This window comes from Microchirus variegatus, assembly GCF_963457635.1.
Source record: "Microchirus variegatus genome assembly, chromosome: 19".
Lineage (NCBI taxonomy): Eukaryota > Metazoa > Chordata > Actinopteri > Pleuronectiformes > Soleidae > Microchirus > Microchirus variegatus.
The window spans coordinates 10653548-10797726 of NC_139820.1; the positions used below are offsets into that span (position 1 = coordinate 10653548).

The 144179-nt window shown below is 40.2% G+C and overlaps 4 protein-coding genes across 4 annotated transcripts; all 4 read left to right on the forward strand.

Moving 5' to 3' along the window:
* Positions 1 to 2911: 2911 nt before the first annotated feature.
* On the forward strand, positions 2912 to 3811 carry LOC310940716 (myeloid-associated differentiation marker homolog; the record flags this gene model as incomplete). The annotated part of the gene is made up of 1 exon (XM_083905707.1): positions 2912 to 3811. The coding sequence occupies one exon, from the start codon at positions 2912 to 2914 to the stop codon at positions 3809 to 3811; it is 900 nt and encodes a 299-aa protein (XP_083761833.1).
* A 3851-nt stretch (positions 3812 to 7662) lies between these two features.
* LOC310940723 (testis-expressed protein 2-like) lies at positions 7663 to 42171 on the forward strand. Its single transcript, XM_083905713.1, has 13 exons — positions 7663 to 7779; positions 9479 to 9567; positions 24111 to 25665; positions 26857 to 27057; positions 27192 to 27522; positions 27835 to 28076; positions 28192 to 28353; positions 28807 to 28906; positions 37269 to 37395; positions 38810 to 38923; positions 39871 to 40080; positions 41302 to 41422; positions 41741 to 42171. The coding sequence occupies exons 3-13, from the start codon at positions 24136 to 24138 to the stop codon at positions 41906 to 41908; spliced, it is 3306 nt and encodes a 1101-aa protein (XP_083761839.1). The 5' UTR covers positions 7663 to 7779; positions 9479 to 9567; positions 24111 to 24135; the 3' UTR covers positions 41909 to 42171.
* A 4193-nt stretch (positions 42172 to 46364) lies between these two features.
* Positions 46365 to 58637, forward strand: ccdc40 (coiled-coil domain 40 molecular ruler complex subunit; the record flags this gene model as incomplete). Its single annotated transcript, XM_083906047.1, has 18 exons — positions 46365 to 46448; positions 46856 to 46949; positions 47476 to 47606; positions 47690 to 47833; positions 48015 to 48234; positions 49341 to 49498; positions 49595 to 49717; positions 50609 to 50730; positions 51869 to 52112; positions 52214 to 52396; positions 53163 to 53408; positions 53511 to 53724; positions 54987 to 55156; positions 55238 to 55329; positions 55608 to 55728; positions 56230 to 56418; positions 56528 to 56686; positions 58386 to 58637. 18 exons carry the CDS (start codon positions 46365 to 46367, stop codon positions 58635 to 58637), a joined length of 2946 nt encoding a protein of 981 aa, XP_083762173.1.
* Positions 58638 to 94281: 35644 nt separating this feature from the next.
* card14 (caspase recruitment domain family, member 14) lies at positions 94282 to 116464 on the forward strand (the record flags this gene model as incomplete). The annotated part of the gene is made up of 20 exons (XM_083906048.1): positions 94282 to 94498; positions 95365 to 95502; positions 95785 to 96110; positions 97140 to 97298; positions 97408 to 97527; positions 98399 to 98524; positions 100668 to 100829; positions 100938 to 101060; positions 103423 to 103526; positions 104031 to 104086; positions 104470 to 104530; positions 105043 to 105259; positions 105341 to 105467; positions 108584 to 108824; positions 109605 to 109668; positions 109757 to 109862; positions 110507 to 110671; positions 111226 to 111344; positions 113346 to 113461; positions 116257 to 116464. 20 exons carry the CDS (start codon positions 94282 to 94284, stop codon positions 116462 to 116464), a joined length of 2955 nt encoding a protein of 984 aa, XP_083762174.1.
* Positions 116465 to 144179: the final 27715 nt, after the last annotated feature.

The window sequence follows — 144179 nt, forward strand, 5'->3', positions numbered from 1 at the left end:
AAAAGCATGCAAATACATTTAGATGTTACAGTTCTTTTAGTTTTACACTTTAATGATAATAACAATTATTTTAAAAACTCAAGTTTACAAAAAGGTTCGACACAAAAGAAATACAGGACACTCACAAAAAGAAAACTGTGCACAAAGAATCCTAAGAATGACTCAACCAAAGATATATATGTATAAAATAGGATTAATGTGTAGCAGTATAATGTCATTTCCTGTTTCCTGTTTACAATGATCTGACACCTATTAATATATCGTATTTTTCTGTGCAGTAAAGATGGAGATGAGTCTTTGGATATGAGCAAACTTCCTGTGTCAAAAACAGCTTTTGTTTTCTTTGCGCTGCAGGTTTGCAGAAGCATCTCACCTTCACGAAACACCACGATTCAATCTCTCTAAGGTGTATTGTCCACAAGAAGAGTTGTTTCTCTTTAAAAAGCACTGATACACACAAACACAAAAAAATATAAGGGAATTTTATTTAAAATACACATTATCTCAACTACACATTAAAACCATGATCATTATCTTATGAATAATTCAATTTCCTGCATTCAGGTGCAAATTAACTCAATTGTTTCTGCTTTAATCCACTTTTTTTTCAAATACAATAAATAGATTAAATGAAATAAATTGCAACACTTCCTGTGACTCCTCCTTTGGATTTAGCTAATTTAATTCATTTGTTTATTTTTGCTTTACCTTTGGCGTTTCCTCATTTGCAAAACGGTGACACACTGCATTTGTTTTGATGCAAATCTCTCTGTTACCTGTAATTTGCAAGAAAAGTGCCATGCAAACAAAGTTGAAATGACAAATGAAACTTTCCCCCGTTTATAATATGAAGATGTTATAGACGCCTTCTGCTGCTGCTTATCCTGTTTTTCCTGTTATTTGTCCTTCTTTCCACAGAGGGGCGCTAGTGTCGTGCAGAAATGTGTGCATGTTGTCAACTGAGCATGAGGTTATTAAGTCAGATTGACACTGTCATGCCATCATCAGGAAATAAGGCCCTAAGAGTGTTGTTTTATTGTACATTTTTGTGTTATTTTTCGTCCGAAAGACTAAATAAAATTGGTCTTGTTTTGTTTCAGTGTGAGAAAACAGAGAAAAGTGAACGTGAAGCGAGCCTCAGTGAATTGACCCTGATACACACTTTGATTCTGCAGCGTCTCGCTCTTCCTCTGTTTATCAGCTTTCATGTGTCTTTGTGGAGCGTGTCTTCCTCCTCCTGTCAAAACACACACGTTTTTTGAACTTGAGCTTTCGCGACGCGAGGGACTTGATGTATCCACCGTCTATTTATAACACAGAGAGCAGGTGTGGTGCTGATGCACAGAAGCAAAGTGATTGGCTGCGATCTTCACAAGATCCTCCATGCTTTTGTCAACAACACACACACACACACACACACACACACACACACACACAAATATACTTGCAACTGCCCTAAAAAATGAATGCACAGACATACATTTTTATAAGTGGAAACTGTGTAGACATATGTACAATTACCTGCCAATTTATTAGGTACGCCTGTTCAACTGCTTGCAAAGGCAAATATCTCGTCAACCAATCACAAGGCGGCAACTCAACTATTACTTTATTGGCCCCAGGTTGAAATTTGTGGTTTCACAAAACATATAAAAACCCATAAAAACAGCATCACATAAAACACGGCAACAATAAAAACCCACACACACAACAACTCCAGTGCAATGACAAGGGATCATATTACAAAGTGCAGTGCAGAATTCGTCAAGAAGAGCAAAACAAGACACTATATCTCCTTACATGTGCCCTGAAACGCCTCAGTGGATTTAAGGCATGCTGAAGTTCAAACTGAGCGTCAGAACGAGGAAGAAATTGACTTGTTTCTTGGTCGAATTATTTTCGGAAACCGCTCATCTGCTGAGATTTTTATGCACCAACGTCTCTAACGTCTTTAGTTTTTACAGAGGATGCCTCGTTGATGTCAGAGGTCAGAGGAGAGTGAGTTCAAATGAATAGACGAGGCGATAGAAACTCACACCGTGTGCCACTCCTGACACTTTATAAGGTGTCCTGTGTACCAAATAAAGTGGATAACGTGTGCATACTTTCAGAAAACGAAACATGGACGTGGACAGAAAAGGGAAACAGATGCTTCCCACAGTTTCTTTATGATATGAGTACAGCCGCCACAAACAAACCCCTGTGATCTAGTAGACAGTCCCATTTGATTGGGACAGATTTATGTGTTTTAAATTACTTAAAGTTGCGATTCTTTTATCAATCATATCTCTTGGAAAAGGCTGGTTTACCTGTTGAAAAATGATATACAATAATATTGTGCTCACTCAACAAAAGAGACAGACATATCCTAACGCAAACGCTTCACAAACACCTTGTTGCTCTGCACCTTTGACCATATTTTATGCCTTTAACTGTCACAAAAAGGCTCCCGCGTCTCTAACCATTAACTTATGTAGCTTATTATCTCAGGGAAAAAAAAAAAAAGGGAACAACATTTCATGAGAATCGAGAGTGTGTGTGTGTGTGGGGGGGGGGGGCATTGCTTTGTTTGCATTCGCTTTTTTATTGTGGCCATTTGCACGTACCTGCAGTGAGGCGGAAAGCACCAAAGCTGCAACCTCACAAAGGAAGTAGGTGTTTTCACTGTTTCAAAATCTACATATTAAGAGTGACTGTTTTGAAGCTGTGCTCTCAACAAAAGGATGAAGCGCTGGTGAAGAGCATAAAGAGGAACGCGCTCTCTCCACTGAGTCTGCTGGACTAAATAAACGTCCGGTGGATATTCTCGGATCGACAGATTCAGATTCAGCACAAGAGGAATTGAGAGTTGGGAATTACTGAAACACCTTCTTACTTCTTGGATACAACACCCCTTTTCAGCTCAGTGACGATGGCTGTGATTGTACTGGTGACCAAGGACTTCACCAGTCCACTATTCTTGGTGCGGACATGCGAGGTGTTGTGCACCTGCACTACCTTCAGTCTCGTATCCTCGCTGAACGCGTCAGAACTGAGCAAGAACCCGTCTCACGTCCAGCACCTGAACACGTTCAGGGTCTTCTGCATGTTCACCTGGTGCTTCTTCTTCACCCTGAGTCTCCTCATCCACGCTCTTAGCATCATCCATTTTCACAACCTCATCCCGGTGTCCTGGAAGAACCTGACCGTGACAGTGGCTGTGTTGGGCAGTCTGATGAACCTAAGCGCCTCTGTCCTCTTCCCATGGCTCATCATGAATCACGATCAGGTCTCGCCGAGCTCGGTGGCAGCGGCGGTGGGTTCCTGTTTCACCTTCATGGCCTACACCTCAGAGTCCTACATTCTTTGCACACAAGCCCAAGAACAACGAGGCTACATGGGCAGCATACCTGGTCTCCTCAAGATTGTCCAGCTGTGGGGAGGCTGTCAGCTGATCCCTCTGCTTGTGGAGGTGGTATCTAATGTAATACACCGGTGGCAGATATGGGTTACCAGCACAGCATACGGCGCCTGCATCCTCATGAGTCTCATCACTCTTGTGATAATATTAGGTGACTTTGCCAGGCGGTGTCTCCTTCCCCTCGACAGACTCATGGCTGGCTTCAGTCTGATCGGGGTGTTGTTGTACATGGTGGCCACGGTGATTTGTTTCACAGAGGTCCTGCAGCTGACAGAACCCAGACAAAGCGTCCCCAACAAAAGCAAAGAGCTGGTGGTCATGGAAGCTATTGTTACCAGTGTCACGCTGTTGGCTTATACTGTGGATCTTGCCTTTTGCATCAAACTTCTGTGTTACAGAAGTCACACATGAAAAATTCACTGCATTGTATTCCGTCGATTTTTTTTTACTGATTTACTGATTTATTGATTGAACACTGTTAGCACTTTTATGGCTTCAGGTTCATTTTAGAATCGATTCTAAGATTTTACTCTTGACAATGAAAACAACAGGGTGTTACAATCATCTGGTCAACAGCTACTGGATGTTCCCAGGTCACGACACAAACAGCAGGGTGACCTTTCCTTTGCTGTCACCGCCCTTAATCTCTGGATTAGGTTACGTTCTGCATTTGCATTCAATTACTGACCTGGGAGTTTTTAAAAATAAACTGAAAACACTTTGATTTAGAACTGCTTTTAATATTCAGTGGCACGATGACACTTTTGTCTAATTTCATTGATTTATTTTATAGTTTTTATTGTATATTCTAGTATGTGTTTGTATTCGTTCTCTTTATGTGAAGCACTTTGAGTACCGTGCAGGTTTTGTAAAAAAAATGAATGCAGAGTAAACAGAGTATAACATAAATACATTACAAATAATATTAAACAAATAAACCTCCTTGATGTATTTTATTATTATTTATTTTTCAAGCTTAAGACACCTAGGTAGCAAACTTAAACCTCTATTATATTCTGTTATTATACTCAGATTTTGAAAAGACATTTATCCACCATAGTGAGGAAAATACAGAAAAAAGTGTCCCAAACTTTGTAAAAATCTGTCCTTTTCCAGTGTGAGGCTTGACAATTTTGTTGTTAATTAAGTTTTTCTAATTAAGCAAGTAACAAATCATCATGCGGAAGTTACATATTATTGCTTTAAAGGTCCACCATGTAACATTTTGATGAAATAGTTTTTCATTTGGCAGAAACTGAAGAAGAAATGTTTAAAGTTTATTATTATCATTATTATTATTATTATTACTGTTGTTATTTTTAAATTAACAACCACCTGATTGTATGATGTGTTGTTTTTCATTACCCTAGAATGAGCCTTTTAATGTATATTTATATCAGGAGGATATTTTGGACCATCCTGTTTTAAAAAAAACATCCTTTTGGGAGGAATATTCAACTGTAACTTAAAACTTTACCAACAAATGTTGCAGAATTTCACACATTATACCTTAAGTAAGTAAAAGTATCCCTTCATTAAATTATATCATTACATAAATCATACTAGGCTTCAGTATTACTTTTATGTTTAAATTGATTTAAAACAAGTTTCTTTTGGAACTAAAAAAAAACTTTACTTTCATGTTAAAAAAAACCCTGTCACATGGCAAAACTGCAAAGCAAAAAAAAAAGCCTGGGAGGGACAAAAAAAAGAAATCTTGTAACAGTAGATGTGAATTTGAAGAAGTAATCCTGGTTTGCTTTGTTTAGTGAATACAATTATATGACTTTTCTAAATTATAATCCCTGACATTTAATACATTACTGATAAACTAATCATAAACATTTATTATACAATATGTGCATGTAAAAAAAACACACATGAAGACGTATGAGATATAGAAACAAGTATGTAAAGTCAAACCTCTCTCTGTTTGACTCAGCCACGCACAAGTAATGAACATGTTACTTTCACATTTGTATGACTGACGATCAGGATCTGACTTTATTGTGGGTTTACTGTCATGGCAAACAACCATATGACTTTTTATAGACCAGTTAACTGTGACACGTACTCAGTAACCATTGATCCTGGTGTGTGGGACAGGTGCACTGACTCATGAGCACGCAGCACAGTATACTGATGTGAAGATGAACAGCAGTCGTCGCTGAAAAAAGACAAATTTACATATTGACGGTGAGCAGAGAAATGAGAATTTATGTTGTAAAAAAATTCAATAAATTGCTCCATATAACAAAGAAATCATTAAAACTGAATCAGTTTGGTTTGTGGACAAAACAAGAAATTTAATAACACTCATTTGCAGGTTTGGGAAACACTGATCTGATATTTTACAGACCAAAGAAGAAATAGATGAATCAAGAAAATAATCGACAGATGATTTTTTTTTTTTTTACAGCCCTACTTGCAGATCTAAATCACGTTAAACTTAACGTTGCTATTCTCTCACATTGAGAACACTCTAGTACATACATTGATTTTGGGACTTTTTTTTAAGACACTGTACACAGTAGGGCAAGTATATGCCCAACATTCAGGCACATACAGTAATAACATTTTGTCCTGTAAGGAGAAAGTACAGTTAAAATCTCTAAAATGTTATCAGAGGTGGTGAGGTACTTGTATTGGTGCATCCCTAAGTAACGTTAGATTCAGGATGATTTAAAAGTAACTGGGAAGTAAGTAAAGGGGAATATAACCATGCCGGGTGCTTTCTCTATAGTTTATTTTACAGAAAAGAAATAATCCATGTCTAATGTCACATTCTGTGATACCACACTTACTTACTACTGCTACATTGTATTTTCTAAACTATTTGACTGTACTTTTATTATACAATGTACTTCTTTACTGTTGTTTCCTGTGTATGTGTATCGTTTTCCGTATCGTGTAACGTATGTCTGCGCGTGTCAGGGACTGCAGATGGAAATTAGCTTATAGAGCTACAATCTAGTAAAAAGCATATTTTCCCTTTGTGGTTAATGTTGCTGCACATGGTCCCTGTTCTATAAACTCAGAAATGAAATTAATTTTATGGATTTATTTTATCTCTTGCACTGTTTATTTATGGTAAACTCTGACTCCTCATTCACAAACTATTAATATGGTGTTTTTTCTGCTGCTGACAAAAGAACCATAACCAGAGGAAATAATAGAATAAATAAGTATTAGTTATGAATCACGTGTAAGTGATGGGTTTGCACTTTAGTGCAGATTAGTCACATGGTGAAGAATAACCTCCCTGACAAACCTTTGGGAGCAAATATTATGGCTCAGTTTTGCAATAAAAAGTTTGCCAATATGGAGAAATGTTTTTTTGTGTGTGTGTGTGTGTCTGAGAATTAAAAAAGTAAATAAAGCCACATTTCATTTCACATCCCCTCCAATCATATTATGTCATTTTTTTAACATTCATTTGAACCCATTTAACAATGTATTATGTCAAATTTGACTATATATTGACTGTGATGCAATGGTAGTTAGTGTTATCTCTCACTGATAGTTTGGTAAATAATTCTGTTCCCTCAGGCCGTGCGGATTTCCCGTCAGTTGAGACCATATTTGTATATTTCTTTACTCATCTTTTATTTTGATAATGAGTCAGTTGGTTATTTGCTGTTGTTTAATTATATTTCTACAAGCTTTTTTTTTTAGGTTGGAGGATTAGAATTGTATTTCCCCCACATTATGAAGAAGCAGTATGCAATATTTATATAATTATATTTATAGAAATTGACTTTAAACGGACCGTGGCTGGATTTGCTATTGCAATTCATGTGTGGCTTCCAGCTCAATTAGTTTATCAATCAATCAATTTTTACTACAATACATATTATTTTAATTTCCACATCTGTCACTTCTTACTTAGATGTATTGTTATTTTATTTAAACAAGGGCTAAACACTTCTGTGCAATCCAAGCCGTTTTAAATCTGTACTTTATTTTATAAAAACCGGAAAATACTGTGCAACGACATTATTCTATAAACTTATTTACATTTACACTGTTTACCTTTTCACATCTGCCTCCATCTGCTCTAGGCATGAAAGCCGCTACGCGGAAAAATCGATCGTCCACGCTCGCCCGCCAAGCCTTGCTGCTTCCTCCCCTCCTGCTCGCTCTCGATTGTTCTGGCCTTGATGGATTCCAGCGTTTTTTCTTTAAGGAACTGGCTTCAGTGAGGCAGTTGTCAACAGGCTGAGCGAGAAAAGGAGCAGCTCAAACTACTTGGTACGTGGAAGTGATAACACTTAAACAATACCCTACGCTCTCACTTGGCCGGGAAAAGCCTCTCGCTCGGTTCCGGATGTTAGGCTTTGTTCGGCGGATCCAGACAAACATGAAGTCCTCCCCGCACGGTAAGCCCTCGTTGCCTGGTGTGCGACTTTGCGAGATGACTTCGTTCGGCAAAGATTTCAAAACAGATATTTGAATCATTGTGTAGCAGGGGAGTTTATTTTTCATGTACGCCTTGTTATTTAAATAATATTGAGTCTTTTTCGAGCTCATAAAGGTGTTTAAACCGTGTCAGTTAACGTTGTTAGCTCGTTACTTCATCTGCATCACAAGACAGGCTGGTTTCACTGGTCTGTGATGCTATTCAACTTGACAAGTCATTATGTTAGCATGAATGTTAGTTTACATGAAACACCCGTATAAACTACTGCAGCAAAAAGTTTTTGTTTTTTCTCAATGTGTAGGCCACAGTCTACAATCAATGTACTCATCATATACCATTAATGTATCTACTTAAAAGTCAAGAAGGAAACATCCCAACCTAGTGTTCCCAGTGATTTCTCAGCTTTATAATAATAAAAATAACACAGTTAGTTCTACCTTTTCAAGAGCAGACGTCCCAATTTAAGTGCTACTCAAAGAAAAGACAGAGACACGGAGCAACAATAGACAATTCAAAACAACACAACAAAACAGGCAAGTCTGAAGAAATGGGTCTTAGCGATGAGCCGATACCATACTCAGTATCGGTATCAGTCCGTCAAAATCACAGGATCGGACATTGAACAGATACAAATGAACAATCCAAAATATACTGTATGTCGCGTGCTCCACTAAGCACAAACTAAAAACGAAAACAAAATCAGCAACAGCATTTTAGCTGAATCATGTTTTTGGCTGTTTGTTTCTTCTTCATGGGAGAAGAATATTTGTAACAGTTTAACAAGGTGCTGTGAACAATCTCATAGTTTCAAAGGTTTAAAAGGACTAGGGCTGAATGATTTTATACAAATCTAATTGTGATTATTTTGACTGAAACTGATTCACCACATGAGAAAAAAAGTCAATTTAATTCATATAATTACTCTAATTTTCATTTGAATAATCTGTTTAGAATGATTACTGTGAGATATTGGTTTCATCTATGTTTCTTACATAAATAGTTGTTCAGGGTCTGCTTCATGATATATATATATATACTGTATGTATGTTTATGTATACGTATATAATGTATATATGTATGCATATGTATACGTATATATATATATGTATACACTCACACACACATTTCTTTACTAACTTATCTGTTACAGTTGCACAGTTTCAGGCACCTTGTAACCGCTAAACTTTAAAATATAGAAAGATACATGAAACAGAAGAATTAAATATATAAATAATATTTAAAAAAAGAGACGATTTTAAACAGTTTTACAATGATAATGTGAATATAGAATAGAAAAAAATCAAAACCACATACTAATAATAATTAGTTAAATATAAGAATGCTCCCAAAATAAACTAGCCGACAATGATGAATATGTACGTAGTGCAGATTGTGTAAATGATGAAAAAAATAAAGGTAAAACAAGTACTACAGTGTAATTGAATAACCTAATCAACAAGATTGATTATGTGCACAAATATGTATGTTTAGATCATGAATCACAGCCGAATTAAACAACTTAAATGAAAGGTTGGAAATAATTCCCAAATAAATCTGAAGACAGACAGCCCCTCTGTGGGTCTCTCAAAATGGCTGGTGCAGCTGACATGTTTGTATATCGACATAATGATTTTGCATTTTTCATGTTTTCTTAGAAGCTGTCTGAACAACATGCACATGTGAAACTTGACTCTTCAGTAAGCAGATGCGAGTCCCAGGCTGGATTGAATGGCACTGAGGATACAAGGTAAGCACTTTGCCAGTAAATTTAAACTCATTATTGATCCGTTTCCTGAGCTACAAACGACCTTAGTGAAGGCAAAGTCCAGATAATCGGAGAGGGATGGAAGAGCAGCCGGGCCGGCAGCACACTGACTGAGTGGAGCTCAGGAGAATGATGATCACAGTGGAAGATGAAAACAAAAACGCTTCCAAGGATCAAAGGAATGCTGTGTATTCTTTTGTTTCATACTGTATGTGGGAAAATGACACATTGATGACATCTTCGACCCTGTTTGCACCTGGTATTAACGTCCATCCTGAGTGATCTTATCACAAGTGGACCGTGCTAAATACACACTTAATACGCCTTGAATGTGTCCTTGGATCTAATCACTAAAACCACATTTTGAGGTTGGTAAGTGACGCATTTGGTCATATTCCAGAGCTGCATGAAGACAATCCATCCTCTGGACGCTTCCACCGGTTCAGTTTGGTATGTTACACAGTTATTTGCATTTGGATTGTCAAAAGTTAGGAAAGGTATCAAAATAAGCCTATTATCCACAAAGTGGAAAAGTGCAGTTCAGCTCGTCACAGTGCGGTTTGGAATGGTACACCCCGATCTGACCTGCATTTCCATTGGGTTTGCATTTATTGTTGGGCTCTGTTGTTTCGAAGTGGTGTGAATGTCACACTATTTATGCAGATGACACAGCTTTTTGCCATCCAGCCTGTATACTCAGTGGTGGAAATGCAACGCACTGTACTGCTTGTTGAAAACACAACTTGACCAATTGCTTATTATAATTATTAGCTGATGCACTCTCACTCGCTGTAGTTTCACAGAAATTAGAAGCTTGATTGCGGTGGCCATCGCTACAATATTAGCACTGATCGACACTTTCGTTCCATGCAGTTATGCAGGTACATAAACCTGACATGGTTATATAGGCAATTAGCTCTGAAGAAACATGGCCTTTGATTTCTGAGCGTCTCTTGAAAGGTCACAGACCAAAAGCAGTATTTTTTCCCAAGAAAATGTAGACAAAGGCAGGGCTCAGGTGTAGTGGTTAGCACTCTTGCATTTGCAGCAAGAAGACTTGGGTTCCTGGGTTCGAGCCCCATGTGGAACAACTTCTGGACGGCCTTTCTGCTAGGAAAGCCTTCTTTCTGCATGTTCTCCCCGTGTGTGTGGGGTTTCTCCGGGTTCTCCGGCTTCCTCCCACAGTCCAAAAAAATGCAGCTTTGGGGATTAGTTGAATTGGTCACTCTAAATTGACCGTAGGTGTGAGAGTGTGAGTGAATGGTTGTTTGTCTCTATATGTGGCCCTGCGATGGACTGGCGAACTGTCCAGGGTGAACCCCGCCTATCGCCCAACGTCAGCTGAGATAGGCACAGTACCCCCCGCGACCCTCTGGTGGAGGATAAAGCGGTAGATAATGGACGGATGGATGGATGTAGACAAAGGTGTCCCATTGAACCAATGTTGAATCTTTGGGGGTAGAAACTGCAGAGACTGCTGCAGGTAGTGCTGTGAGGTATTGCAAACAATGTAATTGGCTGGACAAACTATGTGAGGATTCCATTTTTAAACATCTTTTTCTACTCAATTGATCCCAGAAGGGAATTTTTTTTTAAAAATAGATTAGACGACAAAAAAAAAACTTAAATAAATTGCAAAACTATGAAACGGAAATGCACTTGATAAAAACACAAAATCTCTTGATTGTGACACATACAGTAAATGTTGTTTAACAACTGGGCCTCAACTGCAAGGTGTTCTACAGGTTTCTTTGCACACAGGACCCCAAGGTATATTTTAAATGTTTAGTCACCTTCTTCTGGAAGATTGCTTTGCATAATGTCATCTAACCAGTTTACTGCAGACAGTAGCCTCTATTTATTCTTTTCACTTTTGACATGTAGCTGTTGCTCATCTCATACATGTACCGTTTTCCCTACATCTTCCAAGGAAATTTCACCCCGCAGCCGACCCCCCAGGAATATGTGTACTTTGAAATATTGGCGTCTAAGTCATGTAATGATGATTGATAGAGCACAAAACCTGCTGAAGCCTTCATGTGCACTCCAAGACATTTCATGTCCAAGTCGTACACAGTACACCTGAAAGATTTGTATCCAATATTCACTGTGTTCATTCAAAAGGTGAAGGACCATCACTACATCTTGTCTTAATATGAAAGGTCCTCTGTGTTGGATTTAGTGGCCTGCAGGTGTAGTGATTCATATTGCAACTTACTGAATCCCTTTATAACATGGTAGACTCCAAGGAAGTGAAAGGGAATGAAAATACAACAGCACTTAATTTCCTGGCGATTGAAAGCATAAGCAAAGAAAGCATTCATATACTGTATATATTCTTTTTTTTTAAGATCACCTTAAATTCTTCAATGTAGACATTTACTCAAAACTGAAAGTAAAGGTTAAGATCTTTCCAATATCATATTTAAATTTGTTTTCCCAAAAAAAGTAAATGGAACTATCAAAGACATTTGTACTTCTGAGAACTTTGAGTAGTGTAGTCATGTAGTAGAACATGGCTTTGAACATAGTTACCTTTCTAGTTATTTTTAAATTTGTGCAATATTTGTCTTGAATACATCCCAACTACTAATCTTAAATATTAAAATGAGGTGCATGGATAATATTTGCATATTAAGTAATATCAAGAATAGCATAAATTAATTTAATGCCAATAGGAGTAGTCCGTCTGTACCCAAAGCTTGATGTACATACGAAGTACCTGCAAACACAAGCTCAGACCATAATTATTATGATAAAAAATTATGATAAAATAGAAAGTACTGTCACCTGCCAGTGCACATTTTAAGCTTGTATAAGCTGAATCAGAGGAAGTGAAACAACAAAAAAATAAAATGTTTTGTTTTTGGTCGCAGGATGAATGTCGCTTTTGCCTGACACAGATAAGACACAGCAGTGTTACACCGTGTGGGCTTAGCTGCCTGCCATGTTAGAAAGGATGCATGAGACGGAGTCGTCGTGGTGTTGGAGAAAAAGAAAAGCAAAAAAAACAACAACAACACAGACCTCTTACACCTGTGAGAGACAGAAGGAGGTTTAAGGTTTGAGCAGCAGGTGCGGTTATGGGGGATGTCACACTTCAGTAGCACTGGCAGCGTATCAGAATCATTTGGTGAGGATTCGTCCTCAGTTTCCTGTCAGTGACGGGAGGTTAAAAATAAATGTGCGTGAACTAGTCCTCCACTGCTAAATGTTAACTGTTAAGAATCTACTGTAAATGACTTTCGCCGTTTACTTCAAATGCTTAATCTTTAACTGACTGATCACAAGAGAAATTAATAGTTTGAGTTAAAGATAAAGAGTGTTTGTCATTGTCATTTAGCAATGCAGTAAAAAGGGTAGTGGGAGTTATGTTGATTGTTTCACTCATATAATCATCAAATGTCATACTTATCTTTCACCTCAGGACTGCACACTTGTGTCTCTGCGTAGGAATTTCCTGACTCCCCTGTTGACTGTACACCTGTTCATAGCTCTGACTCATTTCGGGGCCTTCCAGATCTCACCAGGTCTAACCTATTTTTATAAAACCAAAATTTTCTTCCGTCAGTCAAGGCTGAGTAATTGTTGAGACCAAAAAAAACCACACACACCTTTAGCTTGGTTATGCCATTATTTTGATAATCTTATGCAAAGTTGCGCAACATTTATGTCAATCCACAGTTGCATTCATTTTTTGGCCAAGATCTTATTTTTATGATGAGTTTTTTGTTTTTAAGAGTTGGACCACTGAGAAAGTCTTCTCCAGCACAAAAGATGCTCAGGTCTGGACTCTGGTGGCCAGTCCATGTGTGAAAATGAGTCACACTCCCTGAATTATTCTATCACAATACAAGCCCATATGAATTCTGGCATTGTCGTCTTGCAGTAGGCCTGAGAAACTTGGTCATTCACTATATTTAGGTAGTTCACTCACCATGGAACATCGCTGCACGTAGACCTGACCAACTGAAGCAAACCAAGGTTTTAGAAAAGTCACCAAAGGCTTGTTTAGTAGGCACGAGTAAGGCTTTTTTGGTTGGTCAGTGTACTACAATTACCCTGCCAAGTTTCCTCTTTGCTAATTGATGAGAGTAGTGATGCAACAAAATCAAAATGTCATGATATGATAACATCGCGGTAGCAAGTCCATGGTATGATATTTATTGCGATTGTAATGTAGTTCTACGAAGATGGTAAAGTCCATCCATGTTTCACAATTGAGAATGCACTCTGATTGCCTGAGGCTCTGTGTAACTTTTTGTCTATTTGTAGAGCTCATAATAGTGTTTGACTTAAATACTCTATATCCGTGAAGACATTTTATACCTTGAGCTCAAGCTTGTTTACTAAAAACCCTTTGAGTCCTTTGCTCTCAACTATGAAAATGGTCTATTTGGCTACATATTCACATATTTATCTTGTGATCTCTATGGAAGTGAGGTTTTAAAAGTCTACGTTTTGGTGAAGTTTTTTTTTTCCTCATCATTCCAAGTGGGTTCTCAAATAACTAGTTATACCCAATGTGTGAGGCATATGTAATTCTGGGATTATATATGTATTGTACATCCATCCATCCATCCATTTTCCACCGCTTATCCGGGGCCGGGTCGCGGGGGCAGCAGTCTGAGAAGGGACGCCCAGACCTCCCTCTCACAGGACACTTCCATTGTACAATTATACAATAATAATTCTGGAAGCCACTCAAACAGTAGCTGTCTGTTTCTTTCATAATTGTCCAGTGGGTTACTTGACGGGCTTCAAACTTGGCAGTTGACGCACAGTAAGGGCACCAGTGTGTGCAGTGCAGATATAGGTAGGAATGCAACAGGTTTATTGGAGCTGTTTTTTTCTCCCTTAAACTGGCTGTCATAATCTTGTCTTCAAATGTGTGGCACTTGTTATAATGGACAGATGCTGCTGCAGTCTTACTGGTCAAACTGCTGAAATAATGACCATCATAGAGGCATCGGGACAATGTCTTCACCTGCCAACTAGCAGCGATTCCAGGCTGGTTTCAGGTGCTGTCCCCACAGCAGTGAGATGCCATTCATCTCACTGCTGTCACAATAATCACTTATCACCAGAAGATGGAGACAAGGTGGGAGGTGGGAAGATGCGTAAATATAGCCTGTCTATAAATATGACTTCAGAGTTTCTCGCTTGAAACTGCATCATTCACAAAGCTACAGTATAGCAGCTTTCTGTGGGAGAGCAAAAACACTGAACGATGAGATCACAGATGAATTAGCATCAGTGCATTTATTTTCTGTTTGAAATGTGACCCAGGGGAAGAGTGAGGTTGTCTACTATTAGATTAAAGCCACTTCTCAGATTTCAAGCAGCCATTTACCATGTCCTGCTGATTAGTCTGCAAAGCAATAATTTAACACAGACTCTTTCAGTCTGCTATGAACTGCTCTCACACTGAACAATAACATTCGTGTTTGGCTGAGGCTACAGCCATACTACTCCCATTTTTGTTTAAAAAAACGATAAATCTGCCTTGAGACACTACTCTGGCTGAATGGTTCCAATCATTGTCTGAGCTCTGTCATGGATTTGTTGAAGGTATTCTATGTAGTTTGCTGATTTTTAGCATGGACTGGAAACTATTTGGAGAAACAGAATAATCTTTGTTGAAGCAAAGCAGGAAGTTGGTTGCTTGGGTTCAACCAGAACCAACGGGTCGATGGCTGCCCCAAAGGTCTGTGCCATTCATCTAAATACTGTGGCCTGGCTCACTGCTGCCTTCACATTGGTTAAAAGGCTTAGGTTGACTGTGACTGTTGATAAGAAATGCATTAAGCCCCTTTGGTGTGCTAAGTCAGGAGTGAATACAGTTTAGATGCTTAACTGATTATTGTTATCAGTTTTCCTCAGAAATATAAACCATAGCTGAAATGAGAACTACGTCAAGGCCTTTTGATAAAGTTTGTCTGGTTAAATTGTTTGCAAAACATGATTACATGCATGCTAAGGGCGATCTTCACTCTTTTTTTGCCCCTTGTTTTTTATGGACCACAAATGAGACTAGCTGCTACAAGATAACTGAATAGCAACTGAAGGAAGACTATTAGTTATTGTATTTGGTTAGGAGGAGATAATTAGAAGAATGGATGGCGTATATGTGTCTCAAGGCTGAGAGTGTTTGTAGTTGGAGGAGAAAGACAGAACTTGGCTTGAGTCGTGTCACAGTTTTGTCACTACTGTAGCCAAGGAGTTCATCCAAAAATAATGAGGGTTTCTTAATGAGGTTAAGCTAAGTTAAGTGTTCAGTGTATTATTTAACACAAACAACTTTCAAATCAGTAGGCCAAGTGGAATTTCATGGCCAAGCAGAAAGGGAACTTTGCTTTTAACCGGAGGGTTGCCGCTTTGAGTTCCCACCAGGTCGAGGGCTGGGGTAGCCCTGGACAAGTTACCCAATCCCCATTGCTTATTGTCAATTGACCCCAGCTACGGTTGGCCCACATCCAGTGCTGATCCTAAGCCAAGGATAAATGCTAGGTTTGCATCAGTAAGGGCACCTGGTGTGAAATCTCTGCCAGAGCAAATATGTGGCTCATCTGCTGTGGTGACCCTGAGAGCGGGAGAGGCCGAAATAAAGACAAAACTAAACATTCTCAAATCAGTGTCATGACACTGATGTTTGACACTGTCTGAACTTCATATATTGACTAGGGCTGAAACAATTATTGGTATTCTGGTATGGGTTAGGATTAGGGCCAAACGATTACCTCATTAATTTGAGAAAATAATCGACAAATTAATAAATTATGAAAAAATTTATTAGTTGTGTAATGGTGTTGAATGTTGCCAAATGTATGGATTTAACATGCTTCGATATACAGTACATACATTTGCTTGTTGTTATCTACCAGAACAGGTAGTAAAGTTTTGTCCACCTCTCGTCTAATTGGCTTAATAAGGCATTTGAGTTATGTTTATATCGCCACCTGTTGACTTGGCATGCTTTTAACAGCAGTGGGTTTTTGCATTTTCATACAGACGAGGATGGTTTTGAGAACTTGTCATGGAATTATGTTTTAAAACTGTGTAGTTCAAATATACCCAGGCCTTAATCATGTTTTGTCAGTTCAGTTCGGTTATCTCTGTTTAGTGTTAGAAAATGCTGATTGGAAGAGGAAGGCTAGGAAACCGATGATATCCACAATGATCTCACTGCCTAACATTTCAGTCCCTGCCTGTCACACCAGTTTGTCAGCATTTCTGTGAACAGTTCCACTTCTGTTTGGCTGCTGTTGTTTGTCCCTGAACCTGAAATCTGAAAGCATTCTCTGAGATGCATTTATCAGCTTACCACATACCACAGTCCATAGTCTCTCAGACACAGCCACAGGCCTATATCACACACCTTGGCCTATTCACTTGGCCACACCCAGTACCAGACTCTCATGAATATTATGACATTAATGCTGGGGTCAAGCTCAAAGAAACTTGTCAGCTGAGATTGTTTATTCTGTCAGATTATGGATTATTGTCATATATGCTGGCCATGTCATAACAAAGCGACATGCCACATTTTGTTCCTCAACCAATCACAATATTTGCCGTCTTTTATGATGTTTGTGTCACTTTAGGAGACACCTGAAAGGCAGGAACATTATTGTTTCCATAGCTTGATGAACCCTCTTCTGTTACAAAGTTTACACCTTACAAAACCAACAACATTCCAGTTTCTGTGCTGTGTTTGCAGTTCTGCACGGCCTCATCTCTTCTGGCACAACATTGTCAACTGTGCTCCTATTGGTCAATGTTACAAAGATAGTGAAATCTGTAAAACCATGCAAGACTATATCTAAAAAAAATCAGACCTGCATATCTTTGTGATGGGATATCATTAGATGAGCCACAGTAGATGGAATGATTGGTTGTCTGATTTTCCCTGAATCCATTTGAAGCTGCTTGTCAGAGGTCATTAATAGGTGGACCCCAGGTCTTTTTCTATCGCACATCTGTCACACCCATTCACACACTGTTGGCACAGCTACCAGGAATATTTTTGGCGTGAATGTCTTGCCCAGAGACGTGGCTTCCAACCTTCCAGTTGGACAAGGACCTGCTCTACCACTGAAACAAAATGTGTTAAATTATGTGTTGCCCTGAAACTAAATTGTATTAGACAATATGGTGTTGTAGACCCTAGCTTGCAGAAATCTAAGTGTGGATCTTTCTGAATAAATAAATGAATAACCAATGCCCTGTCTTCCCAGTTGGGCTATAGTTGGGCTGATATCATGCACTCTGACCCCAGCATAACAAAGAATTTGAGTTCACACTTTGTTTTCTCTTGAGCATGGAGAATGGTCTAATTGACTGTTCTCTGGAAATGTGTACGTCGATGCTTAGCTCTCATTTCTCCCTGAAGATTTACTATTCAATAAACAATGGTTTATGTTATTTGTGCACAGCTAGTATCTGTAAACTGCCATTGCTTATGGGGCTGTTAACTGTGAACTGTTACTGTAGCTGCAATGTTGGAGGGGCATTAATGTGGGAACTGGGCTGTGAGACACTTTAGCAAATCATTAGGTAACCTGTCAATGTAAGCACAGGAAAAGCCATTACGACTGCAAACAAACAGCGGGGTTTGAAGTGGGACTTCTAATCTCTTACTAGGCAACCTGGTTCAGGGAACGTGGCATGGGATTTCATTATCTTCCAAAGGAGACTGTGAATTAATGTTGGCAAGTATTTTAATGACCAATTTCCCTTGTATCTTAATCCCTTAGCAAGCTTCCTTTTTATGCCTCTGATGTCATTTGAAACATTGGTGTATGATATTTGAGATGCTCTGTAGGGCTTTGGCACGTGGTTGTGTGTTGGCAGAAAACAATGGGCACAATGACTTGCAAAAATACCCTTAACATGCGATCCCTGAGCTGCAAACACCGGAAACTAGTGTGATTTGCTGATATCTTTGACCCACATGCATTTAATGTAGATGGTAGAGACACTACTGTGGGGAGAATGGTTAGTATTTGTTCATGTAAAAGAATTAAAGCAATGAGAAATGATTTCTCATCTAGACTCACTTTTAACATCTGCAAAATAGAACAAAAAATAGATGGTGATTTCCAGGTGCCACCTTTTTTCCTATCTGACAAAAAATTGTCAGATTTGTTTCTATGTCTGAGGACCTTGGATAATTATATAATCAGAATGGCTTTAAGAGGTTTAGAAACAAGTGAGTGATTGTTTCAGTTAAGGGCAAAGTCATGTGATGGAGATTGATGCAACTTCTCACCCTTGTGTACATTTTGACTGATTAAAGCAAAGCAAAAGGGATGCATTCTGTATTAGGGCATGTAAGGACATCTAATGTAGCGCATAGTGAGAGGATTTTGATCGGCGTGAACTGTATAAATGCTTTACTCACACATTAATTTATTTATCTACATAATCAAATGTTATATATGTGAATGTTATGCTCTCCAACAAATTTCCCCATGGGGATAGATAATAGTATGTTATTGTATTGTAGATCAAAACTCGGGCAAACAGCCTTCATTCATATTCATTCATTCATTCATTCATTCATTCATTCATTCATTCATTCATTCATTCATTCATTCATCGTCAGTTTGGTTAGCATGTAACTCTATATTACTACCAGCCATCAGGGGACAACCATGATATTTTGATTTCATTTTAGGTGAGCAGTCATGTCCTCCATCTTATGGCGCGTTTGATGTCCAGTCAGTGGTCTTGCCAAACTACTCACTTCCCTAGTGTGCAATAAGGAAGAGGTGACATGTCTTTATGACTCATTACAAGGAATTAGGGAGTTTTCTTTTTCTGACAGTCACAACCTTTGGTAAAAAAAAATACTCACAAAGTTCAATTTGGAGCATGCAGTAAACAGAAGGCCATCCTACTGTGGAACACACTGGGAACACAAAGTATTTGAACAGCATTGTAAATGTATGAATCCTTCTGTCATATAGCCCACTCTTGGGCACACCTGCAATACTTTTAAGGCCCACCACTCAGCTGGGATCCACACTAGTCTGTATAATGTGTCCAATATGACTTGTTAAACACTTTAAATTCCAGCTTCTTTCTCTTTCTTCTTTCTGCTTTCTTCTTTATTTATTTGGATATATTTAGCAACCTCTGTCACAGTTGTAGACTTTCCAAATTTCTTATGATGACTCATTGGGTTTAGGTAACAGGAGCAAGAGGTCATCCAGTTAAGACAAAAATGACAGCTGCACTACTTACTAATCAGTCAAACATGTATTATTTCTCTCTTTGAGCTTCTCGGAACACTTAATATTTACTGGAAATTATATTTTTCCTCTCTTATTTTTATGCTGGGTGTTTGAGAAGTCATGTTGTTGTCATCTCTTAAGTGTTCCTTGTAAAAACAAAACAACACTGCAGAGATCCTTAGATTAATAAGTAATAGGTTTCTGTTTGCGTTCTGATGCTTGTATGCTTGTTTTGTTGACTGCTAAACGACTCAGAAAACGATAATGAGAGAACAAAGGTCAGCACAGTAGGTCAGTTTGCTTTCAAAGCGACTCATTAGTACAAGGATCGCTGTCGGTAAGCCAAGAGGACCCACTGATTCTGATCCAAAGCTTCAGAGTAAAACATGTAACCCATGCTGTAGTTTTATCAGTCTTTCACTAAAAGAATTGAACTTAATTTATTTTTCTTATTTTGCTTTCACTCATAATTCACTCCATGTATGAAAGCCTACAAATCTCAGTGTGCACGTCAGGACATGGGGAAATTACGATATGACATTGTTCCCGAGTCTTTGTCTATGAAGAGTGCAGTCTAGTGGCCAAAAGTGTGTTTTCAGGAATAGCACGATGTAGGAATTAGCCAGATGTATGAAACTTGGTGGGAAAGTGTATGCTAAGCCACACAGGAAAAATATTTAGAGTGTTTGGCCTTAACTTGACTAAATTGTGACATTTCAAGGTTCTGGGTCTGTGTTGTTGGGGTTGATATACAATAAGATGCATCAAAAATGAACCTGGTGAATTATTAAATGAATCATAGCTCAGGCTCTGTTAAACTTGGCAATTTGTGACACACAACCACACCATTGAATGCTGCAGCCCTAGTCTTTTTATGTATTTGTTTTTCTTGGTGTTTGCTAGTACTTTATTTGCTAGGCATCTCTTCAGGGATTGTTGGGTGCCTTGAGCATTTTATGGATGTTGAAGTTGAAGGAGGGGAAAGTGCTGTTAACTCACCTCCCCACCCATCCAAACCTAATGTAAATAAAATGTTTGTTTTTCCGTAAGATAACGCCACAAGGCTCCTTAAAGAAGTCGTACAGGCTAGGATATGATGTGAAGTTCTGAGATGTTCCCATTTTTTTGTGTTGCATCTGTAACATACCCATACCAGAACATATGACACTGGGTATGGGGGAAACTACTGATGTGACATTAACAACAATATATCATCATGGCAATGTATCATTGTCCTGGCTTGGGTGAGTGTGTTATCTATATGTTGGTGGCAAATATTTACATTTTAATAAAAACAATATGCCACTCTAAGGCAATCAAACTTCCCAAAGCAAGAATTAATAATAGAATAATGATGTTCAGTTGTCTCCTTCAAATCCTGCTCTTAATACTGTTATATGTACTGTTACACTGGTACATGTTCTATTCATCAGGTAGACGGATATCACAATGTATTGTTTTATGATTGTCTTGCAGTTTATCCTTTATCACAGAGTCTGTATTGTGATATTATCATTATGCTGGCTCATGTTTCATTTACCATAGTTTCTCTGCGGTTCCCATCCCTACTTCTCGGTGTGCCGTTTCACACTTATCTCTTTGTTTTTTGAAAACCCAATACTTCTCTCTTGTTCTACAGATTATCATCTGTTTTGAAACGTCACACAGTTGAATGATATGTTTGTAAAATATTAGATTTAGATATTTACAGCTGTGAATAGCTGCTCAGGTCATTCACATGGGTGTCTTTCATGTGTGTAAAAGCTGAAAGTCTCTTCTCATCACCAGTGTCACCAGTGTCGGCTGCTTGCAGAAGAGAGGTGTGAACACATCTGTATGTGCAAAACACCAGAGTTAATGAGCCTGGCTTGTTCCTGTAATTTGCTTCATCAGCATTAATGGCAGGGTCTCACTCTCCCTTGTTCAAGTTGTAGGCTAGAAAATAATACACACAGGGAACTTCAGTGACGGTGTGTTCATACAGTATACACTCCACAAGATGACCAAATGCATAAACAAGTCGCTCCACAGTACATGCCAGTGTTTGTTCCATCACTGTAGTTTTCAACTGAGAAACAGAGTCGGCTTTCAGACCACACACACAAACACGTAGTACATTTTCCCACCATATCACTAATCCTAATGTGCTGTTGGCAAAGAGTGTTTGGCCCTTTTGATTTTCAAATGTTAAAATTAAATCTGTGTCCAATCACTGATCCAATAGAATGACTTCATTGTGGAGCTGCTGACTGGAGGCTGACTAGCTGTGGGCAGAGGTGACTGGCAGAATGCCTGAATGGGGTTTTGCTCTGTTGTGACCATGTGACAATGTGTGGTCAAGTTTAGTCTGCATCCAGTCTGTCAACAAGTTATTATCATTATGCTATTTTTACAATTTGAGGATTTCATGTATATGTAGAGGGAAGCAGTTGTTTAGCTGTGTTATGTCGCTACATACGTGAATATGTTCATATGGTTTTTTTTGGTATGTTTTTTTCCAAAAATTTGTTTGCCTTAAAGTAACACCTTTTGAATTGTTTGTTGGGAATGGCTAAGTATGCAGCAAAGGCTTAAGAATTCCTGTCCCTCATAAGCACAAAGCTTTGCATTACACTGGGTTGCTAGGTAGGAAAATGCACAATCCTTGTCAATCAACTGGTGGACCGCTTTATCTGCCCTACTTTGGTACGGTTCCTCTGGTGTGAAAGAAACCAAACGGGTTTGGACGAAACGGTCTAGTTTGATGCATTATGGGTATGAGATAAGGGATAACCCCAGATTTCCACTCGGAACCTCTGTGGCACGGTTTTGCCACATTCTCTGCCCAGCTTCAATCCTCTGTTTGTTGACAGAGGTTTAGGATAGTCACAAAACAAGTCTGTTATGTAATTTAAACATTCAAAATGCAAGCACATGCAGCTACACATGCAGCTTTCTCATTACCATTTCTGTCCAAATGTCAGTGTTGTTGTCAAGGCTGCATATTTCATACCCCTCATTAGTCCTGATTCTTGTTTTAGCCAAGCTGCCCTATTTTTGAACACACCACATTGGGCTCTTTGATTATGCTAATTGTAGTTTGTGGAAGGTAAAGTGTCAGCAGGTGGTGAGTCGGATTGGACGTGCACTGTGAGTGTTATTTAGTATTTCTGGTGATTTAAGATGCCTCATTACTGCTGAACGGAAGTGTGACACAACCAAACTGGTTGAACGATACAACACTCCACTTGTGAGCACCCACACACTCGCACATGCAAATGAACATTTGTGTCTGGAAATGGGTTGGTGGTGTGACTCAGAAATATATTGACATATGAGATAGTCTTTTGACAATTTGACATACAGTATCATCTCCCACATCTTTGACCCCACCAACTGTAAGCGCCAGCTTCTCTGTTATGTTCCAGTCTCCATGAGTGCATATTATCAAACCAGGAGATTTTGAGTCTCCATGGTTTCACAAATATTGTTTTATAGTCAGTAACCGTGTGTTATAGGCAGGTGTAGTTCCATATAAATTGGCTAAAGAGATTTAATTAGATCACTTGGATTGATATTTTTCCAGACTGCAGTGTACACATTGTAGACTGTAAACAGTCTTTAAAATGAATATTTGTAACAGTGACAAAATACGAACAAAACACTTCTCAGTTTTAAGTAACATCTCCCACTCCCATGATCTTCCTACTGTTTTAACCTAATGACTAACTGCATGCTGTTTCCCCCATACATGGACCTTAAAACAATGCTTTATTACACATAGTTCAACACCTCCTCAACTAATCCTGTTTTTCAGTCCAGTTCAGTTCGGTGTGTCACACAGTTATTTGCGTTTTCATCGTCAAACATCGTAAAGTTTTTGTTCTTACCAATCTTTGGTACCCTTCCGTTGAGGCACCATGGACAGTGGCACAGCTCGTAAAGGTTAAAATCTGGTGTTTTTCCATGCAGCCCTCTCTCGAACAATGCTCGTCTTCTTATTGTGATAAACAGCCTCATGCCAATAAGAAACAACATGGAATGCTGGATGTTCTCCATTGTTGCTCTTTGTTTACTGTGTTGTGTTCTTCTTTGTGGAATTCATTGGAATTCATATGTAATTTATCCATCTTGCCCACACACCCTATGGTTGAATAAGAATCTAGGCAGACACTTCAGCAATTGGAACAAGTCAATTTATTTTCTGACTTAGAAAATTGTAGCCAACAATTTTTGTTTGTCAGTTGAATTGTTATTTGACATACTTAATATTATCAAAACTAATCTGGTGTCCCCTCTTCTTTGCAGACTGCCACTCAGTGGGAGCACTGCAATGACCAGCCGGCATCCTAGCCATGCAGAGAGCGCTCACTCGAAACAGCCACCTGCCGTGGCCCCCAAGCTCCATGTACAGCGATCGCTATCAAAGGAGAACATCACCATCCACTTCTCTGCTTTTGGGAAGGAGGAAGAGGAGGAGGCGGAAGAGCTATACATTTCAACTGTCTCCACTACCTCAGCTGCTCAGGATGACTCAAATGTTGTGACAGCCTTGGAAGCAAGTGAGGAGATGTTTGAAGGTGTTGCACTGGACTCTGCAGCCGAGGTTGCCGTCAATCCTGACTCATCCAATGTTTCTCCCATGAATGCACATCACATTAACAGTTCTCCCACACAACCAACGTCATCGAATAGTGCTGAGCAAAAAGGCTCAATGGCCAACTCCTCTCCTACTAAATCTTTAAGCTTTCCATCCACTGAAAAACCATTTCTAAGTTTGGTTAAGTCTTTTTCATCTGATGCCGAGTCTCGTGATGGTGTCTCTTCTGCTCCTGCACCAACAGTAAGACATAGGAAACTCATGAAGTCTTTTGTCAAGTCCTTATCTTCAGACACCTCACAGGACTCCGCGTCGACCTCCACATCGTACCGTCTTCCAGAACCTCGACTTAACCTGCAACTCTTCAAGCAATTCACACAGTCCCGCATGCCGTCTGCTACCATGTCTTCAGCCAGTGATTCAAAAACTGCTCCTTCCTCTCCATTAACCTCGACAGATAGCCGCAGCTTCTTCAAAGTTTCAGATGTCGAGGCACGAATTGAAGACACCAAGCGTCGTCTCTCTGAAGTCATCGCTGAACCGCTCCAACTGCTGAGTAAGATCATGGATGAAAAGAGTAGCAGCTTAGTTAGCGGAAGCATCTACAGGCCAAAGGCCCTCTCTGTCAGTGCCACAGAACTCTCTAACATTATTGATGTCAATGGTCAACTGGAGAGCAACAACAATTACTGCATCCAGGAGGAAGAAGGAGGTGACTGGGATGATGAGAGCACAATCACTGAGACCTCTGCGCTACTTGAATCATCGGCTCCTTCCACTTTGATCAAGAGCCCCGGCAAGCAATCATTAATTTCCATGTCTTTGGAAAATTGCTCTATGTCTGCTCTTGCCAAACAGGAGGATGACGACTTTTGCATCCTGTACAGTGAAAACTCTGAAACTTACACTGGCATGGACAGTGATGTCACTGAGGATGCTGGAACTGTCGGTCAAGCTAAAGTGCCACTAAGTGGCTGTAGTGAACCATGCAGTGAAGATGAATCTGAAAGTATTGTGTCGATACCTAGTGTTCCACACTATACTCTAATCTTCCTTACTGTAATGGTTTATGGCTATTTTGTATTACCTCTGCCAAGTTATATTGGCGGAATGCTGCTCGGGATTGGACTTGGATTTCTTTTAGCCATTGGGGTCGTGTGGCTGACGGGTCCAAAAGCTTCTGGTGGTTTTCGACATTCCACAAACCATCGGAAGCTGTGGAATCAGACCAAGTTGGACATTAAAGAACCAGAAATTTATAAGGTTGGTGAATTTGTCTGTTTTTGGATTTATTTTAGAATTTTTTTTATATTTTCTGTGCTGCTGCAGGAACTATTAACCCCTCTGTCTCCGGTCCTCTGCAGCTTGAATCTATAAAATAAGGGACTTTCTGTTTGCTTAAATACTCAGATCTTAAAATTTGCTGACAAGGCTCAAACCCATGGGGTTGCCAACTGGGTATGGGGCGATTACAAATTTACTGCAAACATGCATGAGCATTAATTGATTGTGTTGAATTTACATTATAAGGACGATTATAAATGGGGAAAATCATTAGTATTTCATTATGTTTTAGAGTAATTTTAACATGTTTAAAGGCACATTTGTTTTTTTTACAATTGCAGTAACTTGCTCAAGATAACCAGAACATTACATTTTTATCATTCCATATCTAGGGTGAGCATATTGCACGTCTTTAAAGATGTCAGCTTTGCCTACTGGTTACTGTCACATCTGCATCTCCCACCACACGTGTCTTTTGGCAGTCATGTTGCAAGGTGGTGAAAAAAGACACTACCTATCCATTCCTTAATTATGAGCAAAACCCAAACACTGGCACATGTTTGTTTCCGTCTGCTCGACACAGTTTGACAGTGGAGCAGTTCACAAAACATTGTTTAACAAATTAGATGTACATCTATCTCCAAATTGATCACTTGTGATCTGACTTCTAATGGCTGAGAAAATATATTGAATGTGTGGCATGCTTTGAATGAAGGCTTAAATGCAATTTAACAGGCTCATTTCTTTGACAGATTTACACTAGTGACAGAATGGCTGACAAGTTAGTGCATCTTCAATGGAGCCAAATGCACTGAAAACTCACTCGGAGAAAGCAAGTGACAACAAAGCTGTGCAAACATGTAAAGGCAACGGATCACTCTTAACAGTGTGAAGTTCATAGAAAGCGACAGCTAACCTTTTCTGTCACCGTGGAAACATGTCATACGGGTGACAACACACTGTGAGCAGATATTTACAGTGTCCTCATTATCCAGGCATGTTTGTAGTTGTTCAAACAGTCGAAAGCAACCCTAACCCTAAACAGAAAAAAAACAACTGCATTTTTCATGAACAGAAGTAGCTATTGGGGGAAGTGTACTAAGGTTGTTTTAGACATTATTTCTTGAAATAGAATTTGCATTATGTAACATGGATTTGTTATTTCCCCAGGGCTGGATAAATGAGATATCAAACTATGACCCAGAGACGTACCACGCCACACTGACACACTCGGTCTATGTCCGACTGGAAGGGTCAATCATTCGTCTGTCAAAACCCAACCACAACATTGCCCGCCGTGCCGTGCACAATGAACCAAAGCCTGATGTCACCTACATTAGTCAGAAGATCTATGACCTCACCAACTGCAAAGTATGCCACATTGTGTAGTATGTTTACTTGTTGAATGTCGGTGAAATTTCTCATTAAGATGAACAATGTTGATGCTATTATCTACTGAATTCAACAGTAAATGGCAAAAATTACCTTCTTCTTCATGGTTTTAGGTATATCTAATGCCTCAGAACTTGGCCAGGAAGCGTGTATGGAACAAAAAATACCCCATCTGCATTGAGCTCGGCAAACAGGATGACTTCATTTCGAAGGCTGAGGGCGACCGGTGTGAAGCTAATGAAGGCACGGGTCTAAAGGACAGAGGAGAAGGCAGTGGTGCAGCACATGAGCGTGGATCACTGCCTTCTTCCAGTAGAGACCTGACCCTGTATCTGTTTGGAAGGACGGGAAGGGAGAAGGAGGAGTGGTTCCAGCGGTTTCTTCTGGCCTCCAAACTCAAGGTGGACTTGAGGAAAACAACAAGTTTTACAGGAATCAAGACTGGTGAGCAAAGCTGATGTTTGCACTAGAGTTAGACTGATGGCCTAATGTTGCCATTTCTTTATTGTCAGCATTGGCTGATTAATTGAATGGTATTTTATTGAATTGTGAAAGTTTATAAATATTTAATATTTTTTCGTATGAGTACATTTATTTTTTTATTGATTATACATTGTTTTATGTGGCAGTGCAGATTCATAGTCATATAGAGACGGGCTACGGGCCTTTTTTTTGGCTCACTCGCATTATGGTAGAAAGCAAACGATGAAAACTGTGGTTCCTTACAGCCTGCTAATATTTTTCTGTTTCCCACAGCTCCGATCTCTCACAGACGCAACAGCAGCCGCAGCAGTCTGGACGAAGCACTGTTATCTCAGCCCAGGCCCAAGGATTCACCCGTCTCCTCAACAGCAGCAGCAGGCGCCGCGAAAACCAAGCCGTTGTTGGACTACAGTGTCTACATGGCCACTTTGCTGCCAGAACAGGCAACCGTCACTCCTTCAACTGCCAGTCCTGTCGTCCAGAGTCCTCAGAGCAGCCCTGGAGCTGATAAGAAGGTAACATTTACCTTTCTGCTATTAGTACTAAACACCTTTTTAAATGATACAATTTTAAGCAGTGTAATTACAAATGGCTGCTGTTGTGTCTCATTCTTGCCTGCTGTGTCTTTAGCTTCAGAACACCACATCAGCTCAGGTGCAGCCCCAGGGAGAGGAGGAGTCCGTTGCCTGGGTGAATGCAGCTCTTGGTCGGGTGTTTTGGGACTTTCTGAACGAGCCACACTGGGTTGAACTGGTCTCCAAAAAGATTCAGATGAAGCTCAGTAAGATACGGGTGAGTGGAGCAAAGCCCACAGCAGAATTTTCCTTTTTAAACTGGTGTGAAATGTAGAAATAGTGAATTGTTTACCTTCCTGTTGAAAACATGTGACTAGGCACACACACATGCACACACCATCTCTTTATCCTTTTGCTGCCGAGTGATCTTTTCCCTCAGGCCAACCTTTATTTTGCTGCATCTTGTAACGGATTATGGTCACTGCGAGTGTTTACATTATAGCTGCAGATAATATTGTAGACCTGGTGTTGGAACAAGCTGTGTTCTTTTCACAAGGGACTGAGGTACAGCTAGATGACAGTAAAGCACCAGGCAGCATATCATCCAGGCATTGTGTGAATACATGTACTGGTATTGTTTCGCAAATTTTGTTATATCATATTCTTGCAGATCAATTATTCATGTGCAGTGTGCTGTGCTCATATGTGCGCTTGTCTCCCCCCCACCCAGTTGCCTTACTTCATGAACGAGTTAACCCTGACAGAACTGGACATGGGCTCAGCTACTCCCAGAATCCTTGGGGCATCCAAGCCTTTTGTTGACTATCGCGGTAAGAGAGAGAACTCGATTTCAATCAGTACGCATTTGTACACACAGGCACATGCTCACAGTGGGTGCTGGTGTCACTAATCCCTCAACCATTCGATCACTCTATTCAGTTTTTTCAAATGACTCCATTTATCGTGCAGTGTGCAAACACCTACCTCAGTGATGGCTATGTTTGATAGAACAACACCTCTACACTGGCCAGTTGGCAGTGTGAGATAACAAAGACAAACACAACTATCCAATAATCTATCATGACACACATTCGTCAGGGAGTTTTCTCATGTGGAATTGATGTCAGCTTTACCACAAGAAATCAGTTGTGAAATGGAGGTTATGAGCTTGTACTTTAGCCTCTAGTCAGAGTACATGTATGCACACTTACTACAGAGACAACTCTGTAAAATAATGCATTTCAAAAACGAATGAAATTCCTGTTAGTGACAATTCTGCTGTTTTACACATGCAGCAACCTCAAAGTAAATGTCACCTAGTTCAAACAAGTACTCACTCCCTCTTTACACATATGTAAACATGGTGTTTGATCATTTTTACATCATTCTGTGACACAAATCACTGTGACTAACCATAGCTTGACTGGATGATTTGTTTAAAATGATCACCAAGCCTCTTTTTATGATTATAGAAATTATCCCACATCACAACCAAGATTAATATCTATATCTCTGGAAAGTGCTGTAATTACTCACTTAGAGATGGGTTAAATAATTGTATTTGTCCAGCAGAACAAATGGTTAGTGCCAGAGTGAGCATAGATGACGTTCCTGTGATAAAGGTCAGCAATCCAAACTGCTAGTCATGTCTTTACGGTACAAAGGAGTAGAATACATGCCAAATGGGTTGAACACGTTTGCAATCCGCTGCACACACATGGTTTCAAGTGACATTTTGTCTCATGGCTGCCCACTGCTCCCATTCTTTCATCAGACTTCATGCTGTTACTGGTAGGATCATAATAGTGAGGCTATAACTGCATGGGTCTGACAGAGAGCAGCATCACACCCTCTGCTGTCCTCTCTTTCATCAAAGCACACATTACCTGAAGTGGAGTGGAGTAGAGAGGGTTGTAATCACCATAAAGAGGTTGGTTAGTGAAGTGTACACTCGTAAATAAGTCCGGTACAATGATTGGTCTTTATTACAGTAATGCGAGGACTACAAGAACAGAATTGTGATTTTTTTTTTTACTTTATTGTTATCAGGGCCTTATCAATCCATATCAATGGCATTTTGCTTTGAAATACAGCAATGGGGAAGTAAAGGCTGTACATTGTTAAGTTCAGTACCTTATTCATCCTGGATTGGGTAACTTGACTTGCAGTGAGAAGCACAGAATAAAAACACAAATATGGGTAAAACCAAACAAGAAGTCAAAAACAAAAATATAGAAACATTAATAAAACTCAATTATTGTGGAAACAATAGTGAAAACATGACAAAAATTACAGAAAACACAATAACAAAAAAAGACTGAACATGTCATTAAACACTAAATTGCTGTGGAAAATAAGCGTATGTATTTATTCAGTGGAACACAAGTGAATAATAGTTGGAGCCATAACCAATAACAACAAGTACTGTTCCATTCAGTAAGTACAAAATGAGTTTTATTGTGCTTCATGCTGTGGTGTAACGTGCACTTCCACCCACTCAGCTTGTCAGGCAGCAGTACACTCGAGACCTGAGAAATGCTTGTTTCCAGCTTGTCTCTCAGCTGGTCGAATAGAGGATGCACTTTTCCTTCCTCTACAGCTGCTGACACTGTCTGACCAGTAATAACACTGCTCAGCACATGGTTTGGTGTTTACTGGTCAGCTGCAAGTGTTGTGAAAAGACGCATGTCCTCGATTCATGCGCAGGAATCGCTTTTACCAAAGATATTGTGAACTCAAACATGTCACAGGGCAAAAGACTTGTTTCGAGAAGTGTGACCTTAAGAATTTTAGCAGATCTTATGGTTATTTGGGGATTGCAGAAATCAAGGTTCAGTTTACATGGCTTAGTTTGTGAGGGATCTCAGTTTTAACCCGTCGTTTCAGTTTCCAGCTTAAAGCTGCAGTATGTAACCTGTGGGGAATTTACTTTATTTATTTTGGTGGCACTTTTTTGTGTTTCAGTCAAACCCCTACCTGTTTGCAACCAGCCTGTTTTACTAGTGCAATGTTACTCTTGCCTCCATTGGTCTTCACATAAAATAAATACCTTCCTGCATGCAGTGTGGGTATGCCACTGGGTGACACGAGAGTTCAAGCGAGCTGTAAGCGTTTCTTACAATACAGGTGTATTGTAAAAAACGGAGAGAGTGGTGTGGAGCTGATAGACTTACTCAGAATTGTGTGAACTTATTTGATAACGGTTTAATCTACAATTATTTATATTTTAAATATTGCATACTGTCGTGTGACACTTTCAAGTGTGACGAGTGACCGAAATAGACTAAAGATATGTGGCATTTGACACTTTTGTTGTGTTGAGCACCTGTAGAATTAACATATGTCACCTTAATATGTAGTCACGCATTGTAAATAGTAGTAACTGTATAATATGAAAAAGGTAGCCTTTCATCTTCTGGCAGGAAAAAAAAAACATCTTGCCCTCATCATTGTTTTAAGGCCACTTTGACTACCTTAATGTCTAGCGCTCTCATTGTCCTTGTCCTCTCGGTAAAAAATGAACTCAGAAACCGTCCCCATCCATTAAGAAAGTGTGGAAAATAATAACCTAATTACACAGACAGACCTTTCTCTGCAGCATACATTTAAAATGTAACTTTTGTCAGGTGACAGTTATCAAAAGTGAGGAGCAGCAAAGTGTAAATATGGCTTAATTCTGCTCCAGTTTTGAGCTGGGGCAGCTTTGTGAGCAATTTCTTGAGAAATCCTCCGATGAGCTTTCAGACATGCATCACAGATGAGCTTTTCCTCGCTGCCTGTCATGTTGCTTTTCTCATTTTTCCCTTAGATTCTGTCACAGATTTGTCTTTTCATCTCTGTCACATGTATGGTCTCCTGCTCTCTTCCCAGTTTTCTTTTCCCCTCGCATTCCCTTTCATATCATCTTCCTCTTTGTGCCCTTACTCACTCTGTAGCGACAATATATCTCCTCCCTCCTGTTCTTTGAGTCACTGCTTCTCTTTTATCACTGCAGCACTCGCATAACCCTAAAATGAGAGCAGGCATTGATTGCATCTGCAACTGAGATGGCAGAAATGCATTTCTCTGATCAGTTACAAGCAAAACACATCTCAGTAGACACTCTAAATACAATCAGGGCATGTGCTTGAATTCGATGATTGCAAATGTTTTGAATTTGTTTAAAAATGATTGCAGTTGATTTGTCAACTGTCAATCTAAAGTAGCAAAGCACCTCACACTTCCTGTATTTCTTAGAAGTGAGAGGCAGGAGGAAGCAAGAAAGAGGCTCAACTAGGTTAAAGATAACTGAAGGCGTTTACTGATCATTGTTTTCCTCTCCTCTTCTGTGTTGTGCTTTCGTGTGATCAATGTGATATTTTACCTTTAGGTGGTAGTTTGAATACTTCCAGTACATATGGTCAGCTCAGTTTTTCCCTTGTGAAATTTCCACTGGTGTTACAGTGGCTGTGTCCTCCAGGCATCTCAAGTTCAGCCTCCTCCTTGTCTCACCCTGCTCCTTCCTGGAACAAGCATGCTGAGTACAATGGATCGATGAACCTCTCCAACTGTGTGTGTGTGTGTTGTGTGCGTATCAACAAAGCAATTGCCTCTGTCCTGCTATTACCTTGCACTTGGGCTGTGTATTGGCAAAGATCTGGCATAATGGTACATGTGGCCAGCCATGGCAAAACTGGGAACAAGTAGGCCTAGGGACATTCTGAGTTATTTACAGATTATATAATATTTGAAGAAGATGTAGTCATTTGAATGTAGGCACTCCTCAAACTGCTTTAGGGAGAACTTTAGCCTCAAAGATTTACAACTTCTGAGAGCCAAGAGACAGAATCATCACATTTACATAGCACAACCCCCTCCTGGTCTAACTGTCAGTGAAACTACACCCCTGTATGAGCTACTTCTCATCACAGAAACTGGAGCACAGATACTATGTTCTGAGCTACACTGCTACATAGAACAATACATATACTATACATTAAAAAAACTGGACACAATAACCTCTTAACATTTGAAATGAAATAACTTGGGGTGGCTTATTCTGTTATCATTTCTTGTCCTTACACTCGTGTAGTCATATTTCCATCATCTGATTTTGTTGTTTCATAAAAATGAAAAACATGTACTATAGTTAGAAAGATCAAAGATAGACACATTTTCTAATATCAAATCAAATTAAATACATTTAAGTGGTGTAGTGTGGATAGATCAGTCTGTTACTGAATGAGCTGATGATGTGCTATCTCTCAGCTAGTTGCTAAATCATTAGCATCACAGTCAATACTTCATACACAAAGCTGTGTCATTCACACATTATTCAAGCATATCAGCATTTTAAAACAACAATACTGAGCTAGACAGAGCTGGCCCGAGGCATAAACAAACTAAGCAGCTGCTTGGGGCACCCCTGGTGATCGGGTGTGGGATGATATATATGTTTTCATTATTTTCGTAATGCATCATCATCATATCAAATTCAGCTTTGGGCCCCATAAATATTAGGGCCGGCCCTGGAGTCAGTTAATAATAATGAAGCCACATAACGTTACAGTGGATTATTAAAAGGCAAAACATCTTAAATAATCAATACACTATATGCATGAAATATCAAAATATATTGATGTATTGAGGTTTTCTCACACCAATAACCTCTACATGTGATTTGTTGTATGTGCTGCTTTTTCTGTATAAAATTATCTTTAGGATGTAAACGAGCTGTAAACCCTGCATGTGTGAAGACATGTTTGTTTACTGTGTTTACAATTAAGAAAGTCCCAGCAGCTTTCACGTAGGCTTTGCTCTCCAAAGTGCCCCTGCATAAATCCCTGACAAAGTCAGACACAGTCTTATTATCCAGTATACCCTCTCAGGACAGACGAGTGAAGAAAGGCCCACTGGGCTGAGCAGAACCAGCGTGTTCTGTCTGTATTTCTGCTTTCCTGAATCAAACCTTCTCTGACTTTCTAACCTCTCTTTTTCTTCCTCATCTTTTCCCTTCGCTCTCGCACCCTGAATGTTTACCTATCTGGCACAGCGAACGTGTGGCATGGTCATCTGCTGGTGTTCAGGCCAGAGAGTGGTGAGCAGAGGCCACAAAGCCTCAGTGCTGTTTGTGTTCTCACACTAGATCTATTAATCACACTTGGTAACTCAGAGGAATCCAAACTCTAAATGTAAGGACTGTGCACCAAATAGACCTGGATATCGATGCTATCGATTAGATTCTAACTCGCAGGGTCGTGATTTAGCTTGATTCAGTATCGATTCATGTAGAGGTAATTTAGTTTCCATATCTAATTTGCATTTGCTAAAATGTAAAATGATGTTTACTTAAAAAAAAAACTGACACCAAAATAATGACATGAATGCAATTTTTATTTAATATGACCACACTGCAACTCAACAGTACAGTTGTAGGTGATATTTCAAACTCGAGCATTAAAAACCTGGTCAAGTTTCAGCCTTAAAATGCCTCAGACAATTTAAACTAATTAACAAGTTGTCGAACTTCGCTAATCAGAAGAACAGTGATGCTATGCAAACGGTGTGTGAAATTGTTTCTGGTTCTTCACAATATGACAAAGAAATGAACAAATCTGCAGACTCGGGCATTAGCTTAGCTGTTAGCCTCACCGGAGCTAATGGCTCGCGGCTGAGCTATCATGTGGAATAGTAGTGACTATCTTCTATTGTGGTCACGCAAGACAGGCGCGGTCAAGCCTCGCGTGGTTTTTATCGTCTGGCGAAATTTGTGCAAGCGATTTATTAAAGATTAAAGATCCATTTTTACCTTTTTATCATTTCAAAACAGCCTGGTCATTCTCCTCTGCCGTCTGGCACCAACAAGGCATGTTCACCCAGAGAACCAACACTCACTGGATAATTCTGGATATTTTCTCTTTTTTGGACTGTTCTCTGTAAACACTGGTTGTGTGTTAAAATCCCAGCAGTTCTTTAAATACGAAACTTAAATGATGTGATTTTCACTGCTCACTTGATTCATTAGTTGTCCTCTGCTGCCTTCCAGTGGTGCACAGAGAACTGACACCTCTGATTGTAGTTAGCTGTTGTTTGTACACAGGAAAATGGGATTGGTGGGGGGAAATGAAAATAAGAAATCACTTAGTTTGTCCGAGTGAATTTCTATGTCACTCCCTTTGTTTTTGTTCTTTCTCTGAATTATATAATTTATATAATTATATAATTTTTTACTTCATAACCCGTTGTTTTGTTTTGTGAAGCACCTTGTGTAACATTTTGCATGCAAGAAAAGTCCTATACGAATATAATCTGATTGATTTGATACAAGACAGGCTTTCAGTCGAGGAGTTTGTCTAATCCAGATTACAGCAAAGTTCAGCAGAGCCGAGGTAAAAATGAATAAAGGGAGAGGCGTGTTTATGCATCCCCCACCCCCCCGCTGATATCAAACGAGGGACTAGAGGGAGAAGATTGCCTGCTCCCCGACTGTTTCCCCTCTCTTCAAAAGACCTTGTGATCTCTCCTTCTTTTTTCTCCCTCCCTTCATCGGGTGCGTCATTCTCTTCTAAAAAGAACGATCAAGAAAATAATATCTGCTGGAGTCCCCCTCTTCTGTTTGTGCTTGGGGAAATGAAAGGTGCCACAGAAGAGGCAAGATAGCAAAGACAGAATATGAGAAATAGGATAACAAAGGGGAGGGAGAAGGACAGAGGAAGCAAGGAAGACTGTGGGGAGTAGTATCACCTCGCCAACTGTTCTTAACCCCTCGTAAAAAAAAAAAAAAAGGACAATACAAAAGAGACAGTCTTAACAATTAGATTTGGTTACGATCATCAGGTCAACCATTCCATTCAGGATGCATCACGATGCAATGCTTGAATTTTTGACATACACAATGACACATAATGCACATGGCTATGTTTACATCAAAAATGGAAGCAACCTGATAAATATGAGCTTGATAATTTTTACAAATGAAATTCAACTATCCCATTCACAAAACGAAACTAATGCTCGCAACTGAAACATCAACAAACAGTGTCATATGCGGTAAGCTAAAAGTGTCAATTTTTCAGAATCTCACAATTTGATTCCAAATAGGTAGCTAAAAAATGTACTTAAGCGAAACTGCACAAGTATCCTGGGTATAACCCGAGACAGTTATGTGAGGGTATGACGTACCTTAATTAATTACTGTAATCCTCAAACTGAAGCGTTTTGCCGTGTTTCCACAACATGGTCTCAGCTCGCCGCACCTCTACACGGTTTGGTTGACTCTCCATGCTACTACAGCATAAAGCTGCCGTGACCTTGTTTTATACACAAATCACACAAACTTGTGACTTGTAAAGCATTTGCTTTCAGTGTAACTGAATCATTAGAATCAGTTAATTAAACAGATTTGTTCACAGAATCGTTCAGTACTTCCACAACGGGAGTCCAGAATCCGTCTGATGCAGTCACTGAACTGAAATACAACGGCAGGGTTTGTGATGCCGGTCACGATCGCAGGCTTTCAGCAGTGCTGTCGCTAAATACACCAGACGCTGTAATTGTTGGAGATTTAGTAGTACCTACTCGCCAGGTACCAAGTACCATCAATAATGGAAAAGCAGAGGAACTGTGCAGCAATGTGCTAGTGGAAAATGGGCTTTTGTTTTCTACTATGCTGCAAGGGCGCAGGTCTTATGAAATGAAGATCATGCCAATCAAGATTATTTGAGGATACGAATCATGATTTTTATTAATCAAATTTTTGGTTTTTTTGGATGTGTTTCTAATCGTACGATACTCTTTAGCAAAAAAAATCATGTTTTTACGGAATTGTCGGCTCATTACACTTGCAGTAGTTCCATGTTTTTACATAAACCTAATTAAATCATGTAATACATTGTTAAATCCAATTCTACTATTAAGTATAATAACAAATATAATATCAGGGGGGAGCTATTGCCTCAATTACAGAATCGTCCTTATCTGCAACACGATGCATGTTTAAAACGATAATTTTCTACACTGCGACAATACATTGACATGTAAAATGAGATGGTCGTGATTTATAAGTTGACACCACTATGTATGTGTATGTATGTTCCTCTCGTCTCAGATGTTTTACTCTAGGCTTATCTTTTTACCCCAAATCTTACCCTTATTTCACTTTTGCAATCTGTGTCTCTGCATCAACAATCCCTCTGACCACTGTGAATCCCTCAGGTCTGTGGTTTGACCTGGAGATTTCCTACAGCGGCTCCTTCCTGATGACGCTGGAGACCAAGATGAACCTGATTCGCCTCGGCAAAGAGGGAGAAAACCTGCGCTTAGGAGAATATGGCAAAGACGGGTAAGACAGTCGAGCTAGATCATACCACTCGCACATTTTAATGAAGCATCAAGGTATTATTTTGGTGGGATTAATCAGCCTTTCTCCTTTCTGTGTGACATTAAAATGATCTTTGTATCTCTCGAGAGTGTCTGCCCCAGTCTGCCTGGCACCTCGCCTTTATCACTCTGGGTTTTATATCGTTGTTTCTGTCTTTTATGTCTTCTCCTTTGTTTTCACGGCTCTGCCCTCTGGAATCTACCTTTTATGTGGCTGTTAATTGGATGTAATGTACCTCTGCTCCTGGTGAGTGCTGCTTTGTTTTCAACAATCCTCACTTCTCTTCAATTCTCATGTTTGAGCTTTGTACATCCGTAGTTCTCTTCATCTGAAGTTTTCTCAATCCCTAAAACTTAAATCAGTGTTTCCCAAAGACTGGGTGGTTCACAGAAGATTTTTCTGGGTTTACTATACAAGATTTATATGTCCATGTTTTTAAATAATGCACAGAACATGAACTTTTATTTAATTTATAATTATTTTATCAGGTGTTAAAGATATGGCTGTAACTTAAACCTATTTGACCCAAATTGTGACCTGAACAATTGGGTCCTCCTGCAGAACTTTGGGAAATGCTGATCTAAGTACATTCTCACCCATTTTCTCTGTGCTTTCTTCATTTTTTAGGCCATTTTTATCTTCCAAATCCATGCTCAGCAAATAGAAGAAACATAGCATGTGTTAAAAAGTTTAAAGTTTTAAAACACTCCAGTTTCTCCAGGTTTTTGTGAACATTTTGGTCATTCAAGTCCAGTGAATTAACTTCAACAAAAGATTAAACTGAAAAAGTAGAGTTTAAAAAATAAGATCGATTTCTATAAATTCAATTCACAACTGGAAGAGTTAAGGTGTTCTAAAACTGTCAAACTGTATGTGATGTAACATAGAGTAGAAATATGCTGATCGATCTCCTGATAGATACTGATCCACTGATGGTGAAAACACGTCAACAAAACAGATTTTGAAATTTTACAGGATTGATGCCTGAAACACTTAATAATGTTGGTTTCAGTGTCACCATTTAAATAGACACATTGATCAGTATGTGTGTGTGTAGTTGTATTTGTTACCTCTTTAGGACCTTTTCTGGCTTGGAACTTGGAACAGTAGTCCTCATAGAGACTGAAACCTGGTCCTCATGAGGCAGAATTTCATTTCTGAGGAATTGGTTAAGATTCTGTCTGAGTCTGTGTGCACTCACACTAATTGTATCCCTACCTAATTTTTTCTCAGTACAGTACAGTAGAAATCATCTGCTCAGCATAAAGAAACATGACAGGACCTTGTGCATGACCTATTTAGTGCATGGGTGTAGGTGTGTGTGCATGTAGTTCATTCTCATCTATATTATTTGTTTGTTCATGTGTGTGTCCAGATACAGGCCACGGACTTACTGTCTGGCCGACAGTGATGAAGAGTCGTCCAGCGCAGGCTCATCAGATGAAGAAGACTCCTCCGAACTGTCAAATGACTCTGCCGGAGCGGAGGGGTGAGCTCACGTTTAGATTCCCAGAGTTATAGAATATTCACGGTAAATACGGTGTGTGAGGAAAGGAGAGAATGGAGGAAACGTGAGAGAAAAAGAGTAAAGACAGAAGAAGGGAATATAGGATGGAAATATGTAGAGAGAGATGGGGACAGGAATTAGGTGAGAGGGAGGAATGATTGAAAAAGGAGACGAGGAGAATCAAGATGGGTTGACGGGAAGAGACTGTGATGGACTGGGTAGTGTTGAGATGTTAGCAATGGAACATCATGGTTTTAAGTTTCTGTTGAACTCCATAGAAGGAGATTTTTCATCTCTGATTAATGTATCTATGATTTTCTCAACTAATAACTTAGTCGAGCGGAAAATATGGATGAGTGTATCCCAAACCTCAAAATGAAAAATCTAAATATGATTGAGTTTGTCATAGAGGAACAAAGATGCGGCATATATTCACATTAATTATTAATTACTTTTAAGCAGTTAAGCTGTAGAAACTCACATAAACTAATTAGTCGATTACTAAAATCGCCAATTAATTGAAGTATAATTGCATCCTTGACATGAAAAATGTGAAAATTGTAATAATTGTAAAGAAAAAATTGAGACAAACCAGACACAACAAAAATCTTTATTTTATATCAATGTGATGATTTATGCATTTTAAAAAACACATCTTTGAGACACAACACATAATAGCTTTGAATATTCAACCTCATATTTGGAAAGTGTGTCTCTTCTTTCTGTCCATAAAGAAGTTACCCCAATTAACTGGGTTCTTTAATTTTCTCACCTTTATCATAAATAATAATCAAAATATTTTACAGTGATAGCGTTTTTGGGTGTCCTGATGTTAAAATTCACAAATGAGCCCATGCATAATTTGTCATTACAGCTTCAGAACCTTTTGTTCCTGAATTTAACTACAACCATTATTTTCCTCTACACAGTTTTGTTGGAGGCCACAAGCCGAGCAAGATCATGCGCTTTGTGGACAAGATTACCAAGTCCAAATACTTCCAGAAGGCTACAGAGACTGAGTTCATCAAGAAGAAGATGGAGGAAGTGTCCAACACACCCCTGCTACTGACCGTGGAGCTGCAGGAGCTTCAGGGAACACTGGCAGTCAACATCCCCCCTCCACCCACTGACAGGATATGGTACGTAAACGAAGTGCTGCTTTCATGTTAGTCAGAGAGACAGATAACTGCGACTTCCTCAGACATGAAACTCTCCCACAGAAGAGCAGCCTGTTGATGACAGGTGTTCAGATGACTCTTTCAACCATGTTCCTCCCTCGTCTCACTCTCTGTAAATAAGTCACTCTCTTTATCCTCAAAATGAAGCACTCTCTGTTCGGTACCTCACTGCCCTCTGCTGGTGAATAATTGTACTTATGTACTAACAACATGTTTTCATATTTGGGCTGGTCATCTTCACCGTTCCCACGATTTCATTACTATCATTGTGTCAGCAGTACGTCACTTTGAATATTTTAACATTTGGAATCTTCTCTTTTATTTGTTGCTTATTTATTGCGTTATTGCTGTGACTTGTCGCATACTTTTACTGCGTTTCCCTTGACATTTGAACACTTGTGTGGTGTTTGTAGAGGCTCGGTGTGTGTATGGACCGGGAAGCTGCAAATGAATTGGGGTCAATAAAGTTGCCTAAATCTGAATCATCAATCGATAGGAGCAGATAAATATTAACTTAAATAGGAATTTTTACATCCATCCATCCATCCATTATCTACCGCTTTATCATCCACCAGAGGGTCGCGGGGGTCCAGCTGACATAGGGCGAAAGGCGGGGTACACCCTGGACAGTTCACCAGTCCATCACAGGGCCACATATAGAGACAAACCATTCACTCACACTCTCACACCTACGGTCGATTTAGAGTGACCAATTTACCTAATCCCCAAATCTGCATGTTTTTGGACTGTGGGAGGAAGCCGGAGAACCCGGAGAAAACCCGCGCACACACGGGGAGAACATGAAAACTCCACACAGAAAGGCCGTTGTTCCAACAGGGGCTCAAACCCGGGTCTTCTTGCTGTAAATGCAAGAGCGCTAACCACTACACAAACTGTGTGGCTGAATTTTTACATTTCTTTATTAATTAAATTTGTATGTTTCACACACCCAAAGTCACATAGATATTATTGATTATGTGTGCCGTAGTGTTTTATCAGATGGAGGAAAAAAAGGAAATATGTTTAAATATATGGATACATCTTAATTTGTTTAGACTGGCATCAGATAAGGAAGAAACCCATATCACTGGACTTATAGCAACAATGCACAATTATCCATGGCTGAAATGTTGACTGTTCAATGAGTAAATGGTTGATTGTGTTGATTACCTTTGGTTACAGGTATGGCTTCAGGACGCCACCTCATCTGGAGCTAAAGGCTCGACCCAAACTGGGAGAAAGAGAAGTCACTTTTGCTCAGGTCACTGACTGGATAGAGAAGAAACTGGACCAAGAATTCCAGGTAATAATAAAACCAAGTTCTACAATATATTGCAGGAAATAAATGGACTAGCTGCTTGAAATGGACTAGCCGCTTGAAACCAGCGCTGGTGCTGTTCATTTTTGCAGAAGCTTTTTTCGAACAACATGGCGGTGTAAACTAAGTCAAGTGACATCCCAAAAAAAGTGACCTTGGGAAAAGACTGAGAGAGTGAACCAGCCCAACAAGAGAGAGAGATCCCTAGTGGCAGAAATGACATACTGTGCATTTAAATGTCAAGTCTTTGTATTTTCAGACTTTGTACAAAAGAGGTTATTGAATCATCTTCTGCCCTTTCAGAAAGTCTTTGTCATGCCAAACATGGACGACGTGTGGCTGACCGTCATGCATCATGCCATGGACTTACGCACAGCCAGTGGACCTTTTGTTGTCCCCACAGCGGAACCAGAGTCCACGCAGCCACAGAGGGACGGCTCCAGCTCCAGTGCCAGCTCTAGCCAGCCATGAAGATTGTTTACAGCATTTCCTAGCGCTTATGAAGTCTCAGAATGGAAACTGGAGCCAAAGTGGAAAACGTCAGACACTACTGTACAAACAACCACATTCCCAGCGTGAATGGGTAGGTGGGTGTCTCACTTCTATAGAGGAGAAGTTGAAGGAACAAAGTAGAGTGGACCAATGATACACTTTTAAGACACACAAACTTACGTTTGCTGCTCTGTTCAGAAGTATTTATGGTACCAGACAAACAGGTGATTAGTTCTATAATGAATTCAGGACTTATTGAATAGGGACTGATATGTGAAGAGAGTCATGTTCGGCTCAAATATTTGGGGGAGCGGGGAGGGTAGTTGAATTTAATAAAATAAAATATATATGGGGATATTTAATTTTATAATGTCTCATGATGAACACTGATGTGGGAGCATTCACCAGATACCTTACAGCCTGTTTCTGCTCAGGCCTGATAGTCAAATAACGTAGCCAGCTTTTGGCTACAGAAATGCAGCCAACGTACAGTATGTTGGAAACATGTTTTCATAGACCCCGTTCAGACCTGATATCAACATCCGTCCTGAGTGATCTGACATTCAGAGAGACCGCCTCTTCAGCTGGCGTCTCCTGCAGTTTCACAGTGTTTGCACACTTCTCTGCACCCATACGTCGCATGATTTCTGAATTGTTATTTCACGTTACAGCTGCGTGATTACGGTCTTGATTCAGCGCCTCCCAAGGCTCTTTTGTCTTTATTTTTCCATGTCGCTCATGCCGATGCACACAAACACGTTGATATTAGACGCATCTGTACATTCAAACATTGGTATGTGCTTGAATACAAGGAGGGGGAAGCCAGAGTTGTTCTCAGGTGGTCACAGGAGAAGCATTTTAACACCAGATGTGATTTTCGTCGTTCACGCTGCAAGATCATTTATGAGCTATATAGAAGAGTGACCATAAACCGACTTTCTCGCTGATAAAACTTGTGTCGTAGAGCTCCCGGTGTGAAGTTTCTCTATCTTGAACCAACTCAGGGCCTGTCCACACGAAAACACGTGCTATTTAATCTTATTGGTGTTACATCCACACAGAAAGCTGCGTTTTCGATGGCCTGGAACGCAATTTTTTGGGAAAACAAATTGGAACATTTCAAAAAAGCCATTTCATGAAGACAATGAATACACTATTTTGGTAGAAATGTCATAGTCTGGCTGGTGAAGCGGCTTGGTTTTTCACGTCCTGGTCTTTCACCTGAGTTTTTCAACTGGAGCGAAAGGAACAAATGATCTAAAAACTCAACCCGGGCCACCCCCTTGTACAAAACAATCCACACGCCATCAGATCACTCAGGACGCATGTTTATTTGCGGTCTGAACGAGGCCACGGTGAATGACCAGTCTGTGAAGGAGAGCTGCCATTTCCAACGTTGAAATCTTTAGCGTATGTAGGAAAAAGCTCAGATACTTTATGTTTATTTACCATACGAGTTTAAACCTTATAGTGGCTTTATGTGAAAGGTTTTTTTTGACCAGATGTTAACTAACAGTATTCATTTGTGCTGTGACCACACCCTAAACCCTCACCCATTCATTTGCCAAACACCCCCTTTTTCTTTTTTTTATATATATATATGCCAATGTTGCCGTTATCCATGTCTATATGGAAACATCGCTAAATTGCAAACTGATTACTTAAAAAAAACAAAACATTTTTTTTTAATTTATGATACAAAACCCAGTGGGTGCAATGATGGAACACAGCCGATTTTGTATGAATATTATACTACATTCACAGGAGATGTAAACATCTATTGAATGTATGCATTTTTCTCTCTCCTTTGTTCTTGTGTGGAAATAATTTATACCCACTCATATTTTTTGAGTGGGGTATGCAAATAATTGCACAAATAGAAGTAATTTTCTTTCTTCTGTGATAAACTCTCATCTTGCATATCTGTGTCCAGATGTGTCAGTCAATCTTTATGTACTTGGTGGTTCACTCACCCGTTGTTTATCTGTTTTGTTTTCATTTTTAATGGTGTTAACGTTGATGACTTTAAATGACCAATTTTTCAAAACGCAACAGTGCTTTAAAAAGACTCTACCCGCCGCCATACTGTATGTAGACAGACACACACAATGTACGAATCAATACATGAGTGAAGTTGATACACATACTCTGCCGTAGAGCAACCATTGCCAAGAATGTATAGACTTATTAACAGGTTTCCATTTAGAGATAAGCCTTTTTTTAATCCTATCTTCTAATCTTATTCTATCTCCTTCAATCTGGCCTGCAGTGATTTCATTGTTTCTGCTCAAAGGTACAAATCTTTTTATTAACAAAACAAACATGCTACAATACCTACTTTAATATTGTTTACAGGAATTATTAGCTCTCAGCACTGTTACGTGAACTGGATATTTTTGTTTCCCTTTATGTCTTGGTTATCTGTTGTTCAACATTTATATTGAGTGCCGACATGAGGGGTTGGCTGCTGCAGTTGTTTTTTTGGGGGATAAACTGAATGGAAAAAAAAAAGATTTTTGAGGATATATGAAGTCTACATGATGATATTTTGAGTTATTAATTACTTTTTTATGTAAAGGTAATTTTAAGGCCAAATTCAGTGATTATAATGTGTTATCTGCCTTATTTATATAAAGCTGAATAAATCTGCGTCAATGACAACAGGAAGTATCCTCAATTCTTTTTCAAGACAAAACATCTTGCTTGGTTTGTACTAATGAAGGAGGGAACGATCATTATTCTGAGTGCAACACTACTAAGTAAATGTCAACTAGAAGTATTTTGTTTTTCAAGGTTCTTGTACTGTCTTTCTCGATGAGTCATTACAGTTTAGGAACACATGAGCAATAATCAGCTTCTGCTCGGAATTAACCAAAAGCTCTTTGACAATAATAATAAAAGGTGTTAGTGTGTGACTGTAAAGCACGGAAGTAATTTTATGACTAATTTCCGACTGCACGAAATGAAGCGCCTACACACATTTGCATCTCACACTTGCACGCACACAAGGATCAAACATATAACACCTGTTTTTTTGCCACCATGGTGGGTCAGTGTACATATTTGTTTCTAGTGATGTATGTAACTGTCACAGGTCATTCCTCTGCAATTTATGCACATTTATTTCTTTTATTTTGGCTCTTTTGAGTATTTGGGCACAATTTTTCACCACCACCTATGTACACACGCACAAAACAATGAGAAGAATTTCAAGAGAAAGGGACAAATTTATATGTTAATTCATCGTATGAGAAAAGAGATTCCCTCAACTAAATGTTATTTATATTTGATTGCTATACATACTCATTTGTTCACCAGTAGATTTCCTGTAAATTTAAGAGGTGAGTCATCTTGATGTTTATTTACAAAGGTAAGTCTTAATTTATTATAAAATCTCACTGTTCCTTTGGCAAAACTCACTTGTCTATGTTGCCTGGTGGAGAATGGTATGGAAGATGGAGTTAAACCGTTGCAGCTTAGAGAGGGTGAGAAATATCTAGTATAGAAATTCAAATAATGACCCTTAAATTTTAATTTCTATTCATTTTTTTCTAAATAGATTATTAGACAGAATAATTAGAAAGCAAAAAAAAAAAAAATTAAGTTGTAAAAACAATAGCACCTTTGCATCATGGATGGATGGATGAATGATAGATGGATGAATGATAGATGGATGAATGATAGATGGATGGATGGATGGGCGTGAAACTGGAGCACGACTGCACCGCCTCCTCCAGCGGAAGTTGACGGTTGCCTAGCAGCGTCTGTCTGTAGAACACTGGTGAGTAAACTATCGTTTTAAGTGACGTATTACAGATATTTAAGGGACAATTTAACACACTTGAGTTAACGCGCTGGGTTTTTATTACTTTGCAATTCTTCAGTAGTAAAAAACTTAGGTTGCTTACTTTTATAGCGGCGTGTTAGCATTTTTCGTTGCTACAGCTTCATAGACCTCTATGGTTATGAAGCTACTGCTAGGCTAAGCTAACGTTGGGAAATGTTTTTTTAATGACAGACATTTTAAACGGTGACGGTGGGAAAACTCACAGGTGTGAATAATTAAATTAATGGTGGCTGAGTTCCATTTAGCTTCCGTTAGTTTGTGGGCTCACTGACACAAACTACTGACTTAGTTAAACTGAACAAATCCATTAATGTTGGCTAAGTAACACCTGTGCTCTTCCTGTTAAAACATGTCTGTAACATGTAACAAAATGTCTGCCATGGAAAAGGCAGACATTTTCTATATATATATGTATATATACACATATGTATATGTATATGTATGTATATTATATATGTGTGTGTGTGTGTGTGTGTGTGTGTGTGTGTGTGTGTGTGTGTATATATGTATATATATATTTGTGTCCTTAAGTTTGACATCACATGTTTAATGGAGAGTACTGGAGGTGAAGGAGGTGAGGGAGGAAGGATGGAGCGAAGGTCAGGCCAAGATGATGAGGACGAGACCGAGCTGAAGGAAGCAGCAGAAGACCAGGCAGCGATTGTCCCAGAGGTAAGCTGCTGACAAATGAGTGGGGAATGCTGAGTTAGTATTTCCAAAAAAAAGTGTTCCTGTTTTGTCTACTGGTGCAGCAGTACCCATTTATTATGTGTAGGTTTTAAGGGAAATCTTTTTAAAGATAGCTCATGTGTTTCTAATCCAAACAATGTCAAAATCACCACTGTAGACAATGTTGTCCTCGGTAAATCACCTGTCAAGTCTCAAGCGTGTCGAGTGGACAGTTGTGCGCCAGACAAACAACAACAGACTGACAACAACAAGATCGATTATTATTATTAGTTTCTTCTTTTGATTACATGCTGTGATGCCACTGTAATAGAATAGAAAAATAGAAATACAGTGTTTGTGTGACAATACACATTAATACTGTATGTTCTTTCTCTGTGTGTGTCTCACAGGAACAGAGTGGACCAGAGCCTGATGACTTGGCACTTCACCTTCACCCTGCTCTTAGTGGTGCAGATGAAAACCTTTCTTTGGCTAATGACTCGGGTCAGTCATCCACTAACCCTGCGGGGGAATTAAAATTCACACCAGTGACACATAACAGCGCCACTCAATACACTCTCAGCAAAAGCATAGTTCATTAAAAAAACTACAGTGCTCACTCTCGCTGAAAACATGGCTGCAAGCAGTTACAGGAGGGAAAGAAAAGGAAACAAAATAGCTCACCTCATAAAATATACACCTTCTTAAGTCTATGATATATCTTAATAATATGTTTGCCCTTGTTTTTTTGACTGGAAACTGAAGTTTGTACACTGCTCATCCCCTGCACCAAACTCCATAGAGAGAGCCCATCTTTAGAGTCCAATGGCAATAATCTGTGCTGAAGATGACAATGCCTTTATTTACTTTAACTCTATTTTTTCTAAAGGATGACATGACATCAAATTGTAGCTCAGTATATAGAGAAAACACAGAAAAATGTGAATTTATAAGTTCAGTAGTACACAGTAGTGTTGAATGTTCTAAAAATAACTACATAAAATGATTATTTCCTGTTTTTCACCGCAAGACAATGCATCTCAAATGATGGCAACACTTCAACTCTCGAACCACAACACATCAAAGGACATGGACGATGAGCAGCAGCCGCTGCTGAAGGAGGAGGAAGAGGAGGAGTTAGTCGTTCTGGATCCTGAACATGTTTGTAGTTTCTTCGTTAATATGTTTGTGATCGAAAAATGTAATTATCATGTCACTGATGCTGTGTTTTTTTCTGCTGGCAGCCTCTGGTCAGAAAGCAACAAGCTGCTCTGAGCAACCACCTGAGAAAACAGCTGGAGAGGATCAACCTGGATTTAAAGGAAAAGGTTGTCTACTTTTGTAACAACTACATTTTCTCTGCCTCCCTACAATATGTCCAGAAGATGGTGCTGTGCACCTGTATTTTATCCTGACTTTTTTTTTCTTTGTGCAGCTAAAGGCCTGGCTTAATAACAAAAACACCACATTTTTTAAAAGGAGAATGTATTAAAGAGATGATGACCAGCTGATCAGTAGATTGTTTTCTGATTTCTGTCTCTGCTCTCTCACACTCACCCACTGCCACAGCTGGTACAGGAGAAGGAAGATGACAGACACAGAGAGGAGATTGGTGTTGAGATGTTCAGAGTTCAGGAGCAGCTGGCCAGACTCCATTCAAAGCTGGAGGAGCATCATCAGACCAGGGAACAGGCTGAAGCCAAACACCGGCAGGCTCAGGATCAGCTGGAGACAGTGAAGAGCCAATATTCCAGTTCTACCAGCCAACAAGGCAAAGCCAAAGCCAGTGGTGAGACTGCGCTGCCATTTCACCGTTTACATTAAACCCTTCATCCACATCTAAGATTATTAATTAAATCCATCATAATAATAACTGTATTTATACGACATGTTTAAAAAATCAAAAGTACAAACTGATTTTCACCGATAAAAGTTAAAAGACGGATAAAATTACATTAAGGATAGTTACACAAGCTAAGAATGGCCATGGTTGCTAATTATTATTAATCTTTCTGTTATCTCGAGATCATGGAATTATCGTCTGCTATTTTGTGATAATGAGATAAACAAATGAGTTATTTTCCAAGTGATAACCATCTGGCTAGTTTGGCAGTGAGGGATGTGGGTAGATGCAAGTGAAATTAAGGAGACAAGGGATAGACAACAAAAGATTCAGAGTTTGAAAAACAAGTTTTGGTAAAAATAATAGCTTCAGGGTATTTTAGGAAATGTGCCAAAGTCAGGAAAAAGCGGTTTATGGTGATGGCTGTTCTTGACTTCTGTAAATAGTTGTACAATAAAAGTACAAAGTACAAAGATGTAGTTTGCCTCATCTTCTCTTAAGATCACAGAGATCTTCAAAATAACTCTCTGTTCAAGCTTGTTCCAGGTTGAAAGTAGGAAAATGTATTTTTGTCAAGCTCTGTGCGGATAGAATGGACAGTAAAAGCGATTAAGTCCTGGGAACATAAGCTATAACTAATCTGAGTATATAAGATGTAGGAGGATAAATATGTGGGCAACAGGCCCATATGAAATTATACCAATGCAAGAGTCTGCACACACTATATATAGTATGGTAATGTTTATTTGGGAAATTGTCAATTCTACTGTAATTATAAACTTACTTAAATCCAGAAATCACAATCTGGATCCATCAGTTATTAGTAGACATTTTTCTCTAGGTATGTCCAGGTCAGGAAGAATTGATACACACATCTCCAACTCCAACATTGCTCTATAGGCTTTGTTTTAAAAGTAGCCACTAGTTTTGTCCATGAAAAAAGAGTGCAACAGCTTTTCACCAACAAAAACACTCAATCACTCTTAGTCCAAATCTCTAAACTCCACATTTAAGACATGTGTGAATGCTTTTCCTCTGTGTCTTCTCTGCAGTGTCCCAGCTACAGACTGAGACCGACAACCTGATGCTGCACCTCGTCTACACACAGAGAGTCAGTGAGGATCTGCGATCTCACGTCAAAGCCATGAAGAACGTTCGGGGCAAAGCGGCAGCTGAGAAGAACCATGCAGAAGACCAGAAACTGAAGCAGGTGCACAGGATGAAGCTAGACACACAACAACATCAGCTTTAGCTATGTTAGGTGTTATCATTGATGAACTTAATCTCACTGGTTCCCTTTCATCAGGATTTGTATTTGGACCATCTAACGAAGGACGTGGAGAAGCTGACTCAGCAGATAGACTTGTACGAGGCTCAGGCAAGAATTCAAGCAGAGGAGACACGGGCAGCTAAAGAGGCACACGCTGAGGTAATTGTAGTCTGAAATAAGACACTGTGTATTTACCTGTGAGATGAAAAAGCCAAACATCTACTGTCAGGACTTAACTCGGCATCAGTATACTCAACACTCAGTGGATTAAGATCAGCATTTACAGTTGTATTTGTGGCGACACAAGGAAAACAAGTCCAATATGTGTCCTCTTTTTAGACTCTTTCAATGTCTGAGACAGATATATACGTTTCTTTATCAGCTCAATGCTGCACAAAGTTTAGCAGCTTTTGCAAACAAACACTGTAGATGCTAAGATTCTCTTTCAAGCTGCAGCATCGAGTGAAGATCATCTGTCAGTTAGTTATCTCTACTTTTGGTCATTCATTTGACCCAGAGTGAATGTTAAGAAATGTTAAAACCGCTCATTAACTGAAAATGTTCTGTATACCTTACATTAACTGATAACACATAATAAGGGATTATAATGATAGTACTCTATCGACTTGGTTTTATAAGTTTATTTCTATAGAACATTTTAAACAAACAATTTAAAAACAAATGTATTCTGTATAGAATATTTAATAGAGGATACATTTGTCAGTATTATGTGATGAAGGCAGTTTATGTCATCCCCATTCACACACAGTATGTAGAACAAAACATAGATGGCTGTGGATCAGTGGTAGAGCAAGGGTACAATGATAATTAAACCATTTTAATTGTTTGTGTATTTTATATCTTACATAGCTCAAGCACATTGTGCTTTATATGAAGACAATTCTGGCCATTGTTAATGCTGACCATATAACAACATTGTTACTTTGTTGAACCACATGTAAGCTCTTAATATACAGTATACAGCCTCATGTTATGTGATTGTTGGTGTCTGTACGACACATGTTCAGTCATGTTTGTAAATGTGTGCAGGCTGAGATGGAAATGGAGTCTCTGCTGATGGTGCGTAAACAGCTGCTGCAGCAGTGGAAGAGCAGCCTGGTGGACATAAGGAGACGGAACGAGGCTTTGAACGCGATGAACGAGGCCTTACGGTGAGGAGGAGGAGGCTGTTTCTCATTCTCTTAAAATAAGCTAATGCAGCACAGACATGCTGTGCATGCTACAGTATGATCCATAAACAGCATCTTGGTGATTAAAGTGATAGATTGTTGCCTTTGTCTGGTTTTCAGGCCAAAATAAAAGAGAAATCTAAACAGAAATTACAGCTGCCTTGATAAAATACAGGTTTTTACTGGGATCAGCATTATGTGCAGATGTACAATACAACGGCATAGTGTGTGGATTGTATGATGACACATCAAATGCTCTCTATGCCATTCACTCACGCGTTCATACAGTGCATCTATGTCAGCACTTTTATTCTATCACATATTCCTGTGTCCACTTCTGTTTACACGTGCAGGCTTTCAAGCCAAGGGGACAAACAAATATACACATTATCAAATGATAAGACTGCAGTTAGACACATGATAATATTTATATATGTATATATGTATATATGTGTGTTTATATATATTTTAGAAATGTATTCTAGCATGACATATACAATACTTTAAACAACTGAAAGATTCAGACATGATGTACAATAACAATAATAGAATCTGACTTTATAAACTTGTTATTGTTTTTTTCTAATTTTTAAAATGATTTAATTCTAATTTGGTAAAGATTAAGGTTTTTGTGGTAGTTTTTTGCGCCAAATTGATATAAAATTGTTGTGGAATTTGTCGACCTTAATTAGACCTAAAAGAATTGATAATATATCTTTGATTAGCAGAGAAATTCAGAATCATAATCAGAAACAATTATTATAGAATTATTGCCAAGTAAGTAAAAAACATACAAGGCATTGTGGTACTTTGCTGCATGAGAGAATACAATATAATATAAAGACAGCACAATATAGAGGTAAATAATTCTGATTTTGTGCACTGCGGTGAATGTCCTGATGTCTAGGAGCTCCTCTCGTGAGTAAAACAAACATAATATTGACACACATATTTGCTCCAACAGGCTAAACTCTTTGTACATATTCTTTTTCAAATAACAGGTCTTTGATTTTATTAAAAATGATACATCACAGCATAGGAATGGTAATGAATATCAAAATGAAAGCGCACATCCACTGTTTTTCTTCTGCTTGACTGTGTTTTACTGTGACCACCACAGCATGACTGAGCACCAAGTCATCTTACTGGACAGAGAGATCGAGAGCTACAAGAAGTCCACCACTGAAGAGCAGGAGCAAAATGAGACACTGACTCTGCAGCTAAACTGGTCTCATATGGATGGAGCCACCTCTAGAAAACTAATGAGTCAGAAACAGGCCCAGCTAGAGGCTCTGCAGTCCCAGTACAGCACCTGCGTCCGCATTCTGAGGGAGACAGAGCGCACTCTTGCGCGGCTCACCAAGGTACAAAGAGGGCAAATGCCTCTGTGTTTGTCCCGAGAGAGCTTTATTTCACACTCTGATTCTTTATTTCATCTCTCCTTTCCTTTCCTCGGTCATTCTAGGAAACCGGCAGCCTCCAGGCTGAAGTCAACGATCAGAGGAGGCAGCAGGAGAAAGAGAGTGCCACACGTCTGGAGTTTGAGGACAAGATCATGAGCCACATGCAGCAGCAGCTCACCCACAACAAGGCTGCCAAGTACTCCCAGCAGCTCATCAGCAAGACCGCTGCACTCAAGAAACAAAAGGTAAGTATGGGATTTTACAGGAAGCTCCTTCCTAGAATAGAATAATTGTTATTGCACATCCATCCATCTTCTACCCCTTTATCCTCCACATGTGGGTCACGAGGGAGCGCTGGTGCCAATACCAGCTGACATAGGGCAAAGGCAGCATACACCCTGAACAGGTCACCAGTCCATCACAGGGCCACATAGAGACAAACAACCATCCACTCTCACCTCACAATCTCCATGCAGAACGGCCCTTCTTCAGACTGGGTCGCAAACCCGGGTCTTCTTGCTGCAAAGGCAAGAGTGGTAACCACTATACCAAACGTGTGGCCTGTCATTTTACATTATACAACACAATTTAAAGCAAATATCTCAGTTCAAGAACACAGTAATTGCAGTAATGTACATATATAGAACACAGAATGGCAGTGATTCCCAAAGACTGGGTCGGGACCCATAGAAGGGTCGCAGGAGATTTTTTTTAGATCCCCAAACTTAATTCTGTATTTAAAAAAAAAAAATAATAATAATCAGGATACGATTATATTAAATGTTGTGAATGTCCATGAGGAACCGCAGTAGACATCACAGAGTAGACGTTCCTATGTTGGGTAAATTCAACGTCATATGTAGAAAATAAGTGCATTGCTCCTTATTATGCCACAAAATGTGGGAAGCTATAGAAGTGGCATATTGAAGAAGAGAGGATGCAATAAAATCCCCAAAGCCACGTACAATATGTGTAGAATAACAACAATAATGTCTCTTCTTTTTTTTTTAGATGTCCCAGTTATGGCAGCTGGAGAACGAGTTGTTGGCGGTGGAACTGGAGAGCAGTGAGGTGGGCGAACATCTGGACAGCCTGGCCGTCGCTCAGGAAGCCCTGGATGAGGAAGTCGCTAAGTACAACAACTTACTCACGTCCAGCCATAATAAAATGTCATCCTTTGTGAAAGTCATCGAGCAGAGGCAGACCACCATCACCAATTTAAATAGGAAAATCGGTCAAATCGCAGCCAGCACTGGGGTGAGAGAGCCTGGAGAAGAAATGTCTCTTGATGTGGATTAATTAATATTTGAATTATGAATATAGTAATAATGCATCAGTAAAAATGCATCTCCTTCCCAGCATGAAGACTTAAGTCCTCTCCAAATCAAGATAGAAGCTCTGATGTCTCAGACTGAGGAGATGGCAGCCAATATGAAGCGTGACCAGCATCTTTGGATGAAACAGCAGGGCATTTTGGTCGGTCTCACCCAGGAGATCGAAGGCAACAGCAAGAACATGCTCAAACTGCAGACGGAACACACTGTGATGCAGCAGAAGAAAATACGTTTGGAGAGTAGGTTGATTTTTCTTACTAACTAACTAACTGAACAAACAGGTCATCAGTAATTTGAAAATAGGCAACCAGTGATGTGGCGACCTGTCCAGTGTACCTCACCTTTTGCCAACTGAGATTGACACCAGTGCCCCTCGGGATCCTCATGTGGAGGATAAAGCAGTCGAAGATTGAAGTATGGAATTGAATTTGAGTTATTTCCAGGTCTGGATAAGTATGGAAAAGGGGAAAAAAGTAAGGAAAAATGTTTGTGTTGTTTCCAGACTATTATCTCACTTTCTAAAATAAAATCTATTAATATATAAAAAATCAAAACAAGTTCCTAACGCAACATAGCCTACCTGTACATGATATGAAACTAATCAAGCTGGCTGTAGAATGGTGTTGCGTTACCATGGTTACTGTTACTGATTCTCATTGATTTATTATTTTCCATACGTGTTGTCGAGCCAGCCACCGATTGTCGGCTGCAACAGTGTCATGGGTCGATGAAAGTTTTCTGAGGGCTGGCTTCATGAAAAATGAGTGAAGGATTTCAATATTTATTTACATAATAAGCATCTAACAATTGGTATTCAGATGTTTAATATTGACTGTAAAATCCTCTGAGAAGTCTGGAAGTTTCAGTTTGGAAAAGTATGGAATTTTGAAATGTAAAATGTGTAGGAACTCAGTCAGTGTGTGAGTGACACATGGGGAAAAACAAAATAAAAAAAAATTAAACTTAAGGGACAGGAAACTACATCAGCCACAGAGGCTACTGGGAGCTCACAGCAGTTTGCATTTGGAAAAGTGATCATTTGTAGGCTCTAGCAGGCACATTTCTGTCATATATAGCATGTATCTACTGGAAGTTTGTGTAGAACTCTGTGCTGCACTGTAGAGCCAAGAATAGAACTTTTCGCGGCCTTCGCAGACTTCCGGTTTTCGGATAACGTTGCCCTCGCCAGCACTCTTGCGTGTTTTACCGACAAAGCGGGGGTCCGAGGGGCGACAATTTAGCGCATTGTACATTGTGTGTAATGCATTCACATAATTCAACATATCACATAATTCAACATATCACATAATTCAACATATATGTCACTATATTATAAACCTGCATAACATTTTTTTAATTATGATTGTTGCATTATTGTTACAGTTTAGTCAAATAAAGTAAAGGAAGTGACATCGAGTGAAATTTGGGGACAGTTAGAAAATGAACAGCTCCTTTAGCCTGTAGTTCCCTTTGTACTGACTCCATGTTCTCTCTCCTCCAGAACAGATTGAGGCAGAGCATCAGGAGCTGACAGAGTTGGAGAAGAACATGAAGACACTGCGTGGAGACCTGCTGAAGCTCAACACCTTCCTCAGCAAGAACGGGCAGCTCAGCCAAACCCTGGAGCAGGAGAACATGCTGATGGAGACAGATTTCCTCCACAGACTTAAGGCACAGCACATCCATTAACTCCATCTTTAACTGTGTTAATTTGTGCAAATTTGTGTTATTGATGAAATGTGATGTGTTTAGGAGGCAGAGTGGGAGTCAGTTGAGATGCAGATGAAAGTGGAGAAGACCGAGGAGGAAAAAGAACGACTTCTCAACAGCCTGGTGGAAGCTGAGTCAGTCACACGTTTGCTTTTTCACTGTGTCTGTTTGCCAGTCATTAAGATATTTGACAACAATAAAGGATGTTTGCTTTATGCACAATAAAACATGTAAGGTATATTGCTGTGCATAATGGAAAATATGATATCTTCAGTTACATAGTTACCTCTACGATAGTATTTATATCTTGATCTACATTTTCTTTGCAGCCTTTTATGCTTATGAGGCTGTTTTTTTGTTTTTTGTTGTTGGTCCTTTTATTGAGTGTGTGTCTGCATTTTGTGTCCTATAGGAGGCAGATCATGCTGTGGGAGAAGAAGATCCAGCTTGTGAAGGAGACTCGTTCAGCTGTGGACTCTGAAGTGGGCCAGGGAGAAATCCAGATGATGAAGACTGAGATACACCGTATGGAGGTAAACACAAACAGACGAGGCAGAAAATAACATTTCATAAACGTGATAATAACTTGGTCCCACTGTCACAAGACCGTTCAGATATTTGCTCAAAATATCTGTCTGTTTTTGGTCCTTTTTTCAGTTTTTAGTGCAATTAAATAAGATGATTACACTGTAGATATATCGTTGAGTGATAGAAAGTGTTGTCCAGGTGACTTGTGGATGTGGATATTTTGCTTCCTACACTGATGCACAGTTACAGTTAGTTGTCTACTGTCCTTTTGTAATCTTTCACAAAAATGTGTTTTGTTTTGTTTTTTAAAGAAAAAAGATAAAAATGTGTTTGCACGAGATCTAATTTCTTGGCACCAAATATATATATCTTGTGTGCACACGATATTCGTCATATCATGAACTTAAAGAAAGTAAGAAAGAAAGAAGAGTACATTTATGTCAGCTACTAAATTCACATTGTTTTTCTCCCACTCACTCTGTTTTTGTGTGTGCGTGCATATGCAGGTGCGACTGAATCAGCTGAGGAAGCAGCAGGAGCAGCTGGTGAGGGAAAGTGAGGCCACGGTGGCGAGGAGAGAAACCCTGGTTCTCCGCAGGGAGGTGATGGTTCACAGCTCCCACAGACAAACCTCAAAGGGCGACCTGAGCCGCCACACACAGAGTCTGCAGCGCAAGATCAGGGACACGCTCAAGGTCAGAGACACCGATCTCCCACGTCTGACTATACTGTATACCTGTACCTGTATAATGTTCCTGAAGCAGTGTTATCATCCATGTGTATGCGTATCTCACATGTCTTAAGCATGTGCCAGAGTGTGAGCAGGGGATCAGGGAGCTACAGGAGAACCAAGTGAGTCTGAGTGACAGACTTTCACAGCAGAAGCAGCAGCTGATAGAACTGAGCAGCACCAGCTACAGCCTGGACCATGACTTTGCAAACTGTCAGGATATGAAAGACAAGGTAAGAAATGCTCATTGTGCACAATACACTTTATTAAACCTCATTAATGAATGCTGTCATCTGACTAAACTGTAACACTGCTTCAAACGGTGTTTAAAATACCTTTATTTAAGTCTCTTTGACAAGTGGACCTGAGCCAAAACAGAGTCAGTCAGCAGCATCACACATGCAACTACACGTGAAGCAGATGCAGAGTTTCTCCTGTTCACACATTGTATATAAGTTACAAAAAAGTCTCTGAGACCATGTGAGGAAATGAGAGACGGAAGATTGTTCCAAGACTGTGGAACCCCCCCCCCCCCCCAAAAAAACAGGCTTGATTTACCTGTCTGTTCTGACAGAGAGGACTTTAAACACAGCTGTGAGACCTGTGATTATTACTTATTTTATAACCTTGTAGAAAGACTTCTGTCTCAAGTAAGTTACTATTGTCATGTAACAAGTCAGTGCTCTATTAAATACCGTGGAGAGATCATGTAGAATCAAAACTTGCATTTAGTAGATTCTTTGGTGTCCTTATCTGTGAACAAGAGGAAACTAAGACACATTGATCACTATCTCAGGAAACACAGGTGAGTATTTCAATCACACTTTACTCTGATTTTGTTTTCATACTGCTTAATCCCCTGATTATTTTTGTTTATTATTATTGCTAGTAATAGTGTAGTAGCATTGCAATTATTATTTATATATATATATAATATTATTATATAAATTATTTTTGAGTTTTATTTGAACTTTTATGTGTTTTTCTGGGTGAGATTTTCCTATGAGTCCCAATTGGTTTGTTACTCATGCTAACTTGACATTATTTGATGATGTATTTATGTGTGTACAAACGAAATAAAACAGGAAAATTAAACTTTCCTGGAATAAAGTATGCACAACATTAACAGTATCAGCAATATTAGTATTAGGACCATGCAGATGGAGATTTTTTATTTTATTTTTCCATGACGAGATAAATTCAACTCAAAAGTTTGAGAATAAATGACATGTTCAAAAGTCGAGGTTAAAGTGGACATGTCGACTTAAAATTCCCAACTTTATTCTCGAATGTTTGAGTTTAAAGTCAAAATGTCAAAGTAAATCTTGACATGGCAAGAACATATTTGTTTTCTTCATGTGTGGCCAGAATACACCGTCACAGCAGAATCATTCAAAGAGAAAGATGTCACTTTCTGGAAGTGACAGAGACATAGAGCCCAGTCTTTGCCAGATGATCAGTGTGATATGACTGAATAGAGATCACTGAGAGTGATGTGTGTTTTACTATTTATGTGTTATAGTGGTTTGCATCTGCATTCTGACTGTTAATGACTTTTAACTATTCAGCCAACTTCTATATGATGCTGTATGTATTTTGTTGACGCTTCCTTTGTCTTAAATAAGAGCTGCTACGTGTCAATCTCTATTTACAGCTGAAATATGCACCCTTAGTCCTAACCCTCTGCCGGTAAATGTGAATAATAATGGGATGAAGGTGTGGTGACAACATGTTAAAGACGTTTTCTAGGTCGACATGGCTGAAGATTTAGTGTCTTAAGCAACACAGTTTCCACACCTTACAGCCTCTCCCACTAACCAAGAATAACAGGTGGAACTACTCATTGTTGTCTGTTGTTAGTGGTAAACTTTCTAACAAGTTAAAGCAGCAAACATTTCCACTCTCATTTTTTTATTTATTTTTTTCCCCCAGAACGTAGCCCACCTGGTGGCTCTGCAGAGCCGGATGAAGAGGCTGCAGGGCGTACGTCAGGGCAGCTACCAGGCTCTGTCCACCAGCGAGTCAGTCGATGTCACCCTGCAAAGTCAGATAGAGCGTGTGCACGCGACCAGCGCCATCTTGCACCGTGTCTGTGAGGAATTTCCCCAGCACCAGGGGAGTCTCCACAGGCTGTCATTATCTCTAGCAGCACGAACACAGGCTCTGGATCAGGAGGCGGCTTGAGAGTGAGAAGATGTGATGTTCCCTGTGTCTGTATTTATTATTATTATTGTTATTTATTGTCATGAAGCTTATTGTTGTCTTCCTCCTGTGCTGCAGGACACCAGGAGGGTGGAGCTCGATCATCTGCGTCGGTGTTTTCCATCCTTAAGAAATGTTCTAAACTCACATTCACAGTCACATCGATTTAGTTTTATTCAGTTTGAATAAATGCAGTTTTTTATGTGTACCAAAACTGCGTCACCCTCCTTTGTTGTCATGGCCTTGAGTCGAGTCGTGGCAGGGGAGTGTTTAGACATGACAGTGAGTAAAGGAGAGTAAATGGAGGAGGAAGTTGAGATGAGGTTTGGATCAAAGAGAGAGATAAGGGTTCACTCACGCACCCACTCATGGTCTGCCACTTTATCTGACTACAGTCAGCCAGAGGAAAAAACAGAGATGACGAAGTGCTTCCACAGACCAGGTTAACAAAAGTCAAACAAGATGACAGATGAGGAACAAACAAAAATAATAAGGAATAAAAAAGTGCAATATTAAAGCTTAATGAAGTATAAAAAGGTTTAGACGTATAAAATAATGAAAACTGTCAAAATATGAATAGTCAAGGTCAGATATTTAAAGACAAGGTTTATGCCAAGCTACAGTATAAAACTGAGTTTTAAGAAGTGGTTTAAAAGATGTCAATGATTCTGTGCGCCTTACCTCCTCAGACAGGTCGTTCCAAAGTTGAGAGGCCCTGATGGCAAAGGCTCCGTCTCCTCTGGGTTCTTAGGTAGAACCAGGAGGGCTCTGCCCGAGGACATAATGCTGCACGGTGGCTCGTATAAGGTGAGCATTTCTGAAGTTCAGAAATGGTTCTAAAACGTACATGGAGCAATTTCATATTAAAAAAAAAAAGGCATCTAAGATCATCAGGTGCAATATTACTGTGCTGAACGATTGTGACGCCATTTTAAATACTTTATTTGGGCATGTGATTGTTTGATTCCTGTAATTTCAAGCAGATGTGCTAAGCACTGGCTGGACGTATTATACTGAACAAACTGCAGCAACCACAACTAACCACAGCCGCCGCAGGCCTTTCTGCTGACGTCAACGGTGAACACTTGCTGACAGAATGTCGTGGAACCAGTTCCTGAGGCTGTATGTTCTCCATGTGCACCATCTTCTACTCAGTCTGTGTGTCTGTGTGTGTGTGAAGATGTTCCATGTAACCCAGAGGCACATTGTCACGGTATAAGGGCAGCGTGCATGCACAGGTGTGGCAACGCAAACAGCTCAATATCTGCATCTGCATCTAAACTAAACACGACAAACCCACTCTCAACATACACGAGATGATCAGCACTTTCAACACAATATTTATTTGTGTAATTACTCTTGGCTGCAGCTACAGTTGTATGTTGTATGTTGGGGAAAAGTCCCACAGAGTTTTCTTTTGTTCAGGGAACAACATTTTATTTCTATTGTGATTTAACTGTTAGTTTGCTGCTGCTGTCATCAGAAAATCTCTGTCAAGTGGAACTATCAGACCTGATTGAGGGAGCGTTTGTGTGTATACAGCAGCAGAGCAATGGCAGACGGGGACAGGAAGCATTTATCCTGTCAAACTGTGGAACAACCATATCTTTTTCCTTTTTTCTTTTGCAGCAGAATTCATTTCTGTTGCTTCTTTGTGTTTTTAGCACAATTTTGCCTTTGTCTCCGTCTTGACATAAAGCAAGTCACTTGTATGAGAGTAAAAGTTGTTAAGGTCTAAACCCTACTATACTGGGAAACAGAGTCATGTAGAGCTGACTAAGGGCTTGTTTAGACAGCAGCCCAAATCAGGTTTTTCCATATTATCCAGATTGTATCTAGCTAGACTTTTTGGCGTTCTGAACAGTTAAAAAGAACTAATAAGATCCCAACGGCAACGGCAACAACTATGACGTAGATCTGAAACAGTAGAAGTTTAAAAATCAGATGAAAGTTTGCGCGCCGGCTCCACATTTGGGAGAGGAACAGGTTCAGATGTCTGTAATATTTTGGTAATAGTCATTTGTTGATAAGAAGTTAAAATTATGCATAGTTTTAATGTTTTTGATGTGCAAATTCTGGGTCTGTTCAGTGAAGCCAATGCTGAAGTGCCTGAAACCTATATTCTCTAAAATGGTCAGCAGGGGCAACTCCACTCGTCCATGAGAAAATTATCCTTCTTCTCAATTAATTAATTTTTATTGCTCACTAGTTTCAGTTATTCAATACAACTATGGGCACAGGAAACACAGGATACCTCACAATACGATACGCGATAGATACATGGTCCACAATACTAATATAACGCTTTACGCCGATTCTGTAATAATCAATATATTGCAAGACAATCATATAGCGGTACATCACCATATCTGTTTAACTGAAGAAAACAAAACATCCTTCCAAAGTTAAAAGTGCAGGATTTCTCTATTTATTCACAACACATAGAACAAAGGGCATAAAGTCTATGTATTGAACGTGGATGGAGCATCTCTTAACGTAGCTTTCTCCATAATCTTTTCCACCATTATCCCTCTGTACATTTCCTTTTCTTCAGCCAGGTAACTTCCACCCAAGTTTCCCTTATTCATTTGAGCAGCGCCACCATGAGGAGACATGAAGTAGCTACGCCGGGTGAGTGAAAGTGGCAGAGACTGTTTACTTTAAAGCACCTTAATTTGTTCATTACAATATCGATTATTTGATTATTTATAAAGCGTATTCATTATCGTATTGAACGAAGACGAACAACGATATATATCACCAAATTACTTTTTTGAACAACCCCTAAATATAACATGATATCATTATAAATTATGGTCACTTTAGATGCAAAAAGATGATAAATGAAGTGGAGCATGGACACTGATTGTGTTTCTTTATGAACTGCAATGACCTGTTGAGATTTTACTGCTGGAGTAAAAATAGAACACTTTTATGACGCGATCACACTGTTATAAAGTTCATCTCAGACTCGGTAACTCCGGCCGTACGTTTATTATTAGTTTATTCAGATTTTTGCAGATTTTTATTCTTCAACTTGTTCTGCAGCTAAAAATATGATCATCATGTTTTCCATGAGGACATACTGTCGCTCCACAGATTCACTGTTTTATTTCCCATGTTTATTCCCACACATGTTGAATGGGGAAATTCCCACTGCTGCTCAACAGTGTTCTCCTCCCTGCGTGAAACAATAATACGGGAGATAAGAAAGATCTGAGCCGTTAACGGAGGCTTCAGGTTACGCAACCTATTTTTATTACATTTGTTGCCAAAATATAAGATTAGCCGAACATGAATGAAGTGCTGAGCAGTAGAAACATGCTGGGTTTTTTTTGTTTTTTTTTAAGTCAAATGAAGATTGCAACTTATTTGTACCCATATAAGATTCATTCAAACTTGTGGAAAGCTTGTGCTGCATTTTCATCAGTTTTTGTGTGGCCAAGTACTTTTGTGAAATTATGTCAGGTGTGATTAACCAATTACATACATTTGCTAATGATTATCATTTTCATGTAGGTTCAAACACAGACTAAAAACAAACAGAGACATCTGTGTATGAGGCTTAACACTATTATTATTATTATTATTAGTAGTAGTAGTAGTAGTAGTAGTAGTAGTAGTAAGAAAAGGAAATTGAGACATAATAATTAGGTGACATTTCTTCAGATTGCACATTGTAACTAAGCAAGATGAAAACAAAGATGTCCTCTTTTCTATATTTAGCAGAGGTGGAAAAAGTACTAAAATATTGTACTCAAGTAAAAGTACCAATACTTTGATGAAATATTACTCAAGTAGAAGTGAAAGTATTCATCTGAAAATGTACTCAAGTAGAAGTAAAAAGTAGTTTATTTGAAATGTACTTTAAGTAAATGTTACTTAGTTACTTTGCGTGGGGTGTGAGGGGTCAGAAATCCAAAGCTACTTTGAAGCTCATGCGCCCGGTGCGACACAGGATATTACGTCACTTTTGGCCACGCCCTCTATGTTCACGCACCAGTGCTGGTGTTAATCACATCATCATTCGTCTGGTTCTGGTGTATATTTTCCCCCTGTAGGTCTTCATTGAGCTGAATTTGTATTTTTACTCAGTAACGAATAGGATTTATTAGGGTTCGAGCACGACTGTGCAAGAACCCTATTGTAATTGAAAGAGTTATTATTATTATTAGGGTTCGAGCACGACTGTGCAAGAACCCTATTGTAATTGAAGGAGTTATTAGGGTTCGAGCACGACTGTGCAAGAACCCTATTGTAATTGAAGGAGTTATTATTATTATTATTATTATTATTATTAGGGTTCGAGCACGACTGTGCAAGAACCCTATTGTAATTGAAAGAGTTATTATTAGGGTTCGAGCACGACTGTGCAAGAACCCTATTGTAATCGTAAGAGTTATTATTATTATTCTTCACACGAAGAAAGTGCCTTTTTGAAGGCCTAAACGGATCTCAAACCTCGTGAATTTTTGGGACAACATCAGACCTAACTTAAATCGCCGAACCAAAGTGGTTCGGTGAATGTGCGTCAAAAAATGGAAGTGGGCGGGGCTTCAGACTGACGCAAAAAAGTGCTACTAGGTCAATTCCTGTCGGGAATAACGTACATGAACGAAACTTGGTACACACGTTCATTAGGTTGTGCCATGGGCAAAAGTCAATCACAAGTTTTCTGTGAAACCTACAGGAAGGCCACCATCTTGGATTGAAGGCGAAAACGGAGGCGTTTTTGGCGAATTTACAGCATAACTTGCCGTAGATACCAAAATCTACAGTTTTTGAGCAATCACCTTCAAACTTGGCGAGGTCGATGTGGACCAGTTGAGGTACGATCTAATCTGAAAAGTTTTTTGAAATCTTGCATTGCGCACGAGATAGGTGGCGCCAAAGTTGGCAAAAATTCCAAATTTTCCCAACACGCAACGAAACGCTTATAACTTTACGATGGAAGGTCAAGTCGGAGCCAAACTTGCCATGATTGATGGTGGGTAGTTGCTGAAGACACCTATGCAAAAATGATCACATTTGAAACCATCGCCTCCTGGTGGTGGAAGAGAATATACAAAAAAAAAGTTAATTTACGATTTCGGTAATAACTTTTACAGAGATTGTCGTATCCGACTCAAAATGACACTGAAACATTGAAAACACATGGTAGATGATGCGTGTTGAATATGATAGCGCATTCTTTAACGGTGTAGCGAGGTGCAGGGTGCAAAGTCGGATTTTTGCGACAAAAAAACAAACTCTTATAACTTTGCGAGTCCTGGTCCAAACTGAACCAAACTTCCTTGGATTGATGTTCCTCCAGCCCTGACAATGTCTATATGAAAATATTTAATTTCGAAAACAGCGCCCCCTGGTGGCAACAGAAAGAATTTTATTTGCTATAAAATCTATCTAGTCCTAGAGCTTTTGTGCTATCACCTTCAAACTTGGCGAGGTCAATGTGGACGAGTTTTGGATCAAATGTTATTGAAACTGTTTTAAAATGTCGCACGGCGTACAAGATAGGGGGCGCTAAAGTTGGCGATCATTCTGATGTTGACCAAATCTCTTATAACTTTGCATTGGAAGGTCAGATATGAACCAAACTTGCCGTGGTTCATGATCGATAGTTCTTAAAGATGAATATAAAAAAACGGTCACGTTCGGAAACAGCGCCTCTAGTGGTGAGAGGATTATTACCCAAAAAAAGTACATTTATGATGATAACTTTGTGAATCCTGTTCCGATTTGAACCAAACTTCCTTGGATCGATGACAGTCCGACCCTGAACAAGTCTACATGAAAATATTTAATTTCGAAAACAGCGCCCCCTGGTGGAAACAGAAAGAATTTTATTTGCTATAAAATCTATCTTGTCCTAGAGCTTTTGTGCTATCACCTTCAAACTTGGCGAGGTCAATGTGGACGAGTTGAGGATCAAATGTTATTGAAAGCTTTCTAAAATGTCGCACAGCGTACGAGAAAGGGGGCGCTAAAGTTAGCAAACATTCTGATTTGTAAAGACAGACAACAAAACACTTATAACTTTGCAATGGAGGATCCAATGTCCTTCCCTGGATTGATGCCTTGGAGTAGTCTATATGACAATATTCAATGTCTTAACGACGCCCCCTGGTGGCAGCAGACTATGCCATCTACTGTGCAACACAAAAGAAACTGGTATAACTTTGTAAATCCTGTTCCAATCTGAACCAAACTTCCTTGGATTGATGACAGTCTGACCCTGAAAAAGTCTATATGAAAATCTTCAATTTAAAAAACAGCGCCCCCTGGTTGCTGGATATAACATTACATATCACACTTTTTTATGCTGCTATAACAGGGATTGTTGTATCATCCTCATACGTGATATGTGGGACCACAAAACCGCTCCGACCATGTCAGCAACAGATGACTTCCTGACAGGAAGTGGATCCGCCGCAACAGGAAGTAGAATGTAACTTTGCCATACATTGCCCGATCGCCACGAAACATGATATGTGAGTCAATAGAACTTCCCTGAACATGTTAATGGACACGCCTTTGACCAAACAGGAAGTCAGCCATTTTAAACAGGAAGTCCCCTGTAACTTTACCGTACATTGATCAATCTGCATGGAACTTGACACGTGAGACCAGGAACCTATCCTGGACATGTCTGCAAAAGCTAAACTCCAAACAGGAAGTGGAACGCCAAAACAGGAAGTAGAATGTAACTTTGCCATACATTCCCAGACATCCACGCAACATGAAATGTGAGTCAAGGGAACTTCCCTGAACATGTTAATAGACACGCTCTGACCCAACAGGAAGTCAGCCATTTTAACAGGAAGTGCCCTCTAACTTTACTGTACATTGACCGCTCTGCATGGAACTTGGTATGTGAGGCCAAGGACCTATCCTGAACACGCAAACAATGTCCTCCCGACAGAAAGTGTAACGCACTTAACAGGAAATATTATATGACTTCACTCCACAGCCCAACATCCGCACGGACGGCGCCAATTAGAACTACAACAGCAAGCAGCGAATGAACGAGAGACGAGATCAGGGCGCAAGCGACGAGGTGGGCGCGGGTCGCGACGTAGCGTCAAGCTCGAACCCGTTACCACCGCTTGTTATTAGGGTTCGAGCACGACTGTGCAAGAACCCTATTGTAATCGTAAGAGTTATTATTATTATTCTTCTTCACCAAAAAAAAGTGCCTTTTTGAAGGCCTAAACGGATCCCAAACCTCACGAATTTTCGGGACAACATCAGACCTCGCTAAAAATTTTGTAAAATAGTGGTTCGGTGAATGTGCGTCAAAAAATGGAAGTGGGCGGGGCTTCAGACTGACGCAAAAAAGTGCTACTAGGTCAACTCCTGTCGGGAATAACGTACATGGACGAAACTTGGTACACACGTTCATTAGGTTGTGCCATGGGCAAAAGTCAATCACAAGTTTTCTGTGAAACCTACAGGAAGGCCGCCATCTTGGATTGAAGGCGAAAACGGAGGCGTTTTTGGCGAATTTACAGCATAACTTGCCGTAGATACCAAAATCTACAGTTTTTGAGCAATCACCTTCAAACTTGGCGAGGTCGATGTGGACCAGTTGAGGTACGATCTAATCTTAAAAGTTTTTTGAAATCTTGCATGGCGGACGAGATAGGTGGCGCCAAAGTTGGCGAAAATTCCAAATTTTCCCAACACTCAACGAAACGCTTATAACTTTGCGATGGAAGGTCACGTCGGAGCCAAACTTGCCATGATTGATGATGGGTAGTTGCTGAAGACACCTATGCAAAAATGATCACGTTTGAAACCATCGCCTCCTGGTGGTGGAAGAGAATATACAAAAAAAAAGTTTATTTACGATTTCGGTAATAACTTTTACAGAGTTTGTAAAAGTGTCACTCAAAATGACACTGAAACATTGAAAACACATGGTAGATGATGCGTGTTGAATATGATAGCGCATTCTTTAACGGTGTAGCAGCGTGGGCGGAGCAAAGTCGGATTTTTGCGACAAAAAAACAAACTCTTATAACTTTGCGAGTCCTGGTCCAAACTGAACCAAACTTCCTTGGATTGATGTTCCTCCAGCCCTGACAATGTCTATATGAAAATATTTAATTTCGAAAACAGCGCCCCCTGGTGGCAACAAAAAGAATTTTATTTGCTATAAAATCTATCTTGTCCTAGAGCTTTTGTGCTATCACCTTCAAACTTGGCGAGGTCAATGTGGACGAGTTTTGGATCAAATGTTATTGAAACTGTTTTAAAATGTCGCACGGCGTACGAGATAGGGGGCGCTAAAGTTGGCGATCATTATGATGTTGACCAAATCTCTTATATCTTTGCGATGGAAGGTCAGATATGAACCAAACTTGCCGTGGTTCATGATCGATAGTTCTTAAAGACGAATATGAAAAAACGGTCACGTTCGAAAACAGCGCCTCTAGTGGTGGGAGGAATATTACCCAAAAAAAGTACATTTATGATGATAACTTTGTGAATCCTGTTCCGATTTGAACCAAACTTCCTTGGATCGATGACAGTCCGACCCTGAACAAGTCTACATGAAAATATTTAATTTCGAAAACAGCGCCCCCTGGTGGCAACAGAAAGAATTTTATTTGCTATAAAATCTATCTTGTCCTAGAGCTTTTGTGCTATCACCTTCAAACTTGGCGAGGTTAATGTGGACGAGTTGAGGATCAAATGTTATTGAAAGCTTTCTAAAATGTCGCACGGCGTACGAGATAGGGGGCGCTAAAGTTGGCGATCATTCTGATGTTGACCAAATCTCTTATCACTTTGCATTGGAAGGTCAGATATGAACCAAACTTGCCGTGGTTCATGAACGATAGGTCTTAAAGACGAATATGAAAAAACGGTCACGTTCGGAAACAGCGCCTCTGGTGGTGAGAGGATTATTTACCAAAAATAGTACATTTATGATGATAACTTTGTGAATCCTGTTTCCGATTTGAACCAAACTTCCTTGGATCGATAACAGTCCGACCCTGAAAAAGTCTATATGTAAATATTCACTTTAGAAAACAGCGCCCCCTGGTGGTAGCAGACATAACTACATTTGGCATTTGAACAAACTTGTCCTAGAGCTTTTGTGCTATCACCTTCAAACTTGGTGAGGTCAATGTGGACGAGTTGAGGATCAAAAGTTATTGAAAGTTTTTTAAAATGTCGCACGGCGTACAAGATAGGGGGCGCTAAAGTTGGCAAACATTCTGATTTGTAAAAACGGACAACAAAACGCTTATAACTTTGCGATGGAGGATCCAATGTCCTTCCCTGGATTGATGCCTTGAAGTAGTCTATAAGACAATATTCAATGTCTTAACGACGCCCCCTGGTGGCAGCAGACTATGCCATCTACTGTGCAACACAAAAGAAACTGGTATAACTTTGTAAATCCTGTTCCAATCTGAACCAAACTTCCTTGGATTGATGACAGTATGACCCTGAAAAAGTCCGTATGAAAATCTTCAATTTAAAAAACAGTGCCCCCTGGTTGCTGGATATAACATTACATATCACACTTCTTTATGCTGCTATAACAGGGATTGTTGTATAATCCTCATACGTGATATGTGGGACCACAAAACCGCTCCGACCATGTCAGCAACAGATGACTTCCTGACAGGAAGTGGATCCGCCGCAACAGGAAGTAGAATGTAACTTTGCCATACATTGCCCGATCGCCACGAAACATGATATGTGAGTCAATAGAACTTCCCTGAACATGTTAATGGACACGCCATTGACCCAACAGGAAGTCAGCCATTTTAAACAGGAAGTGCCCTGTAACTTTACCGTACATTGATCGATCTGCACGGAACTTGACACGTGACACCAGGAACCTATCCTGGACATGTCTGCAAAAGCTAAACTCCAAACAGGAAGTGGAACGCCAAAACAGGAAGTAGAATGTAACTTTGCCGTACGTTGCCCTATCTCCACGAAACATTATATGTGACTCAACAGAACTTCCCTGAACATGTTAATGGACACGCTCTGACCCAACAGCCAGTTAAACATTTTAAACAGGAAGTGCCCTCTAACTTTACTGTACATTGACCACTCTGCATGGAACTTGGTATGTGAGGCCAGGGACCTATCCTGAACACGCAAACAATGACCTCCCAACAGAAAGTGTAACGCACTTAACAGGAAATAATATATGACTTTACTCCACAGCCCAACATCCGCACGGACGGCAGCAATTAGAACTACGACAGCAAGCAGCGAATGAACGAGAGACGAGATCAGGGCGCAAGCGACGAGGTGGGCGCGGATCGCGACGTAGCGTCAAGCTCGAACCCGTTAATACCGCTTGCGGTGCTAGTTATTATTATTATTATTCTTCACACGAGGAATGTGCATTTTTGAAGGCCTAAACGTATCCCAAACCTCGCGAATTTTTGGGACAACATCAGACCTAACTTAAATCGCCGAACCAAAGTGGTTCGGTGAATGTGCGTCAAAAAATGGAAGTGGGCGGGGCTTCAGACTGACGCAAAAATGTGCTACTAGGTCAACTCCTGTCGGGAATAACGTACATGAACGAAACTTGGTACACACGTTCATTAGGTTGTGCCATGGGCAAAAGTCAATCACAAGTTTTCTGTGAAACCTACAGGAAGGCCGCCATCTTGGATTGAAGGCGAAAACGGAGGCGTTTTTGGCGAATTTACAGCATAACTTGCCGTAGATACCAAAATCTACAGTTTTTGAGCAATCAACCTCAAACTTGGCGAGGTTGATGTGGACCAGTTGAGGTACGATCTAATCTGAAAAGTTTTTTGAAATATTGCATGGCGCACGAGATAGGTGGCGCCAAAGTTGGCGAAAATTCCAAATTTTCCCAACACGCAACGAAACGCTTATAACTTTGCGATGGAAGGTCAAGTCGGAGCCAAACTTGCCATGATTGATGATGGGTAGTTGCTGAAGACACCTATGCAAAAATGATCACGTTTGAAACCATCGCCTCCTGGTGGTGGAAGAGAATATACAAAAAAAAAGTTTATTTACGATTTCGGTAATAACTTTTACAGAGTTTGTAAAAGTGTCACTCAAAATGACACTGAAACATTGAAAACACATGGTAGATGATGCGTGTTGAATATGATAGCGCATTCTTTAACGGTGTAGCAGCGTGGGCGGAGCAAAGTCGGATTTTTGCGACAAAAAAACAAACTCTTATAACTTTGCGAGTCCTGGTCCAAACTGAACCAAACTTCCTTGGATTGATGTTCCTCCAGTCCTGACGACGTCTACATGAAAATATTCAATTTCGAAAACAGCGCCCCCTGGTGGCAACAGAAAGAATTTTATTTGCTATTAAATCTATCTTGTCCTAGAGCTTTTGTGCTATCACCTTCAAACTTGGCGAGGTTAATGTGGACGAGTTGAGGATCAAAAGTTAGTGAAAGCTTTCTAAAATGTCGCACGGTGTACGAGATAGGGGGCGCTAAAGTTGGCGATCATTATGATGTTGACCAAATCTCTTATAACTTTGCATTGGAAGGTCAGATATGAACCAAACTTGCCGTGGTTCATGATCGATAGTTCTTAAAGATGAATATAAAAAAACGGTCACGTTCGGAAACAGCGCCTCTAGTGGTGAGAGGATTATTACCCAAAAAAAGTACATTTATGATGATAACTTTGTGAATCCTGTTCCGATTTGAACCAAACTTCCTTGGATCGATGACAGTCCGACCCTGAACAAGTCTAGATGAAAATATTTAATTTCGAAAACAGCGCCCCCTGGTGGAAACAGAAAGAATTTTATTTGCTATAAAATCTATCTTGTCCTAGAGCTTTTGTGCTATCACCTTCAAACTTGGCGAGGTCAATGTGGACGAGTTGAGGATCAAATGTTATTGAAAGCTTTCTAAAATGTCGCACGGCGTACGAGATAGGGGGCGCTAAAGTTGGCAAACATTCTGATTTTTAAAAACAGACAACGAAACCCTTATAACTTTGCGATGGAGGATCCAATGTCCTTCCCTGGTTTGATGCCTTGAAGTAGTCTATATGACAATATTCAATGTCTTAACGACGCCCCCTGGTGGCAGCAGACTATGCCATCTACTGTGCAACACAAAAGAAACTGGTATAACTTTGTAAATCCTGTTCCAATCTGAACCAAACTTCCCTGGATTGATGACCGTCTGACCCTGAAAAAGTCTATATGAAAATCTTCAATTTAAAAAACAGCGCCCCCTGGTTGCTGGATATAACATTACATATCACACTATTTTATGCTGCTATAACAGGGATAAATGTATCCTCCTCATACGTGATATGTGGGACCACAAAACCGCTCCGACCATGTCAGCAACAGATGACTTCCTGACAGGAAGTGGATCCGCCGCAACAGGAAGTAGAATGTAACTTTGCCATACATTGCCCGATTGCCACGAAACATGATATGTGAGTCAATAGAACTTCCCTGAACATGTTAATGGACACGCCTTTGACCAAACAGGAAGTCAGCCATTTTAAACAGGAAGTCCCCTGTAACTTTACCGTACATTGATCAATCTGCACGGAACTTGACACGTGAGACCAGGAACCTATCCTGGACATGTCTGCAAAAGCTAAACTCCAAACAGGAAGTGGAACGCCAAAACAGGAAGTAGAATTTAACTTTGCCGTACGTTGCCCTATCTCCACAAAACATTATATGTGTGTCAAGGGAACTTCCCTGAACATGTTAATAGACACGCTCTGACCCAACAGGAAGTCAGCCATTTTAACAGGAAGTGCCCTCTAACTTTACTGTACATTGACCGCTCTGCATGGAACTTGGTATGTGAGGCCAGGGACCTATCCTGAACACGCAAACAATGTCCTCCCGACAGAAAGTGTAACGCACTTAACAGGAAATAATATATGACTTTACTCCACAGCCCAACATCCGCACGGACGGCGCCAATTAGAACTACGACAGCAAGCAGCGAATGAACGAGAGACGAGATCAGGGCGCAGGCGACGAGGTGGGCGCGGGTCGCGACGTAGCGTCAAGCTCGAACCCGTTACCACCGCTTGCGGTGCTAGTTATTCTTATTATTATTCTTCACACGAGGAATGTGCATTTTTGAAGGCCTAAACGTATCCCAAACCTCGCGAATTTTTGGGACAACATCAGACCTAACTTAAATCGCCGAACCAAAGTGGTTCGGTGAATGTGCGTCAAAAAATGGAAGTGGGCGGGGCTTCAGACTGACGCAAAAATGTGCTACTAGGTCAACTCCTGTCGGGAATAACGTACATGAACGAAACTTGGTACACACGTTCATTAGGTTGTGCCATGGGCAAAAGTCAATCACAAGTTTTCTGTGAAAGCTACAGGAAGGCCGCCATCTTGGATTGAAGGCGAAAACGGAGGCGTTTTTGGCGAATTTACAGCATAACTTGCCGTAGATACCAAAATCTACAGTTTTTGAGCAATCACCTTCAAACTTGGCGTGGTTGATGTGGACCAGTTGAGGTACGATCTAATCTGACAAGTTTTTTGAAATATTGCATGGCGCACGAGATAGGGGGCGCCAAAGTTGGCGAAAATTCAAAATTTTCCCAACACTCAACGAAACGCTTATAACTTTGCGATGGAAGGTCACGTCGGTGCCAAACTTGCCATGATTGATGATGGGTAGTTGCTGAAGACACCTATGCAAAAATGATCACGTTTGAAACCATCGCCTCCTGGTGGTGGAAGAGAATATACAAAAAAAAAGTTTATTTACGATTTCGGTAATAACTTTTACAGAGTTTGTAAAAGTGTCACTCAAAATGACACTGAAACATTGAAAACACATGGTAGATGATGCGTGTTGAATATGATAGCGCATTCTTTAACGGTGTAGCAGCGTGGGCGGAGCAAAGTCGGATTTTTGCGACAAAAAAACAAACTCTTATAACTTTGCGAGTCCTGGTCCAAACTGAACCAAACTTCCTTGGATTGATGTTCCTCCAGTCCTGACGACGTCTACATGAAAATATTCAATTTCGAAAACAGCGCCCCCTGGTGGCAACAGAAAGAATTTTATTTGCTATTAAATCTATCTTGTCCTAGAGCTTTTGTGCTATCACCTTCAAACTTGGCGAGGTTAATGTGGACGAGTTGAGGATCAAAAGTTAGTGAAAGCTTTCTAAAATGTCGCACGGCGTACGAGATAGGGGGCGCTAAAGTTGGCGATCATTCTGATGTTGACCAAATCTCTTATAACTTTGCATTGGAAGGTCAGATATGAACCAAACTTGCCGTGGTTCATGATCGATAGTTCTTAAAGATGAATATAAAAAAACGGTCACGTTCGGAAACAGCGCCTCTAGTGGTGAGAGGATTATTACCCAAAAAAAGTACATTTATGATGATAACTTTGTGAATCCTGTTCCGATTTGAACCAAACTTCCTTGGATCGATGACAGTCCGACCCTGAACAAGTCTACCTGAAAATATTTAATTTCGAAAACAGCGCCCCCTAGTGGAAACAGAAAGAATTTTATTTGCTATAAAATCTATCTTGTCCTAGAGCTTTTGTGCTATCACCTTCAAACTTGGCGAGGTCAATGTGGACGAGTTGAGGATCAAATGTTATTGAAAGCTTTCTAAAATGTCGCACGGCGTACGAGATAGGGGGCGCTAAAGTTGGCAAACATTCTGATTTGTAATGACAGACAACAAAACACTTATAACTTTGCAATGGAGGATCCGATGTCCTTCCCTGGATTGATGCCTTGGAGTAGTCTATATGACAATATTCAATGTCTTAACGACGCCCCCTGGTGGCAGCAGACTATGCCATCTACTGTGCAACACAAAAGAAACTGGTATAACTTTGTAAATCCTGTTCCAATCTGAACCAAACTTCCTTGGATTGATGACAGTCTGACCCTGAAAAAGTCTATATGAAAATCTTCAATTTAAAAAACAGCGCCCCCTGGTTGCTGGATATAACATTACATATCACACTTTTTTATGTTGCTATAACAGGGATTGTTGTATCATCCTCATACGTGATATGTGGGACCACAAAACCGCTCCGACCATGTCAGCAACAGACGACTTCCTGACAGGAAGTGGATCCGCCTCAACAGGAAGTAGAATGTAACTTTGCCATACATTGCCCGATCGCCACGAAACATGATATGTGAGTCAATAGAACTTCCCTGAACATGTTAATGGACACGCCTTTGACCCAACAGGAAGTCAGCCATTTTAAACAGGAAGTCCCCTGTAACTTTACCGTACATTGATCAATCTGCACGGAACTTGACACGTGAGACCAGGAACCTATCCTGGACATGTCTGCAAAAGCTAAACTCCAAACAGGAAGTGGAACGCCAAAACAGGAAGTAGAATTTAACTTTGCCGTACGTTGCCCTATCTCCACGAAACATTATATGTGTGTCAAGGGAACTTCCCTGAACATGTTAATAGACACGCTCTGACCCAACAGGAAGTCAGCCATTTTAACAGGAAGTGCCCTCTAACTTTACTGTACATTGACCGCTCTGCATGGAACTTGGTATGTGAGGCCAGGGACCTATCCTGATCACGCAAACAATGTCCTCCCGACAGAAAGTGTAACGCACTTAACAGGAAATAATATATGACTTTACTCCACAGCCCAACATCCGCACAGACGGCGCCAATTAGAACTACGACAGCAAGCAGCGAATGAACGAGAGACGAGATCAGGGCGCAAGCGACGAGGTTGGCGCGAATCGCGACGTAGCGTCAAGCTCGTTATTAGGGTTCGAGCACGACTGTGCAAGAACCCTATTGTAATTGAAAGAGTTATTATTATTATTATTATTCTTCACACAAAAAAAGTGCCTTTTTGAAGGCCTAAACGTATCCCAAACCTCACGAAATTTCGGGACAACATCAGACCTCGCTGAAAATTTTGTAAAAAAGTGGTTCGGTGAATGTGCGTCAAAAAATGGAAGTGGGCGGGGCTAAAGACTGACGCAAAACAGTTCTACTAGGTCAACTCCTGTCAGGTATAACGTACATGAACGAAACTTGGTCCACACGTTCATTAGGTTGAGCTTTAAATAAAAGTCGTGGACAAGTTTTCTGTGAAACCTACAGGAAGGCCGCCATTTTGGATGGAAGGCGAAAACGGAGGCGTTTTTGGCGAATTTACAGCATAACTTGCCGTAGATACCAAAATCTACAGTTTTTGAGCAATCACCTTCAAACTTGGCGAGGTCGATGTGGACCAGTTGAGGTACGATCTAATCTGAAAAGTTTTTTGAAATATTGCATGGCGGACGTATTAGGTGGCGCCAAAGTTGGCGAAAATTCCAAATTTTCCCAACACGCAACGAAAGGCTTATAACTTTGCGATGGAAGGTCAAGTCGGAGCCAAACTTGCCATGATTGATGATGGGTAGTTGCTGAAGACACCTATGCAAAAATGATCACATTTGAAACCATCGCCTCCTGGTGGTGGAAGAGAATATACAAAAAAAAAGTTTATTTACGATTTCGGTAATAACTTTTACAGAGATTGTCGTATCCGACTCAAAATGACACTGAAACATTGAAAACACATGGTAGATGATGCGTGTTGAATATGATAGCGCATTGTTTAACGGTGTAGCGAGGTGCGAGGTGCAAAGTCGGATATTTGCGACAAAAAAACAAACTCTTATAACTTTGCGAGTCCTGGTCCAAACTGAACCAAACTTCCTTGGATAGATGTTCCTCCAGCCCTGACAATGTCTATATGAAAATATTTAATTTCGAAAACAGCGCCCCCTGGTGGCAACAGAAAGAATTTTATTTGCTATTAAATCTATCTAGTCCTAGAGCTTTTGTGCTATCACCTTCAAACTTGGCGAGGTTAATGTGGACGAGTTTAGGATCAAAAGTTGGTGAAAGCTTTCTAAAATGTCGCACGGCGTACGAGATAGGGGGCGCTAAAGTTGGCGATCATTCTGATGTTGACCAAATCTCTTATAACTTTGCATTGGAAGGTCAGATATGAACCAAACTTGCCGTGGTTCATGATCGATAGTTCTTAAAGACGAATATGAAAAAACGGTCACGTTCGGAAACAGCGCCTCTAGTGGTGAGAGGATTATTACCCAAAAAAAGTACATTTATGATGATAACTTTGTGAATCCTGTTCCGATTTGAACCAAACTTCCTTGGATCAATGACAGTCTGACCCTGAACAAGTCTACATGTAAATATTCACTTTAGAAAACAGCGCCCCCTGGTGATAGCAGACATAACTACATTTGGCATTTGAACGAACTTGTCCTAGAGCTTTTGTGCTATCACCTTCAAACTTGGTGAGGTCAATGTGGACGAGTTGAGGATCAAAAGTTGGTGAAGGTTTTTTAATATGTCGCATGGCGTACAAGATAGGGGGCGCTAAAGTTGGCAAACATTCTGATTTGTAAAAACAGACAACGAAACACTTATAACTTTGCGATGGAGGATCCAATGTCCTTCCCTGGATTGATGCCTTGGAGTAGTCTATATGACAATATTCAATGTCTTAACAACGCCCCCTGGTGGCAGCAGACTATGCCATCTACTGTGCAACACTAAAAAAACTGGTATAACTTTGTAAATCCTGTTCCAATCAGAACCAAACTTCCTTGGATTGATGACAGTCTGACCCTGAAAAAGTCTATATGAAAATCTTCAATTTAAAAAACAGCGCCCCCTGGTTGCTGGATATAACATTACATATCACACTTTTTTATGCTGCTATGACAGGGATTGTTGTATCATCCTCATACGTAATATGTGGGACCACAAAACCGCTCCGACCATGTCAGCAACAGACGACTTCCTGACAGGAAGTGGATCCGCCGCAACAGGAAGTAGAATGTAACTTTGCCATACATTGCCCAATCGCCACGAAACACGATATGTGAGTCAATAGAACTTCCCTGAACATGTTAATGGACACGCCTTTGACCAAACAGGAAGTCAGCCATTTTAAACAGGAAGTGCCCTGTAACTTTACCGTACATTGATCAATCTGCACGGAACTTGACACGTGAGACCAGGAACCTATCCTGGACATGTCTGCAAAAGCTAAACTCCAAACAGGAAGTGGAACGCCAAAACAGGAAGTAGAATGTAACTTTGCCGTACGTTGCCCTATCTCCACGAAACATTATATGTGTGTCAAGGGAACTTCCCTGAACATGTTAATAGACACGCTCTGACCCAACAGGAAGTCAGCCATTTTAACAGGAAGTGCCCTCTAACTTTACCATACATTGACCACTCTGCACGGAACTTGGTATGTGAGGCCAGGGACCTATCCTGAACACGCAAACAATGTCCTCCCGACAGAAAGTGTAACGCACTTAACAGGAAATAATATATGACTTTACTCCACAGCCCAACATCCGCACGGACGGCGCCAATTAGAACTACGACAGCAAGCAGCGAATGAACGAGAGACGAGATCAGGGCGCAGGCGACGAGGTGGGCGCGGGTCGCGACGTAGCGTCAAGCTCGAACCCGTTACCACCGCTTGCGGTGCTAGTTATTATTATTATTCTTCACACAAAAAAAGTGCCTTTTTGAAGGCCTAAACGTATCCCAAACCTCGCGAATTTTCGGGACAACATCAGACCTCGCTGAAAATTTTGTAAAACAGTGGTTCGGTGTATGTGCGTCAAAAAATGGAAGTGGGCGGGGCTCTAGACTGACGCAAAAAAGTGCTACTAGGTCAACTCCTGTCGGGAATAACGTACATGAACGAAACTTGGTACACACGTTCATTAGGTTGTGCCATGGGCAAAAGTCAATCACAAGTTTTCTGTGAAACCTACAGTAAGGCCGCCATTTTGGATTGAAGGCGAAAACGGAGGCGTTTTTGGCGAATTTACAGCATAACTTGCCGTAGATACCAAAATCTACAGTTTTTGAGCAATCACCTTCAAACTTGGCGAGGTCGATGTGGACCAGTTGAGGTACGATCTAATCTGAAATTTTTTTTGAAATATCGCATAGCGGACGTATTTGGTGGCGCCAAAGTTGGCGAAAATTCCAAATTTTCCCAACACGCAACGAAACGCTTATAACTTTGCGATGGAAGGTCAAGTCGGAGCCAAACTTGCCATGATTGATGATGGGTAGTTGCTGAAGACACCTATGCAAAAATGATCACGTTTGAAACCATCGCCTCCTGGTGGTGGAAGAGAATATACAAAAAAAAAGTTAATTTACGATTTCGGTAATAACTTTTACAGAGTTTGTAAAAGTGTCACTCAAAATGACACTGAAACATTGAAAACACATGGTAGATGATGCGTGTTGAATATGACAGCGCATTCTTTAACGGTGTAGCAGCGTGGGCGGTGCAAAGTCGGATTTTTGCGACAAAAAAACAAACTCTTATAACTTTGCGAGTCCTGGTCCAAACTGAACCAAACTTCCTTGGATTGATGTTCCTCCAGCCCTGACAATGTCTACATGAAAATATTTAATTTCGAAAACAGCGCCCCCTGGTGGCAACAGAAAGAATTTTATTTGCTATTAAATCTATCTTGTCCTAGAGCTTTTGTGCTATCACCTTCAAACTTGGCGAGGTCAATGTGGACGAGTTGAGGATCAAAAGTTAGTGAAAGCTTTCTAAAATGTCGCACGGCGTACGAGATAGGGGGCGCTAAAGTTGGCGATCATTCTGATGTTGACCAAATCTCTTATAACTTTGCATTGGAAGGTCAGATATGAACCAAACTTGCCGTGGTTCATGATCGATAGTTCTTAAAGATGAATATGAAAAAACGGTCACGTTCGAAAACAGCGCCTCTAGTGGTGAGAGGAATATTACCCAAAAAAAGTACATTTATGATGATAACTTTGTGAATCCTGTTCCGATTTGAACCAAACTTCCTTGGATCGATGACAGTCCGACCCTGAACAAGTCTACCTGAAAATATTTAATTTCGAAAACAGCGCCCCCTGGTGGCAACAGAAAGAATTTTATTTGCTATTAAATCTATCTTGTCCTAGAGCTTTTGTGCTATCACCTTCAAACTTGGCGAGGTTAATGTGGACGAGTTGAGGATCAAAAGTTAGTGAAAGTTTTTTAAAATGTCGCATGGCGTACAAGATAGGGGGCGCTAAAGTTGGCAAACATTCTGATTTGTAAAAACAGACAACAAAACGCTTATAACTTTGCGATGGAGGATCCAATGTCCTTCCCTGGATTGATGCCTTGGAGTAGTCTATAAGACAATATTCAATGTCTTAACGACGCCCCCTGGTGGCAGCAGACTATGCCATCTACTGTGCAACACTAAAGAAACTGGTATAACTTTGTAAATCCTGTTCCAATCTGAACCAAACTTCCCTGGATTGATGACAGTCCAACCCTGAAGCAGTCTATATGAAAATCTTCAATTTATAAAACAGCGCCCCCTGGTTGCTGGATATAACATTACATTTCACACTTCTTTATGCTGCTATGACAGGGATTGTTGTATCCTCCTCATACGTGATATGTGGGACCACAAAACCGCTCCGACCATGTCAGCAACAGACGACTTCCTGACAGGAAGTGGAACACCAAAACAGGAAGTAGAATTTAACTTTGCCGTACGTTGCCCTATCTCCACGAAACATTATATGTGAGTCAAGGGAACTTCCCTGAACATGTTTATAGACACGCTCTGACCCAACAGGAAGTCAGCCATTTTAACAGGAAGTGCCCTCTAACTTTACTGTACATTGACCGCTCTGCACGGAACTTGGTATGTGAGGCCAGGGACCTATCCTGAACACGCAAACAATGACCTCCCGACAGAAAGTGTAACGCACTTAACAGGAAATAATATATGACTTTACTCAACAGCCCAACATCCGCACGGACGGCGCCAATTAGAACTACGACAGCAAGCAGCGAATGAACGAGAGACGAGATCAGGGCGCAAGCGACGAGGTGGGCGCGGGTCGCGACGTAGCGTCAAGCTCGAACCCGTTACCACCGCTTGCGGTGCTAGTTATTATTATTATTATTAGGGTTCGAGCACGACTGTGCAAGAACCCTATTGTAATCGTAAGAGTTATTATTATTATTATTTTTCCCACGAAGAAAGTGCCTTTTTGAAGGCCTAAACGGATCTCAAACCTCGCGAATTTTTGGGACAACATCAGATCTAACTTAAATCGCCGAACCACAGTGGTTCGGTGAATGTGCGTCAAAAAATGGAAGTGGGCGGGGCTAAATACTGACGCAAAAAAGTGCTACTAGGTCAACTCCTGTCGGGAATAACGTACATGAACGAAACTTGGTACACACGTTCATTAGGTTGTGCCATGGGCAAAAGTCAATCACAAGTTTTCTGTGAAACCTACAGTAAGGCCGCCATTTTGGATTGAAGGCGAAAACGGAGGCGTTTTTGGCGAATTTACAGCATAACTTGCCGTAGATACCAAAATCTACAGTTTTTGAGCAATCACCTTCAAACTTGGCGAGGTCGATGTGGACCAGTTGAGGTACGATCTAATCTGAATTTTTTTTTGAAATATCGCATAGCGGACGTATTTGGTGGCGCCAAAGTTGGCGAAAATTCCAAATTTTCCCAACACGCAACGAAACGCTTATAACTTTGCGATGGAAGGTCAAGTCGGAGCCAAACTTGCCATGATTGATGATGGGTAGTTGCTGAAGACACCTATGCAAAAATGATCACGTTTGAAACCATCGCCTCCTGGTGGTGGAAGAGAATATACAAAAAAAAAGTTAATTTACGATTTCGGTAATAACTTTTACAGAGTTTGTAAAAGTGTCACTCAAAATGACACTGAAACATTGAAAACACATGGTAGATGATGCGTGTTGAATATGACAGCGCATTCTTTAACGGTGTAGCAGCGTGGGCGGTGCAAAGTCGGACTTTTGCGACAAAAAAACAAACTCTTATAACTTTGCGAGTCCTGGTCCAAACTGAACCAAACTTCCTTGGATTGATGTTCCTCCAGCCCTGACAATGTCTACATGAAAATATTTAATTTCGAAAACAGCGCCCCCTGGTGGCAACAGAAAGAATTTTATTTGCTATTAAATCTATCTTGTCCTAGAGCTTTTGTGCTATCACCTTCAAACTTGGCGAGGTCAATGTGGACGAGTTGAGGATCAAAAGTTAGTGAAAGCTTTCTAAAATGTCGCACGGCGTACGAGATAGGGGGCGCTAAAGTTGGCGATCATTCTGATGTTGACCAAATCTCTTATAACTTTGCATTGGAAGGTCAGATATGAACCAAACTTGCCGTGGTTCATGATCGATAGGTCTTAAAGATGAATATGAAAAAACGGTCACGTTCGGAAACAGCGCCTCTAGTGGTGAGAGGATTATTACCCAAAAAAAGTACATTTATGATGATAACTTTGTGGAACATGTTCCGATTTGAACCAAACTTCCTTGGTTCGATGACAGTCCGACCCTGAACAAGTCTACATGTAAATATTCACTTTAGAAAACAGTGCCCCCTGGTGATAGCAGATATAACTACATTTGGCATTTGACTGTACTTGTCCTAGAGCTTTTGTGCTATTACCTTCAAATTTGGTGAGGTCAATGTGGACGAGTTGAGGGTCAAAAGTTAGTGAAGGCTTTTTAAAATGTCGCATGGCGTACAAGATAGGGGGCGCTAAAGTTGGCAAACATTCTGATTTGTAAAAACAGACAACGAAACGCTTATAACTTTGCGATGGAGGATCCAATGTCCTTCCCTGGATTGATGCCTTGGAGTAGTCTATATGACAATATTCAATGTCTTAAAGACGCCCCCTGGTGGCAGCAGACTATGCCATCTACTGTGCAACACTAAAGAAACTGCTATAACTTTGTAAATCCTGTTCCAATCTGAACCAAACTTCCTTGGATTGATGACAGTATGACCCTGAAAAAGTCTATATGAAAATCTTCAATTTAAAAAACAGCGCCCCCTGGATGCTGGATATAACATTACATATCAAACTTTTTTATGCTGCTATAACAGGGATTGTTGTATCCTCCTCATACGTGATATGTGGGACCACAAAACCGCTCCGACCATGTCAGCAACAGATGACTTCCTGACAGGAAGTGGATCCGTCGCAACAGGAAGTAGAATGTAACTTTGCCATACATAGCCCGATCGCCACGAAACATGATATGTGAGTCAATAGAACTTCCCTGAACATGTTAATGGACACGCCTTTGACCCAACAGGAAGTCAGCCATTTTAAACAGGAAGTGCCCTGTAACTTTACCGTACATTGATCAATCTGCACGGAACTTGACACGTGAGATCAGGAACCTATCCTGGACATGTCTGCAAAAGCAAAACTCCAAACAGGAAGTGGAACGCCAAAACAGGAAGTAGAATGTAACTTTGCCGTACGTTGCCCTATCTCCACGAAACATTATATGTGAGTCAAGGGAACTTCCCTGAACATGTTAATAGACACGCTCTGACCCAACAGGAAGTCAGCCATTTTAAACAGGAAGTGCCCTCTAACTTTACTGTACATTGACCGCTCTGCACGGAACTTGGTATGTGAGGCCAGGGACCTATCCTGAACAGGCAAACAATGTCCTCCCGACAGAAAGTGTAACGCACTTAACAGGAAATAATATATGACTTTACTCCACAGCCCAACATCCGCACGGACGGCACCAATTAGAACTACGACAGCAAGCAGCGAATGAACGAGAGACGAGATCAGGGCGCAAGCGACGAGGTGGGCGCGGGTCGCGACGTAGCGTCAAGCTCGAACCCGTTACCACCGCTTGCGGTGCTAGTTATTCTTATTATTATTCTTCACACGAGGAATGTGCATTTTTGAAGGCCTAAACGTATCCCAAACCTCGCGAATTTTTGGGACAACATCAGACCTAACTTAAATCGCCGAACCAAAGTGGTTCGGTGAATGTGCGTCAAAAAATGGAAGTGGGCGGGGCTTCAGACTGACGCAAAAATGTGCTACTAGGTCAACTCCTGTCGGGAATAACGTACATGAACGAAACTTGGTACACACGTTCATTAGGTTGTGCCATGGGCAAAAGTCAATCACAAGTTTTCTGTGAAAGCTACAGGAAGGCCGCCATTTTGGATTGAAGGCGAAAACGGAGGCGTTTTTGGCGAATTTACAGCATAACTTGCCGTAGATACCAAAATCTACAGTTTTTGAGCAATCACCTTCAAACTTGGCGTGGTTGATGTGGACCAGTTGAGGTACGATCTAATCTGAAAAGTTTTTTGAAGTATTGCATGGCGCACGAGATAGGGGGCGCCAAAGTTGGCGAAAATTCAAAATTTTCCCAACACTCAACGAAACGCTTATAACTTTGCGATGGAAGGTCACGTCGGTGCCAAACTTGCCATGATTGATGATGGGTAGTTGCTGAAGACACCTATGCAAAAATGATCACGTTTGAAACCATCGCCTCCTGGTGGTGGAAGAGAATATACAAAAAAAAAGTTTATTTACGATTTCGGTAATAACTTTTACAGAGTTTGTAAAAGTGTCACTCAAAATGACACTGAAACATTGAAAACACATGGTAGATGATGCGTGTTGAATATGATAGCGCATTCTTTAACGGTGTAGCAGCGTGGGCGGAGCAAAGTCGGATTTTTGCGACAAAAAAACAAACTCTTATAACTTTGCGAGTCCTGGTCCAAACTGAACCAAACTTCCTTGGATTGATGTTCCTCCAGTCCTGACGACGTCTACATGAAAATATTCAATTTCGAAAACAGCGCCCCCTGGTGGCAACAGAAAGAATTTTATTTGCTATTAAATCTATCTTGTCCTAGAGCTTTTGTGCTATCACCTTCAAACTTGGCGAGGTTAATGTGGACGAGTTGAGGATCAAAAGTTAGTGAAAGCTTTCTAAAATGTCGCACGGCGTACGAGATAGGGGGCGCTAAAGTTGGCGATCATTATGATGTTGACCAAATCTCTTATAACTTTGCATTGGAAGGTCAGATATGAACCAAACTTGCCGTGGTTCATGATCGATAGTTCTTAAAGACGAATATGAAAAAACGGTCACGTTTGAAAACAGCGCCTCTAGTGGTGAGAGGAATATTACCCAAAAAAAGTACATGTATGATGATAACTTTGTGAATCCTGTTCCGATTTGAACCAAACTTCCTTGGATTGATGACAGTCCGACCCTGAACAAGTCTACCTGAAAATATTTAATTTCGAAAACAGCGCCCCCTGGTGGCAACAGAAAGAATTTTATTTGCTATTAAATCTATCTTGTCCTAGAGCTTTTGTGCTATCACCTTCAAACTTGGCGAGGTTAATGTGGACGAGTTGAGGATCAAAAGTTAGTGAAGGTTTTTTAAAATGTCGCATGGCGTACAAGATAGGGGGCGCTAAAGTTGGCAAACATTCTGATTTGTAAAAACAGACAACAAAACGCTTATAACTTTGCGATGGAGGATCCAATGTCCTTCCCTGGATTGATGCCTTGAAGTAGTCTATAAGACAATATTCAATGTCTTAACGACGCCCCCTGGTGGCAGCAGACTTTGCCATCTACTGTGCAACACTAAAGAAACTGGTATAACTTTGTAAATCCTGTTCCAATCTGAACCAAATTTTCTTGGATTGATTACAGTCCAACCCTGAAGCAGTCTATATGAAAATCTTCAATTTATAAAACAGCGCCCCCTGGTTGCTGGATATAACATTACATATCACACTTTTTTATGCTGCTATAACAGGGATTGTTGTATAATCCTCATACGTGATATGTGGGACCACAAAACCGCTCCGACCATGTCAGCAACAGATGACTTCCTGACAGGAAGTGGATCCGCCGCAACAGGAAGTAGAATGTAACTTTGCCATACATTGCCCGATCGCCACGAAACATGATATGTGAGTCAATAGAACTTCCCTGAACATGTTAATGGACACACCTTTGACCAAACAGGAAGTCAGCCATTTTAAACAGGAAGTCCCCTGTAACTTTACCGTACATTGATCAATCTGCACGGAACTTGACACGTGAGACCAGGAACCTATCCTGAACATGTCTGCAAAAGCTAAACTCCAAACAGGAAGTGGAACGCCAAAACAGGAAGTAGAATGTAACTTTGCCGTACGTTGCCCTATCTCCACGAAACATTATATGTGTGTCAAGGGAACTTCCCTGAACATGTTAATAGACACGCTCTGACCCAACAGGAAGTCAGCCATTTTAACAGGAAGTGCCCTCTAACTTTACTGTACATTGACCGCTCTGCACGGAACTTGGTATGTGAGGCCAGGGACCTATCCTGAACACGCAAACAATGTCCTCCCGACAGAAAGTGTAACGCACTCAACAGGAAATAATATATGACTTTACTCCACAGCCCAACATCCGCACGGACGGCACCAATTAGAACTACGACAGCAAGCAGCGACTGAACGAGAGACGAGATCAGGGCGCAAGCGACGAGGTGGGCGCGGGTCGCGACGTAGCGTCAAGCTCGAACCCGTTACCACCGCTTGCGGTGCTAGTTATTATTATTATTCTTCACACGAGGAATGTGCATTTTTGAAGGCCTAAACGTATCCCAAACCTCGCAAATTTTTGGGACAACATCAGACCTAACTTAAATCGCCGAACCAAAGTGGTTCGGTGAATGTGCGTCAAAAAATGGAAGTGGGCGGGGCTTCAGACTGACGCAAAAATGTGCTACTAGGTCAACTCCTGTCGGGAATAACGTACATGAACGAAACTTGGTACACACGTTCATTAGGTTGTGCCATGGGCAAAAGTCAATCACAAGTTTTCTGTGAAAGCTACAGGAAGGCCGCCATTTTGGATTGAAGGCGAAAACGGAGGCGTTTTTGGCGAATTTACAGCATAACTTGCCGTAGATACCAAAATCTACAGTTTTTGAGCAATCACCTTCAAACTTGGCGTGGTTGATGTGGACCAGTTGAGGTACGAACTAATCTGAAAAGTTTTTTGAAATATTGCATGGCGCACGAGATAGGGGGCGCCAAAGTTGGCGAAAATTCCAAATTTTCCCAACACTCAACGAAACGCTTATAACTTTGCGATGGAAGGTCACGTCGGTGCCAAACTTGCCATGATTGATGATGGGTAGTTGCTGAAGACACCTATGCAAAAATGATCACGTTTGAAACCATCGCCTCCTGGTGGTGGAAGAGAATATACAAAAAAAAAGTTTATTTACGATTTCGGTAATAACTTTTACAGAGATTGTCATATCTGACTCAAAATGACACTGAAACATTGAAAACACATGGTAGATGATGCGTGTTGAATATGATAGCACATTGTTTAACGGTGTAGCGAGGTGCGAGGTGCAAAGTCGGATTATTGCGACAAAAAAACAAACTCTTATAACTTTGCGAGTCCTGGTCCAAACTGAACCAAACTTCCTTGGATTGATGTTCCTCCAGCCCTGACAATGTCTATATGAAAATATTCAATTTCGAAAACAGCGCCCCCTGGTGGAAACAGAAAGAATTTTATTTGCTATAAAATCTATCTTGTCCTAGAGCTTTTGTGCTATCACCTTCAAACTTGGCGAGGTCAATGTGGACAGGTAGAGGATCAAAAGTTGGTGAAAGCTTTCTAAAATGTCGCACGGCGTACGAGATAGGGGGCGCTAAAGTTGGCGATCATTCTGATGTTGACCAAATCTCTTATAACTTTGCATTGGAAGGTCAGATATGAACCAAACTTGCCGTGGTTCATGATCGATAGGTCTTGAAGACGAATATGAAAAAACGGTCACGTTCGGAAACAGCGCCTCTAGTGGTGAGAGTATTATTACCCAAAAAAAGTACATTTATGATGATAACTTTGTGGAACATGTTCCGATTTGAACCAAACTTCCTTGGATCGATGACAGTCCGACCATGAACAAGTCTACATGAAAATATTCAATTTCGAAAACAGCGCCCCCTGGTGGAAACAGAAAGAATTTTATTTGCTATAAAATCTATCTTGTCCTAGAGCTTTTGTGCTATCACCTTCAAACTTGGCGAGGTCAATGTGGACAGGTAGAGGATCAAAAGTTGGTGAAAGCTTTCTAAAATGTCGCACGGCGTACGAGATAGGGGGCGCTAAAGTTGGCGATCATTATGATGTTGACCAAATCTCTTATAACTTTGCATTGGAAGGTCAGATATGAACCAAACTTGCCGTGGTTCATGATCGATAGGTCTTAAAGACGAATATGAAAAAACGGTCACGTTCAGAAACAGCGCCTCTAGTGGTGAGAGTATTATTACCCAAAAAAAGTACATTTATGATGATAACTTTGTGGAACATGTTCCGATTTGAACCAAACCTCCTTGGATCGATGACAGTATGGCCCTGAAAAAGTCCGTATGAAAATCTTCAATTTAAAAAACAGCGCCCCCTGGTTGCTGGATATAACATTACATATCAAACTTTTTTATGCTGCTATAACAAGGATTGTTGTATCCTCCTCATACCTGATATGTGGGACCACAAAACCGCTCCGACCATGTCAGCAACAGACGACTTCCTGACAGGAAGTGGATCTGAAGCAACAGGAAGTAGAATGTAACTTTGCCATACATTGCCCGATCGCCACGAAACACGATATGTGAGTCAATAGAACTTCCCTGAACATGTTAATGGACACGCCTTTGACCAAACAGGAAGTCAGCCATTTTAAACAGGAAGTCCCCTGTAACTTTACCGTACATTGATCAATCTGCACGGAACTTGACACGTGAGACCAGGAACCTATCCTGGACATGTCTGCAAAAGCTAAACTCCAAACAGGAAGTGGAACGCCAAAACAGGAAGTAGAATTTAACTTTGCTGTACGTTGCCCTATCTCCACGAAACATTATATGTGTGTCAAGGGAACTTCCCTGAACATGTTAATAGACACGCTCTGACCCAACAGGAAGTCAGCCATTTTAACAGGAAGTGCCCTCTAACTTTACTGTACATTGACCGCTCTGCATGGAACTTGGTATGTGAGGCCAGGGACCTATCCTGAACACGCAAACAATGTCCTCCCGACAGAAAGTGTAACGCACTTAACAGGAAATAATATATGACTTTACTCCACAGCCCAACATCCGCACGGACGGCGCCAATTAGAACTACGACAGCAAGCAGCGAATGAACGAGAGACGAGATCAGGGCGCAAGCGACGAGGTGGGCGCGGGTCGCGACGTAGCGTCAAGCTCGTTCTTATTATTATTCTTCACACGAAGAAAGTGCCTTTTTGAAGGCCTAAACGGATCTCAAACCTCGCAAATTTTTGGGACAACATCAGACCTAACTTAAATCGCCGAACCAAAGTGGTTCGGTGAATGTGCGTCAAAAAATGGAAGTGGGCGGGGCTTCAGACTGACGCAAAAATGTGCTACTAGGTCAACTCCTGTCGGGAATAACGTACATGAACGAAACTTGGTACACACGTTCATTAGGTTGTGCCATGGGCAAAAGTCAATCACAAGTTTTCTGTGAAAGCTACAGGAAGGCCGCCATTTTGGATTGAAGGCGAAAACGGAGGCGTTTTTGGCGAATTTACAGCATAACTTGCCGTAGATACCAAAATCTACAGTTTTTGAGCAATCACCTTCAAACTTGGCGTGGTTGATGTGGACCAGTTGAGGTACGATCTAATCTGACAAGTTTTTTGAAATATTGCATGGCGCACGAGATAGGGGGCGCCAAAGTTGGCGAAAATTCCAAATTTTCCCAACACTCAACGAAACGCTTATAACTTTGCGATGGAAGGTCACGTCGGTGCCAAACTTGCCATGATTGATGATGGGTAGTTGCTGAAGACACCTATGCAAAAATGATCACGTTTGAAACCATCGCCTCCTGGTGGTGGAAGAGAATATACAAAAAAAAAGTTTATTTACGATTTCGGTAATAACTTTTACAGAGTTTGTAAAAGTGTCACTCAAAATGACACTGAAACATTGAAAACACATGGTAGATGATGCGTGTTGAATATGATAGCGCATTCTTTAACGGTGTAGCAGCGTGGGCGGAGCAAAGTCGGATTTTTGCGACAAAAAAACAAACTCTTATAACTTTGCGAGTCCTGGTCCAAACTGAACCAAACTTCCTTGGATTGATGTTCCTCCAGTCCTGACGACGTCTACATGAAAATATTCAATTTCGAAAACAGCGCCCCCTGGTGGCAACAGAAAGAATTTTATTTGCTATTAAATCTATCTTGTCCTAGAGCTTTTGTGCTATCACCTTCAAACTTGGCGAGGTTAATGTGGACGAGTTGAGGATCAAAAGTTAGTGAAAGCTTTCTAAAATGTCGCACGGCGTACGAGATAGGGGGCGCTAAAGTTGGCGATCATTATGATGTTGACCAAATCTCTTATAACTTTGCATTGGAAGGTCAGATATGAACCAAACTTGCCGTGGTTCATGATCGATAGTTCTTAAAGATGAATATGAAAAACGGGTCACGTTTGAAAACAGCGCCTCTAGTGGTGAGAGGAATATTACCCAAAAAAAGTACATGTATGATGATAACTTTGTGAATCCTGTTCCGATTTGAACCAAACTTCCTTGGATTGATGACAGTCCGACCCTGAACAAGTCTACCTGAAAATATTTAATTTCGAAAACAGCGCCCCCTGGTGGCAACAGAAAGAATTTTATTTGCTATTAAATCTATCTTGTCCTAGAGCTTTTGTGCTATCACCTTCAAACTTGGCGAGGTTAATGTGGACGAGTTGAGGATCAAAAGTTAGTGAAGGTTTTTTAAAATGTCGCATGGCGTACAAGATAGGGGGCGCTAAAGTTGGCAAACATTCTGATTTGTAAAAACAGACAACAAAACGCTTATAACTTTGCGATGGAGGATCCAATGTCCTTCCCTGGATTGATGCCTTGAAGTAGTCTATAAGACAATATTCAATGTCTTAACGACGCCCCCTGGTGGCAGCAGACTTTGCCATCTACTGTGCAACACTAAAGAAACTGGTATAACTTTGTAAATCCTGTTCCAATCTGAACCAAATTTTCTTGGATTGATTACAGTCCAACCCTGAAGCAGTCTATATGAAAATCTTCAATTTATAAAACAGCGCCCCCTGGTTGCTGGATATAACATTACATATCACACTTTTTTATGCTGCTATAACAGGGATTGTTGTATAATCCTCATACGTGATATGTGGGACCACAAAACCGCTCTGACCATGTCAGCAACAGATGACTTCCTGACAGGAAGTGGATCCGCCGCAACAGGAAGTAGAATGTAACTTTGCCATACATTGCCCGATCGCCACGAAACACAATATGTGAGTCAATAGAACTTCCCTGAACATGTTAATGGACACGCCTTTGACCCAACAGGAAGTCAGCCATTTTAAACAGGAAGTGCCCTGTAACTTTACCGTACATTGATCGATCTGCACGGAACTTGACACGTGAGACCAGGAACCTATCCTGGACATGTCTGCAAAAGCTAAACTCCAAACAGGAAGTGGAACGCCAAAACAGGAAGTAGAATGTAACTTTGCCGTACGTTGCCCTATCTCCACGAAACATTATATGTGAGTCAAGGGAACTTCCCTGAACATGTTAATAGACACGCTCTGACCCAACAGGAAGTCAGCCATTTTAACAGGAAGTGCCCTCTAACTTTACCGTACATTGACCGCTCTGCACGGAACTCGGTATGTGAGGCCAGGGACCTATCCTGAACACGCAAACAATGTCCTCCCGACAGAAAGTGTAACGCACTTAACAGGAAATAATATATTACTTTACTCCACAGCCCAACATCCGCACGAACGGCACGAATTAGAACTACGACAGCAAGCAGCGAATGAACGAGAGACGAGATCAGGGCGCAAGCGACGAGGTGGGCGCGGATCGCGACGTAGCGTCAAGCTCGAACCCGTTACCACCGCTTGCGGTGCTAGTTTTTATTTATTTTTAAGTGCAATCCTTGAGTCAATACGTACGGGCAACTGCTTGGGGCCCCGAGCCGATAGGGGGGCTCCCGACACTCGGAGCCTAAATGCATCAGTGACCAGCTGCATCCCCGTCCCCCTTAAACAACAATGGTTGATTAGCAATGAAATCTCAGTCGGAAACCTCCCTAAAGGGGCCCCACGTCTCCTCACGCTAACCTGTGTGAAGCTGAAGGAAAATGAAGAGGAGTTATCAATCAGGAAGTAAGAAGAGGAAAAAAAAAAAGAGGGTGAAGAAAAAAGAAAGAAAGACACACAGTTGTAAGTGGCGCTGCTGGCGCAGATAATGATATCATTATAACATTAACAGTCACTGTCTAACTAACGGGGACACAGACAGCAGCTAACATTAGCGTCAGAATGCTAGCTGACGCTAACGCTAACTAGTAGAAGCAGTGCTTCAAAGTGCTGATGAGGAATTTCCTGCTGTGGGTTTAGTAAGAAAACTATTTAACTTCTATACTTTATATTTTGTTTATAATGAGTTATTTACAGTGCGATGTATAGTTTTTTTTAAAGTTATTTAAAGCATTTTATTTTTTCTATTTATTTATATTGTCTTATAATGTGGGTTTTTTACAATGTAATGTTTATTTTTTTTACTAAGTTTGTATAGGTTTTTACAAGTTATTTACAGTATGTTATTGTTCTTTACATTTATATTTTCACATACTTAATTTATCTCTCCGTTCCCACAACAATATAAAGAGAAAATCAGATTTTTTTTGGCATATTTACGAATGGTAATTAATCGTGATTAATCGTGATTAATCCACAGCTACCCTGTGATTAATCTGATTAAAAATGTTAATCTTTTGACAGCCCTAGTTTTAACAGAAATGACTTTACTCACAACAGTAATATATAAATAAATGTGTACTTTATCCACTTAAATATCATGATTGAAAACGTCCCTTTTCCTTCCTCAACTGTTAAGTGTCATTGGACACATTTCCCCTAATTCCCTATAAAGTCATGGTTCTCAAACTGTGGTATGTACGTATACCACCAGTGGTACGCCAGCATCCACTGGTGGTACTTGGAAGAAAATCAGAAACACTGTTCTACTATATATACAGTTTAATAATAAATTATACAGTAAACATAAGAGTCACCTTCTTTCACCATACCAGTGTGTGAAGTACATGTGAGGAAGAGGAGGATGATGAGAGAGAAAATTATCTTATTGTGAATAAATCTGTTCCCTGTGAAAAGTCTGTAGCTGATGTTCGGTTTCCATGACTTCAGAGGACATTGCATTGACTTACATTCATTTACTGGAGACTTACTCTAACCTTAACCATAAGTACTACTCGCCTAATCCTAACCCTGACCCTAACCTTACCCTAACCTTGAAACATATCTTCACCTTAAAATGTAGTAATTTATGTTATGGCGACTTGCTTTTTTGTCCCAATAAGGAAGACAAGTCCCCATAATATTACAGTGTAAACAAATGTAGGTCCCCACAACACACACACACACACACACACACACACACACACACACACACACACACACACACACACACACACACACACACACACACACGCACACACACACACACACGCACACACACACACACACACACACACACACACACACACACACAACCATTACATTGCTTTATAGTGAATAGGGATAAACAATTCTTTTTAATGCAATATAACTGTCAACATGTGCAATATGCACCCATTTATGATGCAGTACTTTACTTAACTTTTTTTCTTTTTGTATTATGTGTACAGATTTCATTTATTTTGTCACTCTTGATTTGTATGCTGCTCACACTGTAACCGTGCACATGCAAATGACAAAGGCAGATTTGAATCTCATGTTTGTGTTGTTGGCGCAGAGTTCATGGAACACAGGAAATAAATTCCCACATCCCATGAGATCACAAGGTTTTTCCTACTGTCTTTGTGACGGTGTATCATTTACAGTAGGTGGCCCTCATAGTTTACCATTAGTTTGCGTAAACCATTTACAGTAACGGCAGGTTCACACCCAAACAGCTCCAGGAGCAGTTTGACCTTGCGCTGACGGCACCAGCCACAGCCCCACCCTTATTTATTTCCTTCTTAAACAGAGGACTTTAAACTCAACGCGTCACTGTTTGCTCCTGGTGTGTGTGTTTGTTTGTGTGTATGTGCTTTGCTGTGATTAGAAATGATCAAGGACACTGTGCTACATGTGAGCACCTTTCTTCATTAATGTAATGTGCTGCAGCCTGACGCGAGTCAACAAACAAAACCCTGCCTTCATTCATTAAAAGAACCAGTCACGGGTTTATGAAAAGATTACACACTGAAATGGCTGCTGAAAGCAAACACAAGTTACACAACAGAGTGACAGTGTGCATGGAAAAGACATGTGTGTGGGTGTTCTTGTATTTTTTTCCTTGCCTCTTCAGGACTTTTACATGGACCAAAACCTGGTCCTTATGAGGCAGGACCAGTTTGACATCTTCTTCCCTGACCCTCTTTTTGGAGTCCCTGCCCAAACTAAATAGAGTAAATCTCTGCAGTTACAAGCTCTATGTGGATTATCAAATAATGGGGTCCACTGAGTGTGAGGGGACAGGTCAAGTGAAAAAACTAAAAAAATAAATAAATTCTGTACTAAATAGCTGTACGTTATGCAAAACAAATCTATTAAAAAAAAAACCCACAAAGAATTAATTCATTCTAATGTCATATTTTGTCACATGAAATTGATTGCGGGGCTGCATGTGGCCCGCAGGGTTACCCACTAGCAGTGGGCGAAATACCCATTAATAATTGGGGGGTCCCATCTCCCATTTGTTGCGCAATACTGTTTCACCACCCCAGGTGCCACCCTGCAGTATTGGCTATCTTCCCTGTCAGATGTGAGCTTGTGTGGACCTTTTCCACATCGCCATTTGGAAAGCAATTATTAAAACATTAAAGATGCACAGTTAGAAATAAAATTATTGACATTTTGTCTGGCTCAAATTTTGCATTTGAGGCTTTCAGGGGGTCTTGTGTGTTAATCAGGGGGGTCTACCCCCCCACCAGAACCCCCTGTATTTCACACAGTGCCCACAAGCCAGGCTATGGTATACATTATGTCCTTAGTAAAAGTGCTGCATGAAAATATGTGTGCATATGGGTGTGTATGTTGTCTTCGTGAGGATCAAAAAATGTATAAACCGCAGGGAGTGAGGATATTTTGGTTAAGTGAGGACATTTGCACTCCTTAAAAATACTTTTTAAGGATGGAAAATTGGTTTTAGGGATGAGTTTGGGCATTTACTTGTCAAGATTAAGGTTACGGTAAGGCACTATTGTATCGTGTCCTCACTAATGATGCTGTACTAGAACGTGTGTGTTTCAGCTGTGTTTACATGTGCATCTGCATGTTCTGTGCTGCATCACTGAGGTCCAGTCTTACAGGTTTACTTTACACGCCCACTCATAAACGGTCACACCTCACCGTGACAAAAACACCCACTGGGTGTGGAAAGTGTCTTATCCTTTAATAATGCTTTTCCTCTGCTTGTGTTTACAGTTCGGTCAGCTGCCAGGAATGAGGAGGTGACAAGAGTCTTTGCTGCTTCAGCTGCAGTCTACTGCTTCAGTGGACAGCAGTCACACACTCTTATAAACTCTCACACACACACACTTAGGATGGCAGGGGAGTGTGTTCCCTGTGAGGGTCCAGACCTGAAGGACATGACTGAGGAGGAGCTGTGGGATCTGATTAACGACAACCGCCACCGGATCTCACTGGGAGTGCGGCCGTGCATCTTGATCCCGTACCTGAGACAGGCTAGAGTTCTGACGGAGATGGACGAGGACGAGATTCTCTCCTGCCACAACCTCAAGAACCGCAGCATGAGAACCAGTGAGATCTGTGATTTCATTTGTTCCCCTTTTCCTGATTTTAGAAACTGTTTGAAGGTCCAGAGTGGAATAATTAGTGACATCTGATGGTGAGACTGCAGATTGCAGCAAATGGCGGGGTCTTTTCCCAGGGAACTATGGTGGCCTTTGCAGACCAGAAAGGATATCAGCGACGTTAGTCATCAAATGATTTTAAAGTATCATTAATTCCTTTACTGAAACACCTCTAAACATAGCCATTACACTTTGCTTGCTGAGTAAGATTCGTCTTAAAAATGCGAAATACATGCTCAGGCTGGTTTGACTGTTTGAGCTAAACACAGCAGCTCAAGATGGTGGACTTTGTTATGACACGACCCAAGTCTGATTCTGCATCTACCAAGTGATTATACACTTTTACAAACATATTTATTGGTAGTCCACTAATAAATGTCACTTTTTTTTTAGCTGTTACAAGCTGGGCTTTAAATAACTTAATGTCCAAGTTTCATGATTTGTCCACTTTTATCGTGTCTGAGTTGCTTACACCGACTGTTGAGAGCTTCAGCCGAGAATCGGATGACATTCCTGCAATTCCTGCAGCTCTAACAACAACTCACTTCACTCCCACTTAGTGACTCTGTCTATCTGTCTGTCTGTTTGTGTGTTTGTGCTTTCACACTTGCCAATATGACCAACAGAGGCCGCCAGTGGTCTGAAGTCTACTATCTCTGATTGCTTTGTTTGGAGTGTTTTGACCTGCTTTTCTCACCAATCTTTACATTTTCTTCCATGTCTTCATGGCATTAGATGATCTCTGTTGATTCAAAGATTGGAGTGCTGCAGGAGTCGGAGCAAAGGAATGACTTTCTCCTCTATTATCTACAGGCTACATGCTGGATCTGCTGAGAACTCAGGGCAGGAACGGTGCTGTGGCTTTGCTGGAAGGTTTGATGATCCACTACCCCAGTCTGTACACGCAGGTCACAGGACAGAAACCGAGCACAGAGCCTTCAAGATTCAGTGGTCAGTGGTTTGAAGTTCTCTCTGTTTTATTTGCTCAATGACCCAAGTTCAGACCTGGAAATATTGTGTTTCATGAGTGATCTTATCATGTCCAGATCATGTTAGTATAGGACACTCTGCATGTGTCACTATCCAATCACAAAAAACACACTTCGAGGTGGCCAAGTTTGAAAGTTTGAAAGGTCATACTTCCTTCTGTCCATATGTGATTGGATCACTGAAGACTGGTTACTCAGAGGTCTAAACGGGGCCTGTGGCTGACTGCCATTGTTCTCGTTGCAGGCTTGATTAAGTACTCCGAGTTGACCGAGTATCTGGTGAGAGCAGTGACGGGTATGCAGAAGGAGCTCCAGGAGGCGCGAGGTGAGGCCAACAGAATGACCACCCGCTGCACCTCCCTCGAGTCAGAGATCCAGCAGATAATGGAGCAGGAGGAGAAGTCCAGATGTCTTCAGTCTGAGACTGAACGCATGCGGAGACACTTGTGTTCTTTGCAGCGCGAGGTCACCAAGCTGAAGGATGAGAAGTGTGACCTGTACATGCGCTACACAGCAGCCATCGAGGATAAATCGGCGACGAACAAACGCCTCCATGACCTCAACCTGCAGGTCAGTGCTGCTACTGTGTCTTCGATCGGGAAACTCTCTAAGTTTGTCCTCCCTAAAACTCAAAGCCCTGGTCTCAGGAGAATGTTTTCCAAATGTCAGTGTTAAATAACTGAAATCTGAGCACTGTACAGTTTTGGGAGGCACCTGCATGTGAACACAGTTTGTGAAAGCAGTTAAATAATGTCCTTTGTGACTGTGTTTGTGTGAGAAAACAGCTCCAGTGACAACATGTCAAGGAGACAATTTGTATGTGAGAGAGGGTGTATAGTATTAGTAAAACCAGGCAGAGAAAGGTAATGGTGCGTTCCATTTACAAAAGAAGTCGGAACTGGAAGTGGCGTCATCTCATTGACAGCAATACGAGACACACTTATCAATGGATCCAAATTGAACTGCTGGAATAAGTTAGCCTTTAGGGTTTTAAAGGTGTAGAGTGTAATTGAAATGAATGAATGTTACAATCAAGCAATTCCCCCGGGAGCTCACGCAATCCTGATTAAGCCTCGCATCAATTCAGTATTCACTCAGCTTCTATCTGCTGATGCCACTCTCAGCTGACATAGGGCGAACGGCAGGGTACATAGAGACAAACAACTTTTTACTCTCCCACCTATGGTCCAATTAGCCTCATCCCCAATTACAGTATGTACGTCTTTGGACTGTGGCAACAATTCATGCTCACATTCACACGCACACTGGACAAGTCCAAAATATGGGTTTATCTGTAAGTTTGTCCGTTTGTTAGCAACTTCCTGTCTACACTTTTTGACAAATTACACAGTTTTTTGTGATGGATGAATTTTGTCACACTTATGTAAGATGCTAACAGATATAAGGATATCTGTTAGCATCTTACATAAGTGTGACAAAATTCATCCATAGGGTTAGGGTAGGGTTAGGTAAACAGGTCTGAGCTTTAAGGGGATTTCAGGTGCTGGTATGTAAAACACAGGTGACAAGTGTTTCAGACTTGCTCTTTTCAGGCTTGGTCCGCTTTCTCTGAGTGCTCGTTGTCTTTTGTGGCGACAGGTGTACCAGCTACAGACCGAGCTTCAGAAAATCCAAATCGAGAATGAGTTCCAGAAGCAGCGCTCTCTCAGGCGAGCCTCTCTTGCTGAGATGCCACACCTGAAAGAGGAAATCCAGAGACTGCGCTGTGAGCTGGACAAAGCAGAGAAAATGGACCCAGTGAGAACATCTTTGTTTTACTAGCATGATTTCTGAAGAACAGTGAACAGTTTTTAGTCACAGTATTTGGACGATTTGAAGAGTCTCTTGTCTGCTGTGTCTTTGTCAGGCTCATCGGGACATCTTGGCCCGGGACCTGGCTGAGGCCATCGACAGTCAAGTGGAGCTGGCAGAGCAGCTACGGCGCTACAGAGAGGAGAATGAACAGCTGCTGGCAGAGAAACAAGGGGTGAGTGTGTCTGTCGCTGTCAAACAGCAATGCAAATCCAGGAAATGATGGAAATACAGATTATTCTACTGCATGGCGTGCATCTTAATTTCAAGCAAATGAATGCAAAGATAACCTGTTGAGATGTGTTGAGTTCTCAACACAATACTAAAAAACACTAATCCACCACCAACTAGTCCCCCTAAATAATGTACCTTATTATAGAGTAAAATGTTAATACAACAGGGGTCTCAAACTGAAATTACCTGGGTGTCTAGTCTGGTCAGTTGGGTCAAGGTCAATGGAAAACAAAGCCCAACTGCTTAGTGGAGGCAGACTTTACAAGCTTAAAATTATACCAATATATTTCATCATGATATTGTGGTTACGATTTATTTGTAAAGATATTTCACAGAATTTCTAAATATATAGTTAAAAAAACATATATAAATAATTAATTATAAGTGGGGGGCTGCATGAAATCGATTGGAGGGCCAAGAGTTTGAGAGTTTGTTTCCCAATCTTTCTATACAGGAGCCAACTTTTTAGTTGTTTTGTGGCAGGATAAAATGTATGGCCATATCTGTAAAACGTATTATAATTTTGTGTTGATAAATTAATAATTAGCATATATACACACATAAATGTTAACCAAAGGGTTGGGACATTTCATGTGTGTTCAATTCTAGAGCATTATGCATTATGTTAAATAATAGTTACTTGTTGTTTAAAATGGGGACGAAAAGTAAGGAAATAACATTTGAAAATAAATTGCAATCAGTGATAACGTCTTCTCGATGCAGGTGTTCACCAGTTCAGTGATTCATGCAGTCATGAATAGATTGATGAATCTATTCGATGACATTGGTGTCATGTGTGTGTTGGTGTTCAGCTGGCAGATCAGAAGGAGTGCCTGAGTCTGCAGATGCAGCAGTTAACTCTGGAGTGTAACATGCAACAGCAGAAGAGCACCATGATCCACGAGCAGATGAATGAGCTGCAGGCAGAGAGAGACCAGGTAAGACATGATAACAGTCTCCTATTCATGTGTTCACACATCTTTGTCTTCAGTCAATAACGTAATAAGTATTTTTTTTAAGACTGCTTTGGAACTGGTCTCCTATTGCAAAGGTTTGTGAAGATTTTCCAGATGAATTCATTCATCCCCAGCTGACATAGGACTAAATGTGGGGTTCACTCCAGACAGGTCACCAGTCCATCACAGGACCACATAGAGTCAAACAACCATTCACTCATGCATGTTTTTGGACTGTGGGATGAAACAGGAGAACCCAGAAAGGCCCTTATTTTGACCAGGTCTTTTTTAAGTTGCCAGATTCCATCCATCCATACCTGCTTATTACCAGCTTATAACCCAATAATACACTAAAATTCACCATATAGAAACCAGGTAAATACCCAGTATTTTTGTTTACACTTATTGGTCTGTATCCAGTAATGTCCAATAAACATTTAACAAGCTTAGTAGCTCCTGGATTAAAACTATCATTTGTAATTCATTGCGGGCCGCCAGAAATGTTTCTGCGGGCCGCCATTGGCCCCCGGGCCGCACTTTGAGAACCAATGATTTAGAGTGTCCAATTTACCTAATCCCCATATTGCATGTTTTTGGACTGTGGGAAGAAGCCAGAGAACCTGGAAAAAACCCACACACACACAGAGAGAACATGCAAAGTTGGCTCAAAGTTGTTCCAACCAGGGCTCGAACCCAGGAACCTGGGTCTACTTTCTGCAAAGGCAAGAGCCCTAACCACTACACCAACTGTGGGCCCAAGTTTCCAGATTCAGCCATTAAAATTATTATTACATATAGAGTCACACACAGGTCTTCAGGTTTTATGTGGACCTATATGTGACGTAGTCTGCTGTAGCCCATCTGCTTCCAGCTTTTAACTTGTTGTGCATCCAGAGAAGGTCCTCTGCTGCACACGTTGGTTGTAATGAGTGGCTATAGCTGTGTTTCTGTCATGGTACAGTATGATTTGGAATGGTAAAACCCTTGGTCAGGCTTGCATTTCGACTGAGAACAGTACCGTTACTTGGTAGGTGTGGTGTGGGCTGTGCCCCATCTTCTTTTCTTCTTCTTCTTAGTGGGAAAGTGCTATTTAAAATGACCTCCACTACCGTTGGACATTTACACTGGTCGCAAAGGGGGTGACCATTCTGCTGACTGTTGTGGGTGGAGCCCTGACAGTAGCATTTTACTCTGGTACCTCAAGGGAAGGGTGCCAAACAATGGAACAGTAGGGGCTGGTTGTTTTTAGTACAATTCCTAATGGAAACCCCAAAAAACAGGTACCATTGACCTTGAGTTCCTTTCAGTCAGACAGAAAAATATGTTTTGTTTTTGTTTTCCACCACCTCCTGGGATGCTGTCAGTCAAGTTCAATGATATTTCCAAGAAGACAATATGAACCTTTTTGGACAAATACTGGATGGAAACACGGCTTATGTGTCATTCTCTGACCTCTGACTTTTTCTCACAAACAAACATGCCATGACCAACGTCACTTTTTATCTATTCTGATGCTCAGTTTTAACTTCAGCAGCTTGCCTTGATCATGTCTACATTGAATTGCTGCCATGTGATGGGCTGATTAGATTAGCAACAAGTGTTCCTAATATAATAAAAGCAAATAGTTCAATAAATAAACAATACAAGATGATCCCAACTGTAGGATATATTTGTTTGTTTTGCTACTTAGTTGTTGATAAACCAACAACTGAGTTAATATTGATTTTTGATGGATTATCGTTGTTTTCATGAGAGTCAGGGTTTTGATTATCAATAGAGGTAGACCGTCTAATCAGGACAATATTTCTCTGCCAATTACTACAAATAACACATTTTTTATCTTCAAATCTCTTGAAGTCATGAAACATCAGGCATAAACTTGGCATAGTATTGTTTACATTAACCAGTGCACTACCAGTTCAATGTTAGCCTCTGTTTTTACCCATAACTGATCACTGAAGTGAGTCGACTGTCAACCTGTTTGACAGATGTGTGATTAACACACAGGCGAACGGAATACCGGCTGGTTCTGCACTGCGGGTTGTTGTGGGTGTGCTCTGTGTAAGATGTGGTGGATGTGCCACAGTGTGTTGTCTACTAAAGATGAATTTTCCCATGTCTGTAGGCATATCAGTCCAGAGATGAGGCCCAGGCCATGATAGCTCGCATCCTGGCAGAGAAGGACACCCTGAGGTGCCAGCTGGTGGAGCTTCAGGAGAAGGTCTTCAGCCTGCAGGCCACACGCCGTCCTCGAAGGCAGCTGCAGCAGCAGCAGCAGAGTTCGGATGTAAGTTCTCACACAAACATCATTGTCATTACAAAACATCATTATTCTATGCACACAGAAATGCATATTCAATGCGCCCCTTGACTAATCTGTTTTGATATGTCAAAGGATACAGAGGTCAACTGGGGAAGTCCGAGGTCCAGCTGTGAAGAGCCCTCATACTCGAACAGACGCAGACTCTGCCGCATGGACGCCATTAATCCCCTGTCACTGAGTTCATGCCAATCAGAGGTGAGTGTGTTTGTGTGAAAGTGAGAGAGAGAGAGAGACACTGTCATTTTATACCCGGGAAAGTCCCAGTAAAGTACCACTCCATTGTAAAGTATAACAGCTTGGCATCTAGTGCTGTTAGGCTACCACATAACAGGTTATTAATCTGAGTTTACCGATTAGATAAAGTTACAGCTGCCAGTGTTTGGCCTGGATAAACACTTTCCATGTTCCACGTCTGCGGAGAACATTTCTGCATGAGCGTTCATGGCTGTGGTTCATTCATTCATTCACACATACATGCATTCCAGTGCCTGCATACTCACTCTCATATTCCATTCCAGTGATTTATTGTGTTTGGTGCCCTAATTTGGATCTAATTGTCATAGACCATTTATCACATCCCCATTTAAAAGAACAGACGTCACTTGCAACCAGGCTCCTATTGGACATTACCAGCTGTCAATCACACCGGTGTCCACGCACATGTGCCGCCTCTTTTCTTTTAAATGGGGATGCGATTTACACGTGTTCCATTGAAGAAGAGCGACTCCTTGGGAAAATGACATCAAGTAACTCATTTTCCCATTGACTATTTTGCAACAATGGAGTCACCCCATGGTGGGTATTCTATAAAAAACTGTACGTCCACTTTTTATTTATCGCTGGGTCTATGGTCCTTTTATTCTTTAAGTGAGGGGTTTTATATGTGGGAACCAGTAAATATCCATGCTCAACATGTTCTCTTAGCAATCTACTCTTAGCATTGATATTTTGGCAACATATAAAATGAATATTTTAGCCTAATCATTTAGGGGGAAAATGCAGTAAAAAGTTGTAGGCACAGTGCCTACAAAAATACACCCTGTCGGCGCTCCTGAGTCAGACAGTGAGTGTTGTAACCAGTGATAGCGTCTATGGATCACGCCCAAAATGTAATCACTTGTTCCTGGTCCCATTGCAGACATTTCCTGAAAATGTCATCCAGTTCCGTCTGTGACTTTTCGAGTTTGTGTTGCTAACTAACAGACAGACAAACAAACAAACAAAAAAACAAACAAACAAACAAACAGACTCCGGCGAAAACACGATCACCTTGGTGGAGGTAATGATTGAGTTGAAAGTGATTTTTTTTTGTTATATGGAGCAAAGAAACCTGAAGATATTCACATTTAAGAAGCTGAAAAATCACTTTAATTATTAACAAAAACCCACTGTCACCACTACTGTGTCTGCAAAATATGAAGCGACCACCTCCAGCTGCAGTTATCTTAGTTCAGCTTTAAGAATTGGAATGAGGAAAACAACTTGTCTCTGTCCAAAGGTCCATCCAGCAACAGATTTACAGTTTACTAATTAACAGTTTCTTGTTCTGCGGTCTAAAAATAGTAGCTATCCTTAATAATGAACGATTGAATACACGCATAGTTGACTGTGACTGTGACATCACAACTTTCTCAACTTTCTTTAGAAGGTAAATACAAACAGGAAATTCAGTGTTATTGGGGCTGTTTCACTGTTCTCAGTGCAACTCTAATCAGACCAGATGCTGATACTGTGTAGAGAGTGATACTTCTCTGCACATCTGTCTCTCATCAGTCTTTTACTCAAGAGCCAAAAACAAACATTGGTCTATTTACAAGTTTGGCGTCTCTTGTTGGAAAAGTGTTCCAACGTTTGAGTGTTTTGGGTGAATTTTTATTTTCCATAAAACTGGACGTGGCACCAGAATCTAATCATTTTTAATGATGGTACCCTGCCCTAGATTTTATATGCATCTTAACAATTATATTTATGTATATATATATGTGTGTGTGTGTGTGTGTGTATATCGGTAAAAGAATCACACATTGGCTTACACCGCTCTACTGTAGCCACTCCCCCTTTCACTCACACAGCACTGTGGGCTACCTGAGAGGATCAGCGGGCCTTTTGGCAGAATTGAATCCGTGGGTAAAAAGTTAAGTGAGTGCAAGATGTGTGGGTGATTATTATGTCTGAATTCAACAATAAAGACTCCCTGAATGAGCCAGCGGATTTTGCAACAACACCCCAAGAAACAAAGGTATATGCAGTGGCTATTCAAAACTATGTAAAACAAGATGTCTCTCGAATTGTACTCTGCACAATGACAACACAGTTGAAACTAATGTAAATCTAATCGAAACTAAACTCCTGCTACCTGTACACAGATACCCAAAAACATGTCGTCTAATATCACAAATAAATAAAAATGTCCCTGAACTTTTGCTGTGTAATAGTAACAATTACCAAAAACACACACAAAAACCACATTTTGCACGGGCACTGCACTAGTTTTTTATTACATTTTAAAGGCGATGCTTTAGTCGTGGTTCTAACTTTTTTTGTTTTGTCTGTGTAGAGTGAAGACGGTGTGGTGAGTAGTAGCATCCGGTCCCGAAATGCAGAGCCACCAAGTCCAGAATCTCTCCGCAGAAGAGCGGAATCTCTGCATGAAGGCAGCAGGTGTGTGCGTGTATTCTTGTATTTGTTACCTAGTTGGGATATTTTGTGTCAATTACACTGACCTTGTCAGGACCAGTTGTCCTCATTGAGACCAAAACCTGCTTCTAATGAGGCAGAACGTCATTTCTGAGGAAATTCTAGCTGGGTGATTAACTAGTTACTAGGTATAATGCTTTGTGTAGGCAGTCTTAATGAATGGAAAACAATGAAACATCCCACAATGAAGAGGTGCACTTTACAATCAGCCACCTGGAACCATGGTTTCAAGGTATTCTGCTCTCCATTCCTTTGTGTTGCAATAACAGTTTAACAAGTTTCAGGTGGACTTCAGGAAATGACAAATTAGTGAGAAGACTAAACAAAGGCAGAATAATAATAATGACAACAATTGAAAAAAAATCACACTGCAGCTTTAAAATCGAAAAAACAAGGTTTTAGATAAATGACTTAACTTTTTTACTTTTTTTAATTTGTGTAAATGTATCTCTCTTTTTTCTCTTGTAGTTTGGAAACAACAGAGACTGATTCTTTATCAGACGACTTTGTCTTCCTCCCACATGGTGTGTATAGAAACCATGTGAACTCCTCTCTCGCTCTCTCTCTCTCTCTCTCTCTCTCTCTCTCTCTCTCTCTCTCTCTCTCTCTCTCTCTCTCTCTGTGTGTGTGTGTGTGTGTGTGTGTGTGTGTGTGTGTGTGTGTGTGTGTGTGTGTGTGTTTGTGTGTTTGTGTGTGTGTGTGTGTGTGTGTGTGTGTGTGTGTGTGTGTGTGTGTGTGTGTGTTTGGGTAGTTTGCTCTTGTTTGGCATGACGTTCATTCCTTTTCATGTCTTTTGTTCAGTGCTGGATTTTTGCCACAGCTTGAAGTGACACATTAACTCTGGCACATTTTAATTTCCGGGGTAAACAACCTTGCCAAACCATTTAACAGGCTCTCTTTTGTTTAGTGGGGACTGAAGACATGCAGACACCCAGGCTGGTCTATTGTAAAGAATCCACATCAGACAGGTGAGGCATGTTAGCAGGACAGCTATCCTGGACTGTAAATCACGTCACCCGTTTTTTTTCCTTGTCTTTTTTTGTGATAAACAAAAAGGTTTTAATCCCTATCAGTTGAAAGAAAAACAGTGAAAAAACACTCATAATGACAGCGAAAATGGAGCAAAATACACTAAGTGAACTGCTCATTGTGCAAAATGGCTCATTTCGTTACATATCTGCAGCATTTCGACTCATATCTCTTGCATTGTTTATCCAAACACCGCCAAAGTTGGCACTTACTGTAACTCTAAACTGGTTCAGAAGTCAGCCGCTATTATCATCTCACGAACCCCCTCCATCATCACATCACACCTGTCCTACAGCAGCTCCACTGGCTCCCCATCACACATCGCATCAGTTACAAAATACTGCTCCTCACTTTCAAAGCCAATCCACAACCTTTCACCTCCATACCTTTATGATCTCCTCCATATTTCCACTCCTGCCCTCACCCACCCTTCATCCTCTTCTCTCACCAGCCTGTCAAAAACCACACCACCTCCTTTCCTGCTGCGTTCCCGCCCAAAGGCTATCCGCATCAGTGGCCGTGTTCTAAGCATCTCCTTCCAGGGGGAGGCGCTATTGAGCCAGCTGGCAGTGGTTGGGGGAAACAAGACGGGAGTGTTTGTACACCAGGTGACAGAGGGGAGCATGGCACATACTGTCGGGATAAGTCCAGGAGCACAGATCGTGGAGGTGCAGTACATGCAGCTGTGGGTAAACATTTCTTCTGCGCTGTTGCGATCGTTTTTCCCTCATCATCCTGTTTCCCTGCAGGTGAAATATGAGCAGAACCAGAAGGCTCTGAGGATGGTGCTGGAGGATTCCACTTTGGAAGAAGCTATGTGGGCTCTTGGCCAAGTTACAGGCCTCTGCACTCTCTCCCTGCGCCCCAGGCAAGATGGTATGTCCCACCCCATATACTTGCAGGAAAACTGTCTTTAGTGGCCAAGATAGTTTTTCCTCATCAGAAATATGTTTTGTGCTGAATAAGTAGAGATGTTCCACTCCACATTTACCCATTCCTTCACTTACCCTTCCCTTTTCTAAGCTTGTTAGGGAACTACGGTGGCCTTTGTATACCAGAAAGGATGTCATTCTTCTTTGTTTCTGGAGTAATCTTCAGCTTGGTTTATCTGCTCAGGCTGCTGTGGCGCAGGATGGTAGCCTCCAAAAAGCAGGCTGTACTTATAAAAGGCTTATTTTAGAATAGGCACATTATACCCTATTTCAGTTAACGTAGTTCCTTGGTGTCCTAATGAACATGTCTGTGACATGCTTTGGTCAAAATACCTTAAGGATGAAGCACCACAGCAGTTCAATTACCCTGCTGAAACAGCACCTTTCAGAGCGGTCAATTTTGAGTGCCTGTCTCTTTAAATGCAAATGAGACACAGGAAACTACGTCAGCGTCACTGAGGCTCCGGCAGCTAACAGCAGTTCAAATGAAAAGCGATCATTTGCCGACTCTCGCCGGCACATTGTCGTCATATATAAAATGTATCCACTGGACACATCAATCCTCCGAGGATGGAAGTTTGTGTAGAACTCTGCACTGTACTCCAAGAACAGAACATTTCGTTGACTTACGCTCTTCCGGATACTTTGCTCTGCACTCTCGTGTTTTTTAGGGACAAAGCGGAGCTCCGCAAGGCTTCTGGTGCATTGATGTCAAGGTTCATTGATAGCTTGGAGGGTGGTCATACAACAATTCAACTACAAGTTGGGCCAAAAATGATGGCCCAGAGTACCAGATTGACTTTTTGGCAGGGCTGGGCCGTGTGACAACAATTCCAGGAATGTCTTATTGTGACGTAACAATGAATGCTGAATTCAACATCGCGTGTTTTATCTCCTGTACTTTATCTCCTGGACCACAAAAACATGAGTGAGTCATCTTTTTTCACACTTTGCCTACTCATAGGGCCTCCAGAGTCTCAAATATAAGTATTAAAATGATTATAAAGTTGATTTTGCATAATATGTCTCCTTTAAGGCTACAAGGAACAGAGCATATTATTTTAAACTAATAGGTGGTATATTTATTTTCTGCCTATAATCCTTACTAAATGTTATACAATGCAAATACAAATGTATAGAATAGGCTGTAGGAGACTGCAGACCTTGGATGTGGAGTTAGCTGAAGTCTGAAACTGTGTCATGAAATGAATGGACATTGGACGGGACAAGATAAGAGAAGCAAACATAAACCAAGGATGACGGAGGATGAAGTCATGCAGCTTCTTTCCATGACTTGATTTAGTCATGTGTTGACTGACAGCAGAGTATTGAAGGAATAAGTGAAGGAGTAATCTCCTGCAGCTTCAAACAGGGCAGAAACATATTTTATGTGTTTGCAAAGCACTGGGGAGCTAATAAAACACATGCTGGTGGTGTACATAATGTTTCTAGGCCCTTTTATTTTCGTTCTGTGCCATATTTTATTTACTTCTCGACAGATTACATCATATGCTTCCAATGTGCTGTTCAAACCACAACGTCACTCCATAATGTTGCTCTGGTGGTTTTAATTAAGGGCCCAAACACACGAGAATGGGTTTAGAAGGCTCTGCAAACATTATTTGATGTATTGGCTTTTTATCCACACAGAACTGGCGTTTTTGGGAGCCCCAAAAATGGGAAACGGGTGAAAAATGAGTAAAAAACCAACAAACAAAAAACCTCAAAACGACACAACCAATATGCAACTTTGGGAAAATAATGACATGATATAGCCGCACCTCTCTAACCCTAAACCTTGCTGCACTACATTGTCCCCCTTGTAGTATACTAGTTAGTTAGTTTATTGTTCCCTTGGGGAAATTCACTTTCACAGGTTCTATACATTTGCATATCTCACTTTGTGAAGTCACAGCAGAAAACATATAGGACATCAAAAATACATTACACATATGGTTTGGTTTTGTTTAAAGCTTCCACAGAGTGGTCCTATACAGTATATACATTATATGTGAGTTATGGAGGTCAATTAACTTACTTTATGGTCAAAAACCTCCTAATTGCTGCAAACCAGCTGATCTAAATCTCTCCTCACTGAAGCTCTCGTCAGCCTCGCTGATTCAAACTGAAATCTTACCCCCAGAAGACAGACTGTGTTATGATTGGCCAGCCAATGAGAGCTTTCAACTGTCTGGTGATTGGCCAGGTACCTGGAAGTGACGTAATTAGCACATCAGCTCTCAGCAGCGCAGCTCCCCCCTCTGGAACAGTGGATGCACTGCTACTCATTATCAAAACATTGTTTTAACAATGTTTAAAAATAGCTTCTTCACGACTCCCTGCCGCAGTCCCTTTTATGACTTTGACCCGGCGTCAGACACAGAGTCAGAAGACACTGTCTCGCCCGTGAAACACCTCCACAACGGACGTTATTCTTCTTCTTCTGCGGTTCAATGTACGCAACCGGATGTGCCCGGACTAGTGCCCGGAGCAGGAGGATCTGCTGTTCAGGAGAAGTGATCTTTACGTAACGATTCCAGGCTTTGTCAGACCGCTTGCAGAGCTTGAGAATACAATAAAACCCAGTGTTCTCAGCAGCGGCTGAACTGTTTGTTCCAAAGTTTTAGGGCTTCATAAACGAGGTAATGGCGCAGATAAACAGAGTTAATTGGAACTTCCGGTCTATGGGCGCTTTAAGGTGTAGATGGCTGAAGTTGTTAGGCTTCTGCTGAAGCGGGCTTTATTGCATTTCATTTTTGACACTTTTGAAATGATGGTTGAGTGGGTGTGTGGGGTCCTGTGACATTGCCTGTAAGATGTATGTGATTGTCTCACTGGTTTGCTCTTGTAGGTTTGAAGTTTGTAGTTTTTTTTTACAGTGAGCATGTTAAGGTGAGGCAATATTATTGCTTGAATACAGTAACAGAAACATAATTTAAAGCCATTTTGGGATGTTCATTTATGTGGGTGAAGACATTTTTTGAAGTCTAGAAAACCTTTCAAGAACGAAAAAGGAAGGATATTGCATATGAAAAGTTCTGTTTCTGTGTTATGTCACAGATTACGAGGCGTTGCTGCAGCAGCTGCATAACACTGAGATATCGTCGGGAGATTCCTTCTACGTACGCGTCAACTTGTCTCTGCCTGCTGGTCCCAACGCCAATCTGGCTGTTTCCTGCAACGACATCCTGCACGTGACCAACACACGACCCGGCAGCACTGAGGACTCGTGGTACGCCAGCCAGGTTCATCCCTGCCGACTACTCGACCTTCAGAGCGGAACTGTACCCAACTATAACAGGTGAGCAGGAATATACTGGAGGGGACAACTCAGGTCCTTAAAGGTCCAGTGTGTAAAAATGTGTTAACAAATGGACTCGAAGAATGGCAACACTCTTTCACAGCTCTCTACTCTCCCACTCTTTCTGCCATTTCCTACTTCTGTGTTTATGCATTGGGTTCATTTCAGTAGTGTAATAATCTTCCTCTTATGAGACTGTGGGGGCCTTAAGCTAGGTTTAAGCCTTGTTTATAGTCGCGCTCAACTCAATAATGTAGCACTGTAACGACCTTAACTTACACTATTCCACCACTACCACCTCCACCATCCTGTGCAATTGTCAGAATTATTTACAAGTATTTATATTTACGCTGCAACGTGCAATATCTCTCTTGCCGTCATCCATTGTATATAAATGTCCATAACTTTTTCTGTACATTATGCACATACCCTATAGTGCTTTTTTCTGTTTTACCTGTCTTTTATCCCTTGCTTGTTTTTGTGTTGTCTAATTTTGCTGTCTGCACACTTCTGTGTTCACCTATTACATAAAGTTTATCTTATCTCTTCAAAATGCAAAATGCACATCCTTTCATGCTACTGTACAAACATGGCAGCAAAATATGGTGACTTGTGTAAAGCAGGGCCCTCACCTTAATATGATTTATTAAGGTGATGTAATAGATGCTTTTTAGATGAATTAAAGATGTTTCATTACTGCAACTAAATGTAAGACACTGGACCTTTTAAAAGTAAAAGAACACTACAGGGTTTGAACTTGATTTTGTTTTTTTGTCACAGAGCACAGGGACTCCTGATTCAAGCAATTGAAAACATGAGTTTTCCAACAAAGAAATCTCGCAAGGTGAGAATCAATTAATTCAAACATGTCCAAAAATATGTTGTCTACTTTTAACACTTCGTTTTTGGAATGTTCCTGTTTTCTTTTTCAGGCCGGGCGTTTGGTCACCGAGACTAAAGAGAAGACAGTGAGGATTGTGAGCACTGTGCACCAGGGCAGAAATCCACTGTGGGTCAGTGTGGAAGATGAAAAGTCAGGTATGATATCCTGCAGTGGTCAGGGGTGGGTTTTGATAAGATTTTTCTGATAACTTGACTGCTTATTGATAGTGAATACTGAATTTCAACACAAATCTGTAGCACCAATCACAAGCACCACATCACATATGTACACTTTCTGTTTTATTCACACTTCAGTTTGTTCCTAAAGAGCCCCAGATGTGACATGGGGAAAAATACTGTATTTCATGGTCACAAAATATTAATTTGTATGCATGAAATGGTAATTTGTGGTCACTAAATAGTAATTAATGCGTGGGAAATAGTCATTTGTGGCCAGAAATATTAATTAATGCATACAAAATAGTAGTTTGTTGCCACAAAATTCATTTGTGTGCACAAAATAAACTTCAAGTCTATATTCTTTTAGAATATATATATTTATATGTATATATATATATATATATATATATATATATATATGTATACATATTTATACCTGCTGTATTTTCCAGATGTCTTATATAAAGACAATGAGAAATAATTATATATGGTCATTATAGCATTATGCTACATCATCTACAGTAGTTACATTGTGGTGTCATCATTACTGTATTTCCAGACCCATGTCTGGGCCTCTGTTACAGTTTTTTTGCTTACGTTGTGTATTCTTTGCCCTGAAGTTGACACCACTGCACCCAAAAGTTGCGTAACCCTCATGCCGTACACCTTGGTCACTCCTCGCTACCCGCCCGTCTGCAGACCCGTCCTGTTGCTGCCCACCGTGCTGGGACGCATCCTGGACAAAAAGCTGGCAGAGTGGCAGGGCTTTCAGCTCTGTGAGCCCGGTGAGAGATATGAGGAGCATATGCTACACGAAAACAAACAAACCAAAAAAAAAAACACATTATATAATTACACATAACCTATTGATGGTAACTGTGGTGAAAGATAAGACTTGTTTGACTTCCCCTAACCAACAGATCTCCTGTGTTATTTGAAACATGGTTTATGTAATCTCATGTCTCATTTCACGTTGTGAGTTTTACAGGCTTGGTCAACAGCCGGTCTCACACTGTACACGACATGTTTCAGTGTTTTATGGCTTTGTGTGTTGCTGTAAACCAGGAAGGAAATACATGATGTGAATAAATAGAAATAAATGGCAATAGAGAAAGTAAATATCTTTAAATCCAGCATTTCCTGATAGGATAATTTACGTTAAAAATCTTTTCTGTTGGAAGATTTGGACAATTAGTTTAGTACGATAATGAACAGGGAGTGAGATGACTTTGATACTGTGCCGTGCCGTGGTTATGCAAACTGAGATATTCATGACCTTACTTTATCATCTGTTCTGTTCACTCACTGTCTGTTTTTCTCCTCCCCTCCCCTCCTGCAGAGATGCTGAGCTCCTGCGAGCACGCAGCACAACTCCAGAGGTCTGAGATCCTGGAGGAGAGCGAGCAAGGAACAAACTGCTGCTACACCCTGCAGGGTGTCGAGAAAGTCATGAAGAAGGTCAGAACAACAACACGAAATGAGAACTTCTGTTTGCACAGAATCTGCGCTAAGTGTCCGGTTCGGACATGATGTTATCATCGATACCCAATGATTCCATCATACACAGAGAGAGTCAAGTGTCACTGCTCACACCTGGTATTAAAATGAGTCCTGGATGCATCATCTGTGGCCACATGAGGTTGGATCTGTCTTCCCCTGCCCTTCATTCAAATACACAATGATGTCTATTATTTATCCATCCATCCATTTTCTACTACTTTATCCTCCATTTGGTGGGAGGAGGAGCTAATCATAAGGTGAATGTTGGGGTACACTCTGGACATTGCAGGCCCAACATGCAGCGATCAGTTTAGTGTTTCCATCCATCCATTATCTACCACTTATCCTCCACTGGAGGGTCGCGGGGGGTGCTGTGCCTATCTCAGCTGACATAGGGCGATAGGCAGGGTACAACCTGGACAGTTTGCCAGTCCATCGCAGGGCCACACATAGAGACAAACAACCATTCACTCTCACATCTATGGTCAATTTAGAGTGACCAATTCACCTAATCCCCATATCGCATGTTTTTGGACTGTGGGAGGAAGCCGGAGAACCTGGAGAAAACTCACGCACACACAGGGAGAACATACAAACTCCTTGCAGTAAGGACCTTGTTTCAACCAGGTCTTCTTGCTGCAAAGGCGAGAGTGCAAACCACTACCCCAACCGTGTAGTAGTGTAACCATGGGGCCCTGTTTAATGTTTCCATTTAATCTAATGCCCAATTTGCATGTCTTTGGACTGTGGGAGGAAGCAGAAGAATGCAGACAGAAAGGCCTATGGTCGAACTGGATTTGAACAGAATACTTTCTTTCTCTGTGCCAGGACCTCGACCGGAAGTTTCAATTAACGCTGTTTTTTAGTGGTTATCTGCGTCCTTACCTCGTTTACAAAGCCCTGAAGGTTGTAAAATAACAGTTCAGCCACTGCTGAGAACGCTGTGTTTTATTGTAATCTCGGGCTCAGCGAGATCTCTGAAAAAACCCGGTCCGGTTACGTAAACAACGGTTCTCCTGAACAGCAGACCCTCCCTGCTCCGGGCACTAGTCCGGGCACATCCGGTTGCGTACATTGAACCGCAGAAGAAGAATAACGTCCGTTGTGGAGGTGTTTCACGAGCGACAGTGTCTTCTGACTCTGGGTCTGACTCCGGGTCAAAGTCATAAAAGGGACTGCGGCGGGAGTCGTGAAGAAGCTATTTTTAACACTGTTAAAACAATGTTTTGATAATGAGTAGCACTTAAAGTATTACTTCCGGGTATTGGCCAATCACAAGACAGTTGGGAAGGCTCTAAGCTGGCTGGCCAATCACAGCATACTCTGTCTTCTAGGTGTGAGAGTTCAGTCTGAAATATCGCGGCTGAGGAACAGCATTAGATTTACAGCATTCTTTTACAAAACTAGGAGGTTTTTGACCATAAAAAGAAGTTAATATATGTAAGTAGACCTCCATAACTAACATGTGCAACAGGATCACTCTATGTGAACTTTAAGGAATCTAACGATACCGATGTCAATGTGTTTATGTGTGGTCTGCACGAGGTCATAGAGAAAGAGAAAAGCACCAGGGGAAGCTCGAAAAACAAAATGTAAACGAAAAACAAATGATGGAACTGCAGCAGGTCAGAGGACATCAGCCGAGGAGGCTGTCTTCCTCATTTACCTGATTGTCCCGCCCCCTTGTAGTTATGGGCTGGAGGATGTAAACGCACCGGAATGTTGCTGTCCAGAAATGTCCTGACCCAGAGAAAAACAAAGAGAAAACAGTGAACACCAGCAGAGGGCAGCATCTGTGAAGATAAACGCATCAATCTAATCGATACAGTGGGATCATTTTAGAAAAATACTACATACTCTCTCTCTATATAAATATATATGCACAGTTATTGACTTACTTTGAGTTTTTAAGTATTTGTGTTACATTTCACTGCAAAGTTGTGCTCTTCACTCCTGCAGGGAATCCACTGTGTGCTGCCTCTGGGTCTGGACTGTGTGCGACGGCTGCACCGCGCCGACATCTTCCCTATCATCGTCTTCATCGGCCAGTCGACACGAAGCACCCGCAAACTAAGGTGAACTTTAAGCAAGTGACACATTCACAGTCGAGATAGTCATAAGACACAGGAATGTGTGAATCTCACTGACACAGTTTCAACAGATACTTTCTGCTCTTTGTCTGACGCATTTTCCACTGAGAAGTCACAAAGTAGATGCAAACACACGTGTTGTACTTTATCTTATTCTGTCAGGAAAAATAGTTTTGCCCTCATAGAAATGAATGGATTTCACACAGTCGTAGATTGTCATTGTCAGACATTTACATTGTTCGTGTAATTCATTAATTATTCTTCCATGTTAGGCTGCAACTAGTTGCTTTTTTCATTCTCCTGGTTATTTTTTGATGAATCAAATGTTTCCACGAACAAAACTTCTTATGACTCAATGTTATTTTCAAACACAAAATTCATACAAAACGCTTCACAGATAAAACAGACGAGACATCAACTTATTAGTAGAAGTAATAAAATCGCTGGTTTTAAAAGGAACATGTCGAATCTCTCAGTTTAGAGTCATGAACGAGCAAAGACACCAAGAAATATTCATATTTTCGAGGCTAAAATCAGATCATTTTAATTTGATTCAATAAATCAAACTGATCTCTTTTTTTTTCAATAGCTTATCTTCCGTCTTTAAATTAAAAAACACCCTTTATTAAATAACCTTAAGTGCAGTAAATCCCCATCATACTAATGTGTCTTTGTTTTATTATATTTTCATGAAAATATGTCAGTATGATGATAAACATCTTGGATTAATTTAAAGCCTAAATCGAGAAGGTTTCCCTCGAAAGGAAAAACAGCTGCTTGTTTTAAAGGGAAACTGCAATTAAATACTGCAGAGTGTGAAATTCCCCCTTCTTCTTTTATTATTATTATTATTATTATTATTATTCATATGAATAATAATAATATTAACAATAATCATTTCTGGCAGGCTGTACTCTGAGAGGTGTAATGCTGCCCTCCACAGTTTGAGGTTCTTAATCACAGTTCAATGTTTTGAATTGTTCCTCAATCTCCTCAGTCTGACCCCATCCTCCCAATCCCCTGTGTTTGTATCTTTAAAGTTATTAATTTACCTTATATTGACTTTATTGTTACATTGGGGTTGGAGTTGAACTTGAATCATGATGTCTCCTGCACATGGGAGTACCTTATCCACAGCTACTCTACTCCCATACATGCATTGTTACATGCATATGTCACACTGGTCAGATTGCGTCTCATTTCATCATACAGCCACTGTCACTGGGATAACTGGTTAAACCGACTCTGCTGTGAGAATTTCCCCTCTATGATTGTTATGTAGAATTCTATCGAGAGAAAAACCTGTTCTGTCAGATTCTCAAACACTTTCGACGTTCAATCTACATAAATAAGGGTTCCAAAAAGCGTCCTTCTACAAGGGCTGAGATTCTACCCAGAACCTTTTGCTTCTGAAAGGGTTTTCAAGGGTTCTTGGTAACACTAATGGTTCCAGTAAGAACCCTTTAAAACCCCTTTGCTGAATAAAGGGTTTTAAAAGGGTTCTTGGTGGAACCCTCCAGAAGGGCTCCAGATGGAACCTTTATAAAAAGGTTCTACCTGGAGCCTGGTTCTCCTATGAGGACAAGCCGAAGAACCTTACATGGTTCTACTTAGCACTTTTATTTCTAAGAGTGTAATGACTCTGGAGCTTTCAGTTACATGAAAGAGCGTAAATCAAACTTTATATACGGCACTTTTCATACAAGCGCTTCACAGGATACAAATATAATCCCAACAACTGTTTCAGCCGTCTCAGCTCAAAGTTAGCTTGGCTCGTTTTTATGTTCAAAAACAAAATATTGTAATAAATGTTGCCTTTTTTGTGACTTCTGCACAATAGGCTACGTGCACAATATAACTTCCGTCTAGCAACCATGGCTTCTGGTACGCTGGGCTGCTTCCGGTATATTGTGTTGTCATTGTGATTTCCCAGAGATGCTAGTGAAGTGCTAAGTCGTAGAGTCAATTTTATTCATAATTTTCGGATACAAAAGCGTGTAAGAGTGCAGACCGCGAACAGCAAATGCGGCGCTCAGTCTTGTGACTTGTGCTTATTAATAACTTATATAGCGGTAAGAATTTTAAAAAGCAGAAACGTTTAATTTGAGGACGAGAACCTATAAACTCGGATGTCCTCATCCCGCCGTACCCGTATCCGGCTCGCACACACACATGCACCGGAAACCTGTGGAAGTTTTTCGTACAATTGTACCGAGACAAATTTGTACAAAGAGGTACACAACAATGTAGGGCTGCAGTTCTGACTTTTTAATAACCGTCCGACGATAACCGTCTCTCTTGTATCCGAAATCCGCTAATTTTATGAATAAAATTGACTCTACGACTTTGCAATTCTAACGTCTCTGGGAAATCACAAAAACAACAAGATCTACCGGAAGCCACGGTTGCTAGGCGGAAGTTCTATTGTGCACCTATTATCACTATTTCCAGGTGTTGTTGTTTTTAAAATGCGATATAAAATGAATCATAACTTTGACTCGACAACACATAAGAAGAAGAAAGTACTGATCAATTATGTGAACAAATCTTTAGTGCTTTGCTCGTCGCTAGTTTGTGTGTTTGTGTCGAGTATATGTAGACGTCATGGCAGTTTTGTGTAGTCGTGCTATGGTGACTCCGCCCACGTTGAGGAGTTACTATAGTAATGGAGTCGGTCGAGCCATGAGGAAAAAGCGCCATAAAGGATAGAATCAAATAATAAAAGTGTAAATTCATTGGGAGTAATCAGTCATTGATGACTTCTCGTGTTTGTCTTCCAGGTCAAAGCTGCACCGTCACAGCCAATCAGAGGAGCAGCTGCTGGCGTGTTCCAGGAGCGAGGAGCCGCTGCTGGACAAGCTGCCGTGTCTGTACCACAGGGTCGCTCCTGACTCGTGGTGTGACCAGGCCTCGCTGCTGACCCACTTACGCACCATCATCTGGGAGGAGCAGAAGAAGATCGTGTGGGTGGAGCCTGACCTTTGGTGAATGTGAGAAAACAGGAACATACGCAACCTCTTCAAGGGCTATTATTAAAAATACTGATAATATATACATGATAGCAAATTTTTACAAGAGACGTCTTTGTAAACATGAGTATGTATCTGTGATACGTATAGTAACTGGGTAAATAAAGGACTCTATATACATATAAATACATTTAAAAGGTGCATGAAGCTGTAATTAACTCGACTCAAACTGAGACTCAACTCTGATTTGAGGCTTTCATGCAAACACGTGCTAAAGTCTTTTTTATTAAACTACAATCAGAAAATACAGGAAATATGTACATTAAACTAACTATGAGTTAGAAAATCCTTAACATAACTTAATTCTTTAATCTCACAGTTGTAATGTTATTATATTACATCATTCCATATCAAAACAAACACTTTTGTTTTAAAACTCATCACAAATATAATGTTTGCAATAATCACGATGAAACATTAACTAGAGATCACGCTAAACACTTCTTTTCATTAAATATGACATACATATTTCCTGTTTTTTCCATATAAAGAGATTGAGAAATAATATATTACTTTCCACTGTACAGTTGTAGCACAAGTCGTGTAGTGGAAAAAACAAATGTATTAGACCACCTATGATAAAAATGAGAAAACGTAAATCTAAAAAGAAATCTTTTGAAAACTTGTTTAAAGCAAAACATGTTATTATTATTTATTTATTTGGCATATAACAAAGTGAATTCACCTTTTTATATTCAAATGTGAGCCGTCTCCACTGGGCTACAGAAATGAATCAAGCATAACATTCAACCACTGCGACACATTTTGTAAACGTAAACAACTATAATTTGACATATGATTTGATATTTTTTCAGTATTTTTTGTAAAACAGTACAGGCTTTAGGTGGTGGTCTCATACACTTGTTATAGTCAATATAGCATTGTTAAAAAGACTTTTGCACAGTGTTGTAGGTGTGAGGTGTTTGCACTGTGTCACTTCTCTACAATATGTAGTAGATTGTTTCCCACCATGAGGGATTTTCTTTTTATCTTTTCTTTCTCACACATATATATGAAAATATACTGTATATAATAACTGTATTTCCAGTGTTTCATTAGACATCTTGTTGGTGTTAGAGATGGAATTCTGATGATCTGTATCCTGATGTCGGGATCGTGATGGATGTTACTTCAGTTTATGAAGTCTCTCTAGATGTCCTGTTTCCTTACGCACATTCAACTGTCAGCTGTTACCAAACATGGATTTCTGTTTGCAGCGATGCTTGATAGGTTTTTGGTTGTTTTTTTTTTTTTTTACAATGTAGACAGAATCAGAACGTGACATGATGTAGCAAGATTGAAGATCACCTTGTACTTTTACTCCTTACATTTTCCACCTATAATTAAAGGAGCCATAAAGGAATCAACTCACATAAAACGGGACTCTTTATTTTAATTTAATTTATATATATATATCTATATATATATAGATATATATATATATCTATATATATATATATATCTGTGTGAGAGTGTGAGTGAATGGTTGTTTGTGTCCCTGTTTGTCCCCCACCTTTCACACTATGTCAGCTGGGATTGGCACCAGCGACCCTCATATGGAGGATAAAGTGGTAGAAGATGAACGAGTGAGTGAACTTATCCTATAGTCAGATGGACACTGTGGTCAAGGAGTCACATGTTTTTGTTGACCTCTTTTCTGTCGTCCTTGTTTGGTGACTCATTGCTGAGAAGCTGTCACATGTAGTTTATTGTCCTCCATGGTGGACATTTGATCTGCACATACATGACAATGTGATTATATTGTATGAGTTTGTTGATGCCGTTTGTCGGTAAAGTAAAGCTTGACAGTTCTCTGTCTGAAGCTGGAGGATACATTTTCAAACTCAAGATGTTTGTGAGGACATGTTGGCTGGTCCTAGAGTGGTCCTGTTGCACATATATGTGAGTTATGGAGGTCTACTTACATACATTAACTTGTTTTTATGGTCAAAAACCTCCTAGCTGCTGGACACGAGTCGATAGAAATCTCTCCTCACTGAAGCTCTCATCAGCCGCGGTGTTTCAGACTGAAATCTTACACCCAGAAGACAAACTGTGTTGTGATTGGCCAATATCTGGAAGTGAAGTAATCAGCACACCAGCTCCCCCTTTTGGAACGGTGGATGCACTGCTACTCGTTATTAAAACATTGTTTTGTGGGGAACTAAATATGTTAGTCACATTATAGGGACTTATTTTCCTTATGGGACATGGTATAAATTAGTACATTTTAAGGTGAATACATGTGTTTAAGGTTAGGCTGAGGTTAGGGTTACAGTAGGTTATGATAAGGGTCCGGGCTAGTCATGGGAACCAGACTGTGTATATATGTTCTTGTATGTGTGGCTTTATGAGGACCAATCATTTAATCATAAGGAGTGAGGACATGTTTGTTTGTTCTCACTAAGGAGCTTTATAGGGAATGCATTATGTCTATGAAGGTCCTCACTATGAATAAAGTGCAAATGTGTATGTGTGTGTGTGTGTGTGTGTGTGTGTGTGTGTGTGTGTGTGTGTGTGTGTGCTGAGGTTTGTTTTGAATACTAATGACAAACCCCTGATGCCTTCGATCATGTCATGACCTCGATTGGCCACAAGGAGGAGGCAGAAAGACACAAATGCGGATGAGAGAGGAGTGGTTTAAAGAGGAAAACATGGTTCCTTCCAAATGAGGAGAGAGACATTTCAAGCCCCAAGCACCACCGCCTGTCCTCACACTGTCCTGTTGTTGTGCTGGCTCTGTCCCAGCGTTTGATTTTACTGCCTATGTGTACTGAGCAGCTCAAAACAAGGCTAATCAATGTCGCCCGCCCCTAACAACCTTCTACACATGTACTCCCTTTCTTTTTTTGAATCTAGTGGTGATTATTGACTGGATCTGAAGGATTTTTTTTTTTAAAGGCCTGCCCTGAATCAATTTTCTCTCCTGGAAGACGTTTTTGGCTCCACCAGGGTCTGAAACCCCTGGTCCAGTCCGTGTTGCCAAGAAACCACTACGGTGATTTGTGTGTTGTCAGAGTACATTAGAGAGAGAGAGAGAGAGCGAGAGCGGGAGAGAGAGAGAGAGAGAGAGAAATCAAAAGTAAAAACAAATGTTACATGCACATCTACTCCAGCTCCCCCTTTCTTACACACACACACACACACACACACACACACTGTAAGGCTTGATTAACATGCTCTGATTCCTCTGTCTGTCTCACTCTCCTTCGCTTCCTCGCTCTCTTTGGCAGAGTTTGAGCTCTTTTTTTTTTTTTTTTTTTTGCCCCAGATTAAAAGAATGAGGAATATGTTTGGCAGTGAAAATGTTGGAGAGAACGTTTGATGTTTAATTGATCACAGTTTGAATGTCAGAGCAGACGGCGTGTTATTAGCAATTAGCCTAAATCTGCGTGTGTGTGTTCATGTTTCTACATTTACGAGGACCAAAAAAAGAAAAACGTATAAACCACAGAGAGAAGACATTCATTTTTGTCTGGTCCTCACAATTTTAAGACCTTGTTTTAGGGTTATGATTAAAATTGGGTTTAGGTTTAAGGGTTAAGGTTAGGCACTTAGTTGTGATGGGTTATGGTTAAAATGTTAGTGTTTTGGTTTTTACCAGGACCAAAACACCTTTAAATCAAAGGGAGTGGGGACATTTTGGAAAAGTGAGGATATTTTGCCTGGTCCTGGTGTTAAAAGGGATTTAAGGCAGGCTAAGGATTTAATTGTGATGGTTAAGGTTAGGGTTAGACATTAACTGGTTATAGTTATGGTGATAGATAGTGGCTGTCCTGTCCATGTGTGTGTCTTTGCATCCTCTGTCCTTAAACTGTGACTTTAATTGAAAGATCACTTACTAATACATGTGTTTGTAGTTGTAATTGTGTGTTGCAGCCATTTTGACAGATCACAGGTCAGTAATTCACAGGTGTAAACAATGATAGTTTCAGAGTGAACGCTGTTTTACTGTCACACTGTCCTGACTTACATTGTTAATGTGATCAATAACACACCTGTGTTTTTTCCTGCTAAAACATAGAGCATGTTTAGTATTTATATATGATTCTTGGAGCATTGTTGAAGAACAACATATTGTTGGTACAGACAATAAAGTATATCTTATTTTATCTTAATTGCCAACTGTTTTGAGAATCCACCGTTTTTAATATAATCTGCTTATTGAATATGACTATGGTTTTAGTTTCTTTGCCCCTTTGTTACAGTAAAGTCAAGATCTTTATAGTTTATGGACAAAACAAGACGTTTGACGAGGTAATTTCAAGGTTTTGGAAACACTGATCGACATTTGCTACAGTTTTTTGTTCTGTTTTTGCCTCTTTTTTTTGGACCGTGCAACAAATCCAGTGATCGAGAAAGCAACGTAGATATGAAGGAGTCATGAAACAATCACTTTCTGGGTGTGATTTTTTTTAATCATAGGGACAAAACTAAACTGCAGACTGAATAAAAACAACAACACTGAACTGTGATGCTTCAGGTTTCATCATTATGTTCTATTTACATTTAGACTTTTACAATTGATGTGGTTTATGGGTTTTTCTCATTTTACTGATTAAAGCTTGGACACGTGTGTGTGTTCATGATGACATATTATTTATTGTATTGAGAGTGTTTAGTGTTTACCATTTTAATTAAACTCATTTGTGGTGGTGTGATAGTGATGCCATGACACTGAAGCAGCTAAATGGGTCAGCTCATTTCCACGTGTTTATTCTACGGTGACATTTTGTACAGAACATTACATTCAAAAATGCCTGTCGGGAAACAAAAAGGTGTGTCTGCGGAATGTTCCATGGAATGTTCATGCATTGATTTGTTTCCCGTAATTAATCAATAAAATGTTGATCCCAATCCTCAAAATTATGATTTTCTCAATTGTATTGTTTCATCCACAAGCCAAAATTATTAAGATGAAACAGCAGAGCGTTGTAATAATAATACAAAAAAAATCTCAAAGTGATTAATAGATTATCAGAATTGTTAGTGATTCATTTATTAATCGATAAATAATTGATTAATCGTTTCAGCCCTTCTGCATATGCCCCTACATGTATAAATAACAGGAGAGTCAATCTCTATTCATTCCTTTCTATTTTTCTATTTTTGTAAGTGCGGTTCATAAACACGGCCGTGAAACTGGTATGTCAGAAAACTCAGGTATTTCCAGCTCGACTATCTACTGCAATTACGATGTGGCAGCATCCAAACACTAAAGAAAACCATATTTCATTCCATCTGTCGTTCGGCTTAACAGAGCGAAACTGTCTCTACCATGTGAACACAGCATGAACACGTGAACAGTGAATAGCAGCCATGATTGAGAAAACCTCTGAGGGAGTGACAGAGCCTGAAAACAGTGAAATCCTGAAGTTAAAAAGACGACATGGAAAATATTTTAATTATAACCAAATTTGGAACCAGATCTTTTCGGGGACTCCTCTTTCTGTTATTATGTTCCTCATCTTTGGATCAACCTGAGAGAGAACCGAACGTTCAAACAAATGTACCCTTTTAACCTCGGATGTACTATTTATTTGTGCTCTATAACATATTTTATTATGTTATAGTTTGCTCAGTACCTCATTTATTTGTTTATTCTATTTATTTACTGAGGTTTTTTTAAGTACTTATTTACTTATCTATTTCATCATTATATCTTTTACTGTTTATGTTTTTAATTTCTCTTTGATCTTCTAGTGAAATTAAACTAGTGGTACACATACCACAGTTTGGACATATGATCAGGGGCCTAAACACTGCTCGAAGCCACTGCAAGTGACTTGGCATCATTATAAAAACATTACATGTCTAATGACCTACATTACAGCCTCAGCTGCTTTCATTAATACAACACAATTCATGAGTTAGAACTCATGTTGTGCTTTTTCTCTTAATGTGCTTTGTCCTTCAGGGCCTCTGTAATTAAACATTGCTAAGTTGGTCCTGTGTTATTTTCATTTTCTTTAATGTTGTCAATTCCCAATGACTATTGGTCGACATCAGTGATATAAAAGTGTCTCCTATTAAATATCCAATTTCTCTTATAATGTGTGCACTATTTACAATACTAAGGTGTGATATGTTTTATTTTCTAAAACAATGTTAGCAGTTACATGGTTGTTTTAATTGCAGGAAAACAGAGGAAGTTAGCCAAAAGCTAATAGCAGACTTAAGTTAATGTGTGTGTAAGGCGATGACAAATATATCTTGTGTCTTTGTCACTCCACAGGAACATGTGTTACTAACCACCTTGCCAAATTTGAATGTGTGGTATTGTTTATAAAAAAAAAATCACAATATTTATATTTACAAAGGTATTAATAGCAGGAAAAAACAGGAACTTAGCCATAAGCTAACAGCAGCTAAGTACTATTTTGAAAAACAGCAGAAATCCACAAGCTGAGCTGAGCTAAAGAAATGGCTAAATATGGGACACCTATGAAGGTATAGGTTTCCCCCCCCAAGAAAAAAAATACAACAACAGACTCATGAAAGAAATGCACAACCACCTTCTGTATTCTTTTCGTTTCAATGGCTATGCTAGCTAACCTGTCGAACTCTGCAACATTCTCTGCCCTGAAATGATGAACGTCACTGTTTCTTAGGTTTTGTACAGAACATTAACATAAAGGCTCTGATATCAATCGTAAAACAATGATAGTGGTTATAGATTATCAGTGACTTACCTTATTAAAGTAAACCATATTCAGTGTTCTGGTGTAAAAGCAGCTACAAACATTTTACTGCTAAGTGAACAGCAATTGCTGCTAATTCAAACATTCAGCACATTACACACATGTTTATGTAAGAAACATTTATTTAAACAATATGATTAAAAATGTAAATTCAAATTTTTCGGTTCTTGTGTTTTCACTTCCTCTTTAGCCACTTCCTCCTTAAGGTCATTTCCTGTTTGAATCACTTCCTGTTTGTTTGTGAAGCATGCTTTGTTGGTGGATGCCTTCATGCCTCGGTATAGTGAAGCTTAACAGTCAAGCTAACTGTGGTAAGTTTAACAACTGGGTTACTCTGTGTTTAATGTGTGAAAATATGTAAAATAGTGTGCATACTCAGGTGACATTGCCAGTGTTTTTCCTGCTCCTTGATGTTTTTAGTCATTCATTTTTTCAACCCCTGCATCAACTGAGCGTGAATTATGAGTTCAGGCATTTGCCGAAAACAAATCAAGTCGAATCTCTTTAAATTTTGATGATCTGGTTAATGATAAATTACAGTGTTATTATTTTTTTAAAGTAAGGATACCTGCAGGGGCCCACGGTTGGTGTAGTGCTTATTGCTCTCGCCTTTGCAGCAAGAAGGCCCAGTTCCTGGGTTCGAGCCCTGGTCGGAAACAACTTTGAGCCCCGGTTGGAACAAGGGCCTTTCTGCAAGGAGTTTGCATGTTCTCCCTGTGTGTGCGTGGGTTTTCTCTGGGTTCTCCAGCTTCCTCCCACAGTCCAAAAACATGCAATATGGGGATTAGGTGAAATGGTCACTCTAAATTGACCATAGGCGTGAGAGTGGCCCTGCGATGGACTGGCAAACTGTCAAGGATGTACCCCACCTATCGCCCTATGTCAGCTGGAGGATAAAGCAATAGATAATGGATGGATGGATCCCTGCAAACAGTAATGCTAGCATCAATGGTTACTCCTATGTTAATGAGAGTTAATGGAGTTATTGTATTGTGTTATGTGTAACACAGGCAAATTATGTTTATATCTGTTCAGACAAATCTTGCAAAAATGCTGCATTTATTTATAAATAGGAGGCATAAATGTTGTTATGTTTGATAATCTCCTCTCCTGTTGTTCTTGGTCGGTCTTTGCTCTTTCCAGTCCATAAACGAAGCCTCAGCTACAATAATAACCACCATCTATTATCCATTATGACCTGCTGTCATGCAGCCAGAAGGCGATCAATACTCGTTGATAATGATGTCATTTACTCGTCGCGAAGCACAGATAATGATGAGACTGGTGGTCTCCTGTTATTACCTCATTTCACAGGCTTTGTCTCAGTGCAGGGATCAAACGTCTCATGACTGAGTCTCTTATCCAGAATTAGAATGTTGGAGCATCAGGAAGAGTCTTATTGATGTTGAGTTGGATTTAACCGTCACATGAGGCTGCTTGGGTTTTATCCTCATGCTGATGCCGAGTTGTTGTGCAACTCATGATTATCTTAATAACTGATTAATCTGTCAGTTGTTTTCTAAATTAATTTATTTACTGTTTGGTTCGTAAACAACCAAAACAATCAGATAATTTAAATACTAACAATTAATCCATTTGTGGCCAGCCATGGCAAAACCTGGAACAAGTGGACTGCGGGACATTGACATGTTAGTTAGTTATAGTTACAGTTGTTTACAGATTGTCTATTTGAGCAAGTACTGAATTTATTATATTAACAAATGGAAAATACAGTGTTTATTATACACTGCACGTGTGTGACATGTAATTAACTCACTGCAGTAAATTATAGATTTCTTTAGCCAACATAGTGTTCTCCTACACTCAAATTAGTTTTTTAAGACAACATTTTTAACTAAACAATTAATTTTGTTATGACAGACGTGACCTGAATGTGAGTGTTTTTTCACGATCTCTCCTGAACACATTCCTATTAAATTACTTATTAATTAAAGATAAAGAAGCATTATGTTGGAAATTGAGGTCTTAAATTGTCAACAGGACTGCTGATATGAGGTCAACTCTACATATATCACTATTTATCCTGTCAAAACTAACTTAGAGCTGCGACTATCGATTATCTGTCGATTATGTTCTCGAATCACCGTTAAAATGTCAGAAAATGTTACAAAAACATGTTGATCAGTGTTTGTCAAACTCAAAATCAAAGATGTTCTCGAATGTCTTGTTTTGTCCACAAACCAAAATTATTCTGTTTTAATGATTTCTTTGTTATGTGGAGCAAAGAAACAAAGGAAATATTCACATTTAAGAAGCTAAAACGATCGGAAATCTTGTTTTAATAATGAAAAATTGTTTATTATATATACATTATATATTGTAGGCCGTGTGTGTGTGTGTGTGTGTGTGTGTGTGTGTGTGTGTGTGTGTGTGTGTGTGTGTGTGTGTGTGTGTGTGTGTGTGTGTGTGTGTGTGTGTGTGTGTGTGTGTGTGTGTTTGTGTGTGTGTGTGTGTGTGTGTGTGTGTGTGTGTGTGTGTGTGTGTGTGTGTGTGTGTGTGTGTGTGTGTGTGTGTGTGTGTGTGTGCACCTGTGTTGTAAATTCATGCTGAGCTGTGATTTGAGCCTCAGGTTGATCCATGGTCGATCTGACATGAAGCACAGGGAGTCAGAATCTGCCTCAAGCCAACGCTCTGCCACACACACACACACACACACACACACACACACACACACACACACACACACACACACACACTGCTCCCTCATTTATAACCCACACAGCCTCCCGCCTCACATCCTCCCCCCACTCCCCTCTCTTCCCTGCAGGATGCGGGTAAAGACAGCCAGGCTGAAGTGGATGTCGAGGGGAATTAGATGCTAGCAGACAATTTGATTTCTTGGTCTTCAAGGCTTCCTCATCCTCCGCAGACACAGACAGCAGAGGGTCTGATGCTCACTGACAGCAGACAAGCTGGTTTGTGAGGAGGAGGAGGAGGAGGAGGAGGCAGAAAGGTAAATAGTGATGAAGTCAGAAAAAGATGAGAGGTGGAAGCAATTTGAAATGAAAAATAAAACGGTGCAGCGTTTCGGAATTAAAGAACAAACCACGGGGGGGAAATAAGAGGTAAAAGGGTAAAGGAGAAACAAAGGAAGACAATAGAGGAGACCATTCAGGCAGCCACTTAGTAGTCCACCCACTCACCACTGTCCAAATGGGCTGATTGACGCCTGTTAGCTCGTTTTAATAGCCTCCATAATGGAGCTTAGTTTAGGTGGGAGGTGGAAAAAGGAGCCTGCCCGACCAAAGTAACTCAATTCCTGCGTGGAGTTCTCTCGTTTCAGCCTCTTTCAGCAGATACTCTGCTTCATCCTGACTGTGATCAGGCTCAGATAGATTTACTAACCCACAGAGGAGTGAGGCAAGCTGAATTATGGGGAGAGTGGTTGACCTTGTGGTAATGTAAAATCAGTTTGAGTGCGTGTGGGTGGCTACTGTACATTATCGACATTATGGGCATAAAACACACTGAAGGTTTTGTGTGCGAGTATGTGGTCTGTGTGCATTTTTGAAGGAACCAAAAAAAAATACAAACAAACTGTGAAAGTGAGGGCATTTGTGTTGGTCCTTTCCTCCCAAACATGATCATGAAGAAAACATAGCATAGAAGAAGGAAGGAAAAACATAGGAAATTGTAATAAATAAAACATACTCAAAATTTCCAATTTCCTTTGAATGAAAAAGGAGCATACGTAAGAACTTTTCAAGGCCTACTTCACTTTATTTTTTTCATAGTAAAACTATTTTGTTCTATATGAATACTAGTATATATGGGAATTGTTATCGCTCAGTATCGGTCCAACATTGGTCAAAATCACTGGAAATGTAAAATATAATACAATCCAAAAATCATTTATACAGTACTGTATGCTTCACTATGCACAGACTGTAAAACTATTTAAAAAATTACTAAAATGACTGTATTCGACTAATATTGGTATCGGTAGATACTCGTTTGTGATATTAGCATTGGACCCAAAAAAGTGGTATCGTCCCATCCCTAATATCCTGCAATTTATGTCCTTATTAAATGAAAGGACATAATACATGCACCCAAACATCATCATATTTCCATCCTGTATTTGTTAAGTATACTATTTCTAAATTATAATAATTTCTAAATGGCCCTGCGACCCTTCAGTGGAGGATAAAGGAGTAGATAATGGATGGATGTCATCACCATTATTATTAATGATGTTGTATGTTGTGATTCGGCGCTATACAAATACAATTGAATTGAACTGAATTAAATGGTCTTTTCGATTATTGAAGTTATTCCGTAAATTGACTCCTTTAATTGTGAGACAATGATATTTAGCGTTGGTAACGCTTTCTTTTACAGTCCCCTAATTACCTGGTATTTAGCTGGTAAATTCATGGTAACACTAAAGTGTTGCTAGGTAATTACCAAGGGTAATAAGATAAGTAAATACAGTGAAACCGTTGCCAAAATACTGGGTAATGCACGGTAATGTACTCGGTAAGTAAAGTAAAACTGTACTGTAAAAGAAAGCCAAGCTTGTTTCCATGTAATTACACACATTTTTAGGGTTAGGTTTGTTAGATTACCCCTTGGGTAAATAGCTAGTAATTAGGTACCTGCTTATTACCAGTTTATAACCCAATAATACACTTACATTTACCATAGTTTTGCCATAGTTTAGCTGTACATACCTTCTTATTAACAGCAGTAATAACACGCTATAATTAACTATATAGTTACCAGGTAAATGCCCAGTATTTTGGCAACAGTTTCACTGTATTTACTTTCTTATTACCATTGGTAATTACCTAGTAACACTTTGGTGTTACCATGAATTTACCAGGTAAATACCTGGTAATTAGGGGACTGTAAAAGAAAGCGTTACCTTAGCGTTTGTTCCTACCAGGTTTTTTGATAATTCGCATATGTTGCTAATGTATAAAAGAAACCGAAATGGCCCCAGCACTGAGCCCTGGGGGACGCCATGCACAGATTACATTCTGTATATGATATTTTGTATCTTCTAATTGCACATATTATCTGCTGCTTATTCTGCTGCTTAATCTATTGTATGCTGTTCCTCTAATTCCATACGTTTTGTAATTGTTTCATACCCCTATTGCACATTATTTATTTCTTTTCTATGGCGTTTATCATTTTAACAAATTGTGTAAGTGCATGAGAAGTTGTCCTGTTTGAGGCCATATTGCTGGTCGCACAGTATGTTGAGTTTTGTTATGAAATAATTGACTCAAAGTTGCCACTGCACACACTGGTGCCCTGATAAGTCACCTGTCAAATGTGAAGCTGTGAAGTGACCCATTGGACGGTTATGTGATTGAACACACTGCACTGCACTGCAGAGTCTAAACCCAGACTAGAACAGTCCATCTTGCAGTCACTGGAGTGATACGGTCACACATTGGCTCGGCCGCTGGTTTACGTCAGTCCCTGTGCTTTGTCAGATCTGCCTCTCGGCTGCAGGCGGAGCTGCTGCCTCAGCTGTTCGCCCTCTGAGGCCGTCAGGCTCGTAGCAGGGGAGGAAACTGTGCATCCGCTCCAGCAGTGGTTGCAGGCCCTGAAAACATCCACAGTCACTTGTTAACTGTTCTCCGTTGGTTTCTCCACTTCAACCCTCCAGCCCAGTGTCTGTGTATTGCATGTCTTCAACACCACCCCCCCCCCCCCCCCCACTCTCTCATCTCCCCACTGTCCCTGGCCCTTCAGCTGTGGGTTGCCAGGTCCTGAGTCCACACAGATGTGCATTGGCGGATCATACTAAGCCCATGCAGGGTGGAGGAGGTCTGAGTCGCTGGCTGTGGCCCGGTGCCATGCTGGGCCTGGTTATTATCTCCAGATGACATCAGCATGAGCAGCAGATGCCTTTTTGGCCACAGGGGCTGAACAGAGACACGGAGAGAGGAGAGGGAACTGTGTGTGTGTGTGTGTGTACTTGTATTTTGTCCATCTTTAGGACCTTTTCTGGCATAAACATAGGCAGAACCTATTAGATTATAGGGCAAATATTTGAATTATGGTTAGGTTAAAATTAGGTAATGCTTGGTTTAGGTTATCCAAATGAATGGACGTCAATGCTGGGTCCTCATAAGAATAGCTGCGCAAATGTGTGGCTTTGTGAGGACCAACAAATACATAAACATAAAGTAAGGACATTTTGGCTGGTCCTCATATCATTTAAGAGCTATTTGGGGGTTAGGGTTAGATTTGGGTTCAGGTTAGTGTAGGGTAGGTTGTGATCGTTAAGGTTAGGGTTAGGGGCTTGGGACTGCATTATGGGGATGTGTCTTCCTTATTTGGACAAAAGTCCCCATATTGTAGATTACCACATTTTACAGTCCAGAAAATGAATGTAAGTCAATGCAGTGTCCTCTGAAGTCATGGAAACCTGTGCGTGTGTTTGTTTGTTTATGTGTGTTTCAGGCTATTAATTACCTCCCTTCTTCTCCCTCATTCATACAGTTTTGCTCCAAAACAACAATTTCTCCACCCGATGATAAAATAATCACGCACACATGCAGACGCTCGCATTCGGAGTTGAGCCGTTTAATAACAGTTATCGCAATCCATTTGATGTGGCAGCGATGCCAACACACACACACTCGCGCACACACACACACACACCCCCCCCCCCCCACACACACATGAAAAATGACATGATAATTTGCCTCATGAATAATTATGATGATGCTAATTGATAGTAACAGTCACAGTAATGGAAATGTAAGGAAAGTGCTCAGTATCGCACACAAATGCCCTGTGTGTGAATACATGAATAATGTCATCACGACTCTGAAACATATATTAAATATTGTTGTTAATTGTGGTTATTAGTAAGATGGTGAACAACTGGAAATAACATCTTTTAAAACAGCGAAGTTTATTGTAATTTGAGCCGGATTACCTTTCAGATCGTTTACAGCAGAACCAGATTATGTTTCATTACGTCATGTACTTAACCACAGTCACAGCTTTTGTGATAATGTTTTAATTGTTCTCTACTGCTCTCAGGAGAGCCACATTAACTCACCCCATGTTTATGCTGTACTGTGCAATATCACTGTAGTGTTGCAGAGTTAAGCAACTGACGGCTCGTGGGCCAAAACTGTCCAGCCATCATTAATATTCGGCCCAGTAGATAAAAACAATCATGTTTTTTTTTACATTATAACCTGACACAACTGTTATTTATCTGCTGCTGGTCTGGTCCTCATGTCCTTTCTCTCCCATCTTTTGGGCCCCATTTTTCCTTTCACCCCAATCGGTTGAGGCAGATCTGTGTTGTTTTTGTCTTACTATGTACAGACTTGAGATAATGCATGTTGTGATTTGGTACTATAAAAATATAATTTAATCATTTTTTTTTTTTTAAATGATTTGTCAGCAGTCATGCAGAATTTAGTGCCTTTTATTCTGAAAGAAAGATGAACACATTGAACAAAACCCATTTTCTTACAAGATTGAGTCATTTAGACTAGAAAAAATTGGTTCTAGGCCAAATGTACCCATGCTGTTGTGAGTTTGTAAGCCACACTTGCAAAGCACATGCGGAGAAATAATGTTTTCATTATCTCAAATCTGATTTATTTTACAATGCACTCCGGTTGGCTTCTAAGTGAAAAGCACAAACGCATAATCAATAATGCTGAAAATAAAAGAACAAAATGTATGAGGTCGGTTGGAAAACTCTTCTCTGCTCGCCATCGTCGAACCTGACTGCCCATAAATCAGAGGTGGACTCGTGCACGGCCGGCAGGATCCTGCCACAGTCATGAAAAACAGGTGCACACTCATCACTCATCTTCATAAACTTAAACATCCACACAGCAACATATCAAAAACATTTCATGAGTAGATGTAATATATCATAGCTGCAATCATCTGTAATGTTAACATTAAGCTTTTGCTGTATATATTATATGTAATACATTCACCGTCTATATTGCATATACTTAATATTCATAGATGTTTTTATTACCTATTGCTTTTCACTGTCTTTACTCAAGTTAATTTTTTAGATAACATAACATGTGATAATGCTCTTTTGCACATTGATCTGAAGCTTGAGCAAATTAAACTGCAATATCCTTCCACATTAAGCAGACCAGATGTAGTGCATGTGGGGCTGCAGCTAACGATATTTCTCACCGTTATTTTCTCGATGAATCAATTTGTCGTTTGGTCTGTAAAATGCAAAAACAACCTGCAAATTCTAATGTCCACAAACCAACAATTCATCAAAGATGAGCAAAGAAACCAGGAACAACATTTATGAAGGTGAAATCTGTTTTTGTTTCACAGAAAAACTGAAAGTGATCAGTCACTTATCAATATGCGTGTTGATTAAGTTTGTAATCAATTCATACGTTTATTATAATTTTCACATATACGAAATGTAAGAAATCAATCTAATGACAATAACATAAACAACACAATCTCAGGCTACACTAGTTATATCAGGACATACAAACCACATAAAAATGACACTCATATAACGTTTTTTTTATTATTATTATACTATTTGTTATTAATAAATTATTAACAACAAAATGTAAGGAAAACAATCAGCAATACTTTATATTATAGTACAATGACAACATGGTCATAACACGGTGATGGTTAACGTGTGCGAGGCAGCAGCCGCTGCTCACTCTCACCTCAACATTGCAATTTTAAATGTTCTTGATTTTAGGAAATATATAATAGGATAATTATAATTATAGAAGTAATTTCACATGAAATGTGCATTAAAACAAGGAAAAATTAGCCAAAATTATACAAATATTTGGCACAATTTAAGGTTATCTTTATCATGGGCGAAGAAAATGCCCTAAGTAAGGAGCGTTTACTTACAATGAGTCTTCCTTTACTTAATTTAGCTGATTTTAAGAATTTATAGCTTAGATTTTCTCACATTTGCACACAACATTTCTGTATTTAACACATTCTTAATACACACCAGTAGTGAACACACCAACCACAAGCAGTTGGTGGATTCTTCTAGTGAAAAAGGATCTTGCCGTGATTATTTTTTATATATTTTAAGGGCAAAAAATATGAACAATTTCCAACAAACTAGGCTTATATTTCACTCATGAAAATCTATTTTTGCAGTGCACCTATTTTACAGAGCTCCCTCGATCCATACACTCCATCCCTGCCCAGCTTTGACCAATTTAATAGACGGCGGGGGGAAAAAAAAGACGGGCATCAGGAAATGATATTTTCTAATCAGACGACAGCAAAGGGCCTCTTTTATTAAAGTGGGGGTTCTCTCTCTCTCTCCGTCTCTCTCTCTCAGCACCTCTGCCTGTGTTCAGAGCCGTCGACAAGGCTGATAATGGCCTCAGTCTGCCTGGTGTCATCATATTAAAGCACTCAGAAACACACACACACACACACACCTCGCCTCCTCTGTCTCTGACCACCTCCCCCTCACATTTTCCCTGCTCCACTCTTTTCTAGTGAAAATAGACACTTTTGTTGTTATTTCTTTTATTGCCAGAAAGCGGTGTGTATTATACCTTTGAACACACACACATTATGCACACACACACACACACACACACATATGCTGAATTCCCTCGAGTTCCCGGCGCTCGGCAATCTCACCTCATAAAAGCAGCTGAGGATATGTGGAGCGTTAATGTGCTGGTGAGCTCAGGTGGATGATGATGTGGCAGAGCAACACCTGCAGAATATACTTTTATTATAGCGATGAGGACGGAACTGAATCTTTTATGTATTGATTTGTAAAATGCACGCCCCTCCTGGGATTTAATGAAGAGGAAGTTCATATCGTTGGCTTGGTTTTAGATGATTTATTTAGTGAGATCAGCTTTCTGTGAGGTTTTCTGACACAATGTAAAACACTTGAATGAATGATTTTTTATAATGTAATATATTTTTATATAATGTAAAGACTATACTTAAAATTCTAATTTTTGAAGGTCGGTCTTTGTGGAAAGTAAATACATTTAGACTTCAAAAAGACAGTCACAGAGTTGTTCTTTTTTCCATCACCTGCAAAACCTAAATCCAACAAAAACATTGTCTGCTATAACATGCTTTGTTTTAAGCCCTTTTAAATGCATAATTATTATTATTATTATTTTGCTTTAGACATGCCTGCATCTCTTACTCATAGGGTTAGAGTTACTTACTCAGCATTACTTATAAACAACATTTAATCCTAAGTATTTGACAGAAAAACAATTAAAGAGATGCAGCAGGCAGACGCTTGTCTGTCAAACAGTATGAGAAACAGAAATGGAGCAAATTCCCTGCAGATTTTTTTTCCTCTTGTGGCAAAAAACGTACAGGTATAAGTGGTTAAAGTAATAAAGATAAGAATTTCATTTTTGAAAAAAAGTAACTTAATCCTTAAAGGTGCATTATGTAATAAATCTAAAGCAACTGGCCATAAAATCCTCCTAATATGTCACAGAGACTCAGGAATAATGTTCATATAACAAACTGAACTCACCAACAACAACAGTACAGACAAAATATTTGCATATTTTTATTTTTTTTTTGCAGGCTGCAAATCATGTTTATGTTTTGAAATCATGTTTTGGCATGTGGCGCCACCTACCGCTGTATACCAATAATTGCAGCCAGTAGAGTCTCAGCTGCCGAGCAACCACGGGTTGCCAGTTACGTCATTACGTATTTTCAATTTGAATGTAGTAGAAAGTTTTTGGCCACATTCTTACATATGGCACCTTTAAATATACCATACCAATTCACATGCTGCAACATGGGGTCTTATGTCTTGCTCAAGGGCCAAGTGTCTTGCTCTAGGACACATCTAGACTAGCAGAGCCAGGACTTGAACCCACAAACTTCCAGTTGAAAGACGACTCACTCAGAAAATGAGTTTACTTAAGTAATATTATAAAAAGTGACTGTACTTTATACAAGACTGCTTGTTCAATCAATCAATCTTTATTTGTATAGCCCACAGTTTACAAAACACAGTTTGTCTCACAGGACTTCACAGGGTTGGTAACATCCTCTGTCCTTAGACCTTCGACCAGGGTAAGGAAAAACTACCAGGGAAAAAACCCTTATAACAGGGAAAAAAGGTAGACACCTTGAGAGGGATCCACTCCCTGGACGGACAGACGTGCAGTAGATGTTACCCAAAACATACAATACACAATGACAAAGAATAAAAAGTAAAAAGTATTTAAATGCCAGGATCCATCTGGATCACTGGGTTTGTCACAGCCTGTTGTGAAGGCTGTTGTCAGAGACTTAGGGATGATGGAGTCCTCGTTTTCATCCTGACCTCATCCTGTTCACTGGTGTCAGCAGAACTGTAAGAGATTAAAAATCAGTGAGATGTGTGGTACAAGTGGTTTTATGGACTATGTCATTTGATGCATCAAATTTAATCAGAATACTCGACCAGCGCTGTTTTTAAATGTACAGTCGTCTCAGACAGGTAAACAGGTGTTGTTAGATTGTGGCTCATACCAAAACATTTATTCATCAATGTGGCTCAGAGTAAAGGGCGAGGTTGTTTACCGCTGATCCACAGTGTAGGAAAAGCCGTGGCGTACAGTCGTGTGCAGACGGCAGGCGTTACTGCAGACGTGCACCTACACACACACACACACACACACACACACACACACACACATATGTCGACAGTGTCTGGAGGCAAATCTGGTTTGAGTTGTGGCCCCGGAATGTTCTGAAGAGTGAGAGACTAAACAGTTGCTCTGGGTTGCATCAGTGGTGTTTTTCTAACTCTGAGCCATATCATCACAGTGGAGCTAAATCAAACTAAAGTCCTAATTACAGGCCACTGATGACTGTGTGGGAGTTGTTCCACTGATAGTCAGTGTTTAGACTTGATACACAGAGGAAACCGAGTGTGTCACACAGGTAACACAGCCTGCTTGTTCAGCTCTTTTCGTCTTCCTTCACTTCACAACTTAAAGCTGTAGTGTGTAACTTTAAAATACAAACGCACGTCTGTTACATTTAATCAATGATTGAGTTCACACAATGCTGATGAAATCTATCAGTGCCACGGGATTCTCTGTGAGTCTCAGTAAAGCAGTGTTTAGTTAGTTTAGTTTTCCTGCGACACTTCCTCACTGCACACAGGAAGTGATTAATTTAATGGCGAGACAGACGGAGGCAACAGCAACATTGTGGTCGTAAAAACAGGTTGTTGGAGTATTTGAAAACAAAAAGGTTTCAGAAGTGAATTCTACTTCTCATAAAACCTGATCATTGCATCTTGTTGCCACCCGCGCATTTGCTGTATACACACACACGCTCCCTCAGTCGGGTCTGAAAATAATAATGTTGCGTTGTCTGTTAATGAGGAACAAACAGAGGCAGAATAATAACATCAAATATTTCATTTGCTAAATGTTGGAGATTAACGCATGTTTTAAGGATGTTTTAAGTCTTTAACTGATCTACAGTTTGCCGTCGTTCGTGATGACGCTCCCTGACCAATCAGTGGCCTGCAGTCTGTTGACGTCACATTTTAGTATCGGCTCAGCTCGCTTGGATCCTTGGTACTAAAAAACAAACAAATCAACTATCACTGATGGAAAAGCAAAAAAAAAAAAAGCTGAGTAGAGCTGAGCCAAAATGTACTAGAACTTTAGCCCAAAAAAATTTAAAAGCTTGAAAACACAGCTGCCTCTGTTTCTGTCGTTTTTTTGGGGGGAAATTAAGCAGTTATCATTAAAACTGCTTCCTGGTTGTTTCTTATTGACCTCAAGTCACTATTAGGTCTAAATAAAAATATGCTATAACTCTTCACCTCATTACAAGTTGCATGAAATAAATCCCTGCTCTGATTTTTCACCATTGTTCTTTTCTTGACAGTAAACTGAGTAACTTCCTCTTGACACTGTTATGTACAGTGCACCCATAAACTACATAAAAAAATGCAACTCCTGCTTATTTGAGATTTGGTTGGCACTATATTAATGTTGCCTATTGGACGATCTGTCAGTCACATAATGTGCAATGTCTTATCTTATTTTCCTCTAAAAGGGAACAACATTTACCAAATTGACATTGTGAATCAAGACACTTTATCGTCATTATGAGGACATAACTACATTTTGCAGCGACTCCCGGCTTAAAAGGCACACAGCAAATAAAACAAAATATAAAACTTCAAGTAGGTGTAAAATATATATAAAAATATGTGCTAGTGAAGAAGACTTGAAGCAATAATTGAGACCATTAACTTGTCAGCAAAAATGCAAAAAAATGTTTGTTGCCGTTATGAATCAAGCAAGACGTAAAATAGAATCAAATAACACTTTTACATGTGGACTATTAAATATAAGATCACTCTCCTCAAAATCTGTTTTAGTTAATGATCTCATTACAGACAATAATATTGATGTTTTTCTATGTAACTGAAACTTGGTTTGCACGAAGAAGATTACGAGGAGGAGGAGTAGCAGACATTTTTAATACTAGATTATTATGGGGTTATCAACCCCAAGCCCAAGCTCTGTTGTTTATCCTTTGAAAGCCTTATTGTTAATAACACAAAAAACAATTATGATAGTCACAGTTTACTGTCCACCTGCACCTTATCCAGTTCCTGTCAGAGGTCTCTAAAATCTTATCTGAGTAAATTCTAAAGACAGATTAAATCACAATTGTGGGGGATTTCAACATCCATGTAGATGCCGACCATGATAGTGTTAGCTGTGTATTTAATTCACTATTAGAATCAATTGGTTTTATAAACCAACTCATTGCCTTAGTCACACCCTCAATCTTGTTTTAACTTATGCTATTGATATTGAAAACATAATTTTTTTCCCCCAAAACCCTCTCCTTACCGATCATTATTTACTCACATTAAACTGTACAATAATGGATAACAATAACATAAAGAATAAATAACGCTACAGCCGGTGCCTGTCTGATAATAATATTAATACATTCAAAGAGACAGTGCAACCTCTATTTAACTCGGTGCCATATGTCAGTACATGAAAGGTATCTATTGTGATTTTACTCCCACCCTCATAAATAACCTTGTTGATAGTACAGCGGCCTCACTGCGTACTACATCAGAGTCTATTGCCCCCCTAAAAAAGCACCATGGTTTAATTCCGATACTCGCGCTCTTAAACAGGCTTTACGTAGATTAGAAAGAAAATGGCGTTCCAGTAACCTAGATGAATTTTATATAGCCTGGAAAGATGGTTTTGTAGCATACAAAAAAAGCCCTACATAAAGCTAGAGCTGTTTATTCTTCTTCTTTAATTGAAGAAAATAAGAATAATCACAGGTTTCTTTTCAGCTCTGTAGCCAGGCTGACACAGAGCCACAGCTCTACTGAATCGTTTATTACTTTAACACTGAGCAGTGTTAAGGGAGCGTTTTTGTGAATAAAATAACATCAATTATCATCTCCTCCCTCATAGTGGCACTGACTCATCTTTTAGCACAACAGCTTTAGAAGCACCAGGTGTACAGTTAGACAGTTCCTCCCCTATACAGTTTATCTCTTAACATCATTAGTTTCATCATCCAAACCATCAGCCTGTCAGTTAGATCCCATCCCCACTAAACTGTTTAAATATATTTTTCCTTGAATTAATAGCTCTAAATTAAATCAAATTAATATCCTTATTAACTGGATATGTGCCCCAAAATTTTAAAGTAGCAAAAAAAAAGCAAAAGCAATCCTTGACCCAGATGTTTGAGTAAATTACAGATCTATGTATATCTAATATTCCCTTTGTTTCTAAAATCTTAAAGGAAGCTGCCAATCAATTATGTGAATATTTGCCTATAATGGCCTGTTTGGGGATTCTCATTCAGGGTTTAAATCACATCATAGCACAGAAACAGCACTAGTTAAAGTTAGTAAAGACCTTATATTGGCCTCAGATAATGGTCTAGTCTCTTTACTTGTTACCTGTTAGGTCTTAGTGCTGCATTTGACACCATTGATCATGACATTGCAGAGTCTTGAGTAGACCCTTGGGATCACAGGTACTGCCCTCTGCTGGTTTAAATGATACGTATCTGATAGATTCCAGTTTGTACATGTTAATGATCATGACTCATTACAAACAAAAGTTAATTGTGGAGTTCCACAGGGCTCCGTGCTTGGGCCTATACTTTTAACTTTATCGTCATTTCGTTCAAAATGCTGCACGAGTTCTGACTAGGAACTAGAAAGTGAGATCATATAACTCCAGTGCTAGCTTCTCTAGACTGGTTCCCCGTACAGTTTAGACTTAGTTAAGTAAGTACTTTAATTAAGTACTAAAGTACTTAACAGTCAGGTCCCTTTACCTGAAAGAGCTAGTTTTACCTTTCACCTGTTAAAAGGGAGGTTTTTTTCTCCACTGATGGTTAGTGTTTGCTCATTGAGTGAATTGTTGAGTTTCTCTGTTCTGCGTGATTTTGTCTATATACAGTGCCTTGAGATGATGTATGTTGTGATTTATTGCTATACAAATACATTGAATTGAATTGAATTGAATTGAATTGAATTGAATTGAATTGAAATAAATGTTTTTTTTTCCCGTAGACTTCCATTCAAACAGTTATTTCGCCAACCAGTAGATGATCTCTTCTTACAAGGGTTACATCAACTTTTATGTGCGAGGTATTAGTGTACAGTCAAATATAGAGCTGACACGATTAATCGATTATTCATCTATTACTAAATTAATCGTCCACTATTTTGATAATCAATTTGAAGTTTTTTGTCTTTATTAAAACAAGATTTCTAATTATTTTAGCTTCTTAAATGTGAATATTAATTGTTTCTTTGCTCCACATAACATAAGAAATCATTAAAACTGAACCATTTTGGTTTGTGGACAAAACAAGACATTCGAGAACATCGTTTTTTTCCAGGTTTGACAAACACTGATCAACGTTTTTTTTTTAAACATTTTCTGGACCCAACGATTAATCGATGAATGGAGAAAATAATGGACAGATGTTGTGTATTTGTGGCCTGAGTTGCATCAGCTGCAGTAAACGTATCCTCTCATCGCCTCTTTCCTCTCACCCTGCAGTGACTGTGTTTTCATCCAGAGGCTGCTGGACTGACCTGGAACCACAGGTGTCGGGCCATATTTGGGAAACCACTGGTATGTTGTCACCCAAACTACTCAGACGTCGACTCCAACTCCAGGTTCTTCAGTTCAAGGTAAACATGTATACTGCCAACACACACACACAGTCCCCGTGTAATATAGAAAACACCTTCACACACAGTGGGTTCGCTGACATGCCTCGTCTATAAGCTCATAAATTAGGGTTTCTGACACCAGCATTCACAGTGACGCACACACTTGTCATGCCAACTCATTAACACACACACACACTCGGCTATAAGTGACGTTTGACATATACACACACACACATGTCAGTGTATCTACCTAATACTTTATGTCGGCTGCTGAATACTTGGCTCTGTCTCCTGACTGTGTGTCACTCGATCTTAATCTCTCCGGTATTTACTGCATGTGACAAGAACACAGTCTCGATTCAGGTCGGATTCTCGTTTCTTTCTTCTTTATTCTGGGCGTGGTTTGGCTTTTTTCTTTTTTGTTTTCTAGGCCATAAAAAAACAAACCCTATATTTTGCGTGCGACTCCAAGTGTGGTTTGAAGCTTTTGTTTGTGTTAGGCCAGCTGTTACTTCCTGAAAGTCAGCATATCTGTGTCAATGCGCTGGGAACAAGAGCTACAGCAACAAATCCTGCAAAATGCTTGGAATTAAAGTGTAAAAACAACAACAAAAAGAAGATCAGTTGAACTGAATATTTCTTTTACCTTACTTACTCTGATCATACTTTTGGATATCATTTGTTGTTGTTAGATTGTTAGGGGAAAGGTGAAATGGGATGGAATTAGATTTGTGGCAACATTAATATCAAACTATTTTTAAGAACTTGTGCCCCCATTTTCCCCGCCAACATCAGACAAGGTACTTATAATAATTGTTGATGTATTACGTATTATATCTAACGTTTGTCAGATTATGTTTGAGATAATGAACAAGTTCCAGACCCAAGTTCTGACCCGTGCGTACTTCCAGTCCATTGAACTGTCTCTGAAACTCAGGAGCCAATCAGCTGGCAGCTTCCTAAGTCCCGCCCATTGTCAGAATTGCAAACAAAAAGCCAGGGAGTGCAGAGAAAAAGTTAAATGTGCATATTTAAGAGTTGGAGCAAGTGAAATTCTGATCATTGCCAATAAAAAGTGTATTTTCAAATAAATAAAATACAATAATTTTGAATGACTAAATCTGTTGTTTGAGTTTGTAGTGGACCACGGTTAGAACAAGGGCCCTTCTGCGTGGAGTTAGCATGTTCTCTCCGTGTGTGTGTGTGGGTTTTCTCCGATTCTCCGGCTTTTTCCCACAGTCCAAAAACATGCAAATTTGGGGATTAGGTCAATTAGTCGCAGTAAATTGACCATAGGTGGGAATGTGAGAGGAAATGGTTGTTTGTCTCTATTTGTGGCCCTGTGATGGACTGGTGAACTGTCCAGGGTGTACCCCGCCTATTGCCCTATGTCAACTGAGATAGGCACAGCACTCCCCCCGCGATGAAGCTGTAGATAATGGATGGATGGTTGGATGGATGGATGGATGGATGGGTTGATGGATGGAGTTTGTAGTTCAATTTTGTTTCGGGCAAGTCACTCTTAGGAGACCTTGGGGCCAACCCAGGACATGCTGGAGGGATTATTGCTCAATTGGCCTGGGAACACATCGGGATCCCCGGGAGGAGCTAGTGGAAGTGGCTGGGGACAGGGTGGTCTGGGCTTCCTTGCTAAGGCTGCTGCCCCCGCTACCCATATCTAGATAAGCGGAAAGGAACAGAAGGGAAAAAAACCCCACAATATTGGCCAAAAGAAAAGAAAAAAAACTGATTGCTCAAACTCTTTCTAGTTGCAAAATAAGATAACAGAATTAAGTGTATCTCCTCTATAACTGCACTTTTATTTTCTAGTTTAATACTGGACTAATGTAGGTTTAAAACAGACCCATGAACAGAAACCTCTGTGCTGTTTATATATATATTCTCCGCTATAAACTCTGCACTCACAGCCACTGATGGAGGTTCATTACAGTATTAAACTGGTTCGAGTGCCGTAAAACACAACAGCTGAGAGTCGATGGCCTCGTCCGTGCTGCAGAGGCTACAGCCAAGGCAGCCATTTTAATAGGTATTGACTCCGGGTTTTAACCACGTTCTCCCTGCACGCTTAAAAGCCCATGTTCCACTGATTAGCTAATTAAAACCTGGAGCGAGGGCTATTGATTCAGAGGAAGGGCAGTTGGGAGGCATATGTCCCTCAGCATGAGCTGGCCCTGGTTCTATCTCTCCTCACACACACACACACACACGCACACACACACGCACACACACACACACACACACACACACACACACACACACACACACACACACACACACACACACACACACACACACACACACACACACACACACACACACACATACTTGTACTTGCCGCATACTGAGGACCGGGTAAAAGTGCTGATAAAGTGAGGACCAGCATTTCCACTTTATAAATCAACACAATTACAAATATCTACTTCATGAATGACATCTATAAAGAACTACTGGGTGCAGTACCATAACATGTCTGCATGTGGAGCCCCAGAGCAAAAAGGTCTGGAAAACTTTATTTATTTATTTATTTTTTAACTTATTTTTGGTCCAAAATTTGACAAAAACGTCAAACTATACTATGTCGTCCAAATTTAAAAAAATCTTTGACAAAAAATCTTTGGTCCAAAAAATCTTTGGTCCAAAAAATCTTTGGTCCAAAATTTGACAAAAAACGTCATACTATACTATGTCGTCCAAAATTATATTTTTTTTGGACAAATTGAGTATAGCATGTTATAGCAACCTAAGGAAGTGATTTCAATGAAAACAAAGTGAGGACTGGCCAAAATGTCCTCACTCTGTAAAAATGACCTCACTTTGTTGGTTAAAAACCCTCACTGGTCCTCAGTATGCCGCAAGTACAAGAACACACACACACACACACACGGAAACAGTGCCTCAGTTTAGCCCTAAAAGCATCACCAAGGCCTCTCACTCTTTTCTAGATCTATATATTGGCTTTAAGTAGGAGCTATCACTTCTATTTTGTGATGTGTGATTACGAGTTGAGTGAGGCTGTGTGTGTGTGTGTGTGTGTGTGTGTGAAGGCCACAGCTCAAGCCTGCGTTCACTTGTTCTCCTTCCAGCCTCTCAGTAATGGTGGGTATTTATATCCACAGCTCTCAGACACCTGATGGCTGCAGATTACAGGTTCTGTAGTCTGGGACAGGTAGCTGATGTAGAGATGTCAGTCCTCTATTTTTACAGAATCAAGACTCCTTTCCGCCTTCCCCTGCCACCTCACGTTACAGCTAATGTCATGATATCGCCACAGCCGAGTGAGACGTGCTCTTTTTCTTTTTTTTTTTCTGGCAAAGCTCAGACGCACAGAGATGGATAATCACAGTTGGTGTCAGACTGTGGAGGAATTATTTAGCTGTGTGTGACTGAAGCGGCACAGAGCAAAGAGGAACGGTAACACTACATTACAGCACAACAATAATATGATAATAATATGGATTAGCAGGTGTTTGTGTTAAGGGCAGCCTCACCTGTTTGACTGCGTGTTTGTCTTTTTCTCTGCTCTGCCTCTAGTGCTTTTTATTATTATTTTCAACTGCACTGGTTTTTCTTACACTGTGCACTTCTTTTAGAAATATATATCATTCTTTGTTGATTTTTTCCAGTTTTTCTAAAATACACTTTTAATCCTGCACTTCATAATCATCCCTATTTTGTTAAGAATTATAAGTATAGTTATTTACTATAACGTAATATTCTGGCATTCAAATATAAACTAGTGCAGTGCTGGAAACTTTCTCAATAATAATTGTTTAGTTGGGAAGTTGTATCATGGAAATAAATCTTATCTTATTTCTATAATAACAACCAAGTATTAGCTTGGTATTAATAGTTGAAAGTGAGTGCGAGACTTAAGGAAGGATGAATTTCAATCGTAGTTATCAATTCCGATTTACAAAAACGCTCATGTAAAGGTGTTACATGGATATAACACTGGAAATAACACAGTGTTATTTTTAATATGATGTCCTTATTACAAAATATTATCAAGCTGGAAGTTGCATTAGCATTATGATGATAATAATGATACTAATAATAATTACATACTATTTTATGTCCATGTTGTTATTTGTTCATTTTAGTAGAACAGACTGAGTCTTCACAAATCTGTGCATATTATCAGTTATTTTCTTATCATTTTTGGTTGTATGTCCATTTAAAGATGATTTTCTTGGCATCACAGATTTTTGATTCAATCTTGCGTTGTTACTGTGTTATGGGGCAAAAAACAGACTTCTCTCTGTGGCTTAATTTACTGTGTGAAAAGATTGATTACAACGGTAACATCTGACAAATAAGAGAAGGAGCATAAGTATCTCTGTGGTTAAAGCGGTGTGTTTGATCCAGGGGGATTAGCTGGGGTTAAAGTACAGTGAATACTTAATCGGCTTTATGCAACTTACTCATACTCAAATATACTCACCTGTGTTGAAAGTAGGTTGTGTCAGTTCCATAATCACACTCTTTCATAATAGGTTACCTAACCCTAATGTCTTTCCAGTTTTACATGACAAAGAAACCCTGTGTGTGGGTGCGGTTGTGTGTATATATATGTGTGTATTTATATCTACATGTTTGTGAGAACCAAACATTTGAAAGTGAAAGTGAGGTCCTCACAATCTGTCACACCTTAAAACAGAGATCGTAAACGTTCAGGCCTCCGATCCATTTCACGTGGCTCGTTTATTTTGACATTCTGCAAACAATAGATCGTCACCATTTTGTGATAGCACGATGGAACATAAATATGATTG

Excerpts from the sequence above, each read along its gene's own strand:
- LOC310940723 (XM_083905713.1), top strand. The coding sequence starts at position 24,136 with ATGACCAGCCGGCATCCTAGCCATGCAGAGAGCGCTCACTCGAAACAG. Across the intron at positions 27,058-27,191 it reads ATGACCTCACCAACTGCAAA|GTATATCTAATGCCTCAGAA; the intron begins GTATGCCACATT and ends TCATGGTTTTAG. Across the intron at positions 38,924-39,870 it reads GACTCTGCCGGAGCGGAGGG|TTTTGTTGGAGGCCACAAGC; the intron begins GTGAGCTCACGT and ends TCCTCTACACAG.